The 140,819-nt window shown below is 44.2% G+C and overlaps 1 protein-coding gene across 3 annotated transcripts; it reads left to right on the top strand.

Annotated features, from left to right (window-relative positions):
- The first annotated feature begins 22,254 nt into the window (after positions 1 to 22,254).
- On the top strand, positions 22,255 to 121,753 carry ST6GALNAC2 (ST6 N-acetylgalactosaminide alpha-2,6-sialyltransferase 2). 3 transcript variants are annotated; one of them, XM_069752100.1, is made up of 10 exons: positions 22,255 to 22,379; positions 82,600 to 82,659; positions 82,744 to 82,792; positions 82,892 to 83,075; positions 100,122 to 100,284; positions 117,282 to 117,420; positions 118,373 to 118,476; positions 118,565 to 118,648; positions 118,905 to 119,004; positions 120,461 to 121,752. In XM_069752100.1, the coding sequence occupies exons 1-10, from the start codon at positions 22,375 to 22,377 to the stop codon at positions 120,626 to 120,628; spliced, it is 1,056 nt and encodes a 351-aa protein (XP_069608201.1). In that variant the 5' UTR covers positions 22,255 to 22,374; the 3' UTR covers positions 120,629 to 121,752. The 3 variants fall into 3 exon arrangements, with proteins under 3 accessions (XP_069608201.1, XP_069608199.1, XP_069608200.1); XM_069752098.1 differs by lacking the exon at positions 22,255 to 22,379 and adding an exon at positions 22,444 to 22,803; XM_069752099.1 differs by lacking the exon at positions 22,255 to 22,379 and adding an exon at positions 80,592 to 80,964 and having other exon boundaries at positions 120,461 to 121,753.
- The last annotated feature ends 19,066 nt before the right edge of the window (positions 121,754 to 140,819 follow it).

Genomic DNA, 140,819 nt, shown 5'->3' with positions numbered 1-140,819 from the left:
TAGGGGTGATGCGCGAGAGAAATCAAGCATGGTATCCATCTACAGACAGCTGTTTCGGGGTTTTTGCCCCTCATCAGTGTGGAGTAGGAATCTGGCTATTAGGAGTGTTCTGGAATCACTGCGTTGAGAAACATGTGATGGTGTCTCCGCAGTGTTGGATGTTTTGGTCTCCCCGAGACCAATCATCTGTGCTTTTATAGCCTTTTCACTAGGCACTGCTCCTAATAGCCAGATTCCTACTCCACACTGATGAGGGGCAAAATCCCCGAAACAGCTGTCTGTGGATGGATACCATGCTTGGCATAGGTGGCTTTCCTTCATAGGATGCTGCTCTTCCCGTGGTTGTTCCTTCCCGGGGAAAGGCCTGGCTATTCACTGCTTGCGTCGAGAAACACGTGATGGTGTCTCCGCAGCTTCTTTACATGCATCTGCATATTTCCCATAAGGGATGGGGGCAGTGTTCTGGAATCACTGCGTTGAGAAACACGTGATGGTGTCTCCGCAGTGTTGGATGTTTTGGTCTCCCCGAGGCCAATCATCTGTGCCTTTATAGCCTTTTCACTAGGCACTGCTCCTAATAGCCAGATTCCTACTCCACACTGATGAGGGGCAAAAACCCTGAAACAGCTGTCTGTGGATGGATACCATGCTTGGCATAGGTGGCTTTCCTTCATAGGATGCTGCCCTTCCCGTGGTTGTTCCTTCCCGGGGAAAGGCCTGGCTATTCACTGCTTGCGTCGAGAAACACGTGATGGTGTCTCCGCAGCTTCTTTACATGCATCTGCATATTTCCCATAAGGGATGGGGGCAGTGTTCTGGAATCACTGCGTTGAGAAACACGTGATGGTGTCTCCGCAGTGTTGGATGTTTTGGTCTCCCCGAGGCCAATCATCTGTGCCTTTATAGCCTTTTCACAAGGCACTGCTCCTAATAGCCAGATTCCTACTCCACACTGATGAGGGGCAAAATCCCCGAAACAGCTGTCTGTGGATGGATACCATGCTTGGCATAGGTGGCTTTCCTTCATAGGATGCTGCCCTTCCCGTGGTTGTTCCTTCCCGGGGAAAGGCCTGGCTATTCACTGCTTGCGTCGAGAAACACGTGATGGTGTCTCCGCAGCTTCTTTACATGCATCTGCATATTTCCCATAAGGGATGGGGGCAGTGTTCTGGAATCACTGCGTTGAGAAACACGTGATGGTGTCTCCGCAGTGTTGGATGTTTTGGTCTCCCCGAGGCCAATCATCTGTGCCTTTATAGCCTTTTCACTAGGCACTGCTCCTAATAGCCAGATTCCTACTCCACACTGATGAGGGGCAAAAACCCCGAAACAGCTGTCTGTGGATGGATACCATGCTTGGCATAGGTTGCTTTCCTTCATAGGATGCTGCCCTTCCCGTGGTTGTTCCTTCCCGGGGAAAGGCCTGGCTATTCACTGCTTGCGTCAAGAAACACGTGATGGTGTCTCCGCAGCTTCTTTACACACAGGTCTCTGGAGCAAGGCATAAAGGTTGTTACTCCCACAGTGTTTCGGCTACCGGGCTTCTGCGCCTCAGAAGGAGGCAGCCTGTGTAGGGCTGGTCACCTTCTGATATCCACTCCTTTGCTATGACTTCTTTGCACGCTCGCTGCAACACAATTCTGCCTTCGATGTCTCTTTCTAAGAACTGCAGCTCTGAGGGCATGCACAGCTCTGTATCCTTCTCCTTTACTCTCTGACAGGATCTCACCCCTGCCAGGGACCAACTAATTGAGCGGACCTCATCTAGCAACTGACTAACTTTTCGTACAGGCAACCAGTTTTACCTAAGTGTGGGGAGGGACCTAATAAATAGGAGCAAGGCTCCCCTTGGTGGCCTGGAGTGTGAAATGTGTTGCATGTTTGTGGTACCTGGATGCAGTTATCCTTCATTGCCTCCAAATGTAGCATCACTCTCCCCAAGAGGAAAGCAATACCACTGCGACAACCAGGACCCTAGGGCGCCGCACTCCCCCCGTTAAATCCAGTACTCCCGGACTGGGAAAAGAAAGCAACAGTTACAGGTTAGCAAAAAGACATACAAATTTTTGAAATGGTATGAAACAAGTTAATATAAACTGATGCTTCTTTTTATGGGACGTGAGGACACTTGAACGTTACGTAACAAATCTTATTTACATTGTGGATCCACTTTTTAATAAGAGTAGAAAACAATTACTAACTATGAAATACGATTACCCAAATGGGTATACTATCTTTAAACCTCAAAGTGCAAATCTAGCATTTTTCTTTATTCAAGTGCAAAGCTTCTGTCCAACCCCCACGGGGTACTTTATTTTTTTTCTCTTTATTCAAAAGTGCTCTGTAGCTACATACTATCGGCTATGTAAACACAATTCTATCTAAGTCTAATCTGGCAAAGTGCAACAATTCAACATTCCCTTTAAGGGTTCAAACAATTCAATGAGGTAGTGCAAAGTATTAATACTCAAGTCAGTTTGTAACAGCAGGAATGAAGCGAAAGACCCGTTATTAACCGCCAACGTTGGTCTTGGGTGGGTTACAAGATGTGTATCCCGACCTGGAATTCTGCCACACCATCGGGTTTTTCATCAGGTCTCTGTAAAACAAAGCAGTTCTCACAACAAGATTAGGAACAGTCTCTTTAGAAGCAGTCTCTGTAAAAGCTTCTTTTGTAAAACCAGTAGGAAGCACCGTTAAGAAGTTGCAAACTATTTACAAGCAAGTTCAGCCCTACACACGCCACCAAGTGGGCAGAGCCAAAGTGCACCTTGTGGGTGCCAACTATGTGCAATGGGAAGCTTGTGGACCATTCACTGTCCATGATCCAAATGTCCTTTAAGGCAAAAGAAAAGGCAACTTTATATACAAAGGATCTCTTTAAACGAGGGACCCCTTTTAAGAATAACCCTGGCTGGGTTCAATAAACTTGAAAACAGCAACAGTCAATTCAGGAACTTTCAGGAAACAGTTAACTATTTACAGCCACATTCTTTCTTTTACTTTCTCTTATGCTTGGAGGGGGCCTACCAGTGACTCAGAGGCTGGCAGTGTGGCACAGTCAGTGGCCACAGTTAGGTCAGTCACTGGAGCGGAGTCAGTAGCTGTGGCACAAGCAGTCACTGGAGTGGGGTCGGTCACCGGGGCAGGGTTGTTCCTCATACCTGCTTCAGATGTGGTCCCTCCGGTGCCGGTCTGCTCCGCGGTTGAAGCTGCAGTCGCTGGTCGCAGGATGGGCCGCGGTGCTGTTGTCTCCCTCAGCAGCATCTCACTTTCCGGCTTTGCTGGGGTCAAAGGTGCGGGCTACAGGTCTTTTGTCGGCGCCACCATCTTTTTCAGCAGTGCCGCTGTTTCTGGCTCCAGGGCGCCGGATCTTCTTTCCTGTTCCGGACCAGACGATGCTGCTGATGGATGTCGGGTATGGCTCCCAATGAAGGTCTTCTTCCACCCGGCCACAGTGCTCAGCTACGTCCGCAGGAGTTTGTCGCCGAGCTCTTCCACCTCTGCTTTCAGGAACTCCAGGACCTCTGGTGACTGCTCGCTGCGGCTTCAATCCTGGTAGCTGGGGGAGTCCTCGGCTTCCACGCCATGCTCCAAGTCCTGAACGCTCGCCATCTTTTCCTCCATGTTCCTTCTTGCTGGGTCCTCATCACTTTCCAGCTCTCTCATTCGGGGGTGGAGCTTCTTTTTTGTCTCCTCCCACCATTTAGGATCAGGAGGCGGATATCGGCTGCTGACGGACACGTCCTCAAGGTACAGAAATATTTATACTGGGCGGCCATTATTTTTCACGCTTCTCAGTTAGTTCACGCCCACGATGGCACGCCCTTCTTCTTCTTCGGCGCTCCTCATGGCGCTGTAATGGCGGCAGTTTTGGTGCGAATTTTTGGCGGCAAATCAGTTCATTAGTCACACAGCCTTTTAGCATAAATCACGGTTAGGCACAGTTCTGGCACAGTCTCTAGGCGCACATGACCCAATTTTCAGGCTTGAGTAGATCCTGTTCGTGACGCCAAGATGAATTGCCCCCTCAGAGCAGCGGGGTACTCGGTATCGGGTCCTTCGGGTCACAGGGGGATGTCACGGTGGCTGACCCGGTCCGTGGCCCTGGGACGTCCATGTAAAAGGGAAAGGTCTTTAAAGATAAAGAGTTTGTGTTCATGACGCCACCTGTGGTATTTGGTCAGGGTGACCGATGATGCTTTAGGGGTCTGCTGGGGTGATGTTATGGCAGCTAGATGGTATTCCTTCCCACAGGTGAAGTGTGTCCCCAGGGCTTCCCGGTGTGTAGATGGTGGATGGGGAGAGGCGCAGAGAAGAACGAGGACACAAGGTTGCAGTCTCTTTACCTTTACTGAAGACTTCAGCATCCACAGTCCAGAGCACCAGATCACAGGGCAGGCAGAGTCTGGCCGGTTTGGAGGCAAGTCCAGAGTCCCCTTGTCCAGGTGGAAATCAGTAGCCTTCCTTTGCGCTGCAGTATTGTAGTCCCTTACTGCTAAGCTTCTCATAAGGTCCTCACAACTGTTGTAGATGAAATGTCTCTCTCTCTGTCCCCCGGATAGGATAGGACAAACCCGTATGACTGGTGGCTTGAGGCGGTTTATAGGGACTCTATCATGCCCCAGCCTCTAAGGGGTGCCACCATGCCTCCTGGGTGTAGGGCGGACAGGTAACGTGAAATTAGCTGTCCTGCCGCTCTCTGAAGCAAGGCATAAAGGTCGTTACTCCCAAGGTGTTCCGGCTACTGGGCTTCTGCGCCTCAGAAGGAGGCAGCCTGTGTAGGGCTGGTCACCTTCTGATATCCACTCCTTTGCTACGACTTCTTTGCAGGCTCGCTGCAATACAATTCTGCCTTCGATGTCTCTTTCTAAGAACTGCAGCTCTGAGGGCATGCACAGCTCTGTATCCTTCTCCTTTGCTCTCTGACAGGATCCCACCCCTGCCAGGGACCAACTAACTGAGCGGAGCTCATCTAGCAACTGACTAACTTTCCCTACAGGCAACCAGTTTTACCTAAGTGTGGGGAGTGACCTAATAAATAGAAGCAAGGCTCCCCCTGGTGGCCTGTAGTGTGAAATGTGTTGCATGTTTGTGGTACCTGGATGCATGTATCCTTCATTGCCTCCAAAGGTAGCATCACTCTTCCCGAGAGGAAAGCAATACCACTGCGACGACCAGAACCCTGGGGCGCCGTATTTCAATAAAATGTTCCTGTGCTGAGAGAATCTTATAAAATGTCACAGACACTGAATGAGACACCTGGTCTCCATTTTATCTGCCAAACCATGTGCCTGGGTGTGATATGTGAGCAGTCATGCCCACCCATCTGTTTTGACAGCTTTTAAAACCCTGCCCTGATATCTTATTAACTATATGTGCTGAGAAGCTACTAACCTCGATGATATATATCTCCCTTCAAGGACCTGTCTGGCGGCCATCTTACTATATATATATATATATATCTTGGAAGCGATCTGAGGTATTATTATTTATTATTATAGCGCCATTTTTTCCATGGCGCTTTACATGTGAGGAGGGGTGTACATAATAAAACAAGTACAATAATCTTGAACAATACAAGTCACAACTGGTACAGGAGGAGAGAGGACCCTGCCCGCGAGGGCTCACAATCTACAAGGGATGGGTGAGGATACAGTAGGTGAGGTTAGAGCTGGTCGTGCAGCGGTTTGGTCAATCGGTGGTTAATGCAGGTTGTAGGCTTGTCGGAAGAGGTAGGTCTTCAAGTTCTTTTTGAAGGTTTCGATGGTATCATATTGTAACATCTTTATATAACCGTTTATAAACACTGCCTGAAACTTTTGATGGGGTATATTATTTAATACTAGTTCGTTCTTCCTGTTCTAAAATGTACCCTAAGTCTTCTGAAGGGAATTACGCTACTGTTTTGGGATAGCTTCTGACCCGTTTAATCGAAGCTGGTGGCAGCTTACCGTGTGCGGTGCCTTTGGGTGTCGTTGTAGCGACTGCGGCGTTGATAATTATTGTTCCTGCCTGAGTGGGAGTAGTTAATCACGTTGCTGAAGCGTGCCCAATAGCCAGTACATAGCAGGCAGCCTTTCTGGCGACTAATTACCCCAGGTGCAGTACCTAATCTGACCTGGAGAGTAAGGGGGCGCCAGAGAGCTGCAAAAGTGGAACTGTAAGCGGGATATACAGAAATCCCTGCAGTTCGTGGTATATTAAAGACCAGTGGGATACCTAGATTAAGCCCCTGCTGTAAACTAAGAGGTCAATAGCCTTGTGTGTGGTTTTTTTTCATCCCATTGTGGAGTGGAGGGATAACTAAGATAAGCCCCCTGCACATGTGATAGCCGTCTGTTGGCCTAAAGTCACCCCGACCCGTGACGTGGGGTGACGGTCACGGTGTGAATCGTGACAAATTGGTATCACAGGAACCGTTTCTATTTAAAGTCTGGTTTCTTTCAACGCTCATAAACCACATCACAGGAAAACTTAAATACAGCCTTTGTCTGGCATAAAGTCCTTGCAATAGTGTGGGTTCGCCCACTTGGCTTCCTCTTTTCCAGAGATTCTGGCTTGTCTGTGTCTAGCTGTAACACAACCCACTCTGCTCAGCTTCCCCATCTGACTGACCAGTAAGCACATGGCTTGGTTCCAGTCATAGCTATCTAGGTGTACAAAATCAGGATCAGTAATGCTAGCAGGGCCGGCTCAAGGTTTTCGTGGGCCCCGGGCGAAAGAGTCTCAGTGGGTCCCTTTAACACATACCACAAATCATGATGCACAGATACAGCAGAGAAATATAGGTATAGTAAAATGCCAAAGATTTCACTTACTTCTTACATTACATGAGTGATGTCTATTGTAAATTCTACAATAGCTCAGAAACCAGACAGTATAGTCCTTCATATAGTATTATGGGCACCACATAGTGCTCCATACAGAATAATGAGCCCCACATAGTGCTCCTTATAGAATAATGAGCTGAATATATTGCTCCATATAGTATTATGGGCACCACATTTTGCTCCATGCAGTATAATGAGTCCCATATATTGCTCCATACAGCATTATAGGCACCACATACTGCTCCATACAGAATAATGAGCCTCATATATTGCTCCATGCAGAATAATGGAGGCATATATTGCTCCATACAGAATAATGGACCCATGTGTTGCTCCATACAGAATAATTGACCCACATATAAGGCTCCATAGCATATTGAGCCACATATAATGCTCCCTACAGTATAATGAGCCCATATAATGCTCCAAACACTATCATGAGCCACTTACAGTGGGGCAAAAAAGTATTTAGTCAGTCAGCAATAGTGCAAGTTCCACCACTTAAAAAGATGAGAGGCGTCTGTAATTTACATCATAGGTAGACCTCAACTATGGGAGACAAACTGAGAAAAAAAAATCCAGAAAATCACATTGTCTGTTTTTTTAACAATTTATTTGCATATTATGGTGGAAAATAAGTATTTGGTCAGAAACAAACAATCAAGATTTCTGGCTCTCACAGACCTGTAACTTCTTCTTTAAGAGTCTCCTCTTTCCTCCACTCATTACCTGTAGTAATGGCACCTGTTTAAACTTGTTATCTGTATAAAAAGACACCTGTGCACACCCTCAAACAGTCTGACTCCAAACTCCACTATGGTGAAGACCAAAGAGCTGTCAAAGGACAACAGAAACAAAATTGTAGCCCTGCACCAGGCTGGGAAGACTGAATCTGCAATAGCCAAACAGCTTGGAGTGAAGAAATCAACAGTGGGAGCAATAATTAGAAAATGGAAGACATACAAGACCACTGATAATCTCCCTCGATCTGGGGCTCCACGCAAAATCCCACCCCGTGGGGTCAGAATGATCACAAGAACGGTGAGCAAAAATCCCAGAACCACGCGGGGGGACCTAGTGAATGAACTGCAGAGAGCTGGGACCAATGCAACAAGGCCTACCATAAGTAACACACTATGCCACCATGGACTCAGATCCTGCAGTGCCAGACGTGTCCCACTGCTTAAGCCAGTACATGTCCGGGCCCGTCTGAAGTTTGCTAGAGAGCATTTAGATGATCTAGAGGAGTTTTGGGAGAATGTCCTATGGTCTGATGAAACCAAACTGGAACTGTTTGGTAGAAACACAACTTGTCGTGTTTGGAGGAAAAAGAATACTGAGTTGCATCCATCAAACACCATACCTACTGTAAAGCATGGTGGTGGAAACATCATGCTTTGGGGCTGTTTCTCTGCAAAGGGGCCAGGACGACTGATCCGGGTACATGAAAGAATGAATGGGGCCATGTATCGTGAGATTTTGAGTGCAAACCTCCTTCCATCAGCAAGGGCATTGAAGATGAAACGTGGCTGGGTCTTTCAACATGACAATGATCCAAAGCACACCGCCAGGGCAACGAAGGAGTGGCTTCGTAAGAAGCATTTCAAGGTCCTGGAGTGGCCTAGCCAGTCTCCAGATCTCAACCCTATAGAAAACCTTTGGAGGGAGTTGAAAGTCCGTGTTGCCAAGCGAAAAGCCAAAAACATCACTGCTCTAGAGGAGATCTGCATGGAGGAATGGGCCAACATACCAACAACAGTGTGTGGCAACCTTGTGAAGACTTACAGAAAACGTTTGACCTCTGTCATTGCCAACAAAGGATATATTACAAAGTATTGAGATGAAATTTTGATTCTGACCAAATACTTATTTTCCACCATAATATGCAAATAAATTGTTAAAAAAACAGACAATGTGATTTTCTGGATTTTTTTTTCTCAGTTTGTCTCCCATAGTTGAGGTCTACCTATGATGTAAATTACAGACGCCTCTCATCTTTTTAAGTGGTGGAACTTGCACTATTGCTGACTGACTAAATACTTTTTTGCCCCACTGTATATTGCCCCATACAGTGTTATAGGCACCACATTTTGCTCCATACAGTATAATGAGCCCCATATATTGCTCCATGCAGCATTATGGACACCACATAGCGCTCCATACAGAATAATGAGCCCCATATATTTCTCCATACGGAATAATGGACCCATATATTGCACCATACAAAATAATGCACCCCATATAATGCTTCATACAGTATGATGAGCCCCATATAATGTTCCATACAGTAGTACTTCATATAATGCTCCATACAGTATAATGATCCACATAATGCTTCATACAGTATAATGAGCCCAAATAATGCTCCATACAGTATAATGAGCCACATAATGTATATTGCTCCATACAGTATTATGGGCACCATATATTGCTCCATACAGAATAATGAGTCCCATATAATGCTTCATACAGAATAATTGGCTCCATATAATGCTTCATACAGAATAATGAGCCCCATATATTGCTCCATACAGAATAATGTGCCCCATGTATTGCTCCATACAGTATAATGAGCCCCATGTATTGCTCCATACTGTATAATGGGCCCCATATAATGCTTCATCTATATATATATATATAATTGTCTAAGGGGTACTTCCGTCTGTCTGTCTTTCTGTCTGTCGGCAACTTCCGTCACGGAAATCCCGAGTCGCTGATTGGTCTCGCCAGCTGCCTGTCATGGCTGCCGCGACCAATCAGCGACGGGCACAGTCCGATTAGTCTTTCCCTACTCCCCTGCAGTCAGTGCCCGGCGCCCGCATACTCCCCTCCACTCACCGCTCACACAGGGTTAATGCCAGCGGTAACGGGCCGCGGGTACCGCACTCCGTAACCGCTGCTATTAACCCTGTGTGACCAAGTTTTTACTATTGATGCTGCATATGCAGCATCAACAGTAAAAAGATCTAATGTTACCAAAAAAACTTTATTCTCACCCTCTGACGTGGCGCTGCCCTCGGCAGTGCAAGCGGCAGATTCCAGTGCTAAGGATGCTATGCAAGAAGGACCTGCCATGCCGTCACGGTCATGTGACCGCGACGTCATCACAGGTCCTGCGCTCATACCAACCCTGGCACCGGAAGCTGCCGCGTGCACCGCATACAGGCGCCAGGACTACAAGAACCCTTCAGAAGGTGAGTATGTTTATTTTTTATTTTAAGTCTTTTTTAACCTGTTACATATGTGGCTGGGCAATATACTACGTGGCTGGGCAATATACTACGTGACTGGCCAATATACTGCGTGACTGGGCAGTATACTACGTGTCTGTGCTGTATACTTTGTGGCTCTGTGCTGTATACTATGTCGTTGTGCAATATACTACATGGCTGGGCAATATACTACATGGCTGGGCAATATACTACGTGACTGGGCAATATACTACGTGGCTCTGCTATATACTACGTGACTGGGCAATATACTACGTGACTGGGCAATATACTACGTGGGCTGTGCAATATACTACGTGGACATGCATATTCTAGAATACCCGATGCGTTAGAATCGGGCCACCATCTAGTAAAGAATAATGGACCCCATATGATGCTCCATATATAATGAGCCCCATATAATCCTCCATAGATAATGGGCCCCATACATTGGGGGAAATAAGTATTTGATCCCTTGCTGAGTTTGTAAGTTTGCTCACTGACAAAGACATGAACAGTCTATAATTTTAAGGGTAGGTTAATTTTAACATTGAGAGATAGAATATAAAAAAAAAAAATCCAGAAAATCATATTGTATAAATTATATAAATTTATTTGCATTTTGCAGTGAGAAATAAGTATTTGATCCCCTACCAACCATTAGGCTATGTGCATTGCGGATTAGGCTTAAGAATTTCTGGTGCGGATTCTGCTTCTCCTGGCAGAAAACGCACCTGCGGATTTGTCGCGTTTTTTGTGCGGTTCAGCAGCGTTTTTTATGCGTTTTTGCTGCGGTTTTCTTGCGGATTTGCTGCGTTTTTTTTTTACCCCTGCGGTTTTCTATAATGGAATGGGTACAAAAACGCTGCAGATTCACAATAAAGAAGTGACATGCTACTTCTTTTAAACCGCAGCGTTTCCGCAGCGGATTTTCCACAAAGTGTGCGCAGCATTTTTTTTCTCATTGATTTACATTGTACTATAAATCAATTGCGGATCTGCAGCGTTTCTGCACTGCAAAAAACTGCGGATCCGCAGAGAATCCGCAATGTGTGCACATACCCTTAAGAGTTCTGGCTCCTACAGACCAGTTAGACTTTCCGAATCAACTTGTTACCTGCATTAAAGACAACTGTCTTACATAGTCGCCTTTATAAAAGACTCGACCCATAAACTCAATTAATCAGTCAGACTCTAACCTCTACATGTAGCATACCTACCCTTAAAAGTCTAGACTGTTCATGTCTTTGTCAGTGGGCAAACTTACAGAATCAACAAGGGATCAAATACTTATTTTCCCCACTGTATATAATACTCCAGTGTATGATAAGCTCCATGTTTGATGCTCCAGTGTATGATGGGCCCCATATATGATGCTCAAGTGTATAATGCACCCCATATATAATGTTCCATGCATGATGCTTCAGTGTATGATGGTACCCATATATTGCTCGAAACATTAAAAAAATAAAATAAATGAAATACCGTATATACTCGAGTATAAGCCGAGATTTTCAGCCCAAATTTTTGGGCTGAAAGTGCCCCTCTCGGCTTATACTCGAGTCACGGTAGCGGTGGGGTCGGCGGGTGAGGGGGTGAGGGCGCTGGGGTATACTTACCTAGTCCCAGCGATCCTCGCGCTGTCCCTGCCGTCCCACGGGCTTCGGCGCTGCAGTTTCTTCCTCTCTTCAGCGGTCACGTGGGACCGCTCATTACAGAAATGAATAAGCGGCTCCACCTCCCATAGGGGCGGAGCCGCTTATTCATTTCTCTAATCAGCGGTGCCGGTGACCGCTGATAGAGAAAGAAGCTGCGGCACCGAAGACAGGAGGGGACAGCGCGAGGATCGCCAGGACTAGGTAAGTATAGCATATTCACCTGTCCTCGTTCCAGCCGCCGGGCGCCGATCCATCTTCCCGGCCGGCGCCTCCATCTTCCCGGCGTCTCTGCTCTCTGACTGTTCAGGCAGAGGGCGCGATGACGCATACAGTGTGCGCGGCGTCCTCTGCCTGATCAGTCAGAGCAGAGACGCCGGGAAGATGGAGGCGCCGGAACGAGACGCCGGGAGCTGCAATCAAGGGAGGTGAGTATGTGTTTTTTTTTCTTTATTGCGGCAGCGGCGGCACAAATTTATGTGGAACATCTATGGGGCACAGTGAACGGTGCAGAGCACCGTATATGGCACAGCACAGCTATGGGGCACAGTGAACGGTGCAGAGCACCGTATATGGCACAGCACAGCTATGGGGCACAGTGAACGGTGCAGAGCACCGTATATGGCACATCTATGGGGCACAGTGAACGGTGCAGAGCACCGTATATGGCACAGCACAGCTATGTATGGGGCACAATGAACGGTGCAGAGCACCGTATATGGCACAGCACAGCTATGGGGCACAATGAACGGTGCAGGGCACCGTATATGGCACAGCACAGCTATGGGGCACAGTGAACGGTGCAGAGCACCGTATATGGCACATCTATGGGGCACAGTGAACGGTGCAGAGCACCGTATATGGCACAGCACAGCTATGTATGGGGCACAATGAACGGTGCAGAGCACCGTATATGGCACAGCACAGCTATGGGGCACAATGAACGGTGCAGGGCACCGTATATGGCACAGCACAGCTATGGGGCACAGTGAACGGTGCAGAGCACCGTATATGGCACATCTATGGGGCACAGTGAACGGTGCAGAGCACCGTATATGGCACAGCACAGCTATGTATGGGGCACAATGAACGGTGCAGAGCACCGTATATGGCACAGCACAGCTATGGGGCACAATGAACGGTGCAGGGCACCGTATATGGCACAGCACAGCTATGGGGCACAGTGAACGGTGCAGAGCACCGTATATGGCACATCTATGGGGCACAGTGAACGGTGCAGAGCACCGTATATGGCACAGCACAGCTATGTATGGGGCACAATGAACGGTGCAGAGCACCGTATATGGCACAGCACAGCTATGGGGCACAGTGAACGGTGCAGAGCACCGTATATGGCACAGCACAGCTATGGGGCACAGTGAACGGTGCAGAGCACCGTATATGGCACAGCACAGCTATGGGGCACAGTGAACGGTGCAGAGCACCGTATATGGCACAGCACAGCTATGGGGCACAGTGAACGGTGCAGAGCACCGTATATGGCACAGCTATGGGGCACAGTGAACGGTGCAGAGCACCGTATATGGCACAGCTAGGGGGCACAATGAACGGTGCAGAGCACTATATGGTTCACACCTATGGGGAAATATGAACGGTGCAGAGCACTATATGGCACAGCTATGGGGAAATAATGATCTATTTTTATTTTTGAAATTCACCGGTAAATGCTGCATTTCCACCCTAGGCTTATACTCGAGTCAATAAGTTTTCCCAGTTTTTTGTGGCAAAATTAGGGGGGTCGGCTTATACTCGGGTCGGCTTATACTCGAGTATATACGGTACTTCTCGTTGCTAGCTGCTCTGCTCCAGCCAGACTCCTCAGAGTCAGTGTCTTCCCGCTCTCTGCACTGTGACTGCTCAGGCAGAGGGCGCACAGATGTCACAGTCACCAGATGCGGAAGATGCCGCAGCGGTGGAGCAGGGAGAGGTAGATTTCACAAGTGCCGGGGCCCAGAGCAAGCAGGAGATGGGCACTCATGTGTGTTGGCACTGGTATAGACACCAGGCTTCAATAGCTGCCAATATCCATGACGGTGAGTGGGCCCCCACTGCATACTGAGGGCCCCGGCAATTGCCTCGCTGCGCCAGGTGGTGACACCGGCCCGGAGTTCTAGGATTTAACCCTAGCCTACCTGGCTTTCCTATGATAGATAGATAGATAGTTGAATAATGATACATAAAAAGTCTGCCCTGCAAATAATTTGAAAGAATATTTTCTCTCACACAAAATACATTGCATTTCTTACATATAACAAAAAATAAATAAAAAACGGTAACCACGTTACAATAATATGAGAATTAATGTATCTGTGAAACGTGAGCAGTGAAAAGTGTAAACAGAAATAAATAAACCAAGAACAGCTTTTTTTTATCTATAATTGTGTCAAAAAAGAAAATTATGTTAATCACACAGTAATTTACATTGTAACCCAAATCAGCATTAGAAACAATACATTTTGTCCTGCATAAAACAAACCTACATGCAGCCAAATCAGTGAGAAAAAAAATGAAAGTTATGTCTGCTGAAAAGCAGAGAGGCAAGAACAAAAAAAATTGGAGATGTATCTGCCTAGTAAATCTTGCCTTTGGTCATCAGTAAAGATGACAAAGATATGTATTTTGTATTGTTTATTATTATTGTTATTCCCCTTTAAGATGAACTACAACCAGATCATGAGCCATTCCCATGGCATCAGTTCAGTGAATGTCCTGGACTATTGGTACCCGGGTACCCGAGCACTGTCAATGGAATAAAATAGTAGAAGGCAGGAGGGAGAATCTGAACAATATGTGATCCTAAAACAGCCAAAAACTGTGTAAAAAGAACAAACTCCAAGGGAATCGTGTGAGGTCAAAGCAGTCACAAGAAAATCTGTTTGAAGCTTTGAGACTTCTCCAAGAATGGCACATAACAGTTATTATTACAGATAGCAGATCTCGGAGATAACATTTCTGTGCTTGTCTTATGACAGCGGAGCAGAGTTTTCCTGTATGACGGTCATATCTTCATGTTGGCTGACTGGAATAAAGAAGGCATGTCTCTAGCAGGTGCGGCTGACCGACTGCTGCCAAATTATCGAGTAATGGGTCCTGTAATCCCCTATGTCCTCATTCTACTCAGCTAGACTTACTGGGAAAAAAAAACATTTACTGCGAGACACAAACTCAGAACTCAGAGGATTGGGGGGTTTTGTTGAGCTTTACATTTTAGATAAACTTTCATATTCCCTGTCTACATTTGCCATCCTTATCATCACTATGTGGACTAGCTAGTGTCTGATAATAAATGGAACGGTGCGTTCAATATCACCTTACATATAGTAGATTTTTTGGTATATTGATTTAGTACCACATAATCCTGTCACCAGTTTTATCGCTTATAAACTATGCCCATCACCTTTAAGATCATAAAGGGATTCCGGAAACCCTTTTAAATCCTCAGACATCCTCCTGCATACCCCAGAAAAAGTGTTTTGCACTCGTCCTGCGCTGTATGTGGATCGCCCCCAGACACAGGGCCACGGGTTCTCGGTACCGGGCCTCTCTGGTTCGGTTCTGAGGCTGTCACGGTGGCTAGACCCGGTCCGTGACCCTGCTAAGGGGCGTCCAATAAAGGTGGGGCAGTCTGTCAGGGGTTCGTGACGCCACCTGTGGTGTTCGGTCAGGGTGACCGACGCTGCTGTGGGGTCCGCTGGGGTGATGGAATGGCAGCTGGATGGTGAACCTTCCCACAGGTGAAGTATATCCCCAGGGCTTCCCAGTTTGGTGGATGGTGATGGTGTGAGGTGCAGGCAATAACGAGGACACAAGGTTGCAGTCTCTTTACCGAAGACTTCAAGATCCTCAATCCAGAGCACATTTAACAGGGCTATCAGAGACAGGCCGGTCTGATGGGCACTTCCAGAGTTTTCCTCGCAGATGGAAATCGTTGCCCACCACTAGCGCCTGTGTGTTGTAGTTCTACCCTGCTGAGCATTCGGAATAGTCCTCACAACTGCTGTTCTCGTTTCGTTCGTTCTCTACAGCTCTCTCTCTCTCGTTAGTTCCAGATGTTGCTAGTTTCTCGTCCCCCAGTATGTTTTGGCTAGAACGCACCCGTATGACGGGAAGGCTTGGAGGTCTTCCGGGACCCTAGAGACGCCCCTCTCCCAATATTGCCCCCTATGTCTTCTTAGGAAATTTAAGGTAGACAGCCAACCTATAATTAACTGTCCTGCGGAGTTTGAAGTAAGGCCTGAAGTCAGTTACTCCCGCGGTGTTCTGGCCACCGGCTACGCGCCTCAGTAGGATGTTGCCTCAGTCTCACGGCACGACTCCTACTGGCTCTCCTTTTTGCTAGATCTCGTTTACACTGTTCCACAATATCCTTCCTTTCTTGTCTCTTTCTTAGGATACCGCCGCAAGGAGGTGCAGGCGCGGTTCCGTAACGTTCTGTTCTGTTCGCTAGGCACCTGCCAGGTTCCCACGCCTGACAGGGACCCCCCTGTGTCTTCTCCCTGCAACACCCCCTGCCACGGGATGTTGCCTGAATCCAACCCAGTCAGCTTCTGACTAACTTCCTATCCAACCCCTAATGGCCGGAGTGTGAAGTGTAATGTGTGCTGGTGATACCTGGTCAGGAGAATTCCTTCAGTGCCATCAGACGTACCATCACTCCCCCTAGTGGCAGAGTGTCATACTGCAACGACCAGATCTCTGGGGCGCTGCATATGTAAAGTGTGGGCTCCGAATTTCCAAACTGTGATCAGCGCCGCCTCGGTCTCTTCAAACTTCACCTCTTCTAACTGCATCCCTTCGTCATTCACTTGGTGCTCGCGCCTGCGCAGTTCTCTGATACCAGTGCACACGTGCGAGACTTCAAGCACTTCACAGATGACAGAGAGATGTCATCCACTTATATGTAGTTAGCAGAGGCGGCGGTTGAAGGGACAAAGGTGGCACTGATCATAATCCGGAAACACCCATTGGATCGTACTGTGCAATATACATACAGCGCAGGACAAGTATAAAACGCTTTTTCTGAGGTGTGCAAGAGCACATCTGAGAATAGAAAGGGGTTGCAGGATCCTCATTCTTATGATCTTAAAGGTGATGGGCATAATTTATAAGCAAAAAAAAGTTGACAGGTTCCCTTTAATAGGAGTTACAACCATAACCTAATATTATAATAAGAAATAAAAATACTACATGGAGCTGAGCAAAAGCACGTTTACTTCATATATTTTATAGTGGAGCGGAAGCACCATCACATAAGGTACAGATGCTTCTCACAAAATTAGAATGTCAGCAAAAAGTTAATTTATTTCTGTTCTTCAATACAACAAGTGAAACTCATATATTATATAGAGTCATTACAAAAAGAGTGATCTATTCCAAGTTCATTTCAGTTAATGTTGATGATCATGGCTTACAGCCAATGAAAACCCAGAAGTCATTATCTCAGTAAATTAGAATAATTAACAAAAATCACCTGCAAAGGCTTTCAAAGCATTTAAAAAGGTCCCTTAGTCTGTTTCAGTAGGCTTCACAATCATGGGGAAGACTGCTGACTTAACACATGTCCAGACACACTCCACAAGGAGGGTAAGCCACAAAAGGTCATTTCTAAAGAAGAAGCTGTTCACAGAGTGCTGTATCCAAGCATATTAATGGAAAGTTGAGTGGAAGGAAAAAGTGTGGTAGGAAAAAAGGTGGACAAGCAACCGGGATAACAACAGCCTTTAAAGGATTGTTAAGAAAAGGCCATTCAAAAATTTGGGGGAGATTCACAAGGAGTGTATTGGAGTTACGGCTTCAAGAGCCATCACACACAGATGTATCCAGGACAAGGGCTACAAGTGTCGCATTCCTTGTGACAAGCCACTCATGACTAATAGATAATGCCAGAAGCGTTTTACCTGGGCAAAAGAGAGAAAGAACTGGACTGTTGCTCAGTGGTCCAAGGTGTTGTTTTCAGATGAAAGAAAATGTTGCATTTCTTTTGGAAATCAAGGTCCCAGAGTCTGGAGGAAGAGTCGAGAGACCACAATCCAAGCTGCTTGAGGTCTAGTGTGAAGTATCCACAATCAGTGATGGTTTGGGGAGCCATGTCATCTGTTGGTGAAGGTCCATTGTGTTTTATCAAGACCAAAGTCAGCACAGCCGTCGACCTGGAAATTTTAGAGCACTTCTTCATGCTTCCCTCTGCAGACAAGCTTTTTGGAGATGGAAATTTCATTCTCAGGTCATGGCACCTGTCCACACTGCCAAAAGTTCCAATACCTGGTTTACAAACAACAATATCACTGAGCTTGATTGACCAGCAAACTCGCCTGACCTTAACCCCATAGAGAATCTATGGGGTATTGTCAAGAAGAAGATAAGAGGCACCAGACCCAACAATGCAGATGAGCTGAAGGCTGCTATCAAAGCAACCTGGGCTTCCATAACACCTCGGCAGTGCCACAGGCTGATCGCCTCCATGCCATGCTGCATTGATGCAGTAATTCATGCAAAAGGAGCCACAACCAAGTACTGAGTGCATATACTGAAAGCACATTTCAATAGGCCAACATTTCAGATTTTAAAATATTTTTTCAAGCTGGTGTTATAAAGTATTCTAATTTACTGAGATAATGACTTTTGGGTTTTTATTGGCTGTAAGCCAAAGTCATGAACATTTCAAAAACCTGACCTGCACATCCAAACATAGACTAAGTGTGAACAGGTGCTGAAACCAGAGTCACCAACTCGCATATAGTTAAATAAATAAGGCAGCACACTGCAGCGCTAAAACATGCAAACTTGAAAACACGAAATTTGAACTGCATTACTGCACTAGAAATATGAAAAATGAGAGCTTTTAGCGCATAAAAATGGCCAATTTTATGTGTACCTGGTAGCCTCTTTACGGCATCTCTCTTATACCAGGTCCTACACTTGCCTTACCTCGCTGAGAATAAACGTCTCCATCTGAATGGGTACATGTGAAACCTCTTCTTAGACTAAAATTCTCTCTCTCTGTGGAGGGGTATTGGACCTGCTGTAATTAAAACACCTGAAGCTAGGAGGCGGAGTGCACGATCAGAAGGCTAAAGAATACATTTCAAAAACCTGACCGGCACATCCAAACATAGACTAAGTGTGAACAGGTGCTGAACCTAGAGTCGCCAACTCGTATATAGTTAAGTAAATAAGGCAGCACACTGCAGCGCTAAAACATGCAAACTTGAAAACACGAAATTTGAACTGCATTACTGCACTAGAAATATGAAAAATGAGAGCTTTTAGCGCATAAAAATGGCCAATTTTATGTGTACCTGGTAGCCTCTTTACGGCATCTCTCTTATACCAGGTCCTACACTTGCCTTACCTCGCTGAGAATAAACGTCTCCATCTGAATGGGTACATGTGATACCTCTTCTTAGACTAAAATTCTCTCTCTCTGTGGAGGGGTATTGGACCTGCTGTAATTAAAACACCTGAAGCTAGGAGGCGGAGTGCACGATCAGAAGGCTAAAGAATACATTTCAAAAACCTGACCGGCACATCCAAACATAGACTAAGTGTGAACAGGTGCTGAACCTAGAGTCGCCAACTCGTATATAGTTAAGTAAATAAGGCAGCACACTGCAGCGCTAAAACATGCAAACTTGAAAACACGAAATTTGAACTGCATTACTGCACTAGAAATATGAAAAATGAGAGCTTTTAGCGCATAAAAATGGCCAATTTTATGTGTACCTGGTAGCCTCTTTACGGCATCTCTCTTATACCAGGTCCTACACTTGCCTTACCTCGCTGAGAATAAACGTCTCCATCTGAATGGGTACATGTGAAACCTCTTCTTAGACTAAAATTCTCTCTCTCTGTGGAGGGGTATTGGACCTGCTGTAATTAAAACACCTGAAGCTAGGAGGCGGAGTGCACGATCAGAAGGCTAGAGAATACATTTCAAAAACCTGACCTGCACATCCAAACATAGACTAAGTGTGAACAGGTGCTGAACCCAGAGTCGCCAACTCGTATATAGTTAAGTAAATAAGGCTGTTTCTCTCTCTCTTCCGCCAGATGTATGTGATACGTACACATATAACCGTATTATAGTGGATATAGCTGGCATAAATGCCATTTCAGTTTTCAAATCACCTACTCTGTTATACAGAAATTTAAATTTTTCTGAAATGCTAATTAGTGTGCTCGGTGCACCCTTGGTGTGGCTAAGTTGCTTTCGGTTGGCTTCTTTTTTTTTGACAGCGCTGACTGTCACTCGTCATAAGGAAGAGCTGTCAGTCAAGTGAGAGGTAGATGGACTCATACAAAACGAGTGCAAGGAACAGTACATTGAGCTGCCAGGCCACACCCAAGGGTGCACCTAGCACCCTAATTAGCAAATTAAGAGAGGACATTTTCTTGAGAATCTAGGAGTCATTGAAAAGTAAAAATACAGCTTTTTGGGTTCACACTGCGCTAGCAGCAGCCCGTTCAGCACATACGCTACTGGCTGCTGCTAGCGCAAGTGCCGGCGTTCAATGGAGCTAGCGCAGATAGAGCAGCTGCTAGCTCTATCTGCGCTAGCAGTGACGGACCCGGAAACGCTGCAGCCCGCGTCTCCGGGTCCGTCACTCAATGACGGCACATCCCTAGTGCATGCCCATTGTGGGCGTGCGCTAGTGATGCATCCGACATTGCAGTCAATGGCGGCCGTAACGGACTACGTTACACCGTGTTTATGCCGCGGTGTAACGTAGTCCGTCTAACGGACTGCCTTGACGCAATGTGAACCCAGCCTATAGCGGCTATATCCCATACGAGGCTATACTTATACTGACAGTTTTGGTTGACAAGCTTCCTTTTAGGTTTAATGGAGGTTAGCTGCAATATCAGACACAACCTAAAGACTGGAGTGGCGCTGTTTCTAGAAGAGAACAGACATGTTTTCTTAAGCTCCGACGATGCTTGTGGAGCGCCCCCAGACACAGGGCCACAAGTCACTCGGTGCCGGTCCCTTCTCCTTCGGTTCTGCGGTTGTCACGGTGGCTGGACCCGGTCGTGACCCTGCTAAGGGGCGTCCAATGAAGGTGGTAGTACAGTCTGTCAGGGGTTCGTGACGCCACCTGTGGTGTTCGGTCAGGGTGACCGACGCTGCTGTGGGGTCCGCTGGGGTGATGGAATGGCAGCTAGATGGTGTACCTTCCCACAGGTGAAGTATATCCCCAGGGCTTCCCAGTAAGATGGATGGTGATGGTGTGAGGTGCAGGCAATAACGAGGACATAAGGTTGCAGTCTCTTTACCTTTTTACTGAAGGCTTCAATATACTCAGTCCAGATCACGTTCAACCGGGCTATCAGAGACCGGCCGGTCCGATGGGCACATCCAGAGTTTCCCTCGCAGATGGGAATCGTTGTCTACCAATAGCGCCTGTGTGTTGTAGTCCTACCCCGCTGAGCATTCGGAATAGTCCTCACAACTGCTGTTCTCGTTCGTTCGTTCTCTACAGCTTTCTCTCTCTCTTTTGTTCTTTGGTTCCAGATGTTGCTAGTTTCTAACGTCCCCCATGTATATTTTGGCTAGGACGCCACCCGTTTGAAGGCTTGGAGGTCTTCCGGGACCCTAGAGACGCCCCTCTCCCAATGTTGCCTCCTATGTCTTCGTAGGTGTAGTAAGGTAGACAGCCAACCTATAATTGACTGTCCAGCGGAATTTGAAGTAAGGCCTGAAGTCAGTTACTCCTACGGTGATCCGGCCACCGACTATGCGCCTCAGTAAGATGTTGCCTCTCTCTCTCTCAGCACGACTCTTACTGGCTCTCCTTTGTGCTTGATCTCGTTTACACTGTTCCACAATATTCTTCCCTTCTTGTCTCTCCCTTAGGATACCGCCGCAAGGTGTGCAGGCGCGGTTCCGTTTTGTTCTGTTCTGTTCGCTAGGCGTCTGCCAGGTTCCCACACCTGACAGGGACCCCCCTGTGTCTTCTCCCTGTGCAACACCCCCTGCCACGGGATGTTGCCTGGTTCCAACCCAGTCAGCTTCTGACTAACTTCCTCCCCAGCCCCTAGTTTTACCAGTGTGAGGAGTGGCCCAACAAATAAAGCCTTTTTCTCCCCCTAGTGGCCGGAGTGTGAAGTGTAATGTGTTCTGGTGATACCTGGTCAGGAGAACTCTTTAGTGCCATCAGATGTACCGCTACTCTCCTTAGTGGCAGAGTGCCATACTGCAACGACCAGGTCTCTGGGGCGCTGCACTTGTAATTACTAATGCTCAAATTCCCAGCCTTCACCTTGAAGGCACTGCATAAATATTAATTTCCTAATATATTATCACATCTGAAATTGCTTCCTTCACAAGTGAGAACAATCCTTGCAGGGGAAACTGCTATGTATAACATCTTGTAACATAATAGAAATAAACTGCAGAAACTGCATTCTTGTATATAATCATTCTTCTGAGTTGGGTGTGGATTTCTCCAAGCCCCATTCAAGTGAATGAGACAGATGCAGAAATGTTTTCATAAATTCCTCAGCCTGTGAAGATAGTTTTATTCTTCACGGTTTAATCTTGTTTATCCCACATCATCCCTGTAAGAGGCGGCACAGCGGGAATATTCATCTGGTCCCACCTGCTGGAGCAGGAGGACACCTGGAGAAGCTGGAAGCCACAATGCGTGAGCAGGTCCAATGCGGTGTGTGACACTGTAGTGACACTAGGCAGCAGCTGAAGTGAGAGGGAGGGATCAGTGTGTGTGTGTGTGTGTGTGTGAACACCCAGCTGGGAGCACATTAGTGTTCCACACTCAGCTCTTCTGGATGAGTTGCCTGCACTTGTGGGTGACTTCATTTACTAGAGGGTGGACTGCAGGCTTGATCCAGGATCTTAGAGCACAGTCTGTGAGAAGATTTACTTTTACTGTCTGTAATCCTGTAACAAGGGAGAGAGATCACCCCCACCTCAAGCTTCGCTCACCCCCTCTTGTCCCCAGAGTCTTATTCTTTCTTCTCTTCCTAAATGCGTATCCGTTGGTTTAAAGTCCTGATCCTGATTGTGGGGCTGGCAATGTCTGCGTTCTTCTATGGGAACTACTACACTTCTTTGGTGACTTCTAACAGGTAAGGATGTGGAGGGTTTGGGAGCATCCCTATGATAGGTGGCACCTACAGTAGAAATATATATCTGCCTTTTGGTATGATACCATGATCTGGGGTCGTAAAACAATAGCAAGTAAAATGTGGAGAAATTTGCCGAAAATTTAGAGAGTTAATTTTGTTACCCTAGAATTGAATATGACTGATTTAGTGTTTGTCGTTTCAAATTGTTTCTTTTGTCATCCGTCATATCACGATGTGTTACCTGTAGACCTATAGGACCTCAGATAATCCTTAGAGAGTGATGCCCCAACGTGACATCTACACTAGGGTCATCAATAGTTATGGGTCTGGAGAGCAGTATTCCTCTCCTGCGTTGGCTATTCTTACCTGTTTTTCTCTCCACTTCCTTATGTCCCTTATCGATAGAACTTCTCCTTTCTTCTCTCTGTGGGATATAGGTAGCTGATAAGGCAGCGGTTTATCTCACTTCTATCAATATTCTCCTTCTATCTATACACATTCAGCGTCCAAGTTATGATCGCCAAGTAGTGACGCCGTCACGTTGGTACATGATGATACCTTTGATGCTAAACATTTAATGCATGACCATCCGGCTTTCTCATTGACGTTTTTTGGCCTTAGATTGGCCTCGGCCAAGTTTTAAGGGAGAGAACTTTGCATCTGGTGAGGGCTCACTTGCACCCAAAGTTCTGTTCATTTCTGGTTGATATGTCGTTGGTATCTATGTAGAGCACGCTCTGTTTCCACGTTACATTTGTTGTAGTCAGAGCTGGTCTGACCGGAAGTTTGTGGTATTAATTGTGCGTTTTTTCCTGCTTCCAGCTACATCTGACAACCTTTTTATATATGTTTGTGGTGGCACTAGCCGAAAATAAAGCTTGACCCATCAGTGGTCCATTTCATGCCTATCACCAGCTTAAGGACTCATCTACGTGGCAATGCCAACATCTTGTGCAGTCCCTGCAGGTTCTCATTAAATTATACCCTAGACTCATAGCGCATAAATATTACAGGGCAGGAGTGGACATAACAGCAGTGCAACCTGTGCAGCCAAACAGGGGTCCAAGAGTTAAGAGGGTCCTTCAAGGTCCGAAACAGCAATTGGTTTCTATGACAGACATACAAAGGGGTGCAAAGTGACGAGCTCTTGCACTGTAAAGGTCCCATATATTGTTCTTGTACCTCTTTTTGTGTGGGCCACTGTTTACATGGACTTTCCAAAAATTAGGAAAATTTGCCCAGAAGTAAAGAATGATCTTAAATTAAAAAAAGGCATTACTTGTCTCTTGAATCCTTCAATGCTTCAGACCTGCAGCTCCTGTGGTCTCCATGATGGCTGCCGTATATGAGCCAGTCCGGTGGTCAATAAGTGGCCTATTTTGTACATGCAAGTAACACTGCTCAGGCCAATTATTGGCTGCATCGGTCTGGCAACTGATGTACTGCACTTCTGGAACGAGTGAGAACCGTGGAAGGCATGGGAGATTTTAAGGGTAGGTAATATCATTTTTATTTTAGATCATTCCCAATTCATATGCAAAAATACTGGAAACCCCACTTTCAGTTCTAGCATGACATGAAGTGCACTTACAGCTTCTGCCTGACCCACCACCATCCTCCATACTGTCACTGATGGAAAACATGCCTTTTTCTCACCTGAAGACCACCCTGGACAAAGCCATTCTTGTGCTAATAGCTCTCTGCATCCTGTTAATCTCCATTTTTTTGTACAGTTTTTATACTCCAAAAGCTCCAATTTCCACTGTAGCTCAACAGTTGCAGTCTAATTGAATACATTCAGTTGCATGCACATGAATATTTCATGAGATTTTCATACAACTGTCAGGTGGACACAGGCTGAAAAAAGGAAAAAAAAGTCAAGTTCAAACATCATATCAGTTGGTGCAAATTTTTACCTGTCAATAAATATCTCTAAGTGAAGAACGATCATCTCTGCCCATAACATTTCCTAGGTTTTGTGCACCTTTGGGGAGAGTTTTTTTTTAACTTAAATGCAAGTATTTAGGGTTAAAATCAGTGTAAAAATGTTGCCCTGTTTGCTTTCTATAAGTCTCTGCAATGAGTTCACTGAGAATATGTCATCGAGCTCTGACCGTAGAGTTTAAAACACTTGTCTGTCTTTCTGAGCTTGTCTTAACTGGTTCATGACCACAAATTACGACAAAGTTGAATGTCCAGGGAAACAAAAAGCCTGCAAAAGCCAAAATATATTACGATTTTAATGAAAACCAATTGCAAACCTGATTTTTAGCCCAAAATATATGCATTTAAGTGACAATATTTCCAAAGACGGACAACCCCTATAGTTGGGTGTATTACGGTATTGAACAACTGTATGGAGCCATAATGGGACACCCAGTGACATCTTTGGGGATCTCCTGTAATACCATATGTCTCCAATTTCATATGGAGGCATACAGGGATTTTTTTCTCTGTATGTATCAGACAGAAAAAATTGTGGCCTGTCCACAGACCCCTTGCACAGCATACTACATAACTGCAGTTGACCCTAGGTATCCACATGCAGCCTCTTGCCCTGAAGGCGGCTTTGGTTGTGGCTGTTGCTGAATACTCATTTGTAGTGAGCAGCAGCCACTTTACATTCCATTGTCATGCTCAGGTTACCTTGAAAAGACTGAAAGGTTCTTTAAAGTCACGATTACATGTTACTACTTGTTGTGACAGCACCTTCCTAGTGGAAATGAATATTGACTTCTACAAAGTTTGTAACATTACACGACCTAACAATACCAAATGTTATCACAGGTCCAGGGTCTTATGCTGTAGCGGACTATGCAGTAGTATTTTGCATTGTTAGAGAATAGCGATGAGGGAACGTTCTTGGATAAGGCGTCATCCGAATACCTAGGGTGTGCTCGTATACTATGTTCGAGTCTCCGCGGCTGCATGGCTCGCGGCTGTTAGACAGACGCAACACATGCAGTGATGTCCTGTTTGTTAGGCAATCCCCGCATCTGTTGCAGCTGTCTAACAGCCACGAGCCATGTAGCCGCGGGGACTCGAACATAGTATACGAGCACGTCCAAGATATTCGGATGACGCCTTATCCGAGAACGTTCCCTTATCACTAGTAGGGAATGTTGCCTTAGCTGGACGTACACGTGGAGGAGGCGGGAGATGTAACTCAGGCATCTCATGAATAATTTGTATTACTTCTGCCCAAGATGGTCTTACCAAGACTGAGTATGAATAAAACAGCATGACGACACCGTAAGGTCTAAAATCAATAAACTCTGATATCTCTACGCTGAACGTTCCCCGAGATATTAAATGGCGCTCTTGGATACGACAATATTTCCTTGCAGACAGGTTCCCTGTTCTATCAGAGAGGATCCCCATAACTACCTAGAAATGCGTTTTTGCATCCCCAAAAAAATGTTTAAATGTAAAGTGATCCAATTTGTGGGATCTTTCCAAAATGTGTCCTTTGAGAAGGCACGGATGACTATGTTGTAGGAATCAGAGAATGGATAGTAGTGCAATATAATAGAAAGCCAGCGCCTTCCTATTTCTTACAAATAAAAATGACGTTTTTGTAATTGAATGGGGTTTCTAATGTGTGTGAGATTGTTATTAAGGCATACCGGTATTCACACAATAATATTTCTAAAATCTGAAAGTGTATCAATCAATTCCATAGAAGCATGTTCATACATTTCTACAAAGTTCATTCAGATGAATGGAACAGTTTTGTAAGAAATTTGCCACATGTTGATATGTTATACCCCAAATAAACCAGTTATTGAATTATAAGACACAGAAAAGACATTTAATGAGTTAAAAGGAATCTGTCAGCAGATTTTTTTCTATGTAATCTGAGAGCAGCATAATGTAGGGACTGATACCCTGATTCCAGGGATGTGCCAATTGCTGGGCTGCATGTTTCAATAAAACCATTATTTTATCAGCAGGAGATTATCACTAGAGGACTGCCTTAGGCCTCTTTCACATTTCCGTCGGTACGGGCCCGTCGCAATGCGTCGGGCTGACGTACCGACGGACGTTGTGAATTCTCTGCACGACGTGGGCAGCGGTTGGATGCATACGCTGCTCATTCTGCAGTCCGGGGAGGAGGGGGTGGAGTTTCGGCCGCGCATGCGCGGTCGAAAATGGCAGACCCGTCGCAGAAAAAAAGTTACATTGAACTTTTTTTTGTGACGACGGTCCGCCAATTACCGACGCATCCAGTGCACGACGTATGGAACGTGTGACCATACGTCGCGATGCGTCGGTAATACAAGTCTATGTGCAAAAAACGCATCCTGCGGGCAACGTTGCAGGATGCGTTTTTTGCACAGAACGACGCATTGTAACGTCTTCAAAAAGACGGAAATATGAAAGTAGCCTTATATCATCTAGTCACCTTGCTCTGTATAACCCCACTGACAACACTGATTGATTTCTGTCAGTATACAGTACAGCGTAACCAAAGAAATGAGCAGGAGCATAAGTTGGTATACATGCAGTGTGTAAGAGCATGTTCACACTGTGGCCATTTCACAGGCAAAACCCAAGAAAGCAAACAAACAAAATAAGTAAATAGTAATAGTACATGTTAATAACACTATTCAAAAAGATTAAGAGACATCGCTCTGTGACAAGGTGTAGCCAATCGGGTATCCTGTCTCTAGTATTAAAACCTTACCTTGTGTCAGCTGGCCTCAATTTACATACAGTGTATATAGAAAGCTGGAAAGCTGCCAATGTGTGGACAGAGGTAAAAAGGGCTTAGCATTCAGAGTACTGTTTAATCTGTAGCAAACTGTGACTCCATCATAAATGCAGCATCCAGTAAACTAAGTGACACATAACTGGAAGCAGGGTCTTTACTCCTACATCATACTGCTCTCAGATGAGGTAGCAACAACTTGGTGACAGATTCCCTTTAAATGGATACTGAATGACTTAAAGGGGTTTTCCCACAAACCAAGTTAATTTTAATCAACATTTTAATCAACTGATCTTTGAATAATATTAAATTCCACAATTGGATGGTTTTACAAAAAATGTTTCCTGTGCTGAGATAATCTTATAAATGTGCCCCTGCTGTGTGCTGTGTAATGGTCGTGTCTGACCGTACAGGAACATGGTCTGATTATACCACAGCTCCTGGGCAGGGGAGAAGAGAGTATACAGACAGGACAGCAGGAGATCACAGCGGATTCTTTCAAGTAAAACATTGGTTAAAAACAGGCAGCAAAATGTTTCGCCTCACATAAAGAATCAGCTGTGATCCCATGCTGTAATGCCTGTATACTCTTTTGGCTGGGATCACACATACGCGAGATACGGCCGAGTCTCGCAGGTGAAATCTCTCCTCTGGCGCCGGCACTCTGGAGCGGAGCGTGCAGCCGCACAGCAACACATGGAGCCGCACGCTCCACTCCCAATTGTCGGTGCCAGAGGAGGGATTTCACCTGCGAGACTTGGCCGTATCTCGCGTATGTGTGATCCTGGCCTTTGCCTCCTCCCCTGCCCAGGAGCTGTGGTATGATCAGACCATGTCCCTGTACGATCAGACACAGCCATTACACAGTACACAGCAGGGTAATCCAAATGTGAAAGCTATTTTTATTCCAAGATCTATTAATTAAAAAATACTTTGCTTGTGTTAAAACCCCTTTAAAGGAGTTGTCCCATGAACAAACTACACTTTAATCAATAGATCTAGGAATAGAAAAAAAATGTAACAATGGCACTAGCTGATTACTTAATGCCGTGCATAAGTACTGTGTACAGCATAAAATACCTCAGGCTCTGGATGAGCATCTTGGCCTTGTTTCCATGTACAAATTATGCATTTGGGCGCAATTCTTCCATGAAGACTACTTCTGGCCAGACTACTTACAGTAGATGAGTGTAGCTGGGTCCCACTAGTTGCTGCCACTTCTAAGCTGATGACACTACTGAACATCTTCTGATTTCAAACAGATACTTGCATGATGTTTCTGTTATCTGCTGCACTAAGTTTCTTGTCACAACACTGCATCTACGGTTCTCAATGTTGCCCATGTCTCGGCCCTTCTTCAAAAGAGCTTGACCGTGTATGGCCAATATGGCTCCTTCTTAACCACAAAACATCACCCCAAAAACCCAGTGTACACAAAACACTACACTTTGAATGAAAACGAAACACAATAATTTCTTTGGATAATTTTGGCCACAGCGGCCAGTTTATTAACAAACAATAACAAACATTTTGTTTAAGCATTAACATAATTTATGCAAAAAATTCGAGGGGAGGGTTCTTGGAGCCCACCGGGAAAAATTCTGGCTTAAAATATTTTGGCAAAACCAAAAAACCGAACTTAAACAACTTAAATTACCCTCAGCCGTACCACCAGCTTGAGGGCACCATAATTCCCGTTTCGGGAAAATAACCACCAACCAGCTCCCAGGGTAAAAACCCCGTCCAGAGCCTGTAACCAAAATTCCAGAACAACAAACCCGTTTAACTGTCCGGAATTTCCTTCAAATTCCGTCCCCGCTGAATCCGCATCAACTCCAAGAACCCCACCCCCCGTCACAAACTCACAACTCTGAACACCTCAGGCTTGTGAGTGCCCCAACGCCACCACAGCTCACTCAATTCCTTCCTGTATCGACAGGGCCCACAAGTCAATGCCAATCTCAGTCAGATGAACCCCGTCTTCCCTCCAATAATTACCAACAACCGCTTCCAAATCAAAATGCCGAACACTGATACCCCCATTCCTGGATACAAACTTTGCTACCGCCCTGTTCAGCTTCACTCGAGCCCTATTGATCCCCTTAAAGGATCGCGCCAGCCTCCACTTCTTACGGGGAACAATGTCCGACCAGACCGTAAGCAATGCCATCCACAACCGGAGAAAATCAAATCGAATGTCCCTTATTAAGTCTCTGACCGGTTTGGAGCCTAAGTCATTCCCTCCCAAATGAACCACCACAATATTGGGTGCTCTATCCAAACGGGCAGCTCGTGAAAAATAAGAAATCGCCCTGCTCCAAACCATCCCCAGAAAACCGAGCCACCGAACAGCAACTTGCTCCCTACTGAAACCCAACTGCCTACCGTTCGGCCTGGCATCCGCACGAAGCACCCCCCAATAGACAAACGAATGTCCAAAAATCCAGACAAGGTACGAGTCTCGACCTGAAATATAACAACAGTAACCGTTAAATAAGGACCATTACACTACACAGATACCGCAATTAGTGCCGAACATAGGATAAATAACGGCCTGAGCTCCAGAGTCCAATACGCTTGATCACTTCCGCCCCCAGGCCAAGGGTATCAGCATCCGATGCTGCCCCGATCCTGAACGAATGCGATCCGAACTCGTGCCACGAAAAACCCAAGGCCCGTAAACTTTTGTGAAGAATCGCAATAAACTGAAAACGGGACAAGAAAACCCCGTCTTGATGGCATAACAATGGGACCGATCGACCAGCCCACGAACTCCAATAAGCCTTTAAACATTGCTCCAGGGACTTCAGCACATCAATGACCCAGCCACTCTGCCCAGCACTACCCTTTTTCCTGCCCCGGCTTGATCTGTCTGGGAACGCCGGATCCAAAACACGATACCCCCAGTCCAAAAATCAACGTCTTGAGCCAATAAACCACCCGCTACGGGACACTAATTCCCCTATTCGTAAAGCCCCAAAAAAGGCCAAAGAAAAGGCCAAACGAAACAACACCGTTTCAAAACGAGAGCAACAAATACCCTCCAAAATGCCGCCCAAACGTTCAAGGACATTAAACGATATGGGCCGGCGACCGTCAACACTTCTAATACCCCTCCGAAAACCTTTCAAAGCTTGCCGCACCAAAAAATGTTTTGTCACATCAACTGAACCCTCTAGCTTAAAACCAAAAGCTAAGCTGGCCACAAATTTGTTCACCTTAGAGATAGACCAGCCTGAATCAGCCGCCCTACCAACCAAACACAAAACGGCTAACAACTTGTTGTCCTCAAACCCTAATGCACTCCAGTGTAGCACGGAACTCTGCCAAATATTCCATGACGCTTCACACGCTGCCCAAGTCTGACTCGCAACTGAGGCCCGAATCAACCGTCCCGCTCCTCCGTAGGAATCAGCCACAAGTGCGAAGGGCATGCCGCTCCTGTTGCGTCCGCTTCTGGTGCCAGCTCCCGGAAACGTTCCCACTGTAAACGAGATAAGGCATCTGCTAACGAATTTTGCATGCCAGGAACATGCACCGCTGAAATCCATGCGTTGATCTCCAGGCATCTTAAGGCAAGTTCTCTCACCAACTTTATCACGGGAGGAGATGACGCCGACAGCGTGTTGATCACTGAAACTACACTCATGTTGTCGCAATGGAATCTCGTCGCAAAGCGTCGCCCCAAATTAAAACCGCCACCACAATGGGAAACAACTCCAACAAAGCAAGGTTTTTTGTGAAACCGCTCTTATGCCAACCATCCGGCCACGTTCCAATGCTCCAGCGGCCTGCGCAATAGGCCCCGTAACCAACGCTGCCTGCAGCGTCCGTGTAAATTTCACAATCAAAATTATCCACCAACAGCTGCTGTATCAGAGCGACCATTATAGTGCTCCAAAAAACTCTGCCATACCAACAAATTGTCCCTATGCTCCTGATGCAATAGAATGTAAATTATGCGGGGCCCACACCCCCGCCGTCGCCCTGGACAACCTACGGCAAAAAATCCGTCCTATGGGCATAATCCTGCACACAAAATTCAAGCGACCAAGCAAAGACTGCAACTCTTTCAAAGTCACCTTTTTGAGCCTGATGACTCGACCGGCCTCCTGCTTCAAGGACAACAGTTTATCCTCTGGCAACCTACATTCCATTTTTTCCGAGTCAATCAAAATACCCAGAAAACTTAAAACCGTACAAGGGCCCTCGGTTTTTCCCTTGGCCAAGGGAATGCCAAAAAGCTCAGCCACCTATTCCATGGAGGCCAACGTATTTCTGCATAGGCTAGAATCAGGGGGACCTATAAACAAAAAATCGTCCAAGTAATGAATGACGGACGGAACATCAGCCACCTCTCTGACCACCCATTCTAAAAAGGTACTAAACGTCTCGAGCAATGAACATGAAATGGCACAACCCATCGGCAGACATCTGTCTAAATAAAAACCGTCATTCCAAAAACATCCCAACGACGGAATACTATCCGGATGAATTGGAAGTAACCTGAAGGCCGACTCCACATCTGTCTTTGCCAACAAAGCTCCCGTGCCGTAACAGCGCACCCAGTGCGCCGCCGTGTCGAATGACGTGTAAACCACGGAACATAACTCCAGCGAAATGCCATCGTTAACAGACAACCCCTTCGGGTACGACAAATATTGAATTAAACAAAATTTGTTCGGTTCCTTTTACGGGACCACTTCGCGATCCCTTCAATAGGCAAACATGGAAACGGACCAGCCATTCTCCCTAACTCCACCTCCTTTTTTAACTTTTCACTGACCACTGCTGCATGCAACGTAGCCGACCTCAAATTCCTAACCGAAAACGGAAGCACGTGGTCAGGGGGGGGATGTGAAAACCTTCCGCAAAACCCTTACTAAGAACTCCCGCCGATTCCCGATCGGGGTACCTATTTAGAAAGGGGGCCATCTTTTGAAGCCTCACCGGCGTCTCCCCCTTGACTGGGACCCACCGCCGGCTTACCTCTCGCTTTTTAAAGCATTTTGAGGCCCCATGGTTACTTCCATTACAGTAGGAGCACACATGTTTGAACTTGCAGGTATTCCCGAACTTGCACTGGCCCTCGTTAAATTGCCAGCACGTTCCTGATTTTCCCTTTCCTCCCTGTGACCCCTGACTACTACTGCCGTGGCCTGCTTGCTGAGTGCCACTGCCTCCGCTCCCGTGAAAGAACTGCCCGTACCTGAGTGGCGCCATCACTTTCAACCAAAGTTCTATGTCCTTCTGGTCCCAACGTATCTCAGGCCTGACCGCCTTTCTCTGCCTAAACTGTTCATCATAACGCAACTAGGCCTGCCCTCAATAAGTACGCTGAGCTTCCCCAATTGCATCAAGATAACAAAATAAGCCGGAACAATTTTCCGGAGACTTTTCACCTATTAAACTCGCTAATATTGCGAACGCTTGCAACCAATTAGCAAACGTCTGCGGGATAAGACGCCACCTCCTCTTTTCCTCCTCCTCCTTCTTGCTGTCATCCTTTTTTCCCTTTTCCAGATTAAACTTCTCTAATGGGAGTAGGGAAAAAATCTCTACATAATCGTCGCGCCAAATTTTTTCTTTAACCTCCATCTTCAAATGAGCCCCCAACGGCCCCTCAAAACAGACGTACACCTCACCCTTAGCCCTATCATCCAACTTCACCGTGTCCCCTTTATCTTTTTCTGTTTGCACGGATACGGACACACCTGACCCCGACGGCGACTGCTCAATCACTACCGATCTGCCTTGTTCAGGTATCAGCTGCGCCGCAACCCCGGCCCCCGGGAGCCATGCCCCGACCGGTGGTACCACCGCCTTTCTCACTGCCTCACCCTGCAATCTGCTCAAAAGTTGTGACACGCTAACCAATACGTCTCGCAGCCCGGGCTCCGCCGACCCCCCGATACCACATAAATCCGTTGGACTCCCACCCGACGCCCGATTACCCCTAACCTCAGCTGCTAAAACCCCCATGGGCAACAAAGTAGACATGGATTGATACTCACCGAGCTGCGCAGGAGCTGTGTTCCTGCCAGCCGAACATCCCGAATCCCGACGTCCATATCCACCTCCGGATCGTTGTCAGAAGACGAGTCTTCAGCGCCACTGCGCTGCTCCTGGCCCGCGCCCCTGGCCTCCACATCACCAGGGGGGACCAGAGCGTCTGCTGAGCTTCGTCCGACTGACCTCCTTCTGGATCTGGACCGCACTTGCTCCGCAGGACGTGGATCCCTGTTCGGCTCTCGCCCGCTCCGTCTGCCAGGCAGTGTCTCCCCACTGCCCGCCGCACCTCCCGTCTGCTGCACCTCTTCCGAGCCTCGCTGCTTGGACGACTCCTATGACGCTGTGCCCGCCGGAACCCTTCTGCCTGCTCGCCTGCTGACCGTCCTTATGCTGCGTCCACGCTGCTGCTGCCCGCTGCTCCACTGCCTCCATTCCCGGTGTCCGCCGCTCCAGATGTGCGCCTGCCCTGTCGCGCTGCAGAGGTGGCACTCCAAGCAGCACCCCGGGTCATCGGTGAGGCCTGCTGAGGCACGGCAGGCCTCACTTCCGGTGCGGCCCTCTCCACCGCTGCGCTCCTGGGACCTGCGCCAGCTGGCCGGTGAGGAGGATTCCTGCCGGAGGGGGCACAGCGGGGGGACGCCGCACCGCGGCAACCCGGTCTCCTCAGGGTCCCCAGAGGGGATCCTAGGCCTGCGCCTGCCGCGCGTGTTCACCTCAGGTGAGAGTCTCTGCGGGGGCCTCGTCCGCCTGCCGCACCTGCTGCTGGAATCCTGCACACCTGTGCTCCCGAGCAGCTGCTCCTCCAGCCATGCTTCCCATCTGGACCTGGCAACATCCCTCAGGCGCCCGACCAATGAATCCACCGACTCCATCCGGTACCCGGTAAGCAGACATCGATTGGGGGGGCTTACTCCTCTCTTCTCAGTAGCTTTTGGCGTGAAAGTGCCACTTTTCCCACACTTTTCCCCCTATATACCCCCCGCCCCCCACTAAAATCCCTCCCCTAGCTACCCTTTTACCCAATAATCTTACCCAGGCACCATTTTTAAACAATGCATATGTCCAAGCACAGTCATGGGGGGGCCTGCATTTAGCTGTGCTTATTCCTTCCCCCTCCTTTAACAGCATATCATGACACCCAAGTCTGCTTTGAAATCTTTGCCTGAAAGAGACCTTCTTGATGCATTATAACTACCTTGTGTCTTGTTGCTGTTCTCCGTATTTCTATAGTGTACAACCTGTGACTAGCGATGAGCGAGTAAACTCGTTGCTCGGGTGGTCTCTGAGCAGTGGCGTAACTACAAAGTTATGGGCCCCGGTGCGAACTTTCAAATGGGGCCCCCCACCATGCCAAAATATTTTCCACCCAAATTCACATTTTCCCTATTAATATTGCACACTATAGCTTTATTGCAAAGTTGTATAGTGTGACCTCAGTTGCATAACTATCCAGTGCCCCATCCTGGCATATATTTGTCCCCCGTACTGCCATTGTTATGTAATGTATAAAAGAAAATAAACCATTATACTCATCAGGGGTTAACATAGAAGTCATGGGGATCCATATGAGAACTATAATGTACTCCTTATAGTATAATACACTCCCCATAGTCCCCCATATAGTATTGTACACTCCTCAATCCTCCATATAGCATAATACACTCTTCGTAGTGCTCCATATAGTATAATACACTGCTCAGTCCTCCATATAGTATAATACACCCCTCATAGTCTTCCATATAGTATAATACACTCCTCAGTCCTCCATTTAGTATTATACACTCAACATAGTCCTCCATATATTAAAATACACTGCTCAGTCCTCCATATAGTATAATCCACTGCTCATAGTGCTCCATATAGTATAATGCACCCCTCATAGTCCTCCATATAGTATAATACACTCCTCAGTCCCCCATTTAGTATTATACACTCCACATAGTCCTCCATATATTAAAATACACTGCTCAGTCCTCCATATAGTATAATACACTCCTCATAGTGCTTCATATAGTATAATGAACCCCTCATAGTCCTCCATATAGTATAATACACTCCTCAGTCCTCTATTTAGTATTATACACTCCACATAGTCCTCCATATATTAAAATACACTGCTCAGTCCTCCATATAGTATAATATACTCCTCATAGTGCTCCATATAGTATAATGCACCGCCATCGTCATCCATGTTGTACAATTCACTTCCCATAGTATTATGGACCATAGTTCTTCATATAGTATAATATATTCCCCATAGTCCTCGATTCAGTATAATGCAGCCCACATATAGTATAATACAGCCACCCCACAGAGTATACTGCAGCCCGGCCATACAATACAATGTAACCCCCATAGAATATAATGCAGCCCCCCTCACAGTATAATGCAGCCCCTCATACAGGGGCAGTGAGAAAGACATGAGCAAATGGTGACTAGGGGGCAGGGGACAAGGACACAAGGGGAGTAGGGGAGACAGGCACAATAGTAATATAGGGGGGCTAGGGAGCAAGGAAGACAGGCACAAGGGGACACTTGGGGGCTAGGGGGCAGGGGAGAAGGTTAAAAGGGGACTAGTGGGCAAGGGAGACTGACACAAGGGGACAAGGGAGACTGGCACAAGGGGACACACAGGGACTAGTTGGCCATGGAGACTTAGAAGGGGACACACAGGGACTAATGGGCAAGGAAGACTGGCACACGGGGACAAGGGACACAAGCATAAGGGGACAAGGGAGACAGGCGCAAGGCGACACACAGGGACTAGTTGGCAAGGGACACTGACACACGGCTACACACGGGGACAAGGGATAGAAGCACAAGGGGACTCATAAGGACTAAGAGGAAGGGGAGAAGGGCACAATGGGACACACGGGAACTAGGGTGCAATGGAGACAGGCACAAGAGGACACAAGGGGACTCCGAGGGCAGAGTAGATAGGGACGCAAGGGGACAGAGGAAGATGGGGGGGAAACTTGGGAGGAGGGAAGAAGGGGGCACAGGGATTACAAGGACAGGGTAGATGGAGAACACACGGTGAGAAAGGTGACAGGGGAGACTTGAGAGCAGGGCAGACGAGTCACACGGGGACAAGGGGCAGGGAATGCATGGGGGGTGCAGGAGGACTCAGGGCATGGGAGATGAGGAGCATTGGGAGACCAGGGGAGGAGGAACAAGGTGTGTACGGGGAGCCCAGAGGAGCACCATGACCTGAACCTGGGGACCTACTAAGACATGGGGCACGGGACAGCAGGGAGGAAACGGGGCTGGTGTCACAGGGGGCCAGGGACGCTGGGGGCCGAGACGGCGACACACGGGCAGCAGACACACCTCACTTCCGCCGGTCCTGTACACCTCCATGTTCATCCCCGGATCCTCCATATGGCTGAGCCGCTGCGGCATCCCCCTCCTGGGCGGTTTGGTCCACGTGCCCCCCACTAGCTCCGGCACTACCTGTTCCCGGTCCCAGCAGCCGCCTCAGGCTTTGCCAATATGGCGGCCACCATCACCAGAACCTGCAGAGCTGAATCCTGACATTGCAGCTTCTGAATTCTCACAACGCATGCACTGCACACTACTAGGATTCTCCCTTGCCGGTGGACGGTCATGTCAGCACAAGTATGCGATTTATATACCTCTGGCCACATTCCAACTAGACATGCCCGGCCTCGCTCAGTTCATTTTCACTGACGGAGGCTACACATGTCTAGTCAGCATGTGACCGCACGTATGTAAATCGCCAGCACGACAGAATCCTGACAGCGTGCAGGGCGCACTGTGAGAAGTCAGAAGTCTGCAGTCACAAAGAATGACTGCAGACTCATTACAAACCTGGACAACCCCTTTAAAGCTCCTAACATAAATAAAAACATGAGAGTTAGTCAGTATCACAAATAACATTTACATCCAGGTACCTTATAGATGACGTCGTCTCTGGAGCCATTCTTCTTTTCTTCATCTTGTCCAGATCCCATGATGAGTTTTCTCATCCACAGCCGTCTCTGCAGACTTCCATCTTTTCCGCTCTTTTGCAGAAAGTCTCCACAAGATGCTCTTAAAGATACAAGTGTCATTATAATGCTCTGGAATAAAAAATTGCCCCTCACTATATTGTCTGCACAAAATATGACCCCCACACTGTCCTTCTTATGGTACATGCTCTTCACACTGACCTCTCCTTTCTATACCGGCCCCCTCTTCACACTGTCCACTCACACTGTGTCCCCCCTATAGGGCCCAGTATTTATACTCCATATTTATACTCCATCCTCCCACCCTGTGTGCATGGCTCCCCCATCCTTCTCCCCTGCGTTCACGGCTCCCCCATCCTTCTCCCCTGCGTGCTGGGCTCCCCCATCCTTCTCCCCTGCGTTCACGGCTCCCCCATCATTCTCCCCTGCGTTCACGGCTCCCCCATCCTTCTCCCCTGCGTTCACGGCTCCCCCATCCTTCTCCCATGCATTCATGGCTCCCCCATCCTTCTCCCCTGTGTGCTGGGCTCCCCCATCCTTCTCCCCTGCGTTCACGGCTCCCCCATCCTTCTCCCCTGCGTTCACGGCTCCCCCATCCTTCTCCCCTGCGTTCACGGCTCCCCATCCTTCTCCCCTGCGTGCTGGGCTCCCCCATCCTTCTCCCCTGCGTTCACGGCTCCCCCATCCTTCTCCCCTGTGTTCACGGCTCCCCCATCCTTCTCCCCTGCGTTCACGGCTCCCCCATCCTTCTCCCCTGCGTTCACGGCTCCCCCATCATTCTCCCCTGCGTTCACGGCTCCCCATCCTTCTCCCCTGCGTTCACGGCTCCCCCATCCTTCTCCCCTGTGTTCACGGCTCCCCCATCCTTCTCCCCTGCGTTCACGGCTCCCCCATCCTTCTCCCCTGCGTTCACGGCTCCCCCATCATTCTCCCCTGCGTTCACGGCTCCCCCATCCTTCTCCCCTGCGTTCACGGCTCCCCATCCTTCTCCCCTGCGTTCACGGCTCCCCCATCCTTCTCCTCTGCGTTCACGGCTCCCCCATCATTCTCCCCTGCGTTCACGGCTCCCCCATCCTTCTCCCCTGCGTTCACGGCTCCCCATCCTTCTCCCCTGCGTTCACGGCTCCCCCATTCTTCTCCCCTGCGTTCACGGCTCCCCATCCTTCTCCCCTGCGTTCACGGCTCCCCCATTCTTCTCCCCTGCGTTCACGGCTCCCCCATCCTTCTCCCCTGCGTGCATGCCTCCCCTATCCTCCCACCCTGCATGCATGGCTCCCCATCCTTTTTCCTTGTGTGCATGGCTCCCCATCCTTTTTCCCTGTGTGCATGGCTCCCCGTCCTTTTTCCCTGTCATACTTACCTCTTACCGCGCAGCACAGAACAGAACTTCCTTCCTGGCATCTCTTCTGCAGCGTCTTCCTTCCTGTCTTCAGCGGTCACATGATAGCGCTAATTAAGGTCATGAATATGCGCATATTCATGATCTTAAATTAGCGGTGCCATGTGACCGCTGAAGACAGGACGCGCTGCCGGCGCTGAGATGCAGTTGCAGCCACCGCTGGAGGAAGGTGAGTATTACGTCTTCAGGGAGGGGGAGCGGGAAGGAGGGAGGAGGGGGGGCGGGAAGGAGGGAGGTGGGAAGGAGGGAGGGAGGAGGGGGGGTGGGAAGGAGGGAGGAGGGGGGGCGGGCACTTGACCCCAGAGTTTTATAAAAAAAAAAAAAACTAGCAGCGCAAATCCAGTTCTGCCGCCCTCTCTTCTGCCGCTAGTAGCGTCCCTGGCCGCACTGCAGGGGCCCCCCAGAGCTGCACCGGTTGAACCGGCGGTATGTCCGCCCATGAACATGGTGTCGGCCGGTGCCTCTGATCTGCCGGGGGGAGGGCCCCTGACCAGCCCGGGCCCCGTCGCAATGGCGACCGCTGCGACCGCGGTAGTTACGCCACTGTCTCTGAGTATTTATGACTGCTCGGAGATTTAGTTTTCACCTCCCGCAGCTGAATGATTTACAGCTATTAGTCAGCTTGAATACATGTACTTAGGTTGGCTAGCAGCCATAAATCATTCAGCTGTGGCAAGGAAAACTAAATCTCCGAACACTAATAAATACTCGGAGACCACCCGAGCGTGCTCAGGAAAACCTGAGCAACGAGTACACTCGCTCAACCACACCTTTATAGAAGTGTTTGGCTGTTCCTCACCCAGTTTTAAGCTTCCTACACAGCTGATTCTGCTTCAGTTAATGACTACATCCAACCTAAATATGAAAATGATGATCACTAGCACATGTTTGGTATAATTTGTTACTCATAAACCTGACTATAATTCTACAAAACCTGAGTGTGTGCAAATGTTCCTAGAAGAATTGATGCTGTTCACTCCAAATCTTGATTTTGTATAGATTCCTCTTTTCTACAGTATATGTTTAATTTTGTTAATAAAAAATAATTATTAACATTTCTAGTTTTGAAAATATTCTTACTTTGTAGCATTTTTTTGTTATTTCTGCCAAAAACTTCCACAGTAAAATATAGTGACAGGAAAATATTTGTGCACCCTGGTCAGAATTACTGTTATTGTGAACAGTTAAGCAAGTTGACCATGAACTGATCTCTAAAAGGCCTAAAGTTAAAGATGATATATACTGTATATATATATATATACATCTTTTACATTTTAAAAACTACAAAAAGGCAACTGGGCCAATGCAAAAGTATTGGCACCCTGCATGGTTACAACCTAGAAGCGCTCTCTTTTGAAAATATCACAGTTTGTTTTTGTAGTTAGATAAGAGTCTTTGGGTATGTGCACACGTTGCGGAAAGGTGTGCGGATTTTGGTAAATCTGCAGGAAATCTGCACTGCGGAATAACCGAGGATTTACCACGGTTTTTCCGCTGTTTTTGTGCGGATTCCACCTGCGGTTTTACACCTGCGGATTTCTATTGAGGAGCAGGTGTAAACCGCTGTGAAATCCGCACAAATAATTGACATGCTGCGGAATAAACAATGCTGCGTTTCTGCGCGTTTTTTCCCGCAGCATGTGCACTGCGGATTTTGTTTTCCATAGGTTTACATGGTACTGTAAACTCATGGAAAACTGCTGCGAATCCGCAGCGGCCAATCCGCTGCGGATCCTCAGCAAAATCTGCAGCGTGTGCACATGGCCTTACAGTTCTTGTTTGAGGGATTTTCATCCATTCTTCCTTGGAAAATTCTTCCAGTTCTGTGAGATGCTTGGGTCGTCTTGCATGCACTGTTATTTTCTCACTGGAAGTTTGCTTGGTCTTCCAGATCTTATCATGACCTCCACTGTTCCTGTTAACTGCCATTTTTAATTACATCTCAAACTGAGGAAAGGGTAACTTCACTTGAAAAAGCTTTGATATCCTTTTATAGCCTTCTCCTACTTTATGAGCCTCCACCATTTTCTTTTTCAAAGTGCTAGGCAGCTGCTTAGAAGAACCCATGGCTGCTGTTTTTTGGCACAAGGTTAGCGGAGGCCTGGTTTTTATAAAGCTGGGAAATTTGCATCACCTGGTCTTTATTAATGATGATAGTGAAAGAGCCGTAACCCTAACAGGTTAATTAAGGTCTGAAACATTGGTCAAAGTTATCTGAGCACAGAGGTCTCCAAGGTTGCTCAAACTCAGCCCATTTTCCTTTTTGTAATGTTTAACCCCTTTCTGCCATTAGACGTACTATTGCGTCCATGTGGGGTGGGCTTTACTTCCCAAGGACGCAATAGTACGTCATATGCGATCGGCAGCGCTCACGGGGGGAGCGCCGCCGATCGCGGCCGGGTGTCAGCTGTTTATCGCAGCTGACATCCGGCACTATGTGCCAGGAGCGGTCACGGACCGCGTTGCTGCGAGGGTCTCCCCTCCCTCCCTGCTCCCTCCAGCCCCGGATCCAAGATGGCCGCGGATCCGGGTCCTGCAGGGAGGGAGGTGGCTTCACAGAGCCTGCTCAGAGCAGGCACTGTGAAGGCTGCAGCGCTGCATGTCAGATCAGTGATCTGACAGAGTGCTGTGCAAACTGTCAGATCACTGATCTGTGATGTCCCCCCCTGGGACAAAGTAAAAAAGTAAAAAAAAAAAAATTCAAATGTGTAAAAAAAATAAAAAAAAATATTCCAAAATAATGAAAAAAAAAAAAATATATTATTCCCATAAATACATTTCTTTATCTAAATAAAAAAAAACAAACAATAAAAGTACACATATTTAGTATCGCCGCGTCCGTAACGGCCCGACCTATAAAACTGGCCCACTAGTTAACCCCTTCAGTAAACACCGTAAGAAAAAAAAAAAAAAAACGAGGCAAAAAACAACGCTTTATTATCATACCGCCGAACAAAAAGTGGAATAACACGCGATCAAAAAGACAGATATAACTAACCATGGTACCGCTGAAAACGTCATCTTGTCCCGCAAAAAACGAGCCGCCATACAGCATCATCAGCAAAAAAATAAAAAAGTTATAGTCCTGAGAATAAAGTGATGCAAAAATAATTATTTTTTCTATAAAATAGTTTTTATCGTATAAAAGCGCCAAAACATAAAAAAATGATATAAATGAGGTATCGCTGTAATCGTACTGATCCGAAGAATAAAACTGCTTCATCAATTTTACCAAACGCGGAACGGTATAAACGCCTCCCCCAAAAGAAATTCATGAATAGCTGGTTTTTGGTCATTCTGCCTCACAAAAATCGGAATAAAAAGCGATCAAAAAATGTCACGTGCCCGAAAATGTTACCAATAAAAACATCAACTCGTCCCGCAAAAAACAAGACCTCACATGACTCTGTGGACCAAAATATAGAAAAATTATAGCTCTCAAAATGTGGTAACGCAAAAAATATTTTTTGCAATAAAAAGCGTCTTTCAGTGTGTGACGGCTGCCAATCATAAAAATCCGCTAAAAAACCCGCTATAAAAGTAAATCAAACCCCCCTTCATCACCCCCTTAGTTAGGGAAAAATTTAAAAAATGTATTTATTTCCATTTTCCCATTAGGGCTAGGGTTAGAGTTAGGGCTAGGGTTAGGGCTAGGGCTAGGGTTAGGGCTAGGGTTAGGGCTAGGGTTAGGGCTAGGGTTAGGTTTAGGGCTAGGGTTAGGGTTAGGGCTAGGGTTAGGGCTAGGGTTAGGGTTAGGGCTAGGGTTAGGGTTAGGGTTAGGGCTAGGGTTAGGGTTAGGGTTAGGGCTAGGGTTAGGGCTAGGGTTAGGGCTAGGGCTAGGGTTAGGGTTAGGGTTAGGGCTAGGGTTAGGGCTAGGGTTAGGATTAGGGTTAGGGCTAGGGTTAGGGCTAGGGCTACAGTTTGGGTTGGGGCTAAAGTTACAGTTAGGGTTTAGATTACATTTACGGTTGGGAATAGGGTTGGGATTAGGGTTAGGGGTGTGTCAGGGTTAGAGGTGTGGTTAGGGTTACTGTTGGGATTAGGGTTAGGGATGTGTTTGGATTAGGGTTTCAGTTATAATTGGGGGGTTTCCACTGTTTAGGCACATCAGGGGCTCTCCAAACGCGACATGGCGTCCGATCTCAATTCCAGCCAATTCTGCGTTGAAAAAGTAAAACAGTGCTTCTTCCCTTCCGAGCTCTCCCGTGTGCCCAAACAGGGGTTTACCCCAACATATGGGGTATCAGCGTACTCAGGACAAATAGGACAACAACTTTTGGGGTCCAATGTCTCCTGTTACCCTTGGGAAAATACAAAACTCGGGGCTAAAACATATTTTTTGTGGGAAAAAAAAAGATTTTTTATTTTCACGGCTCTGCGTTATAAACTGTAGTGAAACACTTGGGGGTTCAAAGTTCTCACAACACATCTAGATTAGTTCCCTGGGGGGTCTAGTTTCCAATATGGGGTCACTTGTGGGGGGTTTCTACTGTTTAGGTACATTAGGGGTTCTGCAAACGCAATGTGACGTCTGCAGACCATTCCATCTAAGTCTGCATTCCAAATGGCGCTCCTTCCCTTCCGAGCTCTGCCATGCGCTCAAACGGTGGTTTCCCCCAACATACGGGGTATCAGCGTACTCAGGACAAATTGGACAACAACTTTTGGGGTCGAATTTCTCCTCTTACCCTCGGGAAAATACAAAACTGGGGGCTAAAAAATAATTTTGGGGGGAAAGATTTTTTTTTTTAATTTTCACGGCTCTGCGTTACAAACTGTAGTGAAACACTTGGGGGTTCAAAGCTATCACAACACATCTAGATGAGTTTCTTAGGGGGTGTAGTTTCCAAAATGGTGTCACTTGTGGGAGGTTTCTACTGTTTAGGTACATTAGGGGCTCTGCAAATGCAATGTGACACCTGCAGACCATTCCATCTAAGTCCTCATTCCAAATGGAGCTCCTTCCCTTCCGAGCCCTCCCATGCGCCCAAACAGTGGTTCCCCCCCACATATGGGGTATCAGCGCACTCAGGACAAATTGGACAACAAATTGTGGGGTCGAATTTCTCCTGTTACCCTCGGGAAAATACAAAACTGGGGGCTAAAAAATAATTTTTGTGGGAAAAAATTTTTGTTTTATTTTTACGGCTCTCCATTATAAACTTCTGTGAAGCCCTTGGTGGGTCAAAGCGCTCAGCACACATCTAGATAAGTTCCTATGGGGGTCTACTTTCCAAAATGGTGTCACTTGTGGGGGGTTTCTACTGTTTAGGTACATTAGGGGCTCTGCAAACGCAATGTGACACCTGCAGACCATTCCATCTAAGTCTGCATTCAAATGGCACTCCTTCCCTTCTGAGCCCTCCCATGTGCCCAAACAGTGGTTCCCCCCACATATGGTGTATCATCGCACTCAGGACAAATTGGGCAACAAATTTTGGGGTCCAATTTCTCCTGTTACCCTCAGGAAAATACAAAACTGGGGGCTAAAAAAATAATTTTTGTGGGAAAAAAATTTTGTTTTATTTTTACGGCTCTGCATTATAAACTTCTGTGAAGCACTTGGTGGGTCAAAGTGCTCACCACACCTCTAGATAAGTTCCTTAGGGGGTCTACTTTCCAAAATGGTGTCATTTGTGGGGGGTTTCAATGTTTAGGCACATCAGTGGCTCTTCAAACGCAACATGGCGTCCCATCTCAATTCCTGTCAATTTTGCTTTGAAAAGTCAAACGGCGCTCCTTCCCTTCCGAGCTCTCCCATCCACCCAAACAGTGGTTTACCCCCACATATGGGGTATCAGCGTATTCAGGACAAATTGTACAACAACTTTTGGGGTCCAATTTCTTCTCTTACCCTTGGGAAAATAAAAAATTGGGGGCAAAAAGATAATTTTTGTGAAAAAATATGATTTTTTATTTTTACGGTTCTACATTATAAACTTCTGTGAAGCACTTGGTGGGTCAAAGTGCTCACCACACCTCTAGATAAGTTCCTTAGGGGGTCTACTTTCCAAAATGGTGTCACTTGTGGGGGGTTTCAATGTTTAGGCACATCAGTGGCTCTTCAAACGCAACATGAGGTCCCATCTCAATTCCTGTCAATTTTGCATTGAAAAGTCAAACGGCGCTCCTTCCCTTCCGAGCTCTCCCATCCGCCCAAACAGTGGTTTACCCCCACATATGGGCTATCAGCGTACTCAGGACAAATTGTACAACAACTTTTGGGGTCCAATTTCTTCTCTTACCCTTGGGAAAATAAAAAATTGGGGGCGAAAAGATAATTTTTGTGAAAAAATATGATTTTTTATTTTTACGGTTCTACATTATAAACTTCTGTGAAGCACTTGTTGGGTCAAAGTGCTCACCACACCTCTAGATAAGTTCCTTAGGGGGTCTACTTTCCAAAATGGTGTCACTTGTGGGGGGTTTCAATGTTTAGCCACATCAGGGGCTCTCCAAACGAAACATGGCGTCCCATCTCAATTCCAGTCAATTTTGCATTGAAAGTCAAATGGCACTCCTTCGCTTCCGAGCTCTGCCATGCGCCCAAACAGTGGTTTACCCCCACATGTGGGGTATTGGCATACTCAGGACAAATTGTACAACAATGTTTGGGGTCCATTTTCTCCTGTTACCCTTGGTAAAATAAAACAAATTGGAGCTGAATTAAATTTTTTGTGAAAAAAAGTTAAATGTTCATTTTTATTTCAACATTCAAAAAATTCCTGTGAAGCACCAGAAGGGTTAATAAACTTCTTGAATATGGTTTTGAGCACCTTGAGGGGTGTAGTTTTTAGAATGGTGTCACACTTGGGTATTTTCTATCATATAGACCCCTCAAAATGACTTCAAATGAGATGTGGTCCCTAAAATAAAATGGTGTTGTAGAAATGAGAAATTGCTGGTCAACTTTTAACCCTTATAACTCCCTAACAAAAAAAAATTTTGTTTCCAAAATTGTGCTGATGTAAAGTAGACATGTGGGAAATGTTATTTATTAAGTATTTTGTGTGACATATCTCTGTGATTTAATTGCATAAAAATTCAAAGTTGGAAAATTGCGAAATTTTCATAATTTTCGCCAAATTTCCGTTTTTTTCACAAATAAACGCAGGTACTATCAAATAATTTTTACCATTGTCATGAAGTACAATATGTCACGAGAAAACAATGTCAGAATCACCAGGATCCATTGAAGCGTTCCAGAGTTATAACCTCATAAAGGGACAGTGGTCAGAATTGTAAAAATTGGCCCGGTCATTAACGTGCAAACCACCCTTGGGGGTAAAGGGGTTAAAGTATAAAAAAATGATAATATTTCTTCCTTTGCCTAAAATATAAAGGAAATGTGTCATCTTTATCTTTAGGTCTTCAGAGATCATTTCATCTTCAACTTGTTTAACTGTTCACAATAACTACCGTATATACTGTGTGTGTGCATGTGTGTATATATATATATATATATGTATATATATATATATATATATATATATACATACATACATATGTACAACAGCTCTGACAAAAATTAAGAGACCACTGCAAAATGTTCAGTTTGTCTGATTTTTCTCTTTATATTTATTTATATTTTTGAGTAAATGTAAATTATTAATTTGGTCTATAAATTTCTCACAACATGTCTCCTAAGTTACAAGCAATACATTTTATATATAATCATTTAGAAACAACAATACTAATGTTTTAACTCCGGAAGAGTTCAGAAATCAATATTTTGTGGAATAACCATGATTTTTAATCACAGCTGTCATGCGTCTTGGCATGCTTTCCCCAGTCTTTCACACTGCTCCTGGGGCAAAAATGTAAGCAGTTCTTTATTTGATGGCTTGTGACTATCCATCATCCTCTTTATTACATTCCAGAGGTTTTCAGTGGGGTTCAGGTCGGGAGAATGGGCTGCCCATGACAGAGTTTTGATGTGGTGGTCTCTTAATTTTTGCCAGAGTTGGATATATAGTTGTACATTATCGGACCAACTCTTTGTTATGTTCCTAATATGCCTAATAAAAAAAACATACTTGCCTCCTGGACCAGTGCTGCTTTGAGTACAGTATTTTACTTCAGGATTTACTTACCCTGGCTCTTCTGAGTGGATTTTATGCTGCTCCATGGTTTTTGGTGCTACAAGTATTAGACGTTGTTAGAGTATTTCTTGCTCCTTTGTGGTATGTGGTGCACTCTGGTATTAGTGCTGATGGCAAAGGTGTGTGTTATATTATGACTTTTTTAGTTGGTGAGGTTGTTTTATGCTGCATTAAAGAGGTTGTCAGCAGGATTTAACCTGATAAATTAAAGGCATGGTCATAATGTCGCTGTGGTGCTGATTAATCTGATGCCTGATGTGAAGTGATCCGCTCAGTGGCTGTCTAATACTCACCTTATGAAGTTTTCATAAAATGATGTCTTCTGTGCTTCGGGGAGGGACGTGGGGCAGGGTCTTCTTCCTTTTTCTGGTTCTCCGCCCCCAGCAGCGTCCTCTGCCTCTTGTACAGGTCACTGCGCAGTAGGAGCCGGCGTCCTTTGTGCGTGACTTCAATAAAATGGCGCTGGAGGTGGCGCATGCACTGATAATTTCAGCTCAGTTCAGAATTCAGATTGGTACCGATTATTTGGCAGTGCTGTGTTTTGTGCTGCAGGGTGGTATTTGGTGCATTATGGAGTATTATTTGTGTTGCGTGATGCTAGTGTTGCTGAAAGTAATATGGCAGATATGTGGAGTGCCCCCAGACACAGGGCCACAAGTTCTCGATACTGGGCCTCCCTGGTTAGGTTCTGAGGCTGTCACGGTGGCTGGACCCGGTCATGACCCTGCTAAGGGGCGTCCAATGAAAGTGGTAGTACAGTCTGTCAGGGGTTCGTGACGCCACCTGTGGTGGTCGGTCAGGGTGACCGACGCTGCTGTGGGGTCCGCTGGGGTGATGGAATGGCAGCTGGATGGTATACCTTCCCACAGGTGACGTAAATCCCCAGGGCTTCCCAGTAAGGTGGATGGTGATGGTGTGAGGTGCAGGCAATAACGAGGACACAAGGTTGCAGTCTCTTTACCTTTTTACTGAAGGCTTCAGTACACTCAGTCCAGAGCACGTTCAACCAGGCTATCAGAGAGCGGCCGGTCCGATGGGCACATCCAGAGTTTCCCTCGCAGATGGAAATCGTTGCCTACCAATTGCGCCTGTGTTGTAGTCCTACCCTGCTGACCATACGGAATAGTCCTCACAACTGCTGTTCTCTTTCGTTCATTCTCTACAGCTTTCTCGCTCTCTCTCTCGTTCTTTGGTTCCAGATGTTGCTAGTTTCTAACGTCCCCCAGATATGTTATGGCTAGGACGTTTGAAGTAAGGCCTGAAGTCAGTTACTCCTACGGTGATCCGGCCACCGACTACGCGCCTCAGTAAGATGTTGCCTTCCTCTCGGCACGACTCTTGCTGGCTCTCCTTTGTGCTGATCTCGTTTACACTGTTCCACAATATTATTCCCCTCTTGTCTCTCTCTTAGGATACCACCGCAAGGTGTGCGGGCGTGGTTCCGTTACGTTCTGCTCTGTTCGCTAGGCACCTGCCAGGTTCCCACGCCTGACAGGGACCCCCCTGTGTCTTCTCCCTGCAACACCCCCTGCCACGGGATGTTGCCTGGTTCCAACCCAGTCAGCTTCTGACTAACTTCCTCCCCAGCCCCTAGTTTTACCAGTGTGAGGAGTGGCCCAATAAATAAAGCCTTTTTCTCCCCCTAGTGGCCGGAGTATGAAGTGTAATGTGTTCTGGTGATACCTGGTCAGGATAACTCTTTAGTGCCATCAGACGTACCGCTGCTCCCCTTAGTGGCAGAGCGCTATACTGCAACGACCAGGTCTCTGGGGCGCTGCATATGGTAGTGTTTAGTCACTGAGGAGGCATAAATGTAAGAAGTTTGAGAAGCCCTGTTCTACTTTTTTTATAGCACATGGTAAATTGTGAACCCTGGATGAGTTTTTTTCCGCTAACAATAGCAATGATATATATGTGAATATTACAGAGGTTGTCCACTATTGTAAAACCAATGGTAATGTGAAGGAACAGAAGGGTCTGGTACGTCTTTTTTTCATTTTTCCACTACCCTGGGCCAATTAATAACATCATTAAAAGTAGTGAAAACCCTTATTACATAAAAAGATAAAAAAAAAAAAAACAGTCATTTATTGTTCATGTGACACATAGCTTATGAATCCAATGTATTCACGAGCTTAAAGCCCCAGCCTCGTTTTACCCCTCACAGTAACTTGAAAGAAACAGAACTTGATGCACCATGGATAAGTTAAAATCTTATGCATGTCAATTCTTTCTGTGCGTTCTCACTGTGGATTTGACCCCTTTGCAAGACATAGGATAAAATCCTCAACAAGTGTTTTTCCATCACATCTGGACGTACCCTTCAATGTTTCTCTTACAGACTTATTGCAATAGACTGTCTGCTATGCAAAACACATTTTTGTCTCCATAGGAAAATATTTTCATGATTTTCATGTGACACGGGTGACACAGTGGCTAGATATTCTAGGTTGGCAAACTTTTTCTTATATGCAAAGAAAAATGCACATATTTTTATGAATTAATAAAGTAATAAGAAAGAAATAATAAAGCATACATGTACACATTTCCTACACCTACTGCTAGCTTTACATTGTCCAGGCAGTGCAGGATGCTGGCACTCTCCCTGGCCCTTACCACATGTGGCACAAGGCTCATTACAATTCTTATTCCTGCTAAGTCCCTGTGCCATGAAGCTAAATCAACAGAGAACACTGCAGAAAAGTAGATGGAGTGAAAATGTTATCTGAAAAGATAATTTTTATTAGTCAGTCAGTACAGTGCTGACTGCCAGGAGCTAGACTAATGATCTTCTTTCACTCACTCTGGACATCGAATTTACGTAATTTCCCTGGAAGAAATACTTTACAGCCGCTCGATAAGAAGTCAGTGGAAAAACTATGTGAGAATGTTCTGAAAGAAAAACTGCCTTTGTTACCTACGGTATAGCAACCTATCGTAGCTCATCTATAATATTTTAAGAGCAGACTATGAAACAAAAGCTGTATTTTGATTGGCTACCAATGTCTTAAAGTGTAACAATCATTTTGCAAAAGTTTTTATATATTACACATGTTGCATAGTGTTAGTGATCAGTAGAGGTTCAGGTTCTGAGGCCCCACCGAATGGTCCAAGCACCTCACTGAAATGCCAGCTCCTACATGAGCTACACGCATAGAGCGGTGTACGGAATCAGTAGTAACTCTATAGGTCCATACACTGTTCTGTGAGAGAGTGACTATATAAACCCATAGACTTACGATTAAGGCTGTAAACCACCCTACGCAGCGGTTACTGGAGCTGTAAACTTCACAGCAATGTTTTGATTGTTGAGTGAGGGTTCTATGTCTTGGACCCCTAATGATCGGAAATACTATGCAGCGCCTTTAATGTTACAAAGTGACAGCTACATTTTAAGTTAAAAAAGAAACAGACTTTTAAAAACTTTTCTTTATCAGTCATTCATTTGCATGTGTTGATATCTCATGATAACGCGTGCCGCCATCTGTTCTCACTTCATTCCTAAATCCTCCATTCATTGCTTCACTGCCTAGGTACTAATTGCACCACCCCATCATCCTTGACATCTGATATCCTGCTGTTAATTTAGTCATTTACACAACTCACAATTCCCAGCCTTGGAGTAGTGATCACTACCTGAAGACTTGAAATTATTATTCATTTTTATAGCGCCATTTATTCCATGGCGCTTTACATGTGAATACGGGGCAAATGTAGACAAATACGGTACATTAAACATGAGCAAAAACAAGGCACACAGGTATATAAGGAGGGACTTGAAATCACATTTTATTTGTCGTACCCTCATCAAGCCACAGCTAATGTTGACAGTGATGCTGATATCTATGAAGGCACTCTGTCAGCACAAAATGTTTAAACCAAGTGGAGGTTCTTGGTGCACCCTTGGCGTGGCAGCTGCCGACCTTCTTGTTGTTACTCTATCCCCCTTTCTTTGATTGACAGCTCTTGCTCAATAGAGCCAGAGAAGGGTAGAGAAAGTTGGAAAACACAGCAGGAGGGGAGGTGCACCTAAATGTTTTGCCCCTCCTTGATGCACCGAGCTGGTTCTAACAGTCATTCTTTGCTGACAGAGTCCTTTTAAAGCCTAATAATGACTAGCTTGTAAATGCTTTGAATGTATTACATTAAATGAAGGGGGCGGCGACGCTTTGTATTAAACACAAAACAGATTTTGACCCACAATCAACATTAGGTCCTTATACAATTCATCGGGAAGATGGCTGAGACTAAAATAGGCTGGAGTCCACTATCTCTACTGATACCAAATTAGCTTTCAGGATTATGGTGTTTATGCCGTTCTTAAAGCATCATGTTCTGTTCTAATGTTAACCTTTTAAGTCATCACTTCTAATGCGTTCGGAAGACCAGCTGCTTTTGTAAAGGGGAAGATGATATCAACTTAGACCTCACTACAGGGAAATTAGCAATCACATGAAGAGATGTCCATGTGATGCAACGACAGGCCAAGTCCCACAGCACAAGCTTCTACCAGGTTCTATAGACTGGGGATGTCCTGCTGAAACAACCCCTTAAAATTATTTTTTAGTGCATATTACACTTATTGTTGAGTAACATTATATCAATTATTTTGCACTTCTCAAGATAGATCACTGCTCTTTTGCACCACAGTCATAATATATATTTTTTCTTATTTAATAGAGAATTTAAGTTGTAACCTCTAACTTCACTGTTACTCTGCTATTCACAATACACCGTAGCTTTATGCCATGTGTATGGGACACCGAAGGGCACATTATGTGGATGATGCTGTTCAATGTATAATGCATAGGTATACATACAGCATATGTCAAAAGTATGTTAAATATATCTAATAACTAAAATTCCCTAAATGACAAGAGGTGAATGGTACTAGAGCTATGTGGCCCATACACATCAGACTCAAATCTGGGACCAACCAACCATCCTATGTGAGTGACCAATGATGTTGGGAAGAAGGATCAGACATCTTGAATTTTAATGCGAGAGATATCTGGTATAGTTTTTCTCTCTTTTTTCCATTTACAACCCATGAATCTTTAGCTACGGGAAAAGTTCATGTGTGTAGGGATTGTCAAACACACCATTGGTGCAACTTGTACTGCTGCACAGATTCCCAATAAGTTTGGGGGCCCACTGTCACATTAGAGCCATTTCCTGTTATCAAATAGATTTCACATAAGGACATAAACTAATAAACGTCATTGCTCACAATAACTAGTGGATTATGATGAGCTTTGAGATAAGTGGGGGCCCATTAACAGTACTTTCCCCTGGTCTCTGTCAGCCCTTGGAAGTCTGGAAAATCAGCCTGTACGTTGCTTGTCAGCTTGGCAAGGAATATGATTTCTCAGCGTTACACTACTTTATCAGCCCATCGGCAGTGCTCATAGAAAATTGAGGTTCTCCTAACAAAGATCAACCTAGGTTGTCCTGTTTTGCCACCTAGGACTAAAGGGTCTGATGCATGTTTCCTCTTTCTTGTCTTTTCTATAAATACTATTTTCTGTGAATACTGGGACAATTCTTGTTTTCTAATAATGCAGTTCCTTGGACAAGGGGACTTCTGTAGAGGTGAATGTTTAAATAGCAAAGAGATGAGGCCAACACAGGTAGAAGCTTCACTGCATGGTTTGCAATTGAAAATTACTCATAATTTGATATAACGATCTATGAACATAAGCTGTAACCCAGGGATTGGCACAATACCCAGTGGGTGCCAGCTCATATGTGATTATCCAGGAATCAGTTCTTTGTACTCATCCCTACATACACATTGAATAGCCCTCGACCATCTATTGAGGCACCATTAACAATCACTGTTACTGTTTCGCAGACAAGAGGGTCAGGAGCAGGACTGACTAGCGCACCAAAAAAAGCAGAATTTCCAAAGATTCTACAGAAAGACCTGCCTGGGAACATGCTGGGTACGTCACTTTATCCTTCCCGCCAGGTCTGTTGCACAGATTATCCACTCAATGGTAAAAGGCTTCAATTATAAACTCAGATTAAATAAAGCAGGTTTTCTTTGATCAGAAAGACTCATTTGCATATCAAAAAGCAAATAAAATGAAAACATAAATTGGGGCCCCTGTTTTAGTTCAATAGTATTCCGGTGATTTTACCCTTTGAGATCTGAAGGAAAATGTTGCTTTGAAATGTTTAAAGATTTTCATTTGCTTCTAAGCTTGCGAGCAAAGCCTATTAATAACAGTTTAAATGCATATAGCTCCCCACTGCTCAGATGCACTTACTGCTCGATTATTCTATAACTGCTGATACTCAGATTAACCTGACCCACTGATTTCACTACTCTTCATCAAAGGGTAAAGTCATTAATAATCTGAGATGGGAACACAATTTTTCTAAAAGGATGAAAACATACAAACCTTTCCATTATCTGATAATTGGAGAGGAATGTTCCAATAAAAGACAGAATCTGAGCACCATATACAATCAGTTCTCCATCTAACACCATAAAGCCACACACAATGGGATGTGTCAACTATTGCCGATAATGGTGCATTTCACTGCAGTTTGCGTACTCTTCGGGTGTATACATCAAACATATTCATAGACCCCCATTTACCTGATAGAGGCTAAAAATAACCAGGATTTGTTCATGTACCCTTTTTGCAGTAAAGAAATGCATACTTGACTACAATTTTATATTGTATATATAAGTGCACAGTACTAAAAAAAAAACGTGCTTGCTATTTTTTTTTTCTTAACATGAGCTCCTATGGGTAATGTACAGTGGGTACAGAAAGTATTCAAACCCCTTTAAATATTTCACTCTTTGTTTCATTGCAGCCATTTGGTAAATTCAAAAAAGTTTTCTCATTAATGTACATTCTGCTCCCCATCTTGACTGAAAAAAACAGAAAAGTAGTAATTTTTGCATATTTATTAACAAAAAAAAATGGAAATATCACATGGTCATAAGTATTCAGACCCTTTGCTCAGACACTCATATTTAAGTCACATGCTGTCCATTTCCTTGTGATCCTCTGGTCTGATGAGACAAAGATAGACCTTTTTGGTGATAATTCTCAGAGGTATGCGTGGAGAAAACCAGGCACTGCTCATCACCTGCCCAATACAATCCTAAAAGTGAAACATGGTGGTGGCAGCATCATGCTATGGGGGTGTTTTTTAGCTGCAGGGACAGGACGACTGGTTGCCATTGAAGGAAACATGAATGCAGCCAAGTACAGAGATATCCTGGATGAAAACCGCTTCCAGAGTGCTCTGGACCTCAGACTTGGCTGAAGGTTCACCTTCCAACAAGACAATGACCCTAAGCACACAGCTAAAATAACAAAGGAGTGGCTTCAAAACAACTCTGTGACCATTCTTGACTGGCCCAGCCAGAGCCCTGACCTAAACCCAATTGAGCATCTCTGGAGAGACCTGAAAATGGCTGTCCACCAACGTTCACCATCCAACCTGACAGAACTGGAGAGGATCTGCAAGGAAGAATGGCAGAATATCCCCAAATCCAGGTGTGAAAAACTTGTTGCATCATATCCAAGAAGACTCATGGCTGTCCTAGCTCAAAAGGATGCTTCTACTCAATACTGAGCAAAGGGGCTGAATACTTGTGACCATGTGATATTTCAGTTTTTCTTTTTTAATAAATTTGCAAATTAATGAGAAAAAGATGAAAAATTTGGGGTCTGGATACTTTCCGTACCATATATATATATATATATATATATATATATATATATATATATATATATATATATATATATATATTTGTTTGCCAAAAGGAAAGGTGTCATCTTTAACTCTAGGCCTTTAACTATCATTTCATCGTCAACTTGCTTAAAGTGAACCTGTCACCAGTTATTTGGCTCATAAACTATGCCCATGACCTTTCAGATCATAGAGATGGGGTTCCTGCAACCCCTTCATATCCTCAGATGTGCCCCTGCATACCTTAAAAAAGTGTTTTATATTTGTCCTGCGCTGCATGTAAATTGCTCTGCCCAGTCAAATGGGTGTCTTCACAATTGCTATCAGTGCTACCCCAGTCCCTTCAAAGAGTCGTGTCACACAAAATACTTAATAAATAACATTTCCCGCATGTCTCCTTTACATCAGCACAATTTTGGAAACAAAATTATTTTTGTTAGGAAGTTATGAAGGTTAAAAGTTGACCATTGACTTCTCATTTTTCCAACATGCAAATTGCCTCTTCTGAGAAAAAGAGGACTTAAACTCTATAGCGCCACCTGTTGGAAGTAGCGATCCTACAAGTCACAATCAACCCTTTAAACGAGTCGTGCAATATGACTTAGAATAAAAGCCAAATCAGTATCTCAATTCGCAGACACGGTGTTTCGGGCTGTTGGCCCTCGTCAGTGCGAAGCATGAGAACTGATTTGGCTAGGTGAGAGGCTCTGGACTCGGGTCTAAGGGGTATCGTTTCTCCTTATGGAGAGTGACATACTATCTCTGGCTTGTCAAGGTAAGAAGGCTTATTAGCCGTGCAATGTTCCTCTGGGAAATATAATATGCAAATTGCCTCTTCTGAGAAAAGAGGACTTAAACTCTATAGCGCCACCTGTTGGAAGTAGCGATCCTAGTAGGATGAATATCAGCCCACAGCTGTCTGCGTAGCCTTTACTGGCTATTAAAATAGGGGGACCCCCCAAAAAAATGACGTAGGGTCCCCCTATATTTTATAGCCAGAAAGGCTACGCAGACAGCTGCGGGCTGATATTCATAGCCTAGAGAGGGGCCATGGATATTGCCCCCCCGGCTACAAATACCAGTCCGCAGCCACCCCAGAAATGGCGCATCTGTAAGATGCGCCAAATCCGGCACTTAGCCCCTCTCTTCCCACTCCCGTGTAGCGGTGGGATATGGGGTAATAAGGGGTTAATGTCACCTTGCTATTGTAAAGTGACATTAAGCCGGGTTAATAACGGAGAGGCGTCAATAAGACGCCTATCCATTATTATTCCAATAGTAATAAAGGGTTAATAAAGCACACACATTAGGAAAAAAGTATTTTAATATTCTTCATTTAACCATACTTACCATACTTCAGCGCCAGCAAAAAATGTAAAATAATAAACCGTATACTACCTGTCCGCCATAGTCCAATTAATAACGATTGTCCCACGACGATCTCCCCTATAGAACAGTGACATCGGGTGATGTCACTGCTCTATAGGACCCTCAGTGACACACTGACAGGAGACAATGGCTCCTGCAGTGCATCACTGAGGTCACTATAGTTCAAAGTCTCGCTTTATGGCAATTGCTGCGTGGGAAAATTTATCACACAGCAATGCCAAAAGTGAGACTAGGGACTATTTTTTTACAGCGCCGGATTAATACAGTGCGGAAGGATACCTTCCTCCCGTCATTGGATTTCTGAAGCCCCTGGAGAGCGGTCGTATCAGCTGATGGTGCCGTTCTCCACGGGAGATCGTCGTGGGACACTCGTGGATTTCTGCGGATCAGGGAGTATATTGGTTGTTTGTTATTTTAATATTTTTTACAGGTGACACTGGCTTCGGGGATCAAAATGACAATGGTGAGTATGTAACCTATGTTTAATGTACTGTATGTCTATATGTATGTATTGTATGTAATGTATGAATGTATTGTATGTAATGTATGAATGTACTGTATGTAGGATGCATGTAGTATGTATGTAGTATGTATGTTTTTTTTGTTGTTTTTTTTACATTCAACACATTAGCCAGGTGATGGGACTACTACTGTCCCATCATTGGCTAATGCGTCAATCACTGTCACTGTAGCAGGCCCGCACAGAACTCCGGCAGGCATGCACAGACCCCCGGCAGCCCGCACAGACCCCCAACAGCCCGCACAGACCCCCGGCAGGCACACACAGACCCCTGGCAGCTCGCACAGACCCCCGAGAGGCCCTACAGATCCCCGACAGGCCCGCACAGACCCTGCCCACACACACAGACACGCACAGTGTCCGCCCACGCACTGCCCTCACTCTTCCCCCCTCCTGAACAGGATGTAGAAGGACAGAAAGGGCTTATTTACATTCTGATATTTGTGTCCCATTGACTTGCATTGGTATCGGGCATCGGTATCGGCGATATCCGATATTTTTTGGATATCGGCTAATCCAATCCGATACCGATACTTCTGGATATCGGAAGGTATCGCTCAACACTAGTCATTACACATGCAAACTAAGTATTATAACTGAATGGCAGATATTCTAATGTATATGCATCATTAAAAAAATAGTATGAATACAGATTTCTTTGGAGTGTTATTGGGCAGATGGGGAGACAATTGTATTAATTTGTTTGAATTAAAAAAAAATCAAATCCTTTGAAGAAGTTGACAACCTTATTATATTTTTATATAGCAATAATATATAATGATACCATGTAACATTGAAAATTTCTGTCTTCTACTGATCTCTCTTTGTAAAAAATGTCATTGTGTAATTTTCTTAATAAAAATTATCTGATTAAAAAAAATAAAGAATGCCCTAAGCATTTAAAAGGGTCTCAAAAGACGGAACATAGGAAGATTTTCCATGGAAATTAATAGAACAAACCTTTTGTTTGCTCTTTTTCCTGCATATTTATGTATTGGGCCGTTCAAAAAATGATGGGAAAAGATGCAGTGTGCACATACCCTAATATGTGTGCCGTTTATATACGCATGTACTTGTGTTGCCATACACAGTCTGAGAGCTGATCTGTAACTAATGCACAAATCACCAGCCCAGAACCTGTCCTGTCATTATCATATGCCCTAAAACAATAAATTTACACAGCGATAATCTTCATTGATCTTTGGAATGTGTCCGAGTAAGAATCTGTCATGACCTGCATGATGACTACTTTTCTACTGTGGCAGCGAAAGGTGTAAATTGTAATTACAACTCTGCAGATATTTAATCTCTGTGCAAATACAGCAGAGCTGAGTTTATCAGACCCGGCGCTGTATGAGATTTGCCATTGTATTCTGTTTTTTGCATATTACACGGGACTGGACTGTACAGCAATATGAAAGCAAAGCAAATGCTTTGTTCTCGAAGGTTCCCAAAATATCTACTGAATAATAGATTTTTATTATCCTGTTTTACAATGCGCTGTCATAAGGTCTTCTGGTAGATATTCTACCAGTAAATGTAGAAGCATTGGACAATTGTAAGGAGTACGAAAGGAAATCTGCTGATGATATGATGGAAATTGACTTAAAGAGAATTTGACAGCAGGATTTAGCACTGTAAAGTAAGTGAATGGCAATAATGGCGCCATTATGGTGATTAAATTGATACCTGCGGAGAAGGAATCCGATCTGTGGTTCTTGTTTAATCAGTCTCTAAAATTTCCTTCTAATCATATCTCTGTGCATTGGGGCGGGACTCGGAGTAGGGTTTTTTCCGCTCCTCCCCCCCTCCGCCAGCCTCCTGTGATTCTTTCACAGGTCACTGACTAGTCAGAGACCTGCTTTCTTTTTGAAGTTCTCCACCGCTGGCGCCGCCATCATTGAGGTGGGCGGCACATATGTAGTGTGAATCCACAGAGAGCCTCTAGGTCTGCAATAAAATGGTGCCGGAGGCAGTGCATGTGCAAATCAAGAGTTTGGCTTAATGAAGACACCACTGAACCAAGATGTCGATGAGAGCATGTGCCGCCTCAGGCACCATTTTATTGAAAACATGAAGACTGTCTGTGGAATCACACTGCAAACGTGCCACCCACCCAATAACAGTGGTGGCGGTGTGGAATTTAAAAAAGGAGGCAGGTTACTGAATAATCAGTGACCTGTAAAAGAATCACAGGAGACTGGTCAAGGAGTGGAGGAAGAACATAAAAGACCCTACCCCCTATGCCCACCCCGATGCAACAATATATCATTAGAAGAAAACTTTAGAGGCTAATCAACAATTACTGATTGGATTCCTTCACCGCAGATATCAATTTTATCAGCATAACAGCACCATTATTGCCATGCCTTTACTTTATAGTGCTAAATCTGCTGAAAGGTTCTTTTTAGTAAATACACAGATGTAGAAATGTCTCTTACTAAATTTTTCTATACGTTCATCAACGTGGTAACATAAAAGGGCATGTAAAAGTTTGGGCTTTGCTGGTCAAAATTACTGTTATTGTGAACACTTAAGCAAGTTGAAGATGAAATGATCTCTAAAAGGGCTTAAGTAAAAGATGAAACATTTCCTTGGTATTTTAGAAAAAAAATGTGTGTGTGTATATATATATATATATATATATATATATATATATTGCAATTTTTTACATTTTAAAAATTACAAAAAGGAAAATGGGCACCCTGGAGATGTGTGTGCTCAGATAACTTTGATCAAGGTTTCAGACCTTAATTAGCCTGTTAGGGTTATGGCTTGATCATTATCATCGTTAGGAAAGGCCAGTTCATGCAAATTTCCCAACTTCATAAAACCCAGCCCCCTCTAACCTTGCGCCAAAAAACAGCAGCCATGAGGTCTTCTAAGCAGCTGCCTAGCACTCTGAAAATGAATGGTGGAAGCTGTCAAAGGAGGACAAGGCGTTAAGAAGATAGCAAAATGTTTTCAAGTTGTCCTTTCCATTCTTTCAAATGTAATTAAGAGATGGCAGTTAGCAGGAACAGTGAAGGTCAAGATGAGGTCTGGGAGATCTAGCAAATTTTCAGTGAGAGCTGCTCAGAGGATTGCTAGAATGGCAAATCAGAACCCCTGTTTGAATGCAAAAGACCTTCAGAAAGATTTAGCAGACTCTGGAGTTATGGTACATTGTTCTACAGTTCAGAGAAACCTGCACAAATATGGCCTTCATGGAAGGGTCATTAGAAGAAAATCTCTCCTGCGTCCTCACCATAAAATTCAGCATCAGAAGTATGCAAAAGAATATCTAAACAAGCCCGATGCATTTTGGAAACAAATCTTGTGGACTGATGAGTTTACTTTCAAAAGGCGGTGCCACTACTAACCATGCAGGTTGCCCAAATTTTGGAATCAGCTCACTTTCCATTTTGTAATATTTACAATGTAAAAGATGAAAAAAAAAATATTTTTTTTTACTAAAATACAAAGGAAATGTGTCATCTTTAACTTTAGGTCTTTTAGAGATCATTTCATCTTCAACTTGCTCAACTGTTCACAATAACAGCAATTTTTACCTGGTGTACCCAAACTTTTACATGCCACTATATGAGGCCACTAAATCTTAAATGCATGTTCACACATACATATATGCTAGCCACCTTAGGGAGAGACCCAAGTTGGGCTAAATGTAGCGGCACGAAAGAGACCGAAAAGCCCTCTACTTAAAGGAAATACATAGTGGATGCTTTCCTGAAACGGAAAGTACTTGCAAGCAGCATAATACAAAGAATAGCAGGTTTACCCAGAATCCTTTGCAGTAGGCGGAGCTATGCAAATCATCTCTTTCCACCCCTGTCTAATCCACAGCGCTTGGAACCGCCAAGCGTGCAATGCTGCGGATTAGTTTCTAAATTTACACAGCCAACCAATTCCTACCTGTGGACACGTGTTTCGGGCTTTAGGCCCTCATCAGCACAGGGCTGGAATTGGTTGGCTGTATGGAGTGGGGCTGTATTATGCTGCTTGCAAGTACTTTCCGTTTCAGGAAAGCATCCACTATGTTCACACATAAAAATTTCCACCTGAGAGTTTTCAGTTGCACATCACAATATCTAACAAAATCCACAAGTAATGCATGCTGATATGTTGCATAGCAAATGAAATCTATGGTGAAAATCAGTAGCGTAAATTGACGTGGTACACTTTTAAAATTGGCACCACGGGCCAATTTCTATCTGTAAATCTGGACAGAAAAACTGCAGCACATCTGTGTGACCATACCCGCAATGAGTTTTTTCATCTTTCAGACCATTCAGATGTCAATTTTTCACTTATGAGTTCTATCCATGCTTTTCATAAATAAAGTTCGTAATTATTTTAGTTTATAGAGCTATAGAAAATGCTTGAAAGAATCCTCATATTCATTTCTGTGTAATAACTTACTGTTCACATGTTCAGCATTTGAGCATCTTTTAACCTGTACAGGTTTTTAACGACACCAAACTATTAAAAGAAGTGACCTGACCATTCTTCGGGCATTTGCCGCTTGGAAGACACTTCACACCTTACAATAGAATTCAATTTAAAGAATCAAAGGGATATTCCTATCTCCAAGATCATGTCCCAATATGTAGTAGACGTAATAATAATTACATTAGCAAATACCTCCAAATAGATATGTAGTATAATTCTTCGGATTTGCTATATCACTTACTGTAACGGGGTCTACTGTGCTGTAGTACCTCTTTCAGCACCCCCCGTGTTTCAGGAGGTCCACGGTCCACTCTGCTTTTGCTGGATTCTGAATGAAGGACGCTGGCTGGAATTCCTTGATTTCGTGAGAGCATATAAAAGCTGACTGCTACTCCACGTATTTCCAGTCTAAAAGAACACACTTTATTCACAGCACACAGAATATATAACACAGATACACAGGGCAGGCCAATAGAAAAAGCAGGCCAGACATACATTACAATAGCCGCAGGGGGCCGGAGCCTGCTGATATTTACTGTGGGAATTACAAAGGTGGGGGAGGTCAGAAGGAGAATATCTTGTCCCGTCTGACCAGGGGCGCAGCCTGTGGACTGATGCATTTCACATGGAACCTATTATACATAATATATACTGCATAACATATTCTTGGTGCTGGGGGTTCTGTAACACGGCTCCCCTTTTCAGCGACGCGATCGGCATACACAGTCTGATCCTTAACGGATCGGTTTGGGGATGACCGAAGTTTATGGGGTTGGTACGAGTTCCGTTTGTCGACTTAGTCCATCGGCATTACCGTTTTGTTTGCCGGGTCTGTAGTGGATGGTGAAGTCCAGAGGTTGTAGCGCTAAACTCCACCGCAGTAATATGGCGTTGTCTCCGGAGACCCGATTAGCCAGACTAGGGGATTATGGTCCGTTAGGAGGGAAAACTGTTGTCCATACAAATATGGTTGTAACTTTTTGAGTGCCCATACTATTGCTAGGCACTCCTTCTCGATGGCCGCATAGCTCACTTCACGGGGCAGTAGTTTCCGACTCAGGTAAGCTACCGGGTGTTCTTGGCCGTCCGGCCCGACTTGGCTTAGTACTTCCCCCAATCCAAACATGGAAGCGTCTGTGTGAACAAGGAAACGTTTAGTTGGATCGGGTGCGGCCAATACAGGGGTATTGGTGAGGGCGTCCTTTAGCTGCGGAAGGCTTCCTCACACTCTGGGGTCCAGGTTACCTGGCGGGGTTGGTTCTTATGGGTCAGATCAGTGAGGGGCTTGGCCACGCTGCTGTAATTGGGAACGAATTTCCTATAATACCCCGCTGTCCCTAGAAACGCCATGACCTGGGTTTTAGTGCGTGGGGTGGGCCATTTGGCTATGGCCTCAATCTTGGCTGGTTCTGGTCTTTGTTTCCCACTTCCCACCCAATGCCCTAAATACTGAACCTCTGCTTTGCTCACGTGACACTTGTTTGGGTTCAGGGTGATTCCGGCCTTGTGGATCCTGTCTAATACTGTCTCTAGGTGATTTAGATGCTCTTCCCATGTCGCGCTGTAGATGGCGATGTCATCCAGGTAGGCACACGCATAGTCCTGGAGACCATCCAGAAGCCGGTCAGCCAGCCTCTGGAAGGTCGCCGGGGCAGTCTTCATCCCGAATGGCATAACTTGAAACTGGAATAAGCCAAACGGGGTGACAAATGCCAACTTGGGAATAGCATCAGGACTAAGGGGAATCTGCCAGTAGCCTTTGCATAGATCGATGGTGGTCAAATACTTTGCCCCTGCCAGCCGGTCTAACAAGTCATCCACACGCGGCATGGGATACGCATCCGACACTGTTTTCTCATTGAGCTTACGATAGTCTACACAAAACCATGTAGTCCCATCCTTCTTGGGCACTAACACTACGGGGGATGCCCAGGGACTATCTGACTCTTCAATGACCCCTAAACACAACATCTCTTGTATCTCTTGTCGCATCCCTTCTCGTACAGACTGAGGGACATGGAAGGGGGGTTGTCGCAGGGGGGTCTGATCCTGGGTTTCAACCTTGTGTTGTGCCAGGTGAGTGTACCCAGGTTTCCCCGAAAACATCCTCTGTTGCTGCCTCAACAACTCCTCCACCTGCTGTCTCTCCCAGGGACCTAAGTCTTCACCCTAGTGTACCTGGTCCCATGTTTTAGACTGAGTCCTCTCCCCTAAGACATCAGGCAAGGGAAGTCCGGCTAAAGCCTCTGCTTCAGGTGCACAGATGGTCACTACCTCTTCAGGGCGCTCCCGATAGGGCTTCAGCATATTCACGTGGGACATGCGGATAACCCTGGGGTCGTCACAATCGGCGACATTATAGGTGGTGTCGGCTATTTTCCCCACTACCTGGTAGGGCCCCTGCCATGCAGCTTGGAACTTGTTCTGCCTAGTGGGCTCTAACACCAGGACCTTCTGCCCTATTTCCAAGGTGCGCTCTCTGGCCCTCCGATCGTACCATACGCGCTGGCGCCGCTGGGCCACCTGCATGTTCCCACGTACAGCCTGGGTCAGCTCCTGTAGGCGGTCCTGGAATTCCAGCACATAGGGTACAATAGGTACCCCTTCTATGATGCCCTCCCCTTCCCAGTGTTCTAGCACTAAGTCTAGGGGTCCCCTTACCCGTCTCCCGTATACCAGTTTGAATGGGGAGCACCCCGTGGATTCTTGGGGCACCTCTCGATAGGCAAACAGGAGGTGAGGCAAGAATTTCTCCCAGTCCCTGTAGGTCCTGGTAAAAGTCCCAATGAGTTGTTTTAACGTCCCGTTAAAGCGTTCACACAACCCATTGGTTTGCGGGTGGTACGGGGCACTTCTAATGGACTTTACGCCACACAGCTTCCACAGTTGGTTGGTCACCTCTGCTGTAAACTGGGTACCCTGGTCTGAGATAATCTCCCGGGGAAATCCAACCCGTGAGAAAACCTGGAGCAGGGCAGCCGCCACTGTCTCTGCCAGTATGTTAGGTAACGCAACCGCCTCTGGATACCGTGTGGCATAATCTGTCAATATATACCTTTTCCCTGACGGACTGGGTTTGGCTAATGGCCCTATCAGATCGACCGCTACTCGGCTAAATGGTTCCTCCACAATGGGGAGGGGGCGTAATTTGGCCTTGCATCGATCTCCCCTCTTGCCAATGCGTTGGCAACTGTCACAGGTCTGGCAGTATTGACGAACATCATAGGTTAACCCCCGGCCAAAAGAAGTTTTGTGTCAGATGACGCCTGGTGCGACTGACGCCGAAGTGCCCGGCCAAGGGTATGTCATGAGAGATTCGCAGTAACTCCTGCCTATACTTCTTGGGAACTACCAGCTGTCGTTTTATAGTGGGGCTTGTCCCTGTGTGGTGCTGCTCTGTGATCCGGTAGAGGAGTCCCTGCTTCCATATAAACTGTTCCCCTTCCAGTACCCCTCTCCCCTCCTGTGCCTTCCCACGATATCCCTCCAATGAAGGATCCTCAAGTAACTGCCTCTTAAATTCATCTGGGGTGGCCGAAGAAATGTGTCTGGCTATGGGAATACATGTAGGGCTGGGATGTCTTACCTGGGCCTCCTCTGAGTGTGATTCCGCCTCCGCAGCTCGAGCTGGTCTCCGGGTGGTCACAGGATATGTCTCAGCCAGAGGGGCAACCGAGAAGGCAGACAACATGGGCCCCAAGTCATTTCCCAGCAAAACGTCTGCAGGCAAATCCTCCAAGCCGACCTCAACAAGGCCATCCCCAACTCCCCAGTTCAGGTGAATCCTGGCAGTGGGCAGTCGATGTATGGCTCCCCCTGCTACACGGACTGCCACTGTCCGGTCCATCTTTTCTTGGTCCCAGACGAGATGAGGCTTCACAAGGGTCAAAGTTGCTCCGGAATCTCTTAGTCCCTGCATGCGTTTCCCAGTAACCCACACGACCTGTCGATGCTGTTGTCGATTATCTGCCCGGGCTGCCTGCACGGGGTCTACTTCATGCAGCACTTCCTCCATGTCTTCCACCCCTTGGTTAGTTGTAGCCCCCAATGCCGGGTCAGCTTCGCCTTGGTAGCAGTGTACAGCGGCCCGTCGGAAGGTAGCTGTTCCCGCCTTTGGCCACTGGGTATGCTGAGTCCGGTTGGGACATTGTCTTTGCAGGTGGCCCAGCTGACGGCAGGTGTGGCATCGCGCCCCAGGGGAACTGTGGTAGGCCGGGTTTCTAGCTGGTCCCCCTACAATCTTCGGTGGTTTGGGGCCCTCCAGGTCCATGGGCGGACCCCTAGTGACCATCTTTGATCCGGACAACTGAGGCCTCCTGGCGTCATGATGTTCATCGGCCAGACGAGCGACTTCCTCAAGAGTCATTGGCCGCCTGTCCCGAAGCCATTCCTGTGTCTCGGGGTTTAGTCCATTAAAGAATCGTTCTAACAAGAAGAGCTGGAGGACGTCCTCCTTAGTGGTTGCTTGGCTCCCTTGTACCCACTGTAGCAGTGACCACCGTAATTTACAGGCCCATTCAGCGTGGGTATCGGTTACTCGTTTTATAAGTCCGCGGAACTTTTGGCGGTATGCCTCTGGTGTCAGCCCATACCGGGCTAAGATCACTTCTTTGATCCACTCATAGTCCATACAATCCTCATCAGGTACCGTGCGATAGGCGTCCGCTGCCCGGCCTGTCAGCTTGCTGGCCAGAATCTGAACCCGTTCCTCCGGCTTCACTTGATGAAGAGCACACTGCCGCTCAAAGTCCTGCAGAAAGCCATCAATGTCTTCCTCTGCCTCCCCCAACTGTCGGAAGGCATTATACTGGATCTTTTTGTGGCTTACTGTTGAAGGTACCTGGGCGGAGGCCAGAGCTCCCCTTGCTCGTTGACTCTCCTCTCTCCGCTCTGCCATCTCCATCTTGGCCAGCTCCACTTTGGTCCGCTCTGCCATCTCCATCTTGGTTAGCTCTATCCTGGTCCGCTCGGCCATCTCTTCCTTCAGATCAGTACGCACATCAGCCATCACCTCTCGTATGATCTCTACTGCAGGGTATGGGCCATAAAACGCCAGTCTGTTCTTTACCTCCCTCTGGAATTCAGTCTCCTCCACGTTCACATTGGTGGGCGCTGCACTGTCGTGTTCCATGATGGCTGCTATCAAATCCGCTTTTGTTTTGTTGCTGGCGATTAACCCTCGGGCTTCCACCAGATCTTTTAATGTAGTCCTCTTTAACTTCTGGTAGTTGTCTTCCATTCATTCCTTTCCTCCTGTAGAAGGGGTATCACATCCCGCTGTCTGCCACCAGTGTAACGGGGTCTACTGTGCTGTAGTACCTCTTTCAGCACCCCCCACGTTTCAGGAGGTCCACTCTGCTTTTGCTGGATTCTGAATGAAGGACGCTGGCTGGAATTCCTTGATTACGTGAGAGCATATAAAAGCTGACTGCTACTCCACGTATTTCCAGTCTAAAAGAACACACTTTATTCACAGCACACAGAATATATAACACAGATACACAGGGCAGGCCAATAGAAAAAGCAGGCCAGACATACATTACAATAGCCGCAGGGGGCCGGAGCCTGCTGATATTTACTGTGGGAATTACAAAGGTGGGGGAGGTCAGAAGGAGAATATCTTGTCCCCTCTGACCAGGGGCGCAGCCTGTGGACTGATGCATTTCACATGGAACCTATTATACATAATATATACTGCATAACATATTCTTGGTGCTGGGGGTTCTGTAACACTTACCCCTTGTGCAGGCATTGAAGTAGCTTAGCTATCCATAGTTACCATTAAACCCCCCCCAAAAAAATATCGAAACTACAGAATTGCCATTTTTGGTCAATACACTCTGCTAAAAAATACAACAAAAAGTGATCAAAATGTACTCCAAAATGTTATCAATATAAAAGTCAGCTCAGCACACGGAGAACAAGTCCTCAGGGAAAAATTAAAAAAAATATTGATCTCAGAAAATAGCAACACAAATAGAAATCTTTTTCACTAATTTTGGATGACTCATAGACTATGTGCATCCAGGGGGTCCACGTTCTCCTCTGCGGTGACGTTTGAAAACATCACTGGAGGGGCGAGGAGCTTGCTGTCAGGCATATGGGGACTTCCCATTCAGAAAGCAGAGCTAGTTTGTTTCAGTCTTTACCTTCCAAATCACTGTATGCACAGCACTAGACAAGCACTGTGCTTACAGTAAGGCTGCCTACCCACGATCAGGAATAGCAGTGTTTTCGCTGAATCCAAAACGCTGCGTTCTACATTGTAGCACAATGGATGTGATTTATAGAAATCCCATTCAGCTTTACTATACACACAGGAGGCTGAATTTGCTCTGTAATGTGGGCTAATGCACAAGCCCCAGTTACAGGGGGAACCAGCAAAAAAAAAAAAGTATTGAAAAGTTGAACTGCCCCCCACCCACTCAGAGGTCTTTTATGACTTTATGTGGGGGAAGGGGGGCAGATTGCATTGTATGAAGTAAATGAAAAATACTTAAATAAAAAGAAATTAGGAAAAAAAAATTAAAAAATGATTTCAATCCCAATCTAAGCCCCTCCCATATCTAAAAAAAAAAGTCTTTTTGATACATAAAAATTACTGTTACGGAAAGGGGAACAAATTTAAAAACTTATCTAAGTAGAGCTTTTTGATCATAAAAAATAAATAAAAGATGTGAAAACAGGCACGCATTTCCTTCATTGTCTCACCGATATCACATAATATTGGCAAAAAAAAGAGATTCTGAAAATAAAATAATATAATATATTATATTAATAAATAATAATAATAAATAATAAAATTAGGCCCCATGTGTCACAAAAAAAATTCATTCTTTTAAAATTTCCAAACAAGAAAAAATGTTTAGAAGATATATAAGGAACAATCCGAAGAAAAAAAAAGGACGTTTAGGCCACCATGCTACCAACAGAATCCCGAGGACATTGTCTGACACCTGTAAAAGGGTCATTCTCATGTCTTTCAGAACATGGGAGTTACTGCTGTATTTTCTCCTTTTTATGTTACCTGAACCAGTTCTCTAAGTTACAATCCAATTTTTTTTATTAATTCCTAATGGTTCAAGTGAAGGACCCTCAAGGCAATGTGCAAAGGTGACATAACTATAAATGAGTGAACAGGTCAGCTTGCCCTGTAACACCACATTTGGATATAAAACTGGTTTAGAACCTTAGATAGTCACATAGATGCAAAGTAAGGGTTACTTAAGTGCAGTGCTGGTAAATTACTACCACTGCTACTGTGCAAGGAAGACCTGTAGCTAAAAGATGGCAAAGGGCACTAGTAGGAAAAGTAACGCCACACACAATACCTGTTAATCCATATTCAGCTTGTATTGTTTACCTAGTGGGTGGGAAAGGAGAGTAAAAGTGTTGGTGTATGAGAAATGTAGGCGGAAGCTCGATAACAAATCACCGATCTGATAAACTCTCCTATATTTTCTCTTGGAACCTTAGCCAAACTGGGATAGTCACTTGTTACTGACATGAGCAACATTAGGGAAAGAAACTGGGCAATGGTCCAGATGCCACTTTTTCTTGAGAAACCTGGGCGTAGCTCGAACCCCCAACAGGAACCTCTCTGTGGTGCTGTCATCATGAGTAATTATCGAAAAGAGTAATAAGCTTTTTTTTACCTAAACAGCGCCTGTTATTAGGTATTCATCTGTAAGGCTTATGACAAGCTAGTGATCTCTCAGTGCCCTTCCCCCTAGTTTACATAATGAATATTATATATATTCATGACAGGTTCCCTTTAAGCAACTGGCAAGATAAATTCAATGAATGTGGCCCTATGGTGCTGCATCTGACTCGTAGAGGTGTCTTCCAGGATGTATCCAGTAGCAGTGTAGGAAGAATACACCTGAATTGCATTAGGATCAAGATGACAACTTTCTAATGTGTTCTTCATACCTTTAATGTAGATGAATGTGTTTTATAGTCACCCCAAATTGCTGATGCTCACACCAAAGTTTCACCTTTAATTGTTTTACATCTGTTTTGCTATATGTCTGGTAGTTATATGCTCAGGCTCGGACTGGCCCACAGGGTAACAGGGGAATCCCCCGGTGGGCCCCTGTGCAGATCTGGGCCCCTAACCCCACTATATGGGCATTATTTGGCATAATTAAAATTGATTCACTCTGTAGATAAAAAAGCAGCATCTCATCATTCATTAACCAAACTACACAGTTTATTAATATAAAGAGATATAGGTAAATTTGTGAACGAGGGTAGTATAATATTTCTATGCAGGTGAAAAGTGGGCTCCCACAATCAGTTACTGGTGGGCCCTTAGCACCCCAGTCCGACACTGATATGCTATTATACCTTTGTTTCAAAATTACCATGCAATGTATTTTATAGTGTAAGTCGGTGGAAAATGTGTGCTACTGATTGCGCATCTGTATTAAACTGGGGCATATGTTTTTATGGAATACTTGAAATGTGAATGCCTAAAGTAATACCTGAATGCAGTGTGATGTTTGCCTAAATGTATCAACAATTGTGATCAGCTTAACGCACTATTTTACATGGTCCACATGCACTACAACCATTGACTTATATCTGGATATTCGTTTATGTAAGGCCTCGTTCACACCGCCATGAAAAAATGATACCGTTGTCATCAGTGTTAGTCTTATCCTGACCATATTTCCCTTTTATATTTTTCCCCTTAATTCACTAAGCTCAGGCCCCCACCTGTTCCTCAAAGGCACATAGCAGCACAGATGGGTGTCATGGCATCCAGTTCATTTCCTCTGGGATCCAAATGTCCCAGATCCATGCCCTGCTGTTCCCTCTTAAATTTCCTCCAGACACAAATCTACCAGTGTTCCTGCCAGCTCTCTGTGCCTGTCGCCACCTTTCATCTCCTTCTAGGACACAGATATAGTGACTTGTCATTTGCCTGACACCAACAAAACATACGTTGCCAATAATGTCAGAGATGAAGAAAATGTCTGTAGTTACTGACAATTGCTACTAGCTGGAATCATCAAGCAATAGGAAATATGATTAAAATGATGGTTTTATTTTCTTATATTGTTCTACTGGTGACAGGTTCCAATTTGTAGCGTAAAAATGGCTTAAAAGAAAATCACAGCGTTCCATTTGCCACGGAATTTGCCAGGGAACAGCAGGATCTATCACTGTAAACTAATCACGGCACTGCATTTATAAACGCCGATATCCAGCAACTCCGATGATAAAGTAAAGTTGCCAGCGTAATCATAAAATCTATGTTTTAATCAATGCCACATATTCTAATTAGTATGAATAGTAGGTCAGGTGTGTGCCCAGCTAGCCGAAATGACTCCCACAGAGGGGTGGTTATAGCCTCTGTAGTGTCCCTCCGCCACCTTCTTGCTTCCTAAATCACACAAATGCCAAGCGTCCCGTCATGACTTTGGGCATGCACAGTGATCTTCTGCCTATGTGTCGCTGCCCTGGTGTCACACTGTGCAGACCCAAAGTATATCCACAGCGCACTTCCATACTGATCTAACAGCAGACGCGCTGATATATTAAAGTGCTGAGCCATGAGGTGGTGGCATTTATAGTGAATACCTGCCTATGTGTCGCTGCCCTGGTGTCACACTGTGCAGACCCAGGGTATATCCACAGCGCACTTCCATAATGATCTAACAGCAGACATAACATACATAGTAACATAGTAACATAGTTAGTAAGGCCGAAAAAAGACATTTGTCCATGCAGTTCAGCCTATATTCCATCATAATAAATCCCCAGATCTACGTCCTTCTACAGAACCTAATTGTATGATACAATATTGTTCTGCTCCAGGAAGACATCCAGGCCTCTCTTGAACCCCTCGACTGAGTTCGCCATCACCACCTCCTCAGGCAAGCAATTCCAGATTCTCACTGCCCTAACAGTAAAGAATCCTCTTCTATGTTGGTGGAAAAACCTTCTCTCCTCCAGACGCAAAGAATGCCCCCTTGTGCCCGTCACCTTCCTTGGTATAAACAGATCCTCAGCGAGATATTTGTATTGTCCCCTTATATACTTATACATGGTTATTAGATCGCCCCTCAGTCGTCTTTTTTCTAGACTAAATAATCCTAATTTCGCTAATCTATCTGGGTATTGTAGTTCTCCCATCCCCTTTATTAATTTTGTTGCCCTCCTTTGTACTCTCTCTAGTTCCATTATATCCTTCCTGAGCACCGGTGCCCAAAACTGGACACAGTACTCCATGTGCGGTCTAACTAGGGATTTGTACAGAGGCAGTATAATGCTCTCATCATGTGTCCAGACGCGCTGCTATATTAAAGTATTATCTTGTGACAGTGTTTTGTTGTGCCTTCTGTATAATGCTTCATCTGAGTTGCCCTCCACTGGTGGTATTTGTATATATATCTTTGTACATGTATATATTACCAGCCAAACTCCTGTTTAGGTGGTTAAGTTTGCAAATCTACCTGTTTTGGGATTTTTCTCACAAATATATATAACCAGTCAAACTTCCGCTCGGCGGGCTAGGTCTGCATATTTTTATGCAGTCTCATCCTCTGTTCGGACCAGCATACATGGGTAAAATTGCCTTTTGGTTTATCATTCGTTTTCTCATTTTTTATTATATTTTTTTGATCTAATGCTTGAGCCCCTTATTGTGGGTGTCCATAGGAGTGGCAATTGCTCTGTAAATCGTCAGTGACTATAATAATCTTTCTTGGTCTCCATTGATTTATTGTAAGGCATGGGCTCTATTGGCCTGATGAGATCACCACTACGGGTGTGCGCCTTTTGGTAGAAATGTTACTATTGATAAAATCCACCGTAGTATCTGTTTACTAATCAAGAATCCTTTTTGAATTGTCTCTGCAGTGTCTTGGTCTATTGGTGTGTATATATTTATATCTTTTTTGGCTAAACATTTTTTTGCCCTTTATGCCTGTGCCATCCCCCTTTTCTAGGGCCTGATTGCTCATTAAATCTTAAATGCCATTATTTTTTGGCCTCTTTTCATCTGTCTATATGCCGCGCATACGCTCTCGCTATAGTGTTCTTGCAGATGTATTTGTCGTTTACACACTTTTTGCACTTTTGTGTGATTTGGGTGCTATTATAGTATCCTCATTCATTTCATCTGGGTCTTTGGCTCCATCTCCTTATGTATTTACATATTTATTGTTATTGTTATCTATTTTTTTTTTTTTACATTGTTCATATTCTTTTGTATGGATAATGTTTTTTGCAAGAGGAATATCTATGTTCATGCATAGGTTTCTAGGCTTTTGGGGGCTATAATTTCTTCACCCATTCAGTATGATCTCTGCTCGGCGTTATCCTTAGGTGGGTGGCGTTAGTGTTACTTATGCGCGAATATCGGTGCTGTTTGCGTGCCATAATGGGAAGGTATTTATCGGCTTACCTGGGCTGCTATTTCAAATTGACACTAACGGAGCATGTTTATTAGGGTATTTATGCGTCCATTTACTGATGTATGGGGCGAGGTATCCCTATGACAGCCTGGCTTTTGTCCAGGGTCATCTGCGCAGGCGTGGTATCAGTTTGTTCCATCATATTGTCGCACCCAGCTCTGGGCACATCTGCAATGGTTTGCCTTGGTGCGGGGTATGACACTTCGTTAAATCATGATCGATATAGTGTGGGGTCTGTTGTTGCACTAATCGCTGTGATTTCTCGCTTGTTTGCTTCCATCTATCACATTATTGCAGGTGGGCGGGCTTCACTTAATTTGACTGTGATTGTTTGTGACGCACTTTGCACATGCGCCCTGTGTCTTTTAAGCCGCCATCTTTGTACACCCGGTCTGAAGTTTATACACCTTCGTCTACTTCCGGTACGACGTCATTTCCGGGTCGTATACTGCGCTCTCTCTCACAGCTGTTCGGGATCCTGTACTATCGGGTAAAGTACTTAAGTATGTATCTGAGTCCAATGGCTCATACCATTCCTTACCCCTGATGAAGCCACGGCTGTGGCGACACGCGTCGGGTTCTTAACCTCCCTGGACCTCTCCTTGGGTTTTGCACACCTCTTTGTTTGGACATGAGTGATGGGACCTGTAGCGTGACTATGTTGGTTGGCAGCTGTTACCAGTCATCTTAGACTGTTCTGCCACGCTTTCACAGGTCATGTATCCACCCTTTCTCCATGTATATGTGCTGTAGATTGCAGCTGTAATTTTTGATATTGATTTATTATTGTTTAGCAGCACATTACTTTTATGGATAGTTTCGTGGTTACATGCACCTATTCCCTCTGCTGCTTTGACACAATATATCCAATTGTGCCAGGTGTATTTTGCATTCATCTGAGCAGTGGGGTTTAGTTTCATACACCATATGCATTCCAGCTATATGCTTGTGGTATATATATATGTGTTTTTTTTTCTGGTTGCTGGACAAGATAGTCCAATTTTTCGCCAACACCAAGGTACTAGATGGCTATTATGCAGTTTGGCTGGTTATATAGGGTCTACTCATCTCTAGTGGGCTTTCTTAATATGTACATATGGTGATATTTCATCTCTGTTGGTAACCAGCCAATTGGTGTATTGGCCCTCATTCGTCTTGTGGGCATAATATTTCTGTTTCCCACACCAGCATGACCAGTACATTTTACCATGTCCTACAATAACTTGTTGTATAGCTATTGAATTATATAGTGTAATATCTGCATTGTGCATACTAGACCCATTGTTTGGGGTCCAAGGGGTCTTTACTTCCCCCCTTTCTCTTTGGGGTGGTCTTTATTATTGGTGTTTTTAATGCTTATGTTTTTATTTACTATTTTTCATGTGGTATGTGTTGTTTGGACTTAAATTAATAAACTTTTTCAATATATATTTATATCCAGGGTGTTCCCCAGGTTTTGGTATGTCACTTTTCTTTTTGTGTTCTTGATGCTATATTAAAGTGCTGAGCCATGAGGTGGTGGCATTTATAGTGAATATCTGCCTATGGGCCACTGGAGCACCTGCCAGGGCAGGACCGTGGGGATACTCGGTACTTGGCCGGTTCTTAAAGGGATGTGTCACGGCAGCAGTGACCCGGTCCGTTTGGCCTGGACATCCAATACAAGAGTCAATGTTATGAAAGGGGAATAGTTTATAGGGGAATTGTTCGTGACACCACCTGTGGTATTCGGCAAGGGATAGCCGACACTGTTAAAGAGACCGCTGGGGCTGATGGTGATACAGCAGAGTTGGTACAACTCTCCACAGGTAGAGCTAAAGGTACCTTCACACTGAACAACTTAACAACGATATCGCTAGCGATCCGTGGCATTGTAGCGTCCTGGATAGCGATATCGTTGTGTTTGACACGCAGCAGCGATCTGGATCCTGCTGTGACATCGTTGGTCGGAGCAGAAAGTCCAGAACTTTATTTCGTCGCTGGATCTCCCGCAGACATCGCTGAATCGGCGTGTGTGACGCCGATTCAGCGATGTCTTCACTGGTAACCAGGGTGTTGTGAATTCTGTGGCTGAATTCACTCCTGTGGTCACAAGTGGTACTGCAGCCTCTGGGCTTCCTCCCTCAGGTGTTCTGGTGAGCTCGTTGGCTGCCTTGTTATTTAACTCCACCTGATTCTGTCTTCCTTGCTCCTTGTCAATGTTCCAGTGTTGGATCTGAGCTCCTGGATCTTTCCTGTGGCCTGCTGCTCTGCTTAGATAAGTGCTTCTTTGCTTTTGTTGCTGTTTTTTCTGTCCAGCTTGTCTATTCGTTTTTGCTGGAAGCTCTGGGACGCAAAGGGTGTACCGCTGTGCCGTTAGTTCGGCACGGTGGGTCTTTTTGCCCCCTTTGCGTGGTTTTTGCTTTAGGGTTTTTTGTAGACTGCATAGTTCTCTTTGCTATCCTCGCTCTGTCTAGAATATCGGGCCTCACTTTGCTGAATCTATTTCATCCCTATGTTTTGTCTTTTCATCTTGCTAACAGTCATTATATGTGGGGGGCTGCCTTTTCCTTTGGGGTATTTCTCTGAGGCAAGTCAGGCTTGTATTTCTATCTTCAGGCTAGTCAGCTCCTCAGGCTGTGCCAAGTTGCATAGGTAGTGACAGGCGCAATCCACAGCCGCCTTTAGTTGTGTTAGGATAGGTTCAGGTATTGCGGTCTACAGAGATTCCACGTCTCAGAGCTCGTTCTATTGTTTTTGGGTTATTGTCAGATCACTGTATGTGCCCTGATTACTGCACACTGTGTTACTGGATTGCCTACACAACAGTACAAGGAGCCAAACCAATGATTCTCAATAGAGGGAAAAAAGAAGTTCTGACATCATTTTTTTTTTCTCAGCTCTGTTTTCAGTCTTTTTTTTCCCCTAGACATTAGGGTGCTTCAGGACACAGCTGTGGACATGGATATTCAGGCTCTGTGCTCTTCAATGTATAATCTCGTTATAAATGTACAAAAGATTCAAGATACAATTGATCAGAAATCTATGCTAGAACCAAGAATTCCTATTCCTGATTTGTTTTTTGGTGATAGAACTAAGTTTCTGAGCTTCAAAAATAATTGTAAGCTATTTCTGGCCTTGAAACCTCATTCTTCTGGTAATTCAGTTCAACAGGTTTTGATTATTATTTCTTTTTTGCGCGGCGACCCTCAGGACTGGGCATTTTCTCTTGCGCCAGGAGACCCTGCATTGAGTGGTGTCGATGCGTTTTTCCTGGCGCTCGGATTGCTGTACGATGAGCCTAATTCAGTGGATCAGGCTGAGAAAAATTTGCTGGCTTTGTGCCAGGGTCAGGATGATATAGAAGTACGGTATATTGTCAGAAATTTAGGAAGTGGTCAGTACTCACTCTGTGGAATGAATCTGCGCTGGCAGCTTTGTTCAGAAAGGGTCTCTCTGAGGCTCTTAAGGATGTCATGGTGGGTTTTCCTATGACTGCTGGTTTGAATGAGTCTATGTCTTTGGCCATTCAGATCGGTCGTCGCTTGCGCGAGCGTAAATCTGTGCACCATCTGGCGGTATTGTCTGAGATTAAACCTGAGCCTATGCAGTGCGATAGGACTATGACCAGAGTTGAACGGCAAGAACACAGACGTCTGAATGGGCTGTGTTTCTACTGTGGTGATTCCACTCATGCTATTTCTGATTGTCCTAAGCGCACTAAGCGGTTCGATAGGTCTGCCGTCATTGGTACTGTACAGTCCAAATTCCTTCTGTCCATTACCTTGATATGCTCTTTGTCATCGTATTCTGTCATGGCGTTTGTGGATTCAGGCGCTGCCCTGAATCTGATGGATTTGGATTATGCTAAGCGTTGTGGCTTTTTCTTGGAGCCTTTGCGGTGTCCTATTCCGTTGAGAGGAATTGATGCTACGCCTTTGGCCAAGAATAAACCTCAGTACTGGGCCCAGCTGACCATGTGCATGGCTCCTGCACATCAGGAAGTTATTCGCTTTCTGGTGCTGCATAATCTGCATGATGTGGTCGTGTTGGGGTTGCCATGGCTACAAACCCATAATCCAGTATTGGATTGGAACTCTATGTCGGTATCCAGCTGGGGTTGTCAGGGGGTACATGGTGATGTTCCATTTTTGTCTATTTCGTCATCCACTCCTTCTGAGGTCCCAGAGTTCTTGTCTGATTATCAGAATGTATTTGAAGAGCCCAAGTCCGATGCCCTACCTCCACATAGGGATTGTGATTGTGCTATCAATTTGATTCCTGGTAGTAAATTCCCTAAAGGTCGTTTATTTAATTTATCCGTGCCTGAACACACCGCTATGCGCAGTTATGTGAAGGAATCCCTGGAGAAGGGACATATTCGCCCATCGTCATCACCACTGGGAGCAGGGTTCTTTTTTGTAGCCAAGAAGGATGGTTCGCTGAGACCGTGTATTGATTACCGCCTTCTTAATAAGATCACTGTTAAGTTTCAGTATCCCTTGCCATTGTTATCTGACTTGTTTGCTCGGATTAAGGGGGCTAGTTGGTTCACTAAGAAAGATCTTCGTGGTGCGTATAATCTGGTGCGAATCAGGCAAGGAGATGAATGGAAAACTGCATTTAATACGCCCGAGGGCCATTTTGAGTATCTAGTGATGCCGTTCGGACTTGCCAATGCTCCATCTGTTTTTCAGTCTTTTATGCATGACATCTTCCGTGAGTATCTGGATAAATTCCTGATTGTTTACTTGGATGACATTTTGATCTTCTCAGATGATTGGGAGTCTCATGTGAAGCAGGTCAGAATGGTTTTCCAGGTACTGCGTGCTAATTCTTTGTTCGTGAAGGGATCAAAGTGTCTCTTCGGTGTGCAGAAAGTTTCATTTTTGGGGTTCATCTTTTCCCCTTCTAGTATCGAGATGGATCCGGTTAAGGTCCAAGCCATCCAGGATTGGACTCAGCCTACATCTCTGAAAAGTCTGCAAAAGTTCCTGGGCTTTGCTAATTTTTATCGTCGCTTCATCTGTAATTTTTCTGGCATTGCCAGACCATTGACCGATTTGACCAAGAAGGGTGCTGATTTGGTTAATTGGTCTTCTGCTGCCGTGGAAGCTTTTCAGGAGTTGAAGCGTCGTTTTTGTTCTGCCCCTGTGTTGTGTCAACCAGATGTTTCTCTTCCGTTCCAGGTCGAGGTTGATGCTTCTGAGATTGGAGCAGGGGCGGTTTTGTCACAGAGAGGTTCTGGTTGCTCAGTGTTGAAACCATGTGCTTTCTTTTCCAGGAAGTTTTCTGCTGCTGAGCGTAATTATGATGTGGGCAACCGAGAGTTGCTGGCCATGAAGTGGGCATTCGAGGAATGGCGTCATTGGCTTGAAGGAGCTAAGCATCGCGTGGTGGTATTGACTGATCATAAGAACATTACCTATCTCGAGTCTGCCAAGCGCTTGAATCCTAGACAGGCCCGTTGGTCGTTATTTTTTGCTCGCTTCGATTTTGTGATTTCGTACCTTCCGGGCTCTAAAAATGTGAAGGCGGATGCTCTGTTTAGGAGTTTTGTGCCCGACTCTCCGGGTTTATCTGAGCCGGCGAGTATCCTCAAGGAAGGAGTCATTGTGTCTGCCATCTCCCCTGATTTGCGGCGAGTGTTGCAAAAATTTCAGGCTAATAAACCTGATCGTTGTCCGGCCGAGAAACTGTTCGTCCCTGATAGGTGGACTAGTAAAGTTATCTCTGAACTTCATTGCTCGGTGTTGGCTGGTCATCCAGGAATCTTTGGTACTAGAGAGTTAGTGGCTAGATCCTTCTGGTGGCCATCTCTGTCACGGGATGTACGTGCTTTTGTGCAGTCCTGTGGGATTTGTGCTAGGGCTAAGCCCTGCTGTTCACGTGCCAGTGGGTTGCTTTTGCCCTTGCCGGTCCCGAAGAGGCCTTGGACACATATTTCGATGGATTTCATTTCTGACCTTCCCGTTTCTCAAAAGATGTCAGTCATTTGGGTGGTCTGTGATCGCTTTTCTAAAATGGTCCATCTGGTGCCCTTGGTTAAATTGCCTTCCTCCTCTGATTTGGTGCCTTTGTTCTTCCAGCATGTGGTTCGTTTGCATGGCATTCGTGAGAATATTGTTTCTGACAGAGGTTCCCAGTTTGTTTCAAGGTTCTGGCGAGCCTTTTGTGGTAGGATGGGCATTGACCTATCTTTTTCCTCGGCTTTCCATCCTCAGACTAATGGCCAGACCGAACGAACCAATCAGACCTTGGAAACATATCTGAGATGTTTTGTTTCTGCAGACCAGGATGATTGGGTGTCCTTTTTGCCGTTGGCTGAGTTCGCCCTTAATAATCGGGCCAGCTCGGCTACCTTGGTCTCTCCATTTTTTTGCAATTCTGGGTTCCATCCTCGTTTCTCTTCAGGACAGGTTGAGTCTTCGGACTGTCCTGGTGTGGATTCTGTGGTGGACAGGTTGCAGCAGATCTGGACTCAGGTAGTGGACAATTTGACCTTGTCCCAGGAGAAGGCTCAACTTTTCGCTAATCGCAGACGCCGTGTGGGTCCCCGACTTTGTGTTGGGGATCTGGTTTGGTTATCTTCTCGTCATATTCCTATGAAGGTTTCCTCTCCTAAATTTAAACCTCGTTTTATTGGTCCGTATAGGATTTCTGAGATTCTCAATCCTGTGTCCTTTCGTCTGACCCTCCCGGACTCCTTTTCCATACATAATGTGTTCCATAGGTCGTTGTTGCGGAGATACGTGGCACCTATGGTTCCATCTGTTGAGCCTCCTGCCCCTGTTTTGGTGGAGGGGGAATTGGAGTATATTGTGGAGAAAATTTTGGATTCTCGTGTCTCTAGACGGAAACTCCAGTATCTGGTTAAATGGAAGGGTTATGCTCAGGAGGATAATTCCTGGGTTTTTGCCTCTGATGTTCATGCTCCAGATCTTGTTCGTGCCTTTCATGTGGCTCATCCTGGTCGGCCTGGGGGCTCTGGTGAGGGTTCGGTGACCCCTCCTCAAGGGGGGGTACTGTTGTGAATTCTGTGGCTGAATTCACTCCTGTGGTCACAAGTGGTACTGCAGCCTCTGGGCTTCCTCCCTCAGGTGTTCTGGTGAGCTCGTTGGCTGCCTTGTTATTTAACTCCACCTGATTCTGTCTTCCTTGCTCCTTGTCAATGTTCCAGTGTTGGATCTGAGCTCCTGGATCTTTCCTGTGGCCTGTTGCTCTGCTTAGATAAGTGCTTCTTTGCTTTTGTTGCTGTTTTTTCTGTCCAGCTTGTCTATTCGTTTTTGCTGGAAGCTCTGGGACGCAAAGGGTGTACCGCCGTGCCGTTAGTTCGGCACGGTGGGTCTTTTTGCCCCCTTTGCGTGGTTTTTGCTTTAGGGTTTTTTGTAGACTGCATAGTTCTCTTTGCTATCCTCGCTCTGTCTAGAATATCGGGCCTCACTTTGCTGAATCTATTTCATCCCTATGTTTTGTCTTTTCATCTTGCTAACAGTCATTATATGTGGGGGGCTGCCTTTTCCTTTGGGGTATTTCTCTGAGGCAAGTCAGGCTTGTATTTCTATCTTCAGACTAGTCAGCTCCTCAGGCTGTGCCGAGTTGGATAGGTAGTGACAGGCGCAATCCACAGCCGCCTTTAGTTGTGTTAGGATAGGTTCAGGTATTGCGGTCTACAGAGATTCCACGTCTCAGAGCTCGTTCTATTGTTTTTGGGTTATTGTCAGATCACTGTATGTGCCCTGATTACTGCACACTGTGTTACTGGATTGCCTACACAACACCAGGGTAAACATCGGGTTACTAAGCGCGGGGCCGCGCTTAGTAACCCGATGTTTACCCTGGTTACCAGTGTAAATGTAAAAAAAACAAACACTACATACTTACATTCCGGTGTCTGTCGCGTCCCCCGGCGTTCTGCTTCCCTGCACTGTGAGCGCCGGCTGGCCGTAAAGCACAGCAGTGACGTCACCGCTCTGCTTTACGGCTGGCGCTTACACAGTGCAGGGAAGCAGAATGCTGGGGACGCGACAGACACCGGAATGTAAGTATGTAGTGTTTTTTTTTTTTTACATTTACACTGGTAACCAGGGTACACATCGGGTTACTAAGCGCGGCCCTGCGCTTAGTAACCCAATGTTTACCCTGGTTACCCGGGCACTTCGGCATCGTTGGTTGCTGGAGAGCTGTCTGTGTGACAGCTCTCCAGCGACCACACAGCGACGCTGCAGCGATCGGCATCGTTGTCTAGATCGCTGCAGCGTCGTTAAATGTGACGGTACCTTATGTCTCAGGGCACTTATTATGTTAAAGATAGTAGTGATGATTGTAGTGCAGAGTGGATGGTGCAGTAAATAACTCTGAGGACACAGCAGGGTGCAGTTTCCACACTTTTACTCACAGTTTGTGGTGCAGTCCATGGCACTGATTACAGATGGTAATGGAGATCTGGGCAGCCTGGAAACAATTTGGGATCCACCTAACCAGGTGAGTTTAGAATAGGCCTCCTATTGTGCTGTATTTTGAAGTCCTTGCTGCCTAAAGCTGTGCTCAGTCCTCTGCTCCTTCTTGTTTTTTAGTCCTTGTCTGTATGGCAGGCAGCTTGAGCCTTTCACAGGCATCTCTGGACTCTAACCTGCTGCTGTGCCTTCAGATGTTGTGACGTGCCATGCGGATGTATGCGTAAGCCTACGCATGCATAATTTTGAAGCTGCGCCGACCGCAACAAAATCCTAACATGTTGTGTTTGTCGCAGGTCAGTGCAGCGTCAAGAGGCATCCACATACAACCCCATGGCCTGCATACCCAATGTTAAAGATAGGGTATGCAGGACGCAGGCAGCCGTAGGTGGAGCTGAAGGAAGAGGTGCAGCAGTGGGCGGGGCTTCACAGAGGAAGTCCCTGCCGAATGCTAGTGTGAAACTAGCCTAAGCATGTGACTTATGAAAGTAATTGCTTGCACCAGAAATTTTTAGGGGCTTCATAGCAAAAGGGGTGAATACATATGCACAGGCTGATTTTTAGTTATTTGATCCCATAAATATAATTTATGCATATATTTTTCTCACTTCACATCACCAACTTAGACTATGTAGTGCTGGTGCATCACACACAAATCAAATTACAAAAATATTTAAAAACTGGTTGTAATGTAAGGTAATAGCCAAAAAGCCAAAGGGGTTAATACTTTTGCAAGCCACTGTACATTTTTTAAACTGGAAAGTGAAATGGAAACTTCTTGATGCAGGTTCACTTTAACCTGGGACGTCTGTAAATGTTCCATAAAGCATTAATATTGTCATTGCCCAAAATACTCACCATACAGTCCTTGAAAACAAATGACTTGGCCATCGAGGTGGTATAGTAAAAGGAGAGTTTATTAGCAGCTCTTCTATATTTGGCATTGCTGTTTCCTCAAATCATGCACTTTTAGGTGGTGCTATTAAAAAAATATCTACTGTACTTCTAGATCAAAAATTCAAATATTGAACATCTTCCTATAAACTGAATTCCTTGTTACAAGGGTATGACAACTAGTTTACCCACATTTTCAAAATTCTAGGCAAGCCCTCTTGGGCAGTAGATGATTGCAGTGTGAGTGCACAAAGTGCAGCACCAAAATATTTTCTCACAAGCTTGCCCCCAGGTCACACACTTCTACACTTCTTCTCCTCCAGATGTCCTTGAACGTGCATTTGGACACCAGACTTCTATCATTAGACATAGCATTTCAACATCACACACAAAATATCTTTCAGAAGCCCTGCTATTAGAGGGTTTTCAAGAGGCTTCAGCATGTGCCAGGGAGGTTTGTCAGCCTCATGGACATTTTGGAGAAGCGACAAGTACGACTTTATCCAGATCTTCTAGGGTCAGCTTATTCAAATACCCCAAAACACATTTTGTATTAATTAAACACCCGAGTACAACTAAAATTTAAGACTACTCAACAACCACAACATATGAAGATAGACATGTCACAGACATGGTATTATTGGAGGTGTGAGACCTTTGGATTAATCGGTGAAAATTCTGTGAACCATGATATTGTTTCTATAATTCGTACTAAGCAAAACAGAAGTCATCAGTATTTAGATTTCATTTGCCTTTTTTCTTTTTACAGAAGTCTTCAGCCAGAATTTCAGTCGATTTTCAGGTGGTCAAATGAGACAAATCAGGAAAGGTGAGGAAACGTAATTTTGAATACATCAATGCCTCTGTAAATATCAGAAAATAAAATAATTCTGAATTTACTGCTTCAATTTAGGAAAACTGACAAAAAGGCTGCATTGACAATACTGAAGTCTAATATCAAGGTAACCAGGTTATCGGAGATGATATATTGAATGGTAGAAGTTTTGTGAAGATTATCCAATGTATAATCTTGGATTAACAACCTTTCTCTTTCATACTAGCCACAAACTGACCGTGCCTGTCCCACGTCTCTACGTTACCGTGTACAGAATGACTCTTATTTTAAAAATCTGTTCAATTTTGACATCCCAGTGCTTATGTGGGACAGTCATTTTACTGAAGGTGCCAAGGAAAATATGAGCATGAGACCACCGCCATATGGCTGGAAGAATCTTCCTACAGAAGGTAGCCATTATCATAATTTGTCATAAATGTGTCAAATTAGTAAATATTCTGCTTTTTAGTAAAAGGCATAAAAAATTAGGAAATAACTTATAGGATAGATGTATACCACAAAACTAGGGAATACAAATTATTTTTAAAATGGCACATCCTTTTGTAAAAAAAATAATAGATTATATGCATTCTATTATGTTTAGACAAACTGTAAAAAAAAAATAAAAAAATTAGTGTTTTGACTACATCAAAACTGTACTGGAGCCAGAGAGTGAGGTTTATATATAAACTTTATCCTCCGGTTCCAACAATTACACAGACCATTGAAAGATCAATTTAGGCCGTGTTCACAATGTGCAATTTTAATGAAGTAAGTGCATTACATTTTTTTTTATTTTTTGTACTTTGCCTAAACATAATATAACAAAAAAGTTGAGTGGGCATTAAATGGGTTGTGGGGTGGAATGTCAATATATTCTTTTGATTTCAATGCAAATTGTACAATACTTGATTTCTCCTATGATGGTCCTGCAGTAGTATTGATTGGTTGCTTCTTGTCTCATCCATACTTTATTGTTGATCCAAGGATAAGCTAAAAATGTTATTCTCTCTTTCTACTGTATATTCAGGAGCGAACTGCTCCACAATCACTTGGCTTCCTGCTTGCCACAGGAGGCCGTTGTTCTCCTGATTGATTGACAGTTCAGGCCAGGAGCATGGTCGCAATGTTGGCGTGAATAGTGCTCTCTCAATTAATGACAGCAGAGGCGGCCTTCCCAGTGTGGCATTGGATCAGAGAAGCACGATATCTCTGGAGCTGTCCGAATCCAGTGATCTGAACAGCTTTATGGTAGCCCTTACAAGCTTTATAGCAAAGAATTTGCAAGTGCTACACTCCTCTATGAAACTGACGACTTGCATTCAACAGAGGTGGGCGATAACCTAGACCAGTGATTTTCAACCTTTTTTGAGCCGCGGCACACTTTTTATACTTAAAAAATCCCGAGGCACACCACCAACCAAAATGGCACAAAATGGTGCGTCCAGGTTTGAGATGAAAGTCTGCAGTCATTCTCTGTGACTGCAGGCTTCTGAATTCTCACAGCGCAAGCACTGCACACTTTCAGGATTCTCCCTTGCCGGTGGCCAGAGTGGACGGTCATGACAGCACAAGTATGTGATTTGGATACTTCTGGCCGCATTCTAACTAGACGTGTCCGGCCTCAGTCAATTCATTTTCATTGAATGAGGCCACACATGTCTAGTCAGCACGTGACCTCATGTATGTAAATCACCAACATCAGAGAATTATGATAGCAGTGTGCACTGTGAGAATTCAGAAGTCTGCAGTCACATAGTATGACTGCAGACTCATCACAACCTTGGACATCCCCTATAATGTTCCTAACAAATAAAAATGAGAATTAGTATCACAAAAAAAACACATTTACATCCAGGTACCTGATAGATGACGTTGTTTGTGGAGTCGCCTCTTTCTTTTCATCTTCACCTTGTCCAGATGCCATGATGACTCTTCTCATCCACCGGCAGAGCTCGTTTCTGCAGACTTCCATCTTCTCCTGTCTTCTGCAGCACATCCCGACACAACACCCTTAAAGATAGCAGTGTTATTATAATGCTCCGGAATAAAAATATCTGCCCTAGGCTGAGCCCCTGAGTAAATAATTGCCCCTCACTTTATTCCCAGCACATAATATGACCCTCACTGTCCCTCTTATGGTACATGCCATCCACACTACCCTCTCTCTCTTTTCTATACTTCACACTGCCTTCTCATACTGTGTCCCTCATAGAGAGCCCAGTCTCTCTACTGTGCCCCTTCATTGCACTCCTCCTACTTGGCATACTGTCTCCTCCTGGCTGTTACCCTCACACTACTCAGTATCTATTATGTGTCCACTCACACTTTCATCCCCCCATACTGTCTGCACACATTTCTAATAGCCTCCTCCTGTACATCCCCCCCCTGCTAACATACCCCTTTGCTCTCTCCATATTTCCTCCTCACACATTCCCCCCTCACACATTCCCCCGACTCCCCATACTGTCCTCACACATCCCATCACCGTTGCTCCCAGTACTGTCAGCACACATTTTTCCCCCTCGCTACTGTGTTCACCCCCATCTCCCCACTCACCCCCACAGAATATATCCACTCCCCTTCCGATAGAATAAATCCATCCCCTTCCACACAGAATAAATGCACCCTGCCCCACACATGCTAAATAAATTCCAGCCCCCCCCCCACGTACACACTGAATAAATCCCCCCCACACACTGAATAAATCCCCCCCACACACTGAATAAATCCCCCCACACACTGAATAAATCCCCACACACACACTGAATAAATCCCCCCCACACACTGAATAAATCCCCCCACTCACTGAATAAATCCCCCCCACACACTGAATAAATCCCCCCCACAGAATAAATCCCCCCCACACACTGAATAAATCCCCCCCACACACTGAATAAATCCCCCCACACACTGAATAAATCCCCCACACACACTGAATAAATCCCCCCACACACTGAATAAATCCCCCCACACACTGAATAAATCCCCCCCACACACTGAATAAATCCCCCCACACACTGAATAAATCCCCCCCCACACTGAATAAATCCCCCCCACACTGAATAAATCCCCCCCACACACTGAATAAATCCCCCCACACTTAATAAATCCCCCCACACACTTAATAAATCCCCCCACACACTTAATAAATCCCCCCACATACTCCCCATAAACCCACCCCACGCTGAATCTTCGGTGTCTTCAGCTCCACAGCACAGGAGCACTTACCACCAAGTGTCTTCTGTCTCCTGCGCGCCGGATAGTGATGTCAGCAGCGTGATCACATGACTTGATCACGCTGCTGGCGTCGCTCTGACCCAGCGGTCAGAGCCTCAATTGTACTCGCAGCTGGTAGATGTCTGCGAGTACAATTGATCTCCGGGAGCCGGCGCGCTGCAGCTTCTCTGTGCCGGCTGTCAGCTTGACAGTCGGCACAGAGAACAGCTGACTCCCGTTCCCCGCGGCACACCCGACCATGTGTCGCGGCACACTAGTGTGCCGCGGCACACTGGTTGAAAAACACTGACCTAGACAATGAGAAGAACGCGAAAGAATTTAAGATCCATCTTTTTCCACTCACAAAGTTAGTTAGCTGGATGCTACAGTAAACTTTATTCTCTAATTCCATACTACAGCCCTGTTTAGGGTCTGTATCTGAAGTGGAACACCTGTTCTGGATGGGGTTCCTGAACAGGACTTGGTGACCTAAGCTGGAACCGGTATAGTCATGCAAGAACCTTGCTGTTTCACATCTTCCCCTTAATCGTAGTCCTTAATATGGGCATCAGAAATAGGCCCAGATGAGCATTTTTGTAGGCTGTTTGACTTTCTGAGAAAGTATAAGTAGATTGAGTGATTGTTGTATGGACCGCTCTACTTTCACAATAAAATATTCTGAATCTGCAACCGCAAATTATTTTGTTACCGTCCCATTGAATACTGTGTAGCTGAATACACAGTCAGTTGTGCCTTAGAATATCATGTGCTATTTTATTGGTGATGTAAAAGTGACCTATGGAAAGAGCTGGATTATTTTTCTTTGTTAAACAAGAGGCATGTGGAAACTCAACAATTTTTTTTTTCTCATTGTATTTCCCTGTAGTGTTTGTGTGCTTAGTAAAAGTCTTCATACATCACATTTTCTTTGACCCTTTTACAAATCCAAAACTGATGGTGCTTCTATCATACAGACTAATCCTATTTGTACAAACCCTGCTTTACCTGTTTTCTCCTTCATTCTTTTTACTGCTGAAGTTTATCTTTACAACTTCTCAGAAGAATTTTGTATTATTCGGCCATGAAATACACAATGAATGCACTCCAACACATCCACAGACCTCAGCTGACTGACATTTACTCTCCATATCAAATATCCCAAACAATGACATTCGTTCATTTCAAAAAGGGGCCGCCCTCAGAGTCACACACAAGGTTCTTATGTCCCAAATTATCTGCAATAGCAACACAAGAAGCTTAGTTCTGGGTGTAAGTACCCTTTCCGAAGACAGGACTTGTCAAAAGACTGCAACACAACTGTGTAAGCCACGTGCGCACGTTAAGTATTTGGTCACTATTTTACCTCAGTATTTGTAGGCCAAATTCAGGAGTGGGTGATAAATACAGAAGTGGTGTCGTGTTTTTTTTTCTCTGATTGTTCCATTCCTGGTTTTGGCTTACAGATACCGAGGTAAAATACCGTACTGACCAAATACTGAACATGGCCTAATTCTAGGAAGCTAGAATCATAATTCACCTTTAACAATAGCATGTACTATATTTCTAAACCATTTAGAAACTAAAGTTCTAGAGAGAAAATACATTGATTACGATAACTGTCATTGAAGCTGTGCTTATTGTGTATATGCCTCTCTCCACTATTTTGTATAATGGTTAACTGACCATATAAAAGCCACCTACTTAGTAAATGCTTAATGGGATAGCGAGGTAAGCCGAACAGAGAAATCCCATAATAGGAATATACAGAAAAGGAACCGTTGTCACAGTACAATGGTTAAGACATTAAATGGAGAATATGAAAGTGGAATTTGTAGATCAAGGCATCGTGAGGAGAAACAGCAGGAAGGTCAACCACAAAAAACAATAGTCACAAACCAATAAAGACTAAAAGGCTTACACAATGATGAGCCAGTTTTCCATAATTATACACCTACAGTCATGGCCAAAGGTATTGACACCCCTGCAATTCTGTCAGATAATACTCATTTTCTTCCTGAAAATGATTGCAAACACAAATTGTTTGGTATTATTATCTTCATTTAATTTGTCTTAAAAGAAAAAACACAAAAAGAATTGTCCTAAAGCCAAATTGGATATAATTCCACACCAAACATAAAAAAGGGGGTGGACAAAAGTATTGGCACTGTTCGAAAAATCATGTGATGCTTCTCTAATTTGTGTAATTAACAGCACCTGTAACTTACCTGTGGCACCTAACAGGTGTTGGCAATAACTAAATCACACTTGCAGCCAGTTGACATGGATTAAAGTTGACTCAACCTCTGTCCTGTGACCTTGTGTGTACCACATTGAGCATGGAGAAAAGAAAGAAGACCAAAGAACTGTCTGAGGACTTGAGAAACCAAACTGAGAGGAAGCATGAGCAATCTCAAGGCTACAAGTCCATCTCCAAAGACCTGAATGTTCCTGTGTCTACCGTGCGCAGTGTCATCAAGAAGTTTAAAGCCTATGGCACTGTGGCTAACCTCCCTAGATGTGGACGGAAAAGAAAACTTGACAAGAGAGTTCAACACAAGATTGTGCGGATGTTGGATAAAGAACCTCAACTAAAGGTACCTTTACACTCAGCGACGCTGCAGCGATACCGACAACGATGTCGATCGCTGCAGCGTCGCTGTTTGGTCGCTGGAGAGCTGTCACACAGACAGCTCTCCAGCGACCAACGATGTCGGTAACAGGGTAAACATCGGGTTACTAAGCGCAGGGCCACGCTTAGTAACCCGATGTTTACCCTGGTTACCAGCGTAAAAGTAAAAACACTACATACTTACCTACCGCTGTCTGTCCCCGGCGCTCAGCTTCTCTGCACTCCTCCTGCACTGGCTGTGAGCACAGCGGCCGGAAAGCAGAGCGGTGACGTCACCGCTCTGCTTTCCGGCTGACCGACGCTCACAGCCAGTGCAGGAGGAGTGCAGAGAAGCTGAGCGCCGGGGACAGACAGCGGTAGGTAATTATGTAGTGTTTGTTTTTTTTACTTTTACGCTGGTAACCAGGGTAAACATCGGGTTACTAAGCGCGGCCCTGCGCTTAGTAACCCGATGATTACCCTGGTTACCAGTGAAGACATCGTTGGATCTGTGTCACACACGCCGATCCAGCGATGTCTGCAGGGAGTTTAGCGACGAAATAAAGTTCTGGACTTTCCTCAGCGACCAACGATCTCCCAGCAGGGGCCTGATCGTTGGTTGCTGTCACACATAACGATTTCCTTAACGATATCGTTGCTACGTCACAAAAAGCAACGATATCGTTAACGATATCGTTATGTGTGAAGGTACCTTTACATCTAAACAAGTTCAAGCTGCCCTGCAGTCTGAGGGTACAACAGTGTCAACCCATACTATCCGTCGGCATCTGAATGAAAAGGGACTGTATGGTAGGAGACCCAGGAAGACCCCACTTCTTACCCCGAGACATAAAAAAGCCAGGCTGGAGTTTGCCAAAACTTGACTGAAAAAGCCTAAAACGTTTTGGAAGAATGTTCTCTGGTCAGATGAGACAAAAGTAGAACTTTTTGGGCAAAGGCATCAACATAGAGTTTACAGGAGAAAAAAAAGAGGCATTCAAAGAAAAGAACACGGTCCCTACAGTCAAACATGGCAGAGGTTCCCTGATATTTTGGGGTTGCTTTGCTGCCGCTGGCACAGTACTGCTTGACCGTGTGCATGGCATTATGAAGTCTGAAGACTACCAACAAATTTTGCAGCATAATGTAGGGCCCAGTGTGAGAAAGCTGGGTCTCCCTCAGAGGTCATGGGTCTTCCAGCAGGACAATGACCCAAAACACACTTCCAAAAGCACTAGAAAATGATTTGAGAGAAAGCACTGGAGACTTCTAAGGTGGCCAGCAATGAGTCCAGACCTGAATCCCATAGAACACCTGTGGAGAGATCTAAAAATGGCAGTTTGGAGAAGGCACCCTTCAAATATCAGGGACCTGGAGCAGTTTGCCAAAGAAGAATGGTCTAAAATTCCAGCAGAGCATTGTAGGAAACTCATTGATGGTTACCGAAAGCGGTTGGTCGTAGTTATTTTGGCTAAAGGTTGTGCAACCAACAGGGCCGGACTGGGACTAAAATTCTGCCCTGGCATTTGATGGTACACAGGCCCACTTGTCACATGGTGACTGTATAATATCTTTGTACACTTGTAGGTTACAAGAAGTGAGGGGAGTGTAACATGACCATATAACATATAATTACAGCTGTATCCAGCATTACAGCTCAGTCCTATTTATGGCTTTTAGTTGCAGTACCAAGAAAAGCCGCTACTTTACCTACATATCTAGATCTCGTAGATAATGAAGGGATTGAGATGACCAAAGGCTATGAAACCTCATTCTGATGCTCTACAAACTTTGCCTACAGCCACTTTTGGTTCTGCTGCGCAGCACAAGACCCGGTGACTCTGAAGAGCGGTGACATCAGTAACGTCACCGCTCTTCAGATATTCCGGGTCTTGCGCTGAGTTCGGCGACTGTGAAGAGCGGTATTGTTACTACCGTCACCGCTCTTCAGAGTCGCTGGCTCTTCAGAGTCGCTGGCTCTCGCCAGGTCTGGGCTAGTAGTGGGGGTGTCTGATAGACACCTCTCCATTACTTACACCAGGGATTGATAGCAGCTGACATTACGCAGCTGACATCAACCCTAAAAATCATTACACATACCAGAATTAAATGCTCTGGCGACTTGGAAAAGCAATAGAGTTAGCGCTATTCCCAGGCGCCGGGTGCTAACTACAACTGTCATCATCCTTGCCTGGTCTCCCTGCGAAGCATTTCTTCTATATTTACTTGCGTTGATCTCAGGCCACTAAACGAGTGTGATCGACAATAGTGAAGTCGATCGTTTGTTTCCCGGCCTTTTTCCACCAATTGAGAAAGAATGAAGGGAACAGAACAATCTTAATTAGATCAATCTGTTCCCATATAGTATAATGTTATCAGCAGCACATCTACAGTTTTCACCAGCGATGTGCTGCTGAGAAAAAGGATTTCTGTTCCCACATAAACAATCCAATCACTCGATGAATAGGCAGCATTTTGCTTGTTTAGTATAATACACCCCATAGGCCTCCATATATTATAATGTGCACCTCAGTCCTCCATATAGTATAATACACTCCTCAGTCCTCCATATAGTATAATACCCTCCTCGGTCCTCCATATAATATAATACACTCCTCAGTCCTCCATATAGTATAATACACTCCTCAGTCCTCCATATAGTATAATACCCTCCTCGGTCCTCCATATAGTATAATGCACTCCTCAGTCCTCCATATAGTATAATGCACTTCTCAGTCCTCCATATAGTATTATACACTCCTCATAGACCTCTATATATTAAAATACACTGCAATTCCTCCATATAGTATAATACACTCCTCAGTCCTCCAAATAGTATAATACATTCCTCAGTCCTCCAAATAGTATAATACACTCCTCATAGTGCTCCATATAGTATAATGCCCCGCCATTGTCATCCATGTAGTAAAATTCACTTCCCATAGTATAATGTACCCCATAGTTCTTCATATAGTATAATAGTTTAATGTATTCCCCATAGTCCTCAATAAAGTATAATGCAACCCACATATAGTATAACGATGCCACCCCAGAGTATAATGCAGCCACCCCACAGAATATATTGTAGCCCCCTGAGTAAATGTAACCCCCCAGAGAATGTAATGCACCCCCCTCATGTATAATGCAGCCCCTGCATATATAATATATGGTAGCCCCCTCATAGAGCATAATGCAGCCCCCCCTAGAATATAATGTAGCCCCTCCATAGAATATAATACAGCACCCCATAGAATGTAACGCAGCCCTCCCCCATAGAATGTAATGCAGCCAGCCCCCATTGAATGTAATGCAGCCAGCCCCCATAGAATGTAATGCAGCCAGCCTCCCATAGAATGTAATGCAGCTAGCCCCCATAGAATGTAATACATCACAGACCCCAAAGAATGTAATACAGCACAGCCCCATAGAATGTAATACAGCGCAGCCCCCATAGAATGTAATACAGCACAGCCCCCATAGAATGTAATACAGCACAGCCCCCATAGAATGTAATACAGCACAGCCCCCATAGAATGAAATGCAGCCCCCCCAATAGCCCCACATTTCAGTTATCACTCAGTGATATATTTAAAAAAAACAAAACACTCACCTCTCCTCGTGCCCAGTGCTGCTCCTGTCTCCGGTCTCAGCACCTGCAGTCTGCCCAGTCACACAGCAGGTGCGCGATGATATGACGTCATTGCGCACCCGCAGTGTCAGCGCCAAGCAGAGCGGGAAATGATGGGAGAGGGAGCGTCAGCAGATGCTCTCTCCTCCATCATTGCATTCAACTGTACCGGCGGTATAGTTGAATGTGGCGGCAGCGGCAGGAGGGTGAGTCGGGGGGGGGGGGTGACGGCGCTGGCGAGCGGCCCACGACTGCCACCGGCCCTTCTGGCATTTGCCAGAACTGCCCGATGGCCAGTCCGGCCCTGACAACCAAGTATTAGGCTGAGGGTGCCAATACTTTTGTCTGTCCCATTTTTGGAGTTTTGTATGAAATGATCAATGTTTTGCTTTTTGCTTCATTCTCTTTTGTGTTTTTTCATTTAACCCCTTAGTGACAGAGCCAATTTGGTACTTAATGACCGAGCCAATTTTTGCAATTCTGACCACTGTCACTTTATGAGGTTGTAACTCTGGAACGCTTCAACAGATCCTGCTGATTCTGAGACTGTTTTTTCGTCACATATTGTACTTCATGTTAGTGGTAACATTTCTTCGATATTACTCGCGATTATTTATGAAAAAAAACGGAAATATGGAGAAAATTTTTAAAATTTTGCAATTTTCAAACTTTGTATTTTTATGCCCTTAAATCAGAGAGATATGTCATGAAAAATAGTTAATAAATAACATTTCCCACATGTCTACTTTACATCAGCACAATTTTGGAAACAACATTTTTTTTTGTTAGGGAGTTATAAGGGTTAAAAGTTGACCAGTAATTTCTCATTTTTACAGCACCATTTTTTTTAGGGACCACATCACATTTGAAGTCACTTTGAGGGGTCTATATGATAGAAAATAATGAAGTGTGACACCATTCTAAAAACTACACCCCTCAAGGTTCTCAAAACCACATTCAAGAAGTTTATTAACCCTTTACGTGCTTCACAGGAACTGAAACAATGTGGAAGGAAAAAGGAACATTTAACTTTTTTTTGCAAACATTTTAATTCAGAACCATTTTTTTTTATTTTCACAAGTGTAAAAACAGAAATGTAACCATAAATTTTGTTATGCAATTTCTCCTGAATACGCCAATACCCAATATGTGGGGGTAAACCACTGTTTGGGTGCACCGCAGAACTTGGAAGTGAAGGAGCGCCGTTTGACTTTTTCAATACAGAATTGGCTGAAATTGAGATCGGACGCCATGTCACGTTTAGAGAGCCCCTGATGTGCCTAAACAGTGGAAACCCCCACAAGTGACACCATTTTGTAAACTAGACCCCTTAAGGAACTTACCTAGATGTGTGGTGAGCACTTTGAACCCCCAAGAGCTTCACAGAAGTTTATAACGTAGAGCCATGAAAATAAAAAAATCGCATTTATTTACACAAAAATGATCTTTTCGCCCACAAATTCTTATTTTCACAAGGGTAACAGGAGAAATTAGACCACAAAAGTTGTTGTGCGATTTCTCCTGAATATGCCAATACCCCATATGTGGGGGTAAACCACTGTTTGGGTGCATGGCAGGGCTTGGAAGAGAAGGAGCGCCATTTGACTTTTTCTATGTAGAATTGGCAGGAATTGAGATTGGACGCCATGTCACGTTTAGAGAGCCCCTGATGTGCCTAAACAGTGGAAACCCCCCACAAGTGACACCATTTTGGAAACTAGACCCCTTAAGGAACTAATCTAGATGTGTGGTGAGCACTTTGAACCCCCATGTGCTTCACAGAACTTTATAACGTTGAGCCATGAAAATAAAAAAAATCACATTTTTTCTACAAAAAATGATCTTTTTGCCCCCAAATTTTTATTTTCACAAGGGTAACAGGAGAAATTAGACCACAAAAGTTGTAGTGCAATTTCTCCTGAATATGTTGATACCCAATATGTGGGGGTAAACCACTGTTTGGGCGCACCGCAGAGCTTGGAAGAGGAGGAGTGCCGTTTTACTTTTTCAATGTAGAATTGTCTGGAATTGAGATCGGACGCCATGTCGCGTTTGGAGAGCCCCTGATGTGCCTAAACAGTGGAAACCCTCCACAAGTGACCCCATTTTGGAAACTAGACCCCCCATGGAACTTATCTAGATGTGTGATGAGAACTTTGAATGCCCAAGTGCTTCACAGAAGTTTAGAATGCAGAGTCGTGAAAATAAAAAATATTTTTTTTCCACAAAAAAGATATTGTAGCCCCCAAGTTTTTATTTTCACAAGGATAAATGGAGAAATTGGACCGCAATAGTTGTTGTCCAATTTATCTCGAGTACACTGATGTGCAATATGTGGGGGTAAAGCACTGTTTGGGTGCACGGCAGAGCTCGGAAGGGAAGGAGCGCCGTTTTGGAGTGCAGACTTTGATAGAATGGTCTGTGGGCATTATGTTGCGATTGCAGAGCCCCTGATGTACCTGAACAGTAGTAACTCCCCACAAGTGACCCCATTTTGGAAACTAGACCCCCCAAGGAACTTATCTAGATGTGTGGTGAGAACTTTGAATGCCCAAGTGGTTCACAGAAGTTTAGAATGCGGAGTCGTGAAAATAAAAAAATACTTTTTTTTCCACAAAAAAGGTTTTGTAGCCTCCAAGTTTTTATTTTCACAAGGGTAACAGGAGAAATTGGACCCCAAAAGTTGTTGTCCAATTTATCCTGAGTACGTTGATGCCCCATATGTGGGGGTAACCCACTGTTTGGGCGCACGGCAGACCTCAGAAGGGAGGGAGCACCATTTGACTTTTTGAGCGCAAAATTGGCTGTCGTGTTTGGAGACCCCCTGATGTACCTAAACAGTGGAAACCCCCCAATTCTAGCTCCAACCCTAACCCCAACACACCCCTAACCCTAATCCCAACCTTATTCATAATCCTAATCACTAACCCTAATGATAATCACAACCCTTACCCCAAAACAACCCTAATGTCAACCCTAACCAAAACCCTAAATCCAACACACCCCTAATCCTAATCTCAACCCTAACCTCAAACCTAACCCTAATCCCAATACACCTCTAATCACAACCCTAACCTTAACCCTAATCCCAAACCTAACCCTAATCCCAAGCGTAGCCCTAATGCCAACCCTAACCCTAATACCAACCCTAATCCAAACCCTAACCCTAATCCCAACTCTAACCCTAACTTTAGCCCCAACCCTAGCCCTAACTTTAGCCCCAACCCTAACCCTAGCCCTAAGGCTACTTTCACATTTGCGTTGTTTGGCATCCGTCGCAATCCGTCGTTTTGGACAAAAAATGGATCCTGCAAATGTGCCCGCAGGATGTTTTTTGCCCATAGACTTGTATTGCCGACGGATCGTGACGGATGGCGTCCGTCGTGCACTGGATCAGTTGTGTTTTGGCGGACCGTCGGCACAAAAAACGTTCAATGTAACGTTTTTTTGTACGTCGCGTCCGCCATTTCTGACCGCGCATGCGTGGCCGTAACTCCGCCCCCTCCTCCCCAGGACATAGATTGGGCAGCGGATGCGTTGAAAAACTACATCCACTGCCCACGTTGTGCATTTTCACAACGTGCGTCGGTATGTCGGGCCCTAGCCCTAACCCTAACCCTAGCCCTAGCCCTAACCCTAATTTTAGCCCCAACTGCTCTTCTCCTGCCGGCCGGCAGATGGCGACAGATGGCGGGCGCACTGCGCATGCGCCTGCCATTTTCTTTTGCCAAGAAGATGCCGGTGGCCAGGAGGAGCAGCAGGAGGACCCAGGGACACTGGTGAGTATAATAGGGTCCCCGAATCCCCCTATTTCTCTGTCCTCTGATGTGCGATCACATCAGAGGACAGAGAATTACACTTTGCTTTTTTTTTTTTTGCGGTCGCCGGTAAACAGTTAATTACCGGCGATCGCAAAACAGGGGTCGGTAAAACCGACCCCGATCATGTTCTTTGGGGTCTCGGCTACCCCCAGCAGCCGAGACCCCAAAGATTCTCCCGGTGCCGGCCGGCGGGCACACTGCGCATGCGCCAGCGATTTTGAAGATGGCAGCGCCCATCGGGAGCCACGAGGAGCACCGGGGAGACAGGTAAGTATTGGGGGGCTACCTGGGACCCCATTTCTCTGTCCTCTGATGTGCGATCACATCGGAGGACAGAGAAATTAAAAAGAAATCGCGTTAGGTTTTTTTGCGATCGCCGGTAAACGGTTAATTACCGGCGATCGCAAATGCGGGGTCGATTAAAAAACCCCGAATCATGTTCTCTGGGGTTTCGGCTACCCCCGGTAGCCGAGACCCTGGAGAAAATCCGACTCTGGGGGGCGCTATTTACTTTTTCCACAGCGCCGTTGATTAAGAATTGCAGGGGTGTCAATACTGTTGGCCATGAGTGTAGGTATTCACTGCTCTGAACCCTGAGAATAGTAAACTCTGTTAAGTTCAAGCATCAACTTAAGTTCAAGTCTCTACTTACATGGCTGAGTTAGCTGCACTTGAAAAATACAATTTCTAAATTTAACACATTTAAAGAATTATGGTATTTTTATATATATATATATATATATATATATATATTTTTAAGATTTTTTTTATATTTCACCATGTCATGTCAAGGGAATGTGTCAATAGGATCAAGCCTCCTAAGCCATCTAAATGAGCATGCAGGTCATAGAAAGTTGACATGTCTTTTCCAGAGACATTTTTTCTTGTATGCAGAGGAGCTGTTAAAATCTTTGGGCCAAACAATGATCTGCCTCCAGAGACTATTTTGAAGAGTAACTATAATTTTCATGTTTATTTGATAAATCAATAGTAGACATAAACATTTAAAACTTTATAATGTATCTTAGAAGAAAAAATAGCTTCTTTCGCTGATAAAATTCTTCACCCACAGTCATTATCAAAATGCTCAATTTTGAGATAAAATCTGTAGTCAGTGAAGACTGACTGTCCCATTAATGAGATAAGAGATAGCTGCTACTGATAAGATTATATCTAGATATAAGGGGAAGGAGGATGGAGGAGCTCTGCCTCTAGCTCCTCTCTTCTTCCTTCTGTCTACATAGAATTTTATCAGCACCTGTCATCTTCTATCACCTATATTCAAAGGATGCTTACTCTTAAAATGTAGAAGGACATTACCATTGTGATATGTAATGGCTGACACTTTGCGCTCATAATCACGCACAGTTTTACAGTGAGATCAGATCTAGCACAGTATGGCAAAGCTACCACAGTACAGCACAGCTAACACAGCACAGCAGAAGTAGCACAGTACAGCAGAGGTACCATAGTACAGCAGAGCTAACACAGCACACCAAACCTAGCACAGTACAGCAGAGCTAACACAGCACAGTAAAACTAGCACAGTACAGCAGAGCTACCACAGTACAACAGAGCTAACACAAGTACAGCAGAGCTACCACAGTACAGCAGAGCTACCACAGTACAGCAGAGCTAACACAGCACAGCAGAACAAGCACAGTACAGCAGAGCTACCACAGTATTGCAGAGCTAACACAGCACAGCAGAACTAGCACAGTACAGCAGAGCTACCACAGTACAGCAGAGCTAACACAGCACAGCAGAACTAGCACAATACAGCAGAGCTACCACAGTATTGCAGAGCTAACACAGCACAGCAGAAGTGAATTATAGACATTCACACAGCACTTGTCCTCTCATAATAAGTGATGATCACTGTTCTCCACCTCCCCCACCCTGCACAGCAACCTCCACACAGCTCACAGATAATGACCACAACACTCCTTCATAGGAGTTAATAAAACAGCTCTCATCCCAGCTTGGTATGGCTCATGTGGTTTCTGTAGAGCATCTTTGAATGCTGCTATCAGCAACTCTGGCAAGATGTAGACCCCAATAATCATGCACATAACATAAAATAAGAGATTATAAACCTGAACACCCTTCAGGTAAAAAAAAATATAGCAGCTACCACTAGCTTTTAGGGTTACATTCTTCTAGCATAAATTTCTTTACGTTGAGGCTCCACATCAACTTTTGGTCATGCAATCATTTGCCAATTCAGCTTTATATTTACTAGAAAAATTCCCTATGAATGATTTTATGCATTTGTCACTATTGTCAGAGTTCTTGAGAGTGTAATTTAATTTTAATGCATATCAGTTGGCAGTGCCCACGTCAGTAACCTGTGGGGCCTCTGTTCCGGAGCCCTGAGAATCACCTTATTCCTGATGTATTCTGTGGCTATTCTTTTGATTAGCCAGCCTGGTGCGATGTCATCATTGTGGCTGTAGACGCCTGGAGGTAAGGGGCTGAACAGATAATTGATATGGGCAATGGACTGGGTCCTGTGGATCGATCTGTTGGCAATGATTATATCATGACAATCATAATACTGGAATTTACTGTAGAGCTCAAGCCTTGGCACCAAACTGTATTTTCCATGTCTTATGTGACTGACTCATTCTGGACTCTTTAGGCTAAAGTACCAAGATAGATGTGGAAGATAAAAATAATTTAAGAAACATAAGCAGTTAAAACCAGGGTCAAAGAAAATGGAAGAAATGGATAATAGATGCAGGCGAGAAATTCAGACACAGAAAAAGCTTTTTCACTGAAGTTATAGGGATATGATATAAATCAAAGCCAGAATCAGAAAGAGACAGAACAAAAAAAGCAAATCCATAAGAGCAGAGCTGAAAGGAAATAAAGACATATTATGCATGAAAATCAGCAGCGTGAACAGCGCTATTCATGTACAGTGCAAATGTCCTGAACTTGTATTCTATCAGTCTGAGAGTGCTCCAGAGCTACCTACTTGGATACATATAGAAATCTTCTCTGATTTACAGATTCTCGTTCTCTATGAACTCTCCTGGATGTGTAGGCTTTTACTATATCATCCGAATATCAGCATTAGAGATGGGCGAACCAGAACGGTAACGTTCAAGGTCCGTATCGAATACCCACTGTTCTTACCGACGTTCAGAGACAGTGTTTACTGTGCTGTCATGCAGATGACCGGGTGCAAACAACGGATGTGAATATGGTCTGGGGTCTGTTGCTGTCTGGGGTGCTATTCTTGTACCGGAACCAAACTTTTGTTTAACTGTTTGGCCGAACCCGTTGGGCCCAAACATCCAGGAGTTCACCCATCACTAATCAGCATAAAAGTTAATTACAGCTTCAAGGAATAAAGATTATTTATTATATTAAAGTGGTTTTCCACTTAAATTAGAGGACCCCAAACATTTATAGACATGTCAAAATAACGAAGTAAAATAATACTTCCTCCTCACACACACAGACACTCCTACCCCGCTCCAGCACTGGCAGCTCTGCTCTCAGTGTTAGCTGCAGCGGTGACATCAGGTCAACAGCTTGCATTATCGCTGCAACCAATCACTGAGCTCAGCGCTGCCTACATCAGCTGAACTGCTGAGCTCAGTGATTGGCTGCAGCAGTGATACGAGATATTGACGTGACGTCACCACTACAGTCAAAACACAGAGACCGCAGAAGCAGGGGCGAGTATTTGGGTGTGCTCGGAGATTTAGTTTAAGTTCTGTCTGAGCCAGGAGATGCAGTATAACTAATGCGTGATCCTGACTTTTTAATGTCTCCTACCTGCATTTCATTTTTTTTGTTATCCATTACCTGCATAAACAATATATATGCCACAACAGAAACAAACAAGAAAATGAATTTCTATATATTACATCTTTGATGCAAAGCGCTGGGGATACTTTTCAGGGTACTAGCTATAAACATTCCACATGAGACTGCCTAGTGCTCAGAATATAATGTGATTCATTACTTTTGTAACGTCGTACAGTAGTTGTCACCATTGAGACACGAAGGCTTCCTACCATAATTGTCTGCTGTCCAATGTTCTGCTGATGTACAAACAAAATGAAGAATTGTTCCAATTAGAGAAATGGCAACTGCTTCTAAAATACTAATGTTTCTTCATTTTACAGAATAGGTCTCATATGAATTATCCCATCTTTCCCCTTAGATATTGCGTCCACATTAAAGTTTCTTAATGATTCTGCAAACAAGAAACTGTTTGATTGGCAGCCTCCTATGGGATGTGTTCGCTGCGCGGTGGTGGGAAATGGCGGGATCTTAAATGGTTCCGGAAAGGGGAAAGAGATCGATGATCATGACTATGTTTTCAGGTAAGAGGATGAATGCATATGAATGTTTTGGCACAGTTCACATGTTGTGGGCGCACTTTTTTTTTTTGGTTTTAAGAAAATTAAGGAAAATTCACTTGCTAGAATTTCGGAAAACCAAATAAAAACATAAACCACCTCCAGAGTGAGTGAATAGAGTAACACACGTGCGTACAAACATTTTAAATAGGTTCTGTCAGCAGATTTCACAATATCAACTGCATATATTATTATATTGATCTCATATCTGATGAGACTGGTGTACTTACTTTTAAAATTCATGTCAGAATGACTGTATAATCCTTTTTGAAAGTTCAACCTGCTTAATATGTAAATGAACATGTCATGTTTTACTCATAAGATGCTCATTTTAAAATCAGTATTATACCATACCGCCATTTCAACTTGAGTTTCCAAAGTAAATACACTTGTCTCTGCAGATCTAGGAGATGTGTTTAATAATTTATATATTTTGAAAATGGTGCCAGCTCTCCTGACATGTTTTAGTAAGTATGTAAAATAACTCCCCCAAAACAACTATTTTCTTCTTAATCTTCCTGTAAATGCATGATTAAACTGATATGTTGGATTTAACCATTATTATTATACCCAGAAGAATGTTAACTCCCAGTTGTCAATTTATTCCTACATTTACTACAGGAATAACAGAAGAGAGCCTGTTAGTAGGAGACGGTGCAAAATTTTTAACGAAACCGAATTGTAAAAATGATTTTTAGACCCCAAAGCATGCATTTAAGTAAGAAAAAAACTATCAAAAAGGCTCAAAGATACATGCATAAATGAGAAATGACACATCAAAATATATAAAAGATGTCTTTCTATATCAACTAAGGAATGTGCTCCTCAGGCCATTTGGGGGCATCACAACCATGGACCAGACCTCAATCACAGGACAATAAAACTTTCACAATCCTTAATCTTTGAACTTCTCCAATATTTATGGTTACAACTGTAAAGAAAAATTACCCATAACCTTCGGACTATAAGACGCACCCAGGTTTTAGAGGTGGAAAATAGGAAAAAAAATATTTGAAGCAAAAAAAAAATGTGGTAAAATTTAATAACATACTATTATATGTGGTGTTATTATATATAATAGTACGTTATTATGTTGGAAGCTGAGGGTAGAAGATTGTGCTGCGGGACCAGTGTGGTGTACTGCATGAAGACGCTGGAGGGTGAGTATGAGAATGGGGGCACAGGGCTTATATTTAAAGCACCACTCCAGCACTGAAAAATAACACTGGAGTGCTGCTTTAACATTCCATTGAGATAACTATAACTCCCAGCATGTCCTGCAGATCCTATGGCATGCTGGGAGTTATAGTTCACCACAGGAGTGGCAGAGTGCTTTGTGTGTTGTAAAAACTAACCTTTTAATTGTGGCAGCCAGCCACACTGTGGTGAGGTGAAAAGCTGGAGCATCCCATGACACCACAGAGCCCTCCCTCATGTTGCCTCTCCACAGCACAGGTCATAAGAGGAAGCGCGCAGATTCTAGTGTGGAGTCTGAAGGACCTGTGATGACATCAGAAGATGGAGGGCTCTGTGCTGCCATGTGACACTCCAGCCAGCCCACTTCATGACATCACACAGGTCTTCATGCCCAGCACTCAGCATCCAGCCCACCCCATTGGGACCACTTGGTTTCCCCAGCGCTGGATTCCTGGCAGCAGGGACATTTTTCTACCTCCTGAAATGGGATAATAGTGCGATCCCACTCACCGCTGCCCCCTCCCCACATGCTACATTCCGACCATAAGATGCACCCACACTTTCCTCCCAAATTTGGAGGGGAAAAAGTGCATCTTATGGTCAGAAAAATACGGTATATAAATTCATTTATAGCCTTTATTAATCATTATATTTGAAATTACACAGATTACCCAGATCAGAGGTTTAGTCATTCTTGAATGTTTAGACTGTGAGGCAGTGAGGGGAATCATATGCGAGGATCGATATGTATCCTCCATGATGCGCATTGAAGTGTATTAAACCCACGGGTAGTGCATTGCAGTCACATATATAGCTGTGGCTGCAGTGCAAAATACAAGTAAGTGTGGACCTGATCAAGTTATTTGACCAAGGCAATGTTTAGGAAAGCCTGTAAAGGGCTTTTATTTTTGGAGCGGACTACAGGATGGTAGTGGGGCAGTCCACTCCCTCCAGACCGGGTCTTACAAGTGGCACATGGCCACAGGTTCCATTTAAAAACCCTGCAGCCAAGGGTTGGGTGTGTCAGAGTTTTGCTTGCAAACTGCAGAGCAAGTGGCTCTCCTAATTCTCAGAGCCATATTTTTTTTTATTTTTCTGTCAATATGGCCATGTGAGGGCTTGTTTTTGTGGGATGAGTTGTACTTTTGAATGACACCATTGGTTTTACCATGTTTTGTACTAGAAAATAGGACAAAAATTCCAAGTGCGGTGAAATTGCAAAAAAAAGTGCAATCCTACAATTGTTTTTTGTTTGGCTTTTTTACTAAATTCACTAAATGCTAAAACTGACCTACCATTATGATTCTCCAGGTCATTACGAGTTCATAGACACCAAACATGTAAAGGTTCTTTTTTATCTAAGTGGTGAAAAAAAATTCCAAACTTTGTTAAAACAAAAAAATTGTGCCATTTTTTATACTCGTAGCGTCTCAAATTATCGTGATTTCGGACTGAGTGAGGGCTCATTTTTTTGTGCGCCAAGCTGACATTTTTAATGATACCATTTTGGTGCAGAAACATTCTTTTGATCATCCGTTACTGCATTTTAATTCAATGTCGCAGCAACCAAAAAAACGTAATTCTGGCGTTTTGACTTTTTTCTCGCTACGCCGTTTAGCGATCAGGTTAATCTTTTTATTGATAGATCGGGCGATTCTGAATGCGGTGATACCAAATATGTGTAGCTTTGATTGTATTTTTATTGTTTTATTTTGAATGGGTCGAAAGGGGAGTGATTAGAACTTTTATATATATATTTATATTTTTAAAAACATTTTTTCTTTACTTTTGGCATGCTTCAATAGTCTCCGTAGGAGACTAGAAGCTACCACAGCCCGATCAGCTATGCTACATAGAGACGATGTTCAGATCGCCTCTATATAGCAGAATTCCTCACTTGCTATGAGCATCGACCACTGGGTGGTGCTCACAGCAAGCCGGCATTGACAACTATAGAGGTCTCCGGGAGACCTCAAGTTGTCATGCCAACACATCGTTGACCCGCGATCACGTGACGGAGGACACCGGTGTGCGTATTTTCGGCGCGACTGATGGAAGCGCAATTTAAATTGCGAGTTAATTCAGAGTTTGACAGCGGCATTTAACTGGATAATAGACGCAGGTGGATCGCAATTTCACCCGCGGCTATTGCGGGCACATGTCAGCTGTTCAAAACAACTTACATGTCCCCGGAAAGATGTGGGCTCACCGCCGGAGCCCACATTAAAGGAAGGGAGGCCGACAAAGGCGTAAATGTACGTCCGATGTTGGAAAGGGGTCAATCCCCCTGACAAAGAATGGTGACCCAATCACTGTCTGATTCTCCAACTGTAATCCCCACACAGTCCTCCATACAGTTTAATGGCCAAAAACAGTTCTCCATACAGTATAATGGGCCCCACATAGTCCTCCATACAGTATAAAGGGGCCCTGCATTGCCTTCTATACAATATAATGGCCCCATATAGTGCTCCATACAGTATAATTGCCTCAAAAAGTTCTCCATAAAGTCTAATTGCCCCTACATAGTGCTCCATACAGTATATTGGCCTCACATAGTGCTCCATACAGTATCAAGGACCCCACATAGTGCTGAATACAGTATAACGACCCCACATAGTCTTCCATACAGTATAATGGACCCACATAGTGCTCCATCCAGTATAACAGGCCCCACATAAAAAAATACTCATCTTTTCCCGCTCAACCCACTTCTCTTATCTCTTCATGGTGTCTTCAAATCCTCTGCACATCTCGGTACAGCAGGCGCATTGTAATCAGCTGTGCTGAGACATCAGACACAGAGGGGAATGATTGGAGGGGGAGCGTCCGCTAATGCTCCCTCCTCCAACTAAGCTTTCAACTAAGTGCAATGCTGGGTGAGAGAACAATGGGGCCAAATATACTCGGAGGACTCGCCCGAGGTTGCGGGCCGAATATACTCACCCTTTGGGCCAGATTTTGCCCATGGGGCAGAGTTTGACATACAGGTGCATCTCACAAAATTAGAATATCATCAAAAAGTTAATTTATTTCAGTTCTTCATTACAAAAAGTGAAACTCATATATTTGATAGAGTCATTACAAACAGAGTGATGTATTTTAAGTGTTTATTTTCGTTAATGTTGATGATTATGGCTTACAGCCACTGAAAATACAAAAGTCATTATCACAGTAAATTAGAATACTTTATAACACCAGCTTGAAAAAATGATTTTAAAATCTGAAATGTTGGCCTACGGAAATGTAATCTCTGCAGTTCATCCAGAGTGATCTTTGGCCTTTTGGCTGCATCTCTGATCAGTCTTCTCCTTGTTTGAGATGAAAGTTATGAGGGATGGCTGGGTCTTGGTAGATTTGCAGTGGTATGATACTCCTTCCATTTCAATATGATCGCTTGCTCAGTGCTCCTTGGGATGTTTAAAGTTTTGGAAATCATTTTGAATCCAAATCCGGCTTTAGACTTCTCCACAACAGTATCACGGACCTGCCTGTTGTGTTCCTTGGTCTTCATGATGTTCTCTGTGCTTCAAACAGAACCCTGAGACTATCACAGAGCAGGTGCATTTATACGGAGACTTGATTACATACAGGTGGATTATATTTATCACCATTAGGCATTTAGGACAACATTGGATTATTCAGAGATCAACAATGAACTTCTGGAGTGAGTTTGCTGCACTGAAAGTAAAGGGGCCGAATAATATTGCACGCCCCACTTTTCAGTTTTGAATTTCCACAAAAATGTAAAATAACCAATAAATTTCATTCAACTTCACAATTGTGTTCCACTTGTTGTTGATTCTTCACCAAAAATTTACATTTGGTATCTTTATGTTTGAAGCATGATATGTGGGAAAAGGTTGAAAAGTTCCAGGGGGTCGAATACTTTTGCAAGGCACTGTATGTTCAGTAAATGCACTCACTACTTGGGCGGGGCTCTTTTGGCATCAATTACTGCACCAATGCGGTGTGACATGGAGGCGATCAGTCTGTGGCACTGCTGAGGTGTTATTGAAGCCCAGGTTGCTTTGATAGCAGCATTCAGCTCATCTGCATTGTTGGGTCTGGTGTTTCTCATCTTCTTCTTGATGACAATACTTGATGACAATAATAAGGTCAGGCGAGTTTGCTGGCCAATTAAACACAGTGATACTGTTGTTTTTAAACCAGGTATTGGTCCTTTTGGCAGTGAGGACAGGTGCCAAATCCTGCTGGAGAATTACATTTCCATCTCCAATAAGCTTGTCGGCAGAGTGAAGCATGAAGTGCTCTAAAATTTCCTGGTAGATGGCTGCGCTGACTTTGGTCTTGATATAACACAGTGGACCTACACCAGCAGATGACATGGCTCCCCAAACCATCAATGATTGTAGATACTTCACGCTAGACCTTGGAAATCAAGGTCCCAGAGTCTGGAGGAAGAGTGGAGACACAGATAATCCAAGCTGCTTGAAGTCTAGTGTGAAGTTTCCACAATCAATGATGGTTTGGGGAGCTATATCATCTGCTGGTATAGGTACACTGTGTTTTATCAAGACCACAGTCAGCACGGCCGTCTAACAAGAAATTTTAGAGCACTTCATGCTTCCCTCTGCCGACAAGCTTTATGGAGATGGAAATTTTATTCTTCATCAGTACTTGGCACCTGTGCACACTGCCAAAAGTACCAATACCTGGTTTAAAAATAACAGTATCACTGTGATTGACCAGCAAACTCGCCTGACCGTAACCCCATAGAGTATCTATAGGGTATTGTAAAGAGGAAAATGAGAGATACCAGACCCAACAATGCAGACGAGCTGAAGGCTGCTATCAAAGCAACCTGGGCTTCCATAACACCTCAGCAGTGCCACAGGCTGATCACCTCCATGCCATGCTGCATTGATGCAGTAATTGATGCCAAAGGAGCCCCGACCAAGTGTTGAGTGCATTTCCTGAATATACATTTCAGTAGACCAACATTTTGGATTTTAAAATCATTTTTCAAGCTGGTGTTATAAAGTATTCTAATTTACTGAGATAATGACGTTTGAGTTTTCATTGGCTGTAAGCCATAATCATCAACATTAACAGAAAAAAGCACTTGAAATACATCACTCTGTTTGTAATGACACTATATAATATATTAGTTTCACTTTTTGTATTGAAGAACTGAAATAAATTAACTTTTTAATGATATTCTAATTTTGTGAGATGCATCTGTATGTGAGTTAGAGCTAGTCAGCTAATGTGTGAGCCGTGAGCTGGACTGCAGCAATACAAAAACCTGCTGAGAGAGAAGCAGAGTGTTAAGAGTGGATGTGAATAAAACAAGTGGTCACAGCCTGCTCTCCAGCAGCTGAGGACATGCTCTTCTGTGGCCTATGAAAGTGAAGATTACTGTGGCCTGTATCATTAGACTTTCATAGACTTAGGACAAAGAGGAAGACTGTGACTTTAACTCGAATTTCCCTAGTAGTAAAATCCTGAATACTGTTGAGACCCATATCTGTAGGTAACTGTTCCTCTGCTCAATATAGCAAGGTTTATGTTAATTAACCTTTACCTGTATATGTTGAAGAAACATTTCCTTCTAATTGCCACACCCATGAAGCTTGTACCATTAAGTTCATGCAGTGTGCATGAATATTGATGTGTAACCATCGAGAACTGTGCCAAACTTTTCATGTAATCATTAAATTTGCAGCCTCACTCAGAGACGGACCGTCATGCTTGCTTGACTCACATTGAGTAGACCAGTCGAATTCAAGTCTTCTGTGTCTCTGTCCATTACAGGAAAATCTTAACGGACAATATTTGAGGAAAATTATCTTTTATCAGTCAGAAAGTTGCTCATGGATAACTCCAACTTGACAATAAAGCAAACCATAATGCTAAGTAAACCCTTCAGAAGCTGCAGCAGATAAAATGAGGGTTGCCACCAGTCTGTGAAAGGGTCAGAAGTTAAGTGTGGTTCCTTGACCACAGACATGACTTCTGTGTCAAGGATGGTACACTGACAAACATGGAGACACCAGGGTGGAACTAAGGCCGGAGTCACACTTAACATATGAAAAATCGGTCCAATTTTCTCAGCCGAAAGTCGCACAAATGTTCTCCGTATGGTCATCCTTGTGTAATCCGTTTGCAATGCGCTGATGCGATTTTCTCGCACCTATGTATCTGTATGGCATCCATATGACAAGCATATGGCTTTACATTTCTCACTGTTTTTCCCCAATTAATTTAATGGCTCAGTGGGCTGAAATGAGGAAAATGTGTGCGTATTTCTTGCAAGTCACACTGATGGTCCGTGTGGTGTCCGATTTTTTTATCGCACCCATAGACTTGCATTGGTGAGACTCAGGCGATATACGCGTACAATCGCAGCATGCCATGATTTCACTCGCACGTTTAATACGCCCAAGAAAAAACACTGTGATGTGAGCTTCCCCATAGATTAACACTGGTCTGAGTGCTATGCAATTTTTTCTTGCATAGCACTCGTCCATATTATACGCTAGTGTGACTCCAGCCTAAAACAGATTAACTCAAAGATTTACTCACTGCCAGGCTTAGCCATGCCCCCTCTCTCCGAGTCATGGGACCTATGCAGCTTCCCATTCCTTCCCCTCGGCAACACTGGATGCAGCCTCGACAGTTCCAGACCGGCACAACACAGGTACCCTCAGCCCGGTCTTCCTCCTTACAGTTACACTACTCTATAATACCATAACAGTGATTGTTGGTTGCAGTAATTTAGAGGAAGACTCTTTAGTACAAACAGCAAGTGGTTTCCACTTCAAGCTTGCACTGCCCAACTGGTTCACAGTGGTTATCATAGAATACCTCGCAGTATGTCTGAACAGATTAAAGTTGCTCTCTCACAGGAATAGTCTGTAATGTGTACTCATTTTTGCACAGAAAAGCAGAACTTGTAGACATACACCTCCTATGGTGTTCCGATGTGGGCCACAGTGTTTCCTGCGATCTTAGGTCATGGCAGAACTCAGCTTACAGTGTCTCAGGTTACAGTCCTTTACACTATCTTCCGCTGTAGCACCACTCCCCAGTATTAGAGACTACTAGTGGCATACTGACAATGGCGGTAGACCACGTGGCCGCAATGACGTACTATATGGAGGGCAATTGGGCTGCATTATACTATATGGAGGGCAATGGGGCAGGCTCATTATATGATACTAGATTGTGGCCCGATTCTAACGCATCGGGTATTCTAGAATATGCATGTCCCCGTAGTATATGGACAATGATGATTCCAGAATTCGCGGCAGACTGTGCCCGTCACTGATTGGTCGAGGCAACCTTTATGACATCATCATCGCCATGGCAACCATTATGACATCTACGTCGATACTGTGCCCATTGCTGATTGGTCGAGGCATGGCGGCCTCGACCAATCAGACGCGGGATGTCTACGTCCTTCATGACATCATCGTCGCTGTGCCGGTCACTGATTGGTCGAGGCCTGGTGGCCTCGAACAATCAGAGACGCGGGTTTCTACGTCGATACTGTGCCCGTCGCTGATTGGTCGAGGCCTGGTGGCCTCGACCAATCAGAGATGCGGGATTTCCAGGACAGACAGACAGAAAGACAGACAGACAGACAGACAGATGGAAAAACTCTTAGACAAACTTTACCTACTACTGTTTTTGACATCATGATGCCATTACTCTCTCACTTTATATTCCTGACCTGCCTAGAATGGAACTTGTGCATCACCACACATAGACATCCTGCACAGTTGACCTGTCATCAGTGACCTAAATGAGGCTGTGTATCCACCACAAATCTTAATATTTACTTACCTTGTAATGTCTTCACATCCTGTTCCATCCAGATGTGTCCCGATCCCCGAATTCCAAGCGGCGGAAGTTCACCGACCGCCATATTGGGACACCCAAGTGATGAATGTCTCAATATGGAAACTGCTTGTGGTACCAGCCTCTTGCGCGGTACCACCAGCGGAACATCGTCACACCACAAACACACACACATACACAGACACTGTATACACCATACGCACCACACACACAAACACACTGTATATGATGTACGCACCACACACACACACTGTATATGCCGTACACACCACACACACACCTCTTGTGTGGTACCACCAGTGGAACAGTGTCACGAACACACCGCCACCGGGATCAGCAAAATGACTAACTGACCCCCGCCATTTTTGTACAGGAGGAGCACATGCGCAGTTTTAATGTGACCGCCGATATCTGTCTGCACAAAGATGGTGGCGGTCTAATTTACTGCACCTGCGCGAATTCCACGCAGGTCCAGTGAATCATTCGGCTGATCCCGGTGGCAGATGCACGACCTGTCTACAGGCATAGGAAGCCGGTCACATTAAAGGGGTTTTCCCATGAACAAAAGTTCATTTTAAAAATTATCTGTGTCTGACCGTGTACGGAGCATACCACATCTCCTGGGCTGGGGAGGAAGCAAAAGGTAATACTGACATTAGAGCAGGGGATCACAGAGGATTCATTTTGTCAGGTAAAATATTTCACTGACCATTTTTAAACAATATTTACGGGAGAATAATATGGGAGAAGTCAGCACATGGGGAAAGAGAGAGTGGATAGGTAGGTGAGCACATGGGGGGAGAGATTCTCAACGTTGCAAAGCCTGCCCCCATCGTGACATTACCGCCCTCCCAATGCGATAGCATCGGGCCCCCATCTAGTGATATACACTGATCAAAAAAATAAAGGGAACACTAAAATACCACATCCTAGATATCACTGAATGAAATATTTCAGTTGCAAATCTTTATTCATTACATAGTGGAATGTGTTGAGAACAATAAAACATAAAAATTATTAATGTAAATCAAAACTAATATCCTATGGAGGTCTGGATTTGGAATGATACTCGAAATCAAAGTGGAAAATCAAACCAGGCTGGTCCAACTTCAGTGGAAATGCCTCAAGACAAGGAAATATTGTTCTGTTGTGGTATGTGGCCTCCACGTGCCTGTATGACCTCCCTACACCGCCTTGGCATGCTCCTGATGGTCTCCTGAAGGATCTCCTCCCAGACCTGGACTAAAACATCCACCAACTGCTGGACAGTCTGTGGTGCAACGTAACATTGGTGGATGGTGTGAGACATGATATCCCAGATGTGTTCAATCGGATTCAGGTCTGGGGAATGGGTGAGCCAGTCCATAGCTTCAATGCCTTCATCTTGCAGGAACTGCTGACACACTCTAGCCACATGAGGTCTGGCATTGTCCTGCATTAGGAGGAACCCAGGGCCTACCGCACCAGCATATGGTCTCACAAGAGGTCTGAGGATCTCATCTCGGTACCTAATGGTAGTCAGGCTACCTCTGGCGAGCACATGGAGAGCTGTGCGGCCCTCCAAAGAAATGCCACCCCACACCATTACTGACCCACTGCCAAACCGGTCATGCTGAAGGATGTTGCAGGCAGCAGATTGCTCTCCACGGCGTCTCCAGACTCTGTCACGTCTGTTACATGTGCTCAGTGTGAACCTGCTTTCATCTGTGAAGAGCACTGGGCACCAGTGGCGAATCTGCCAATCCTGGTGTTCTGTAGCAAATGTCAAACATCCTGGACGGTGTTGGGCTGTGAGCACAACCCCCATCTGAGGACGTCGGGCACTCAGACCATCCTTATGAAGTCGGTTTCTAACCATTTGTGCAGACACATGCACATTTGTGGCCTGCTGGAGGTCATTTTGCAGGGCTCTGGCAGTGCTCCTCCTGTTCCTCCTTGCACGAAGGCTGAGGTAGCAGTCCTGCTGCTGGGCTGTTGCCCTCCTGCAGCCCCCTCCGCCCTCCTACAGCCCCCTCCACATCTTCTGCTGTACTGGCCTGTCTCCTGGTAGTGCCTCTAGCCTCTGGACACTACTCTGACAGACACAGCAAACCTTCTTGCCACAGCTCGCAATGATGTGCCATCCTGGATGAGCTGCACTACATGAGCCACTTGTGTGGGTTGGAGAGTCCGTCTCATGCTACCACGAGTGTGAAAGCACAACCAACATTCAAAAGTGACCAAAACATCATCCAGGAAGCATTGGTACTGGGATGTGGTCTGTAGTCCCCACCTGCAGAACCACTCCTTTATTGAATGTGTCTTGATAATTGCCAATAATTTACATCTGTTGTCTATTCCATTTGCACATCAGCATGTGAAATTGATTGTCAAACAGTGTTGCTTCCTAAGTGGACAGTTTGATTTCACAGAAGTTTGATTTACTTGTAGTTATATTCTGTTGTTTAAGTGTTCCCTTTTTTAGGGCAGTGTATATAAAAGATTACCGCCCACATTAACATATAGAAACACATTCCCTATAAATAACAGGGTTACACAACATATAAGTCACACATGGCGGTTTGCTTGGTCCACTATGCAAGGCCCCAGTTAGACATTTAATAGAAGTTTCGTGCTAGATGACATGTCGTGCTAGATGATAAGAACTGGAGGCTCTTTGCCAAGAGTAATGTGCAGCTTATCCACATGAGAAAATAAAGGGCTTCATTCACAACTATCACAAAAGACTGCAAGTCATCATTGATGCACAATGAGGCACTTAACGATATTAAGAATGAAGGGTATATTAACTTTTGAGAGGGAATGTGAAGTGTAATAGTTGCATGTATTGCATTCTTAAGATAACATAAATGTTTTTTCTAATTGCTCATGTGTAGTGATGGGTGAGCACTAAAATGCTCGGGTGCTCATTGCTTGGGTTGGAGCAAATTGGAATGCTCGGGCGCTTTACCCGAGCAACGAGCCCAATGTAAGTCCATGGCAAACGTGAGCATTTTTCCCGTGGCCCTCCCGGCGGTCTGCAGAGGGACTAGAAATTGTGGAAATTGATGGGAACAGTTCTCAAATGACATTGGAACAGCATGGGGAAGACCCCTGGAAGCATTTCTGACTCCCAGGTCACTGCTGTGAACGATGTTATCAGTCTTACGCCACTTTTACAGACTCACAATAAAACATACAAAAACAAAGCCAAAATGGATTTTCTTGTGAAATATGCTAAGGAACATCCTTTCCAGGGTAATGACTTCTATATAAGGCAAATAACTAACCAAAAACAAAAATGCACCTTCACACCTTGGGCTATGTTCACACGTAGCGTTATTGATGCGTTTTTGAACTGTAGCTTTGCTTTCAACCAAGACAAATGCATTCACTGGGAAATGTAATTTTAACATTTTACAACCTTATCTGGCCATGTGGTGTGTGACACATCATCAGACACATCTTGTTTCATTTATGAAGTAGGGACTCTGAAAGTCACAAAGCCTATTTTTATAGGGCCAATAGACTGCCATTACTATTCTTAAAGGACCAGCAGTCGGCCTTCACTATTCTTAGAGAGCCATCAGCCAGCTATGCTTTGTTGTTCCCATTAAACAGTGGGTCTCCTATACTGTTATTGCGAATGCAGTGAGTGGCAGGGCTGCCCAAAATTTGGATGCACCCCAATACCCCTTTGAAGAGACGTACAGGAGGGCCTCCTGAAAACAATATTCCCATTATTAGGAAGTGGGTTTCCCATGGTGTTTGCCTGTGCAGTGAACGCAAGGGCTGCCAAAAATGTGGACCTACTCCAATGCCCCTTGGAAGAGACATAGAGGAGGGCCCCATGAAAATGTTCCCATTATTAGGAAGTGGGTCTCCCATAGTGTTTGCCTATAAAGTGAAGCAACAGCTGCCAAAAATTTGGAGGAACTCCAATGCCCCTTTGAAGAGACGTAGAGGAGGGCCTCATGAAAAAATGTTCCCATTATTAGGAAGTGGGTCTCCCATAGTGTTTGCCTATGCAATGAATGCAAGGGCTGCTAAAAATTTGGATGCACTCCAAATCCCCTTGAAAGAGACGTGGAGTTAGGCCTCATAAAAAATTTCCCATTAGAAAGGAGCTGATCTCTTATACTTGTAATGCCCATGTACTAAGTGTATGGGCTGATAAACATTTACCCCTGGGGGTATACATGAACATACTGTATAACCAAAAATTTTTACGGGCATCATAAACACCCTTTAAAAAAATTATGTGGGTGTTGCATCACGGACCACGGTCACCCTGGTAATATGGTGGTGGTGGATGATCATGATGAGGAGAATGGAGGACAACAGCAAATAGCCAAAATCAGGAAGCGTATACCCAGGTGTGGATGTGAAGAGGTGTGTGAGAAGAGACCTCCCAAAAAAAGACACTGGATTTGAGTTTATGTTACGCTGCTATCATTCGGTGGTGTAGAGAAGTCTGGCTCAATCCAACCCTTGTTATTTTTTTTTAAGAGATAGCATGTCAGAATTTTCAGTTGACAGGCAGATGCGCTTATCAGTTATAATTCCACCAGCGGCACAAAAAACCTGCTCTGACAAAACGTTAGCGGCAGGGCAGGCCAGGACCTCCAAGGCGTAGAGAGCCAGTTCCTGCCACTTGTCCAGCTTGGATACCCAATAATTATAAGGCACAGAGGAATCATGGAGGATGTTGGTACAGTCAGCAAGGTACTCCCTCAGCATCTTCACAAATTTTGCACTCCTTGTGAGAGTACTTTGCACCTCAGGGCCTGTGCGATGGGAGGGTCTGAGAAAACTCTCCAAGAACTTTGACAGTCTTTCCCTTCCTCTGCTGGATTGGAGTTATGTCTCTCTCGCCTGTACTCCTTGGTTTTCCAATGAACTGTGACCTCTGCCGCCAGCGTTTTCAGATGGGAATATTTTTAATGATTCCGCAACAAGGGCCTTCTGGTACTGCCGCATTTTAGTAGACCTGTCCACCTCAGAAATAAGAGATAGAAAGTTCTCCTTGTAGCCTGGATTTAGAAGTGTCGCCAACCTGTAATGACTGTCACCCAAAATTTTGAGAACGCGAGGGTCACGGGAAATGCAGTGTAACATAGACTCAGCCATGCGTACCAGACTGCCAACAGGCAAGACTTCCGTGTCCTCATCAAGAGGACGACTGACCATGCTCTCCTCCTCCTCCCTGTCCTCAGGCCATCCATGCTGAACAGAGGGTATGACAGTTGTGCAGGTAGTACCATCTATAGTGCATGAAACTAGATCCTGTTCTTCCTCCTCCTCCTTCTCCTCTTCCTCATTGTCACCCAATCCATGTTGGGATGAGATGAGGCTGGGCTGTGTGCAATCACCCTTTATGGTTCCTTGCTCCATCTCATCGTGCTCCCCTGCAGTGCATCCTCTTTGAATGTGAGCGGAGAATGTTTCAGAACACAGAGAAGTGGAATGTTGACGCTAACTATGGTGGTATCGCCGCTCACCATCTTGGTGGAGTCCTCAAAGTTTTGCAGGATGGTACATATGTCTGACATCCATGTCCATTCCTGAGGTCTTATTTGTGTAGTCTGAACTGAATACTGATGGCCTTGTTAATGCTGGTAGTCAACAACTGCCCTCTTCTGCTCACAAATCCTTCACAACATCTGCATTGTAGAGTTCCGTGTGGGGACATCACACATCAGACGGTGAGCCGTAAGCTCCAAATGCTGCTAAATCACGGCCAGTGCAGTGGAAGCTGTAGCTGACTTTCTAAAATGGGTACACAGGCGGCGTACTTTGACAAGCAGATGATCCGTCAGCTCCGGGTAGGTTTTGAGAAACCGCTAAACCACAAGGTTAAGCACATGGGCCAGGCATGATACGTGTGTGAGCTCGCCTCACCTCAGAGCCACCACCAGGTTCCAGCCACTGTCACACATGACCATGCCTGGCTGTAGGTTCAGCGGTGTCAGCCACAGATCTGCCTGCACTTTCAGAGCTGTCCACAACTCTTCAGCATTGTGCGGTTTGTCACCTAAGCATATTAGCTTCAGCACAGCCTGTTGCCCCTTGGCTGAGGCAGTGCAGTGCTTCCAGTTTGTGACTGATGTGGTCATTTCAGAGATAGAGGCTGAAGATGAGTAGGAGGTGCAGGAGCTGTAGACTGTGGGGGCAACCCTGATTGACCAAGGACCCGCAATCCTCGGCATCGGGAGGACGTGTTCCATCCCAAGGTCCAACTGGGCCCCAGCTTCCACAATGTTAACCCAGTGTACCGTCAGCGAGATGTACCATCCCTGCCCAGAAGCACTTGTCCATGTGTCCGTGATTAGGTGGACTTTCTCAGTAATTGCATTGTTGAGGGCATGACTAATGTTGTGGGACACGTGCTTGTATAATGGGGGGACCGAGCACGGAGGGATGGCCGCTGCCATCAGGTTGCGGAAAGCTTCCGTCTCCACGTGCCTAAAAGGCGACATTTCAACCCCAAGCAGTCGTGAAATGTATGAATTTAGTAATTTTGCCTGTGGGGCATTGGCTGTGTATTTTGGCAGAATTTTGAGACCACTATGTGATCCGTGTGACAGACAACCCACAGTTTTAAATAGATGGATTTTTAGCGTTGTAATATGAAAAGGATCTGGCTGTATTCAGCAGTGCCAACAAGCAAATGGAGCAAAAAAAGTGTTCTCTTGATTGCTTTTTAAGCAAATAATCAGGATTAAGATCCCCAAAAAATTATTCCTGGCTCCTGATACCTGGAGCTAGGTCTAGAAATATCTGTAAAAGCAGCAGCAGCAGACAGAACTGGAATGGACCCTCTTGTTATATGCACTGCTGCACTGCAGTCTGCCACATACACTGCCTGCCTGTCTAGCACTGATATCTATGCAGCTGGATTAGTCCTCAGAAGGACTGTTAGTTGAGATGGATATGTGTATAATATATTGTGGTATACCTTCACCAACTAAGAAACAAGCAAACCTCTCCCTAGCTGAGCAGCACCTTTCCCTACACTGCCTAATTCTGGAGTAGACTGTGACGAGCATGGCGGTGGCAGGTCTGATATAGACCTGATGACACTGTGCGGCTAGCCAATCACTGTAATGCCACAACCAACATGGCTGCGGCATTACACTGTGTGGCAGACAAATCCTGCATGTTGATTGGCTCTCTAAAGAGAGCCAAACATGCAGGAAGGGTGCCCGAGCTCCAGCCAAGCAACCCCGGAAATACTCGGCGAGCTCCGAGCAGTGAGATGCTCGGGTGAATATCAAGTAGTGGCGAGCATGCTCACTCATCACTACTCATGTGATAGTCCACATCTTACAATGTCAGTCTATGGTATGTAAATCTACAAGCACAGTTGTATTTTGCCGTTTATATTAAAAGGGTTGCCAGGAACTTTTACATTGATGGCCTATCTTTAGGATAGGTCATTAATATCTGATCGATGGGGGTGCGATGGCCGCCAATCAGCTGTTCCTGGTGACAGATGTGATCATTTGTGGTGCTGCACAGAACAGCTCTGTCAACTGTATAGTACTGCACATCCACCCCTTATTCAAATAAATAGGGGGCACATGTGCTCGTTCCCAGCGATAGCCACTATGTAGTGGAAAGAACTGTGTAGTTCGGCTCCACAACTGATCACATTCAGCCGCTGCCTGATCAGTGAACAGCTACTTGGCGGGTGTGCCGGGTGTTGCACCCCTACAGATCAGATATTTTTTGATTATCCTAAGGTTAGGCCATCAATATAAATGTCCTGGACCACCACTTTAACCCCATATGTATTCGGGTCCCAAAGCTTTTATCATCATAAACAAGTGCGATTGATTTACCTGTACTCAAAGTTTTCTGCTATAAAAAGAGAAATGTGTTGGTCATGATCGTTTCACACCCATATACTTTACCACAGTTTTGTCTTTTGTATGATGTTCATCGTGCACATTTAGGTTGAATGGCGCAGTAATTAAAGGATTCGAGAAGGATGTTGGTACCAAAATATCATTTTATGGTTTTACAGTCAACACCATGAAGAATTCTCTGATTGCCTATTACGAATACGGCTTCACTGAAACACCCAAAGGGCAGGTAAAAGAGATACTTAGCTACCGAGTATGTAATCACCAATGGCTCTGCTAAAAAACTGAATGTAGTTGAATATTTACGACCATAAAAGCAGTGGACCACTTGCTCAGTTTTGGAACAGCTATCCAAACTATTACCTAGTTACTCATATTGTCCTGATTTCTGCAAATTTAGAGTCAATTTCCAAAATCTAATTTTGCTTCTATGAGTGTGGGAACCTAAGGAGGAATTAAAGCAGTCAAGATTATATAGCAATATATGGTGGTATTATTTGGATACTGACTTGCATTTACCGTGAATTAAATGGCAGTATAATACGGGCTCCTAAATGAAGTATTATAGGGTGTAGGGTTTCAGTCACTTGGGTAGTCGGTAGCGTTCACACAGACCGACAATATCTTGCTCAAAGATTAAAGTTTATTAAAGTCCATAAGCAGTCAGCATAAGGGAAAACAAATAGCCTTTCTCCAGCACAAAGGTTTAACAAAAATAAAACAGTTTTACAGACGATATAGGCTCACCCATTTAAAGTACAGTCCTCTCTTAGCCAATCTCTAGCAAAGTCTCACCAACATACAATAGATCTTTCCACCTTCAATCCCAGACCACCACTGAGATAACTCATCTGCTTTTTAAATGGGTTGTACAGGCAAGATTGGAGAAAGATAATGGAGCAGCCAATCCAACCCAGCTCTTCTAGCTGCTCCTAAAATCAGGACCCAGAAGTCCAGTCTCTTTAAAAAATATTGCAACAACCTAATGTGGACAGTTTATGGCAGTATTATCATTTTACAGTGTTATTATCTCTGCTAAAATTGCAAGAATTGTCTAATTTACAAGTTAGGAAAGATCTTATTTTGTTTGTGGTCCAGCGCCCCAGTTTGTATACAGTTGGCCCTGTCAGTATACCACCATTGCCATGACTGGTACTTACATTTTTTGTATGTTTTTATAGGGACTTCGATACATATTTATACCATCAGATCTAAGGGACTATATTATGCTACGTTCCAGTATTTTAGGAGTTCCTGTCCCAAGTGGTACTGACAAAGGGGATAAGTATGTTGGATTTTCTCTATGTAATTGAGATAGTGAGATGTGTGAATCATCACAGAAATCTAGAAAATCATCTTTACTTCCCACTTAGGCCTTCTTCATATTATGGTCCTGAAGCGACTCCAGAGAAATTCAAATTTCTACATCCCAACTTTCTGGTCTACCTTCGAGACAGGTGAAATGCCCTTTGTATATTGGTTGAAGTTTTGAAGATGGTGACAAGTGCAGATTTAAATGTGGTTGTCACTCATCAAAAGGTTAAAATTATATATTATATTAATATTTAATCCTTGATTTGATGTCAATTTTGTTGTTTTTGCAGCTCTCTTGTCCATACTCACAATGCATGTTAATGAGTGAAACAGAAACTATACCTGAATGCAATCCTGTAACTTTACCTAATCAGCTATAATGTATTTCTTATCTTACAGATTCTTAAAGTCAGAAATACTAAAAACGGAATTTGCAAACCTATATATGCCCAGTACTGGTGGGCTCATGCTATTAACTGCATTACACTCCTGTGATCAGGTGAGGGTTTCTTTATGATCTTTCTCTAATCTGTGACACTGCTAGGTAAGCCAACAGCCAATGCCCTTTGCAAGACAGGAAAGAGCGGGGAAACTATCAAGCGACATTAGTGAAGGGCAGGGTAGGTTGATAATTTGGCCACAAAAATTCTAAACCCATATATGCATAGCATTATACAGGGGCTTGTACGTATTACTATTTGGTGATGTTCACGAGCGTAACTATTATTCGTGCAGGGGTTACAATTGCACCTGGCTTGAGACGACCAATACTGTTAAACTCCCATGATAGTTGGAGGCCCTGTTGGAGATTTTGCATTGGAGCCCAAGAGGTTGAATTTATGCCACTGGGGATGATGAAACATGATTTAACAAGCAGTTTACACCAGTTTTCAGATTAAAAGAGGTTGTAGTTTTGCAAAATTTTTGCACAACTTTCTTATATTAGCTCAGACAACTTTCTTTCACATGGGCCCTTTTCGTAGTCACCTAGCAGCTCCAAAATAGCAACCATGTGACAGTCTTGGTGCTAGCTACTTTGTTTTCTAGATTCCTGTGGTTGTCCCAGCCTTTGTCCCAGCCTTTGTCCCTTAACCCATGTGCAGGGATCTGGACTTACACAGGGACCCCCTAGTCTTAGTCACAAAGTCATCTTCTGTTCAGTGGTGCAAGCATGCAAGTAGAATAGTCAGACAGCTGGATCAGAACCAGGAAGTTTAGGAGGCACAAAATCGTAAGGCAAGAGAAACGTCACTAAACTTGTCAGGTCATAGAACGAAAATAATCAGAACAAACAGGAGCACAGCTTCCTATTCTCTCCAGAGGGGTACCTAAAATGGTTGCCACACAAAATGGCTGGTCCCCTATATAGTATCCCCCTGACCCCACCTCTAGCCCCTCCTATCCACCATGACCTAAACCTGGCTCCACCTATGCCAAACTGTTAACCCCTGATTACCCACCTACAAATGCAGCTCTATACACTCCCATGTTACCCTGTCATCTTGGCTTCCCTTGAGGGCCGGGGGCCCAGTACGGCCTCTCTAGACTATAATGAACTCCATAGCCCCCTTTAAAAACAGCACCAAAAGCCAAAGGGAATAAAAAGGACTGGCGCAGTCACAGATCTCAAGCAATAAAGACGCTTCCCGGTGGCCAAAGTGGAAACACAGGAACCAGTAATCGGTGCAAATGTTACACTTTCTGACAAGGAGGAGGTATTGCTGAGAGTGCCTGACAAATTTATGATAATTTAATCAACAAAAGTGTAAATTATGACAGAAATGCATGCCAGTCCTAAGGGGCCACGCCTCTTAGTAAAATTGGCACCCTAACTCACACTTCATCAAGACTGGTGTAAAAAACAGCAGTTTTGATGAATCAACACCTACTGTATATATTTGCTCTAGGTCAAAAAAAAAGTTGAGCTTTATGATTAACGTATGTCTTCTTCACAGGTCGATGCTTATGGATTTATCACAAATAATTTCAAACAGTTTTCTGATCATTACTTTGAAAGAACGAAGAAAGAACTTGAATTTTATGCCAATCATGACATGTTAATGGAAATGCACTTGTGGAGCAAATTGCAGCAGAAAGGGATCATGACTTTATACCAACGATGAAGAAAGATTTCTGCCATTTAGACTTATGAAAGGAAGGGGACTGTGCTCCTCCATAGCTCCAAATAGCTATGAAAAAATAGGACTTATTATGAAGTGGGACATTTTAACTCCATCATTGCCCACCGCCTTTTTTTAATGTTACAGAAAAATTCAAGGTTCTTACGCAAAGAACTTCTATAAATTTCAATTTTTTTGATTAATCTTTAATCACCTTAAGATAACTAAAAGATAGTTATCTTTAATTTTAAAACTCTCTGTGGTTCAATGAAGCCTATCACTACTCAGATTAAAAGGATACGGTGTTTACGTTGCCAAACAGGCATTTCTTCTTTTTTTCTTCTATTGTATAGAAGGGTTGTGTTGTTGTTTTTTTTTTATTATCTCTTGGTTAATAATTTACTAGACGTGGTCACTACACGGAGCAATAATTCCAGGAATTTGAAACTGGATTAATCAATGACATAAAAAGAACAGTTGGGAGCTGTGGTTCAGATTTTTGCTATAATGATGTCACACATGGTCAGTACTGTAATATTGCAATTTTATGTGGGAACGTGCCTTATTGTTACTTCTTAACTACTGTTGTGAGCCAATGTGAAATTGAATACCTCTTTGATGACTTCGCAATGAAGAAGTTTTTTTAGGAAACTAAAAGGAAGCGAGTATAAATTAAAAGGAATCTGTCAGCAGGATATCACCTCCCAGACTATTAATATGTGCATACCTTTACATGGCCAGTCCGACCCCTTCATTACTGAAATACTGGATAGATATGCAAATGAGGCTGAAGTGCTTTCAGCATGTGGAGCTCTTCCGAAGCATCTGTCACTCCATCTCTATTCTCTTCCCAGTGCTGCCTCCTCTTAGGGTACCGTCACACTATAACATTTCGATCGCTACGACGGTACGATTCGTGACGTTCCAGCGATATCGTTACGATATCGCTGTGTCTGACACGCAGCAGCGATCAGGGATCCTGCTGAGAATCGTACATCGTAGCAGATCATATGGAACTTTCTTTCATCGCTCGATCTCCCGCTGTCATCGCTAGATCGGTGTGTGTGACACCGATCTAGCGATCTAGCGATGCGATCCAGCGATGCGTTCGCTTGTAACCAGGGTAAACATCGGGTAACTAAGTGCAGGACCGCGCTTAGTTACCCGATGTTTACCCTGGTTACAAGCGTTAAACTAAAAAAAAACAAACAGCACATACTTACATTCTGGTGTCCGTCAGGTCCCTTGCCGTCTGCTTTCCGCACTGTGACTGCCGGCCGTAAAGTGAAAGCAGAGCACAGCGGCTGTGCTTTCACTTTCACTTTACGGCCGGCAGTCACTGAGTGCGGGAAGCAGACTGCAAGGGACCTGACGGACACCAGAATGTAAGTATGTGCTGTTTGTTTTTTTTTAGTTTAACGCTTGTAACCAGGGTAAACATCGGGTAACTAAGCGCGGTCCTGCGCTTAGTTACCCGATGTTTACCCTGGTTACCCAGGGACCTCGGCATCGCTGGTCGCTGGAGAGCTGTCTGTGTGACAGCTCCCCAGCGACCACACTACGATTTACCTACGATCACGGCCAGGTCATATCGCTGGTCGTGATCGTAGGTAAATCGTATAGTGTGACGGTACCCTTACTTAACTGATAGTTCCATTGAACTCCTAGTTCACATGGCCTTGAGGTTGGGGAGAGCAGAATCTTGAGAAGAACTACCACATGCTGAAAGCACTTTAGCTTCATTTGCATTACGATTCAAACGCTGATTTCACAGTGATGGAGCAATGGACTGGCCATGTAAAGGTATTGCTGGACTTGTGTTTCAAAGAGCAACATGTGCATATAATAGTGTATGGAGTGAAATCCTGCTGAGAAATTCTCTTTAAATCATGATTGCGTCTTATTCAGCGTTTTTTAAAAATATTTTTTTAATAAAAGTGTAAATAAATTAGAAAGCGTGTCTTAGTCTATTTCTTCTTTTACTTCTGTTTTGCAGCACAAGTTTTGCGTACAGTTAAAAAAGTAAATAAAATGTGTATTAATATTATTAAAATTAGAACTAATGGGATTGAATGTAATACAATAATAAAAGATGCATTAATTACCTGCTAAATCCCTTTGCTTTGCATCAGTCTGCTTGCTTGGCCGCAGAGATCACATTCTTTCTATACATCATTGACCCTTGACGAACACCAGTCCCTGCCTATAGCGGCCATGTATGGTAGCTGGTACTTCATAACAGTGACTAGTAAGGAGAAACAGAGCAGTGGAACTAGAGCAATGAGGTTTTTGGCTAGTAGGTAATTATTCTTTATTTATTATGTTCACTCCCTCTACCATCAACAGGGGATTGAACAACTTTTTCAAAATAATAGAAATTCCACATTTTCCATAATGATGTCATAGCTTATTTATTCCACTTGTTTAACATAGGGGAACAACACAAATTAACTATATATATATATATATATATATATATATATATATATATATATATACTGTATATATATATATATATATATATATACTAGATGGTGGCCCGATTCTAATGCATCAGGTATTCTAGAATATGCATGTCCACGTAGTATATTGCCCAGCGACGTAGTATATTGCCCAGTCACATAGTATATTGCCCAGCGACGTAGTATATTGCCCAGCGACGTAGTATATTGGCCAGCTACATAGTATATTGCCCAGTCATGTAGTATATTGCCCAGTCACGTAGTATATAGCAGAGCCACGTAGTATATTGCCCAGTCACGTAGTATATTGCCCAGCACAGAGCCACATAGTATAGAGACTTAAAAAAAAATAAACATATACTCACCTTCCGAAGGCCCGTTGAAGTCGTGCTATACTCACCATCCGCCGCCTTTCACGCTCCCGGGACCGCTCCATTGCAAGCGGCAGCTTGCGGTCCCAGGGCTGGTGTGAGCAGGACCTATGATGATGTCGCGGTCACATGACCGTGACGTCACGGCAGGTCCTTGTCGCTCACCAGCCCTGGGATGGAACCGGAAGCTACCGCTTGCAATGGAGCGATCCTGGGAGCGACGCGAGGAGCGGGAAAGGCGGCGGATGGTGAGTATAGCAGGTTTTTTGTTTTTTTTATTATTTTTAACATGACATATTTTTACTATTGATGCCGCATAGGCAGCATCAATAGTAAATAGTTGGGGACACACAGGGTTAATAGCAGCGGTAACGGAGTGCGTTACACCACGGGCCGTTACCGCTGCCATTAACCCTGTGTGAGCGGTGAGTGGAGGGGATTACGGAGCGGGCGTCGGGCAGTGAGTGCAGGGGAGTAGAGGAGGGACTAATCGGACTGTGCCCGTTGCTGATTGGTCGCGGCAGCCATGACAGGCAGCTGCCGAGACCAATCAGCGAACGAATAACCGTGACAGAAGGACAGACAGACTGACGGAAGTGACCCTTAGACAATTATATAGTATATATACAGTCGTGCTCAAAAGTTTACATACCCCGGCAGAATTTTTGCCTTCTTGGTCTTTTTTCAGAGAATATGAATGATAACACCAACACTTTTTCTCCACTCATAGTTAGTGGTTGGGTGAAGCCATTTATTGTCAACCTACTGTGTTTTCTCTTTTTAAATCATAACGACAACCCAAAACATCCAAATGACCCTGATCAAAAGTTCACATACCCTGGTGATTTTGGCCTGATAACATGACACAAATGGGTTCGAATGGCTACTAAAGGTTACATCCTCACCTGTGACCTGTTTGCTTGTAATCAGTGTGTGTGTACATAAAAGCTGAGTGAGTTTCTGGGATTTAGACAGACTTTTGCAGCTTTCATCCAGCCACTGACGTTTCGGGATTGTGAGTGATGGGGAAAGCAAAAGTATTGTCAACGGATCTATGAGAAATGGTAGTTGAACTGTATAAAACAGGAAGGGGATACAAAAAGATATCCAAGGAATTGATAATGCCAGTCAGCAGCACTCAAATTGTTATTAACAAATGGAAATAACCTCTGTCAATGCCAACAAAGGATATATAACAAAATATTGAGATGAACTTTTGTTATTAATGACCAAATACTTATTTTTCACCATAATTTGAAAAATAAATCTTGCCAAATCAGACAAGGAGATTTTCTGGATTTGTTTTCTCATTTTGACTCTGATAGTTGTGATCTACCTATGATGTCAATTACAGGCCTCTCTCATCTTTTTAAGTGGGAGAACTTACACAATTGGTGGTTGACTAAATACTTTTTTTCCCAACTATTTCTGTGCAGAATGTAAGAATGCCTGAAAATACGAATATGTGAAGCTGTACAACCTTTTTCTAAATAAAATAAACCGAAGTGAAGTTTTGATTTTCTTTTTTCATTTGTTTTTGACCAACCATGTTCACATGCAGTTAAATATTGCAACTGGTATTGAAATAATATGCTTAGGCAGTGTATCTCAACTTAGTATTGCATAGTGATGTAATTAATGCTTGAGCAGGAGATGAAATGATCACCTGTGCAATACTAAGGAGGATATCCTGAAAACTTGACCTGTGGGTGGGTCTTGAGGACTGGAGTGGAGAAACACTGGTGTAGGGTAGCTAAATGTCAAAATGAACAGACTTTAAAGGGACTCTGTCACCTGAATTTGGAGGGAACAATTTTCAGCCATAGGGGCGGGGTTTTCGGGTGTTTGATTCACCCTTTCCTTACCCGCTGGCTGCAATACTGGATTGAAGTTCATTCTCTGTCCTCCGTAGTACATGCCTGCACAAGGAAATCTTGCCTTGCGCAGGCATGTACTACGGAGGACAGAGAATGAACTTCAATCCAATATTGCAACCAGCATGCAGCCAGCAGGTAAGGAAAGGAAAGAGTGAATCAAACACCCGAAAACCCCGCCCCTATGGCTGAAAATTGTTCCCTCCAAATTCAGGTGACAGAGTCCCCTTAATAGGTAATTACAAGTGTATTACCCATACAAACAAAATAACAGTTAAATGTTCATCTGGGTTCATTTATAACCTTATTGATGAGCATTTGATGCGCTCTTAGTGAAAGCCTCTCCTGGGAAAACTTTTCCATGTTTTTTCCAGTGGTTCTCCCTGTGGTTCACTCAAGTCTCGGAGCCTTAGAAATGGCTTTGCAACATTTTCAAGCTGGTAGATTTCAATTACTTTGTTTCCCATCCGTATTTGAACTGCCTTAAAATCATGCATCATGTTTTGCATTTTGAGACTTTCTAGCTGCTTCACATTGTCATACAGGTTCTAGTTAAGCGAGGCATAGATTCAATAGTTCTGGCAGTAATCATGGCTTGATGTGACTAGAAAAATTCCAACCAATCGCAAACTGAATTTGGGTAACTGGCTGACGTGTACACTATAATAGTAAAATAGGCGCATCTTACTTTACTAGGATTTTTGTTAAGATTGACGAATAAAATAACGACCTCCCCTTAGTATTAACTTGGGTTCTCTTTGGCTAACATTAAAAAAGTTTGATTATCTGAAACATTTAAGTGTGACATACATGCAAAAATAGAATAAATTATGAAGGAGCAGATACATTTTAAGATCAAAGTCTCTCCTTTACAAATATATATTTATAAACCGACTATTTAGGGCAAATACCACATATGCTCCGCCATAACACATATACAGAAACCAAAAAAGAAATGGACACCAGAGCTAAAAATAACTATTTTATTAAAGAATATATTAAAAAAATTGTAGAACAACAATAATGAAAATAGTAGTAAGCGATGCAAAAGATAAGGGAAGGCAACACATTAGTGCCACGTACAAAGAGCCACACCGATAATATACATAAGCAAAAAATGTAAACTACTCCTGTCATATAAGGTCTATAAAAGCAGAGAATATAAATAATTTAGTATGTAACAAAAATGGAAGTAGTAAAGAAACTTCCAACCATATAAGAAAACAGTGATAACCAATAAATATATGAAAAAAACCTTTTAAGCGGAGTAGATTTCTCATGAGAACAGAGCTAAGTGAAACAGGGCTAAATATAGAGGGAGGTTCATATATAGCAAGGTGCAGAGTGCAGCGTATAAATAAATATATAAGGGGGAAATCCCATACAATAGAAAGGCTTCATAAATAATAACAGTAATAGCCTATGAACCAACCTGTAGCTGTACGTGGAAGAGGAGGCCCCGACGCGCGTTTTGCACAATAGCTTCCTCGGGGGGAGTTAGTGTAGGGGTCAGAGGGTCCTATCTTTATATCCGATGGATAATAATGGAGTTATCTTTTGCATCGCTTACTACTATTTTCATTATTGTTGTTCTACAATTTTTTTAATATATTCTTTAATAAAATAGTTATTTTCAGCTCTGGTGTCCATTTCTTTTTTGGTTTCTTTCCAAATATATATTTAGTAGTGATGAGCGAACAAGCCAATCACTGTAATGCCGTTGCCATCTTGATAGCAGCATCACTGTGATTGGCTAGCCGCATTACCTCATCAGAAGTTGTAAAAGGACTGGCGCCACCACGCTTGGTACACTGATGCTATTGCACAGCTCAGGGACAGTTCTTATTGCAGGGAGAACGAAGATGTCCAGGCCTGTTTTCACAGTTTTTAGTCCTCTAGTGGTGATACGTTGATGAACCATCATGCTAAAAGTACGTCTGAGGTCTGATCTTGTGCTTTGCTGTTTCTATGTGATACATTCTGCATTTAGGCTGCATTCAGCCTCTACACAGGACTTAGGGCTTTGCAGTCCATTGCTATATACAGTGCCTTGCAAAAGTATTCGGCTCCTTGGAACTTTTCAACCTTTTCCCACATATCATGCTTCAAACATAAAGATACCAAATGTAAATTTTTGGTGAAGAATCAACAACAAGTGGAACACAATTGTGAAGTTGAAAGAAATTTATTGGTTATTTTACATTTTTGTGGAAATTCAAAAACTGAAAAGTGGGGCGTGCAATATTATTCGGCCCCTTTAACTTAATACTTTGTTATGCCACCTTTTGCTGCGCTTACAGCTGCAAGTCGCTTGGGGTATGTCTCGGTCAGTTTTGTACATCGAGAGACTGAAATTCTTGCCCATTCTTCCGGAAAGTGAATATTCTGCAGGAAGGTGAGAATATAATGATTTTTTTTTTAATTATTATTTTTTACTTTATATGTTTTTACTATTGATTCTGCATAGGCAGCATCAATAGTAAAAACTTGGTCACACTTACAGGGTTAATGGCAGCGTTAACGGACTGCGTTACACCGCGTTATGCCGCGATGTAATGCAGTCAGTTTAACGGACTGCTAAAACGCTATGTGGGCGCTAAATGGAGGGGAGTATGGAGGGGGCACTAACTGGAGGGGAGTAGGGAGGGGCCAATTCGTGTCCGGACTGTGCCTGTCGCTGATTGGTCGTGCCCAGCCGGCTGCGACCAATCAGCGACGTGGGATTTCCCTGACAGAGAAACAGACAGACAGACAGAGAGACAAACAGACGGAAGTGGACCTTAGATGATTGTATATATAGATTTTTGTGGAAATTCAAAAACCGAAAACTTTAACTTAATACTTTGTTGTGCCACCTTTTGCTGCGATTACAGCTGCAAGTCGCTTGGGGTATGTCTCTATCAGTTTTGTACATCGAGAGACTGAAATTCTTGCCCATTCTTCCTTGGCAAACTGCTCAGGCTCAGTGAGGTTTGATGGAGATCATTTGTGAACAGCAGTTGTCAGCTCTTTCCACAGATTCTCGATTGGATTAAGGTCTGGACTTTGACTTGGCCATTCTAACACCTGGATACATTTATTTGTGAACCATTCCATTGTAGATTTTGCTTTATGTTTGGGTCATTGTCTTGTTGGAAGATAAATCTCCGTCCCAATCTCAGGTCTGTTGCAGACACCAACAGGTTTTCTTCAAGAATGGACCTGTATTTGGCTCCATCCATCTTCCCATCAATCTTAACCATCTTCCCTGTCCCTGCTGAAGAAAAGATGACCCAAACCATGATGCTGCCACCACCATGTTTGATAGTGGGGATGATGTGTTCAGGGTGATGAGCTGTGTTGCCTTTACCCCCAAAATATCGTTTGACATTGTTGCCAAAAAGTTCGATTTTGGTTTCATCTGACCAGAGCACCTTCTTCCACATGTTTGGTGTGTCTCCCAGGTGGCTTGTTGCAAACTTTAAACAACACTTTTTATGGATATCTTTGAGAAATGGCTTTCTTCTTGCCACTCTTCCATAAAGGTCAGATTTGTGCAGTGTACGACTGACCACCAGTCTTGTCTCATGCCAACTGTAAAGCATCCTGAAACCATTCATGTGTGGGGTTGCTTCTCAGCCAAGGGAATCGGCTCACTCACAGTCTTGCCTAAAAACACAGCCATGAATAAAGAATGGTACCAGAATGTCCTCCAAGAGCAACTTCTCCCAACCGTCCAAGAGCAGTTTGGCGCCCAACAATGCCTTTTCCAGCATGATGGAGCACCTTGCCATAAAGCAAAGGTGATAACTAAATGGCTCATGGAACAAAACATAGAGATTTTGGGTCCATGGCCTGGAAACTCCCCAGATCTTAATCCCATTGAGGACTTGTGGTCAATCATCAAGAGACGGGTGGACAAACAAAAACCAACAAATTCTGGCAAAATGCAAGCATTGATTATGCAAGAATGGACTGCTATCAGTCAGGATTTGGTCCAGAAGTTGATTGAGAGCATGCCAGGGAGAATTGCAGAGGTCTTGAAGAAGAAGGGTCAACACTGCAAATATTGACTTGCGGCATTAACTCATTCTAACTGTCAATATAACCTATTGGTACTCATAATATGATTGCAATTATATTTCTGTATGTGATATAAACATCAGACAAACACTAATAAAAACCAGAGGGCAGCAGATCATGTGAAAATATAATTTTGGTGTCATTCTCAAAAATTTTGTCCATGACTGTACACTAGCTTGAAAGTGGTTGTTTCATCGGTATTGCTGCACCTGTGTTACTGCCATCTTTAATTGGGTCCACTGCACTCTGCAAATTGGCACCCCCGCTCAATGCCGGCTCACCCTAAAGGACCCTAGGAATCCTTACTCACCTTGAAACAACAATTGAAGACAATATATAACAGAAAAGGCAACCTAGTCCTTCAATATAAGTCACTTGATTTGACTGTATAAAATTCAAGGGGCAGCCCAAGATATATAGGGAATAGGGATGAGAGATTATATGGCATCAGCCAATGTCTAAATGCCAACCAATTGAAAAAAAAAAGGTAAATCAAGACCAAAGACTCACAGCAATAATTGTAGACTTGGTATATAAGCGGTCAGTAACCAAAAATCAACCAATAATTTTGAAAAAGGGGAAGGGGTGGGTTAAAGTATTACCTGTAACTCATCCTCCAATGTCCCTAATAAAAGGTCCCTTTCTTAGGCTAGGTTCACACTGCGTTATGGGCGTCCGTTAGACGGACTATGTTACACCGTGGCATAAACGCGGTGTAACGTATTCCGTTAAGGTCGCCATTAATTCCTATGTCGGACGCATTGCTAGCGCACGCCCACAATGGGCGTGCGCTAGGGATGTGCCCTCATTGAGTGACGGACCCTGAGACGCGGGCTGCAGCGTTTCCGGGTCCGTCACTGCTAGCGCAGATAGAGCTAGCAGATGCTCTATCTGCGCTAGCGCAATGGAGAATGTCGGCACTTGCGTCAGCAGCCCCTTCATGTATGTGTTGAACGGGCTGCTGTTTAATGCAATGTGAACCCGGCCTTACTGTGGAGGTTGGCACCCCAGACTTTAACGCAAAATGGCGTCCCCGCTCACCGAAGACTCACCTTCACTTGCCCTTAGATCTTTCCCTCCAAAAATTGCCCATCACAGGGTACAAACATTAACAGAAAGCGGGGGAGGGGTGGGTTTTGAGTGGTAATTATAGGGTGTACCTCATTAAGACTACTCAGGAGAATGGATCCCCAAAATGTCCCATAAGGAATCTAGAGCTTACATAGCATAAAAACTCCTAAGTTAAGTCACCTAAAGGTGCAAAGCGCAATGTGATTGAGCTATGCAAACATAGAAAAGCATACAGTCTTACCAACGAGTAACGAGGCACAATTCCAGTAAACATTATGCTGTCTTTATTCAACCTACAAAAAGCATACATAGGAGTAGCGGCCCTGGATTCTCAAAGAATGATGCAGTTTGCCAGTGTGTATATACCTTTAGCGTATGTTTCCAGTACATGTTATGATGTCATTTCTGCAGTAAGTTTCTATAGTAACCACAACTTGTTAGTCATAAAAAACTCTGATATATTTTCACAAAAAAAAGTTCCTTGTCAAAAATCCTGCAACAGCAGAATACATAGGTCAATCATCTATTGCAGAGGTCCCCAACTCCAGTCCTCAAGGCCCACCAACAGGTCATGTTTTCAGGATTTCCTTTGCATTGCACAGGTGATGCAATTATTACCTGGGCAAGACTAAGGAAATCCTGAAAACATGACCTGTTGGTGGGCCTTGAGGACTGGAGTTGGGGACCTCTGATCTATTGCACTATACCTAATGGAAATCATCTTTATACATTCAAAATTAATGATAGCGATAAACTTAATCTGATCAGTTCTAATGAACACTGAAATTCTCATGTGCCTCCTGATGAACTTTCATCATGAGAGGGAAACGTGTTCTGGCTGAATTCATATATTTTTGAACTGTCAATATTATAACTGTCAGGAAGACTAATAACTGTTTTGTGCAAAATATCTCAGGCGTCGCCTGTTGACGAGTCATCTTTCCTTTCACACCTTATCCAAGTGACGATAGAAAGGATTTCTTACTTATAAGTATTTCCACAAGATGCTGGCAAACAAATGAAGAGTTTAAAGTGCTCACAGTCAAGCCTATTTTAGTCTCGTGTTAGCACGTCACAGACTTTTGTTTGCTGAACATTATTTGTACCAATAGTTACCTCAAGAGTCAAGACATAAGTGAGTTGGAAATTTCTGATCATCATCACGTCTTACATATCATAAAGAATAACGGGGTTGTCTCCTCAAGGCCACCTCTTCTGTAAGCTGCGTCCCTGGATACTCCAGGCAGGAGAAAGGAATGCTATTACATTATTTTGATGGAGATTCTCAGCAATTTTTACATGTTCAGCAGATATTAGGGGCTCTGCAAATGCGACATGGCATCCGCTATCTATTCCAGCCAATTTTTCTACCTTCCCTGCCTCCAACAAGTACTTTTCCACTACATGTTGAGTATCAGTGTACACAGGAGAAATTTGGGGTCCATTTTCTCCTGTTACCCTTGTGAAAATGAAAAATTTGGAGCTAAAGCAACATTTTAGTGGGAAAATTTTACCCTTTATTTTTTTTTCCCTTCCACATTGCTTTAATTCCTGTGAAGCACCGAGGGGTTAATAGGATTCTTTATAATGTGGTTTTGAGCACTTTGATGGGTGCAGTTTTTAAAATGGTGTTACTTTTCGGTATTTTTTATCAAACAGGACCCTCAAAGTCACTTTAAATGTGAAGTGGTCCCTAAAAAAATAGTTTTTTGTAAATTTTGTATATTACGCATCCAAAATATACGGTATGTTACGGGCGTAGAAAATCGCAGCATGCTGTGTTTGTCAGTGTATTGCGCAAAAAATACGGCAATTAAAGTCTATGGGGGCGAGAAAATTACGGATTACACACGGACCATGCGTGTGACTTGCGAGCAATACGCACCGGTGTTCTATAGAAAAGCCGGTAATTCAGTGTGGTGTACAGTAAAATCACACTGACAGGTTAGAATAGAATAGATAGAATAAATGTCTACACATAGTATAGGTGTATATATATATATATATATATATATATATATATGTCAGTGTCAATATATATTCATATTTAATTCATATTTAAACCATCTCATATCCCTTCTTTTATTACATATTCCTCCTTAGTAATGTAATGTAGGAAGTGTCTTTGTGTACAATATGGGGTCTCTAGCTATTAAATTAAAGGGTTAAATCCCGGAAAAAATTGGCGTGGGCTCCCGCGCAATTTTCTCCGCCAGAGTGGGAAAGCCAGTGACTGAGGGCAGATATTAATAGCCTAGAGAGGGACCATGGTTATTGCCCCCCCCCCCACCCCCCGGCTAAAAACATCTGCCCCCAGCCACCCCAGAAAAGGCCTTCTCCCAACCGTAAAACATGGTGGAGGTTCTGTGATGATGTGGGGTGCTAATTCGTGGAGATCCGCCGGGCCAATTATATCCCTTCATGGAAGAATAAACAGCCGAGAATATTTAGGCATTTTGAGCGACCAAGTGCATCCAATGGTTCAAGCACTGTTCCCGGAGGGGAACACCATCTTTCAGAATGATAATGCACCAATTCATACAGCTAGAATCGTTAAAGCATGGCACTAGGAACATTCTAATAAAGTTGAGCATCTCATCTAGCCCCCACAATCCCCAGACAACATTATTGAGCATTTATGGTCGATTTTAGAGATTCAAGTTAGACGTTGATTTCCGCCGCCATCGTTGCTCAAAGAACTGGAGGGTGTTTTAACTGCAGAATGGGCTAAAATTCCTTTGGAAACAATTCACACCTTGTATGAATCCATACCTCGGAGAATTGAGGCTGTAATCGCCGCAAAAGGTGGACCTACACCATATTAAACTAACTTTTGTTGATGTTTCCAGGTGTTTCCATTATTTTGTCCAACCCCTATATATATATATATATATATATACATATATATATATCGCACTGACATATATATATAGACTGTATATATGTTTTTAAGAATATTTGAGCCGATGGATCCATGATATGTCCATTTTGCAAGCCTGCAGGAAAAAAATCGCCGTATGGGAGCCATACGGATGACACACGGATAAATTTGTGCGTAAAAATCGCACATTCAGAGGAGAGAGAAATAGGGTCCCTGATCCCCCCAGTACCTCCCGCTGCTCCTTGGCCCTCCTGCTTCCCTCCAATGGTCGCCACCATCTTTTTCCGGCAAGAAAATGGTGGGCGCATGCGCAGTGCGCCTGCCGAGATCTCCTGGCCGGCACCCTGCAATAATAGGAAGATTTTTCCTATTGGTTCATTTTGATCACTGTGATAGACCCAATCACAGTGATCAAAATAAAAAAATAGTAAATAAACCCCCCCTTTATCACCCCCTTAGTTAAGGAAAAATAATAAAATAAAGAAAATGTATTTATTTACATTTTCCAATTAGGGTTACAGTTGGGCTAAAGTGAGTTGGACTAAAGTTAGGGTTAGGGTTGGGTCTAAAGTTAAGGTTAGGGTTGGGGCTAAAGTTAGGGTTAGAGTTGGGGCTAAAGTTAAGGTTGGGGCAAAAGTTAAGGTTAGAGTTGGGATTAGGGTTAGGGTTGAGATTAGGGTTTGGATCAGGGTTAGGGTTGAGATTAGGGTAATGGTTAGGGTTGGGATTAGGGTTAGGGGTATGTTGGGATTAGGGTTGGGATTAGGGTTGTGGTTAGGGTTTTGATTAGGGTTATGGTTATTGTTGGGATTAGGGTTAGGGATGTGTTGCGGTTAGGGTTGTGATTAGGGTTATTGTTAGGGTTGGGATTAGGGTTAGGGGTGTGTTGGGGTTAGGGATGGAGTTAGAATTGGGGGGTTTCCACTGTTTCGGTACACCAGGGTGTCTCCAAACGCGACATGGCTCCACCATTGATTCCAGCTGATTTTGCATTCAAAAAGTCAAATGTTGCTCCCTCCTTTCTAAACTCTGTTGTGTGCCCAAACAGTGGTTTACCCCCACATATGGGGCATCCGCGTACTCAGGACAAATTGGACAAAAACTCTAAAAAAATTGGGGGCTAAAAAATAATTTGTGTGGAAAAAAAGATTTTTTATTTTCACGGCTCTGCATTATAAACTTCTGTGAAGCACTTGGGCATTCAAAATGCTCACCAGACATCTAAGTAAGTTCCTTGGGGGGTCTAGTTTCCAAAATGGGGTCACCTGTGGGGAATTTCTACTGTTTAGGCACATCAAGGGCTCTGCAAACGCAACATGACGCCCGCAGACCATTCCATCAAAGTCTCCATTCCAAAACATCACTAATTCCCTTCCGAGCCCCGACGTGTGCCCAAACAGTGGTCCCCCCACATATGGATATAAGTCATCCCAAACAAAAATGTGCAACACAAAGACGCTGTATAAAACGAATTAATTTTATTAATAATAATACAAATTTTAAAGAAATAACATACACAAATCAAGCTGATAAAATTAGAGCACACTATAATGGTATGATAGGACACCTCAAAGACTAGAACCTATATGGCACAAAAATCGCACAAATAATATGAAAAATATAAAGTAATACCCAGATACAAAATATATTATATTAGATGTATGCACAAGAATAAAAAAGTGTGAAAATAAAATTTACTAAAGCAGTGTATATGAAAATATAATAAATACAAAAATTTATAAAAAATATATTAATATTTGAAAAAATTAATAATATATATATTGCACAACCCAAATATGATATACAGTTAGGGCCAGAAATATTTGGACAGTGACACAATTTTCGCGAGTTGGGCTCTGCATGCCACCACATTGGATTTGAAATGAAACCTCTACAACAGAATTCAAGTGCAGATTGTAACGTTTAATTTGAAGGGTTGAACAAAAATATCTGATAGAAAATGTAGGAATTGTACACATTTCTTTACAAACACTCCACATTTTAGGAGGTCAAAAGTAATTGGACAAATAAACATAACCCAAACAAAATATTTTTATTTTCAATATTTTGTTGCAAATCCTTTGGAGGCAATCACTGCCTTAAGTCTGGAACCCATGGACATCACCAAACGCTGGGTTTCCTCCTTCTTAATGCTTTGCCAGGCCTTTACAGCCGCAGCCTTCAGGTCTTGCTTGTTTGTGGGTCTTTCCGTCTTAAGTCTGGATTTGAGCAAGTGAAATGCGTGCTCAATTGGGTTTAGATCTGGAGATTGACTTGGCCATTGCAGAATGTTCCACTTTTTGGCACTCATGAACTCCTGGGTAGCTTTGGCTGTATGCTTGGGGTCATTGTCCATCTGTACTATGAAGCGCCGTCCAATCAACTTTGCAGCATTTGGCTGAATCTGGGCTGAAAGTATATCCCGGTACACTTCAGAATTCATCCGGCTACTCTTGTCTGCTCTTATGTCATCAATAAACACAAGTGACCCAGTGCCATTGAAAGCCATGCATGCCCATGCCATCACGTTGCCTCCACCATGTTTTACAGAGGATGTGGTGTGCCTTGGATCATGTGCCGTTCCCTTTCTTCTCCAAACTTTTTTCTTCCCATCATTCTGGTACAGGTTGATCTTTGTCTCATCTGTCCATAGAATACTTTTCCAGAACTGAGCTGGCTTCTTGAGGTGTTTTTCTGCAAATTTAACTCTGGCCTGTCTATTTTTGGTATTGATGAATGGTTTACATCTAGATGTGAACCCTTTGTATTTACTGTCATGGAGTCTTCTCTTTACTGTTGACTTAAAGACAGATACACCTACTTCACTGAGAGTGTTCTGGACTTCAGTTGATGTTGTGAACGGGTTCTTCTTCACCAAATTATGTATGCGGCGATCATCCACCACTGTTGTCATCCGTGGACGCCCAGGCCTTTTTGAGTTCCCAAGCTCACCAGTCAATTCCTTTTTTCTCAGAATGTACCCAACTGTTGATTTTGCTACTCCAAGCATGTCTGCTATCTCTCTGATGGATTTTTTCTTTTTTTTCAGCCTCAGGATGTTCTGCTTCACCTCAATTGAGAGTTCCTTTGACCGCATGTTGTCTGCTCACAGCAACAGCTTCCAAATGCAAAACCACACACCTGGAATCCACCCCTGACCTTTTAACTACTTCATTGATTACAGGTTAACGAGGGAGACGCCTTCAGAGTTAATTGCAGCCCTTAGAGTCCATTGTCCAATTACTTTTGGTCCCTTGAAAAAGAGGACGCTATGCATTACAGAGCTATGATTCCTAAACCCTTTCTCCGATTTGGATGTGGAAACTATCATATTGCAGCTGGGAGTGTGCACTTTCAGCCCATATTATATATATAATTGTATTTCTGAACATGTTTTTGTAAACAGCTAAAATAACAAAACTTGTGTCACTGTCCAAATATTTCTGGCCCTAACTGTATATATATGTGCAAAGAAGTGCTAAAAAATCAAGTGCAAAAATGAGATATGTAGAAAAAATAATAGATAAATAAGATATGCAAAAAAATCCCTGCATATAGTATAAGATGTGCCAATATAAAGTGCAACAGTGCTAATTTAATAGATTCACCTGGGTCCCTAATTTGTGCAAATACATTAACTTAACAAGCAATGTTTTTTTATCCATTTATTGTTATTTTGTATAATTGTTGTCATGCGCTATTACTTAATTTTTGTTTTTCTATATTTTACAGTATTGGTTTCTAAGATATTATATCTGAACATAATTCCTTTATGTAAGCATCGTATCAGCTTCTTGAGCGAAGATTTGGAGTTCATTAGAGGATGTACCAGTTTTTGAAGATTATGATATTAGATATTATTATATGTATATTCTTTTGTGTATATGTCTATTATTCTATATATGTTTATATTGTCGTCATGTGTGTTATGAGTAGGATTATGGCTCTTATTTATATATTTGCACAGCGCAATCTGGATTAGAGTATTTGTTCTCTGCCGCTTTATTGTTCCCCTGAGTTGCAGCTCGGCGGCTGTGCGCATGCGCGGTTTTCCCTGTCTCTGGCTTCATTCAGAGCGGCGTCTTTCTCCCTGGTGACGTGTTCCCCGCCTTCCCCTACCACGTGATCTATGTGGGCGGGGTTTGGTGGTGTGCGCGTTGCCGGGGTGACGCCGGGTGGATGGGTCCATGGTCCGGGCAACGGCGCATGCGCCAATATACCGCTCAGCTTCACTCATTCAGGGGCAATTAACACGCTATATAAACTGCCCCTAATCAGCCTTTGTATACGCCCCCGGAAGAAGGCATTCAGCCGAAACGTACGTAGGGACTGAGCACCTATAGGTATGTGGAGCCTCTTGTAATTATTTAGACTTTATTATTTTTGTTATCTATGCCGCTGCGAGTGTACAATAGCGGCGGTTATATTTAGGCACTGTTTGCACTTTAGTGTTACTTTATTATCGCTGCTATACTCTGTGGTGTGAGTTCCAGCGTGGCATTGTGCAATACAAAATACCTAGTGTTAGCTTTCAGCATACTTGCATTTCATTGGCGGTATATAGTATATTATATGTATTACATATTATATGGTTTGTTTTGCACTTTCTAGGGTCTGGTACTAGTTATATTTGTATGTATTTGCACAAATTAGGGACCCAGGTGAATTTATTAAATTAGCACTGTTTTGCACTTTAGTGTTACCTTATTATCGCTGCTATACTCTGTGTGGTGAGTTCCAGCGTGGCATTGTGCAATACAAAATATCTAGTGTTAGCTTTCAGCATACCTGCATTTCATTGGCGGTACATAGTATATTATATGCATTACATATTATATGGTTTGTTTTGCACTTTCTAGCGTCTGGTACTATTTATATTTTTATGTATTTGCACAAATTAGGGACCCAGGTGAATCTATTAAATTAGCACTGTTGCACTTTATATTGGCACATCTTATACTATATGCAGGGATTTTTTTGCATCTCTTATTTATCTATTATTTTTTCTACATATCTCATTTTTGCACTTGATTTTTTAGCACTTCTTTGCACATATATATCATATTTGGGTTATGCAATATATATATTATTAATTTTTTCAAATATTAATATATTTTTTATACATTTTTGTATTTATTATATTTTCATATACACTGCTTTAGTAAATTTTATTTTCACACTTTTTTATTCTTGTGCATACATCTAATATAATATATTTTGCATCTGGGTATTACTTTATATTTTTCATATTATTTGTGCGATTTTTGTGCCATATAGGTTCTAGTCTTTGAGGTGTCCTATCATACCATTATAGTGTGCTCTAATTTTATCAGCTTGATTTGTGTATGTTATTTCTTTAAAATTTGTATTATTATTAATAAAATTAATTAGTTTTATACAGCGTCTTTGTGTTGCACATTTTTGTTTGGGATGATTTATGTCTATTAGTGCATGACATTTATTTTGCATACAAGTGGTTATTTATTGGATTAACTATTTGCTCCCCCACATATGGAGTATCGGCGTACTCAGGACAAACTGGACAACAAATTTTGGGGTCCAATTTCTCCTGTTACCCTAGTGAAAATAAAAAATTGCGGGCAAAAAAATTCAAGAACTTTTATTTTCACAGCTCTGCGTTATAAACTTCTGTGAAGCACTTGGGCATTCAAAGTGCTCACCACAGAACTAGATAAGCTCCTTGGGGGTCCAGTTTCCAAAATGATGTCACTTATGGGTGGTTTCCACTGTTTAGGCACATCAGGGGCTCTCTAAATGCAACATGGCATCCAATCTCAATTCCAGACAATTCTGCATTGAAAAAGTCAAACGGCGCTCCTTCCTTTCTGAGCTCTGCCGTGTGCCCAAACAGTGTGCCCACACATATGGGTTATCGACTTACTCAAGACAAATTGCACAACAACTTTGGTGGTCTAATTTCTCCTGTTACCCTTGTGAAAATAAAACTTGGAGGTGAAAATATCATTTTTGTGGAAAAAATATGATTTTTATTTTCATGGCTCTACGTTACAATCTTCTGTCAAGCACTTGGGGGTTCAAAGTGCTCATCACACACCTAGATACGTTCCTTAAGGGGTCTATTTTCTAAAATGGTGTCACTTGTGGGGGTTTTCACTGTTTAGGCACATCAGGGGCTCTCCAAACGCAATATGGTGACGGTCTCAATTCCAGCCAATTCTGCATTGAAAAAGTCAAAAGGCGCTGTTTCCCTTCCGAGCTCTGCCGTGCGACCCAAACAGTGGTTTACCCCCACATATGGGGTATCAACGTACTCAAGACAAATTGCACAACAAATTGTGTCATTCATTTTCTCTTTTTACGCTTGTGAAAATAAAAAAATTGGTTCTAAAGTAAAATGTCCCCAGAGTCCCCAATCCCCGGGCAGCAGCCGTATCCTGCCGGCTGCTGGCCCTTTAAACCCCAAATGCACGGCATGCAGCGTTCATTATAGAACGCTGCCTGCCTTGCACATGAAAGATGACGTCGTCTGGGTGGGCTGCGCTGGTTCCTGGGTGGGCGAGGTTAGCACCCAATCCTCTCCTGTCCTGGAACAGAAGATGCTGCTGAGTCCAGAGCGATCTCTGTTCCGGCAGCTCTGTGCTTTTCTACTAGTGATATGTGCCCCACTGTGATCTATGTGGCCCCAGCTATGCAGCTATGTGCCCCCATGATCTCTGTGCCCCCAGCTATGTGCCCCCATGTGATCTTTTTGCCCCCTGTGAGCTGTGCTCCCCCAACTATATGCCCCCTGTGATTTCTGTGCCCTCCAGCTGTAAGCCCCCTGTGACCTCTGTGCCCTCCAGCTTTTTGCTCCCCTGTGATCTCTGTGCCCCCCCAGCAATATGCCCCGTGATCTGTGCCCTCCAGCTATGTGCCCCCCTGTGATGTATATTCCCCCCAGGGAAATATATACCCCCAGTGCTCTGTCTGTGCTTCCTAGTGATGTATATAGCCCCTCAGTGATGTCTATTCCCCCCAGCCTCCCGGGTCTCAGCATCTCCTGTGATGTCTATGCCCCCCAGCCCCTTCTGTAATTTATATGACCCCAGAGTCTCCTTTGATGCACATACAGTAGTCTCAATGTTTCCTATGTTGTGTATGTACAGCAATCCCAGCGTCTCCTGTGTGATGTATAGACAGCAGTCCCAGCATCTGTTGTGTGATGTATAGACAGCAGTCCCAGCATCTCCTGTGTTATGTACATACAGCAGTTCCAGTGTCTCCTGTGTGATGTATGTACAGCAGTCCCAGCATCTACTTTATGATGTATATACAGCAGTCCCAGCATCTCCTGTGTGATGTATATACAGTAGTCCCTGCGTCTCCTGTGTGATGTATCTACAGCTGTCTCAGCATCTCCTATGTGATGTATGTACAGTAGTCCCAGCATCTCCTATGTGATGTATATGATTTACAAAACTTATTATGACAAAAAGTTGACTGCTCTCCTGG

Source organism: Ranitomeya imitator, chromosome 2 (genome assembly GCF_032444005.1).
Source record: "Ranitomeya imitator isolate aRanImi1 chromosome 2, aRanImi1.pri, whole genome shotgun sequence".
Lineage (NCBI taxonomy): Eukaryota > Metazoa > Chordata > Amphibia > Anura > Dendrobatidae > Ranitomeya > Ranitomeya imitator.
Note: the sequence above shows the minus strand (reverse complement) of the source record. Positions and strands in the feature narration are given on the sequence as shown.

Coding starts and splice junctions, on each gene's coding strand:
- ST6GALNAC2 (XM_069752098.1), top strand. CDS start 22,703: ATGCGTATCCGTTGGTTTAAAGTCCTGATCCTGATTGTGGGGCTGGCA. Junction 83,076..100,121: donor GAAGAATCTTCCTACAGAAG/GTAGCCATTATC, acceptor CTTTCCCCTTAG/ATATTGCGTCCACATTAAAG. Junction 100,285..117,281: donor GATCATGACTATGTTTTCAG/GTAAGAGGATGA, acceptor GTGCACATTTAG/GTTGAATGGCGCAGTAATTA.